The 135,032-nt window shown below is 52.9% G+C and overlaps 9 protein-coding genes and 1 long non-coding RNA gene across 18 annotated transcripts; 6 read left to right on the top strand and 4 right to left on the bottom strand.

Moving 5' to 3' along the window:
* The first annotated feature begins 33,277 nt into the window (after positions 1 to 33,277).
* Positions 33,278 to 40,403, top strand: LOC309448927 (uncharacterized protein C17orf113). Of its 2 annotated transcripts, XM_082070803.1 has the most exons (3): positions 33,278 to 33,454; positions 35,640 to 36,268; positions 38,051 to 40,403. In XM_082070803.1, exons 2-3 carry the CDS (start codon positions 35,750 to 35,752, stop codon positions 39,581 to 39,583), a joined length of 2,052 nt encoding a protein of 683 aa, XP_081926929.1. In that variant the 5' UTR covers positions 33,278 to 33,454; positions 35,640 to 35,749; the 3' UTR covers positions 39,584 to 40,403. The 2 variants fall into 2 exon arrangements, with proteins under 2 accessions (XP_081926929.1, XP_081926930.1); XM_082070804.1 differs by lacking the exon at positions 33,278 to 33,454 and having other exon boundaries at positions 34,074 to 36,268.
* Positions 40,404 to 47,230: 6,827 nt separating this feature from the next.
* On the top strand, positions 47,231 to 57,893 carry ZNF385C (zinc finger protein 385C). Its single transcript, XM_082070808.1, has 7 exons — positions 47,231 to 47,301; positions 49,144 to 49,254; positions 51,823 to 51,994; positions 52,606 to 52,917; positions 54,189 to 54,376; positions 54,560 to 54,673; positions 55,227 to 57,893. Exons 2-7 carry the CDS (start codon positions 49,144 to 49,146, stop codon positions 55,449 to 55,451), a joined length of 1,122 nt encoding a protein of 373 aa, XP_081926934.1. The 5' UTR covers positions 47,231 to 47,301; the 3' UTR covers positions 55,452 to 57,893.
* Positions 57,894 to 58,028: 135 nt separating this feature from the next.
* On the bottom strand, positions 58,029 to 60,432 carry NKIRAS2 (NFKB inhibitor interacting Ras like 2). Of its 2 annotated transcripts, XM_082070810.1 has the most exons (4): positions 59,973 to 60,432; positions 59,200 to 59,441; positions 58,649 to 58,808; positions 58,029 to 58,397 (listed from the first exon to the last, which is right to left on the bottom strand). In XM_082070810.1, the coding sequence occupies exons 1-4, from the start codon at positions 60,064 to 60,066 to the stop codon at positions 58,135 to 58,137; spliced, it is 759 nt and encodes a 252-aa protein (XP_081926936.1). In that variant the 5' UTR covers positions 60,067 to 60,432; the 3' UTR covers positions 58,029 to 58,134. The 2 variants fall into 2 exon arrangements, with proteins under 2 accessions (XP_081926936.1, XP_081926937.1); XM_082070811.1 differs by having other exon boundaries at positions 58,256 to 58,808; positions 59,973 to 60,427.
* Positions 60,433 to 60,488: 56 nt separating this feature from the next.
* DNAJC7 (DnaJ heat shock protein family (Hsp40) member C7) lies at positions 60,489 to 77,997 on the top strand. Its single transcript, XM_082070809.1, has 14 exons — positions 60,489 to 60,636; positions 70,427 to 70,515; positions 71,025 to 71,149; positions 71,244 to 71,357; positions 71,884 to 71,958; positions 73,394 to 73,512; positions 73,899 to 74,052; positions 74,642 to 74,806; positions 75,325 to 75,416; positions 76,160 to 76,233; positions 76,562 to 76,708; positions 76,952 to 77,104; positions 77,256 to 77,318; positions 77,701 to 77,997. Exons 1-14 carry the CDS (start codon positions 60,554 to 60,556, stop codon positions 77,736 to 77,738), a joined length of 1,491 nt encoding a protein of 496 aa, XP_081926935.1. The 5' UTR covers positions 60,489 to 60,553; the 3' UTR covers positions 77,739 to 77,997.
* Positions 77,998 to 82,076: 4,079 nt separating this feature from the next.
* CNP (2'',3''-cyclic nucleotide 3'' phosphodiesterase) lies at positions 82,077 to 87,757 on the bottom strand. Of its 2 annotated transcripts, none has more exons than XM_082070806.1 (4): positions 87,652 to 87,757; positions 85,256 to 85,925; positions 84,651 to 84,793; positions 82,077 to 84,066 (listed from the first exon to the last, which is right to left on the bottom strand). In XM_082070806.1, the coding sequence occupies exons 1-4, from the start codon at positions 87,652 to 87,654 to the stop codon at positions 83,614 to 83,616; spliced, it is 1,269 nt and encodes a 422-aa protein (XP_081926932.1). In that variant the 5' UTR covers positions 87,655 to 87,757; the 3' UTR covers positions 82,077 to 83,613. The 2 variants fall into 2 exon arrangements, with proteins under 2 accessions (XP_081926932.1, XP_081926933.1); XM_082070807.1 differs by having other exon boundaries at positions 85,256 to 85,920; positions 87,652 to 87,756.
* LOC309448933 lies at positions 85,965 to 92,425 on the top strand. 3 transcript variants are annotated; one of them, XR_014185878.1, is made up of 4 exons: positions 85,965 to 86,754; positions 86,846 to 87,044; positions 89,323 to 89,388; positions 92,291 to 92,425. It is a non-coding gene; the product is annotated as an uncharacterized lncRNA (long non-coding RNA). The 3 variants fall into 3 exon arrangements; XR_014185879.1 differs by having other exon boundaries at positions 85,968 to 87,044; XR_014185880.1 differs by lacking the exons at positions 85,965 to 86,754; positions 86,846 to 87,044 and adding an exon at positions 87,832 to 87,934.
* Positions 89,386 to 97,658, bottom strand: ODAD4 (outer dynein arm docking complex subunit 4). Its single transcript, XM_082070805.1, has 11 exons — positions 97,542 to 97,658; positions 96,954 to 97,085; positions 96,494 to 96,647; positions 94,309 to 94,370; positions 93,459 to 93,615; positions 92,304 to 92,528; positions 91,292 to 91,499; positions 90,354 to 90,440; positions 89,941 to 90,137; positions 89,588 to 89,753; positions 89,386 to 89,503 (listed from the first exon to the last, which is right to left on the bottom strand). Exons 1-11 carry the CDS (start codon positions 97,647 to 97,649, stop codon positions 89,488 to 89,490), a joined length of 1,512 nt encoding a protein of 503 aa, XP_081926931.1. The 5' UTR covers positions 97,650 to 97,658; the 3' UTR covers positions 89,386 to 89,487.
* An 82-nt stretch (positions 97,659 to 97,740) lies between these two features.
* ACLY (ATP citrate lyase) lies at positions 97,741 to 123,346 on the top strand. Of its 3 annotated transcripts, none has more exons than XM_082070801.1 (29): positions 97,741 to 98,041; positions 105,672 to 105,841; positions 106,626 to 106,748; positions 107,534 to 107,596; positions 107,720 to 107,910; positions 108,889 to 108,968; positions 109,486 to 109,616; positions 111,395 to 111,513; positions 112,008 to 112,144; positions 112,495 to 112,556; positions 112,732 to 112,849; positions 112,996 to 113,150; positions 113,235 to 113,325; positions 114,087 to 114,116; positions 115,560 to 115,701; positions 117,411 to 117,579; positions 117,826 to 117,930; positions 118,170 to 118,366; positions 118,530 to 118,611; positions 118,959 to 119,069; positions 119,603 to 119,730; positions 119,925 to 120,018; positions 120,141 to 120,295; positions 120,759 to 120,909; positions 121,436 to 121,579; positions 121,748 to 121,861; positions 121,992 to 122,074; positions 122,276 to 122,352; positions 122,519 to 123,346. In XM_082070801.1, the coding sequence occupies exons 2-29, from the start codon at positions 105,683 to 105,685 to the stop codon at positions 122,611 to 122,613; spliced, it is 3,306 nt and encodes a 1,101-aa protein (XP_081926927.1). In that variant the 5' UTR covers positions 97,741 to 98,041; positions 105,672 to 105,682; the 3' UTR covers positions 122,614 to 123,346. The 3 variants fall into 3 exon arrangements, with proteins under 3 accessions (XP_081926927.1, XP_081926926.1, XP_081926928.1); XM_082070800.1 differs by lacking the exon at positions 97,741 to 98,041 and adding an exon at positions 99,671 to 99,772; XM_082070802.1 differs by lacking the exons at positions 97,741 to 98,041; positions 114,087 to 114,116 and adding an exon at positions 99,671 to 99,772.
* Positions 123,347 to 124,232: 886 nt separating this feature from the next.
* Positions 124,233 to 130,565, top strand: KLHL11 (kelch like family member 11). Of its 2 annotated transcripts, XR_014185903.1 has the most exons (3): positions 124,233 to 124,708; positions 125,258 to 128,418; positions 130,446 to 130,565. XR_014185903.1 is itself a non-coding variant. In XM_082071032.1 (2 exons), the coding sequence occupies exons 1-2, from the start codon at positions 124,236 to 124,238 to the stop codon at positions 126,852 to 126,854; spliced, it is 2,070 nt and encodes a 689-aa protein (XP_081927158.1). In that variant the 5' UTR covers positions 124,233 to 124,235; the 3' UTR covers positions 126,855 to 128,534. The 2 variants fall into 2 exon arrangements, 1 of the variants encoding a protein (XP_081927158.1); XM_082071032.1 differs by lacking the exon at positions 130,446 to 130,565 and having other exon boundaries at positions 125,258 to 128,534.
* KLHL10 (kelch like family member 10) lies at positions 128,550 to 133,933 on the bottom strand. Its single transcript, XM_082071035.1, has 4 exons — positions 133,444 to 133,933; positions 132,333 to 132,950; positions 131,750 to 131,899; positions 128,550 to 131,233 (listed from the first exon to the last, which is right to left on the bottom strand). The coding sequence occupies exons 1-4, from the start codon at positions 133,861 to 133,863 to the stop codon at positions 130,862 to 130,864; spliced, it is 1,560 nt and encodes a 519-aa protein (XP_081927161.1). The 5' UTR covers positions 133,864 to 133,933; the 3' UTR covers positions 128,550 to 130,861.
* Positions 133,934 to 135,032: the final 1,099 nt, after the last annotated feature.

Genomic DNA, 135,032 nt, shown 5'->3' with positions numbered 1-135,032 from the left:
TCCACATTTTCAAGAAGTATTAGGAACTCTCTGGGCTTTTTTTTTTTGGTTTGTTTTGAGCGCTGTTACGAAAGGGCTTGAGAGGATTAAAGCGCACCCAGCTTAATCTGCGCTCCGGCAGCGCGGGGTGCGGGAAGGGCAGCTCTGACACCCCGCGATGGGGCGAGTGGGGTTCACCGGGGCTCCTGGACCCCATCGCACTGGGGCACAGGGTGGCAGCAGCTTTTGGGTGATGGGGATATGGCTGGAAGGGCAGGGAGGGAGCGATGCTACAGCAGCCACCACCCTTCGAGTCCCCCCATTGCCCTCCAGCCTCACTGGGCACCCCAGACCCGGCAAACATCTGCAGGGCTGCAGATTTTCACGGTTCAATGTCAAATTTCTGTCCTCTCTGGTTTCCAGAGGAGGTAATTAACCAACAGGCACAATAGCAATTGAATAAGTGTGTCAAATCAGTGAGCCAGTCACGGCGTAGGGCGCGTTGTGCCTTCGGAGGAGCCGTCCGTGGGGTTCGCTGGGACGGGGGGACGTGGCTGTGACGGTGGTCGCTGGTCCCTTTGTGGGACCCTGCACGGGCACGCGTGGCCGCAGCCTGGAGCCCTTTGCCCGTTATTGAGGCGGGTGCCAACATTTCTGCCCTTTTTTCACCTGCTGACAAGGCATTTGAAAAGGGAGGATTTCTTTTCAAACAGAAACCACCAAATAAAATTAGGTCTTCTGGTAAGGGATTAAATCGGTGCCCTCAGCTGTATTTATAGAAGGTTCAAAAGTAAATCTGTTCCCGGACCGAATAAGTATTTTGCTCAGGCAGGCGCGATCTTCAGTTCATCTGTCTGGGAAAGACTTGAGTGAGAGGGGAATCGATTTTCTTCAGCGTGAACAAGGCAAGCAGCTCTCAAACCCAGATAGATAGTGAGGTCCCATTATCAGCTCAAATGGGGAAGCAGCTGGGAAATCATTGAAGAGGGAGTGAGAACAAAGCCACTTTAGGGAGGCAGCGATTCCCCGTCTCCCCATGGCTGGGCTGCTTGGGGTCATGTTGGTCCAGCCCATGAGAGCGTTTGGCGATGCTGGGTGACCCTCGGCCATCCACACCAGCTGCTCCACCTTGTGCTGGTCACACTGGTGCAGGGACCACCTGCCAGTGTCCCTTTGTCAGGGAGGTGGCATTTGGGCTCTGGGGGTGGCTGAGGTGGGATGGAGGGGGATCGGTGCAGGTGCGGTGACAGCGCCAAGGACGTGGCCGTCACCCTTTGCCCTGGCACTGGTCACCCAGAGGTCTGGAAGCAGCGGGAGCCGGGTCAGCGCCGCCGGGCACAGAGCCACCGCGATGTGCCGTTGCTGATGTGCTGCAGCTGCCCTGTCTGTAAAGATGACAAGAAATTCATGACACGTCCCTGCCGCTGTCCCCAGCCTGCTGAGATGCTGCCGGTCCAGCCTGCGCAGGGGTGATACCCCCGGTGGCATGGGCAGAGGTTCTCCCCTCGCCCCAGTGTTGCCTTGTTCCACAGCAGAATCCCAGCTTGGAGAGCTGCCTAATTCATCGTGCACCTGGTGTTTTCAAACAGCAGCTACCGCTAAGACAAGAGCTCAGGGCTTTGCTCTCGACAAACCCGCTGCCGGGTCAGCTCCGGTGCGGCATGAACCGCCTGCGCCTCCCGCTGCCGGGGCTGTCGCGCTCCCCTTTCCTTTGCCCAGGTCTTAAAACAAAATATTGAAAGGCAACTTAAGAAAAAGCCAAAGCTCTTGTCAGCGGTGTCTGATTTCTTCTGGCGAAGCTTGTTTTCTGGAGGAGAACTGTGTCGAGCGGGTGCTTGTCTTCGAAAGCTCCGCAGCCCCGGGGGGGAGCACGGTGCTGGGGTGCCTGGGGAAGGGGGACCGAGCAGTGAGGGTGCCGGGTGAGGGTTTGTCGTGTGAGCTCTGTCCGCCCCGTGCTAAAAACAGCCATGAGATGAGCAAAATTACCCACTGAGTCACTAATCATTCAGCCGCTGCTTTAGTCACCAGCTTTCCCACGCTGGGGGGACTTTTTGCCGCTGAGGGGGCATCAGCTGAATTGTAATTGCGTTAAATAGATGTGGCTGAAGAGAAATAAAGTGGTGCTGGTGCACGCGCGGCTTCTGGCACCAGATGGATCATCGGGCTCTGCGGCCACGGGAGGTGCTCAATTAATGACGACTGTAACAAACTAATTGATTATTAGTGCTGGTGTGCTGCGGCGCTGAGGTGCGCTCCCTGCAGAGGTGGTGGCAGCTGCTGCACGTGTCCTGTGACACTGTGCCCTGCTCCCTGCCCCTCTCCTTGGGCATCGCAGCTCCTCCTTGGGGCCACGGGCTGATTTTCTATGGGGTGCTGGTGTGGCACCACGTACAAAGGCGTACGGCCATCAGCTCCCCCATCACCTCCCAGTCCCCTCTTTGTCCCCTTATGCTGGTGCCAGCAGCACTGTCTCCTGGGGGACCTCGGTGTGCTTTGCTTTGCCGTTTGTGCCAAAGCATCTCAGATGAGGAAAGAGAGATTGTTGCTCAGGTGTCAAGATGTTTGCAACTGCGAATGCAGAGGGAGGGATGCTGGTGGGGCTGCTGCCCTGCACCGCTGGGGACTGAGTGTCGTGTTGTTGGAGCCTCCAGACACAAATAGATCCCTGCACAGCCCCATTTCCGGGGAGCGCGCAGGGCGGTGATTGCTACATGGGAGAAAGGAGCTGGGAGCTGCAGGGTAGCCCTGAGATTGCAAATCATGTCTGTGTGTGCATGGAGCAGGGGGTTTGGTGCAAAACAGTATGGGACCGGGCTATGGATGGGCCCTTAATCCGCTTGTCCGGTGTCACCTGTGTTAGAGGGGACCAGCTGGCACAGGGGGTGTCCTGGATGCCCCAGGACAGGCACAGGATGCTCCTGGCCAGACACTGTGTGGCATCTCAGATGCCCAATCCAGCTCGCTCAGCCCTGGATCTGGCTGTCCCCATCGCTGCTGTCCTCTGCCCTACCCCGAACTGGCTTTTGTCCCATCCTGGGTGGGTACCAATGTGGTGGGGCTGTGCTGGGCTGTGCCTCAGTCTCCCCAGCCACCGGTGCCTCCCCTGTCCCTCCCCACGCCCAAAACCAAGAGCAATTTTAGCCAAGTAACCTCCCTGTGCAGGATCCAGGCGCATGTGAAAGGCCCCGTCTCAGAGCAGGAAAGAGCCACAAAGAGCCTATTTATGTAGCTGGCTCCTCGCAATGTTTTCAGACACAGCCCTCGCATGTTTTCCTAACAGCAACGCCTCCGCCTCTCGCCAGCTGCCAGCACCGAGGAGCCTTTTGCCGCCGTCCTCCGCTCGCGTCCCCACGCACCGGGGGTCCGGGTGGCCGCGGTGGGTGCCGGGGCGGTGCTGGGCTCGCGGGGATGGGCGCAGGATGCGTGCGCTGCGGCTGGCTGCCTGGCGCTGAGCTGGCACGCAGCACTGCTCCAGCTGCATCTTTGCAATGCACGGGGCTGCAGCCAGCGTGGGTGCACGTGCGCTGGGGACTAAAGGAGGAGCTCGCTCCCCGCTCCCTGTTTGGAGCACGTGCTGCCCCTCTTGGCTCCGGTCCCCCTGGGAGCCGCGCTGGCCCCGGTGAGCTCTGGCTGCCGCGGTTCCCGGTGGGATGCCGACCCCAGCGCACGTCCCTGAGGCAGCTGCAGGACGGTGCCTTGGCTGCCTCCCCCGGTCCCGGTTGCACGGATGGCACCGTGCCCATGCATGGACACGCTCGGAGCCTTGGCATGGATGGGCTGCGTTGTCTGGCGGTCGTGCATCCCCGGAGCTGGACTTGCCAGCACCTCTTGCCTGGGGCCACCTCGCCGCTGTGTTTCCCATCACCTGAATTCGCTGGCGGGCAGTGGCGAGCGCAGGGTTGTGTGTCCCCCCGGCTGGAGGAACCGCAGCTCCCGAGCTTCACCCTGGGGATGTCCGGCCTCCCATACAGCCACGGCTCCTGTGATGCTCTGCATGGTGGTCACGGAATTATGGGATGGTTGTGGTTAAAGGGACTCCTGTGGGTCACGCAGGGTCACAGAGCAGATCACACAGGATCCCAGGGGGTTTGAATGTCCCAGAGAAGGAGACTCCACACCCGCTCTGGGCAGCCTGGGCCAGGCTCTGGCACCGCAAAGGGAAGAAGTTTCTCCTCGTGTTCAGATGGAGCCTCCTGTGTTCCAGTCTGTGCCCGTTGCCCCTCACCCTGGCGCTGGGCACCACTGAGCAGAGTCTGGTCCATCCTCTGACACCCACCCTGAGATATTGATCCCATTGATCACATCCCTCTCAGCTTCTCCAGCTCAACAGCCCCAGCTCTCTCAGCCTTTCCCCATCACAAAGATGCTCCAGACCCCTCAGCATGTTTGTAGCTTTGGGTCGATGTGTGTTGTCCCCTCTGTGCCCAGGTGACAGTCGGGCAGCCCCTGCAGGGACAGGGCGGTGCGGGAGGCGGGTGAGCAGCAGAGGAGGGAGATCTCCCCGTTTGGCGCCGTGTTGCAGCGTGGGTGCGGAACTGCAGCGGGAAAGGGCACAGGCAAGATGTCACCAAGTCCCATCACCGGTCCTTCTTGCACCAGTTGAGCCTGAGGTGGAACCTGCATGTTCTGCTGACATAGAACCCGCCTGTTTTGCTGTTACAAACCTGCCCGGAGCCTCCTGCAGCACGTAGCGGCCATGGTTCTGCTCACAGCCCACGTCCACGTGTTTTCCATGGCAGGGGGACAAGTAACTTTTCATGAGTCCATTTACGAATTCCTTTCAAACAGGAAAGCTGACCCACTAGAGCTCATTCAATAACCTTAATGGCGCTGCCCAAATAAATATTAGAGCTGCCACCTGCGCTGCCGACCAACACTTGCTGCTTTCTGGCTTTCTCGGAGCAAAGGTTCCTCAGTTTAATGGGACACACGTGCTTGTCTCCTGACACCGGCGACCTCTGCTACAGCAAAGGATGCTCCGGCTGCAGCCACTGGGTTCCTGCAGCTCCGTCCTGGCGCTGCACAAGCAGGGGAGCGAGTCCTCGGCACGGGCTGCCGAGCTTGGAGAGAACCGAAGAAACCAAAGAGGTGACTAATTCAGGCCACGCTTATCAGTGAACTGATTAAAGCCCAGCTCTAAAACTCTTCTCCTTCTGTCCTGCAGCCAGTGAGTAATGTATAACTTCATTAGTCCATCTCCAGGAGACACTGAAAGACATGGACAATTAATTATCATCTGTCCTGTTTAATCTCCCTGCCTGTCAATGATGGCTTCCCACAGACAAGTCGGTGTTTTAAGGCTTAAGCTGAGGCTTAAGGTCAGCACTCCTGCAGTTTAGGTCCATGAAGGGATCCTGGAACCCACATCCCTCTTGGGGGACCCCTCAGCAGCATCTCCTGGTCCTTGCTGCCACCACCGTGCTGTGTCACCCCGGGATGTGGGACCACCCTGAGCAGGCTGGGGCTCGAGGGGCTGACAAGTGGCAGGATCCAGTGTGGGCTGGGAGGGGGTTTGGGAAGCGCCTCCAAAGTGTCTGTAAACAAATAGAATAGTGCAAGGACGACCTGCAGATGGAGGGATTGCTGTGGCTGGTCTGAAGCAGCAAGCGCTGGCTCTGCGGTCCCTGTCTAGCCCAGGCGGGAGACCAGGGGCGATGCAGAAGTGAGGGATGGGTTTGGACCCCAGTTTCTGGCTCCTCTCCTTCCTGTGGCTCCGATGCTGTTGTGCTTTGCCTTCCTTAGACCCAGCCTTAGGCTCAGACCCAGCCTTCCCGCTGGCGTTGCCAGCTCGGCCGTGTCCCCCAAGTGGGTCCCAAAGCCCCGCGCAGGGGCTGATGCTCCGCAGCCCCAAGGACGACGGCAGCAGCTCCCAGGGGTCCAGCCCATACGGCACCACCTCAGATCCCGCTCCCTAATTGCTCTGCAGAAAACATTCCTCACAAGTTTCTTTCAGACGAAATGGTAAGCACGGCCTTTGATTTATCTCTTCTTTTCCTTTCTTCCTTCTTTTTTCTTCTTCCCTTCCTACCTCAAATGAAGAAACCCTTTTGATCACGCTGGGTTCAGACTCCATAACAAGCATCCCTGTTTGTATTGTGGGGTTGTCAGCGTGATAACATGACAACGTGTCTCCTCATCGTCTCACACACAATGAATTATTTCTTCCACTCTTCCTTTGTACCGTCTCCAGGATAAATTACTGCTTCCAGTGGTAGCAGATGGGCTTGTCAACCAGCGGAGCATCCTTAAACTCTTAGATGATACGCTGCCCAGCACGGAGCGCCGGCCGCTGCGGCCAACCGAGGCTGCGGTGAAGTGCTTGTGTGGGGAATTGTCAGGCTGGCTTGAAAGCAAATTGCTTCGCCAATTTATTTTCTTTCCTGCGCGTGAACATATTTTTCTTAAAGGGATGCTGTCACATTAAATATGGAACTGCCAACTGCAGGCATTAAAAAATCATGGGTCGTCCCATTTTCCTTCCTCCCACTCTAAATTCTAAGAAAACAATAAATTTGGGGCTCTTTTGACTTGTCAGCTGCCTTTCAGCTCGAGATGCTTTTTAGAGCTCTTGCCGGCAGTCGGGAGGTTTGGGAACTTCAGAGCGGTAAATAAATGTACCCCAGATTTGTCATTGAACTCAGGCTCATCATTAAGCCCAGTCCTGCTGCCTGGACTATGTGTCACGTCTGCAGAAAATCCTCCTCCAGCCTTCACCTGTGTGGATTTCAATCCGGGGTGGGTGGTCGTGGAAGGTTCAGGAGGCAGAAGTGACGCAAACTCTCTTGCTAGCCTTAAGTTTTTAATAAAAATATCTATCAAAGCTGTGTTTTAATGGCGGACTAATGGGTCAGTAGGGCTCAGCTTATTCACTGCCCTCCGAACCGCTTGAGCTGCACTGCGTGGGCTCCGGAGCCTCCTCCAGGAGATCAGGTGCTTGAGAACTTTGATTTTAATAAAGCCCTGGGCTTGTTTTGCTGGACCGACGCAAAGCATTACATGGATTTAAACAGATCCTGTTGCAAATATCTTTATCTGATACCCCTGCAATGACTGCATTTCAAATGTCACTTGCTTAGCACCATGAAATATTTAATTTAGGTTGTAACAGAGTAGCTTGCAAGAGCTCTGACTTCAGTTGGAGATCTCCTGCGGTCGTCAGCAGCTACCCACAAACATGCTTAAAAGCCTGTTTCTGCCCCAAAAAGCTTCTGAACTAGATGTGGGAGTGGGGGGAGCCCCTGCCCACGTTTGCTGTGGGTCAGTGCTGGGTGCTCGTCTATTTGCTGTAAGTTGTGGTGGGTGGGTGTCCCCACGGGACACGTGTGGGTGGTGGGGACGTGACGGCCGCAGGCGCCGTCTCAACGCGCCGTGGGTTTGTAGTAGGTGGCTCTGCCCTCATCTCGGTGCTGCTCACAAGAAGCCCGAAGGATCTGGTGATCCTGCAGCGCCGTGCCGGGCGTTGCTGAGCCGGGAGGGGGAACAGCAGCCGGGCGGGATGATGAATCGCTGGCGCCTCAATCTTTCCTCTCCCGCTGCTCCCTTACGCTGTGCAAACATTTACAGCTGAACCCCTGGGGACAAAATATCAGCCTCCCCGCCTTGCTTTGCTTTCTCTTCCCTCCGCTGGGGCGGGAGCGGGGGGTCCCGCTGGGAGCCCACCCTGGGGTGCAATGGGGCCGGTTGGGTGCGTGCCCAGGACAGCGAGCTCCCTGCACCCGGAGCCATCTCATCTATCATTCTAAAAAGACGCAGCCCATGAGTCCCGCCTGCTCTGCATTTTCTCTCTTGCTTGGTCCCTGCTGAAGCTTATTAATCAACTTGTGAGAAACTGAGGGGTTGCGGAACCCTGGGCTGGGAACTGAGGCACTTCCCGGGGTTTGGTTCCTGGGGCGGACGGGCACGTTCTCTGCATCGTTGCAGGAAAGCAGCGTCGTTCCCTCCACAGCGTCTCCTTGGGTTCGGGTTTTAGCTGTCCTGGCTGTCCGGGAGCCGGGCTGAGATCTGCTGATTCAGGGGACACGCAGCCCTGCGGTGTCGATGATCTCTGGTGTGCAAACCAGAGGACACGCACAGCAGCATCGCTGTGCCCATGCAATGCCCTCTGCATGCCCGGGAGCTGCAGGATGGCCCACTGCCCTTCAGCAGGGATAAGAAGGACCCTGAGGGGACATCTGAGGGCAAAACCCAGCCTGCGTGTTTGGAGGGATCAATTCTGAGGTTTAAGGATGGTCTGAGCCCCCTGGTCCCTATGCCAGGAGCCACCACGCAGCCCTGAGCTCTTTGGGAGGGGCTGGCTCGCACTAATCCTTGCTCTGACAACGGGTGGTTTATGCACTGATCCTAAAAAGCTCCTTGCTCGGGCATTAGCAGAACATATGTCGGAGTTTGGGGGGGGGCAGAGAGGACTGGTTTGGCGTATTATGAAATGCTGAAAGCGATGCAGGCATGGCCAGGGCTCTTTGAAATCTGTGGTCTGTCTGCTCAGCTCCTCATCTGGCACAGCGGAGCATCTCCTGATGCTGTAGCAGGTCTCCCAGGCCACTTCCATTCCCGGGGGGCTGCACACCCGTCTGCTCCCCGCACCCGGGGCCGGTTGCCTTCACACCCCTCTCCCAGTGCCTCTTTATGAAGCTGCATGGGGAACTTTTTGGGTCCGCCCCCAGCGGGAGCTCCCCCGGCTCCCGCTCCCCAGCGGGGCGGGCGGCAGGTGCGTTCGCCCGCTTTTGGCTCCCGGCAGCTCGTCCTGCCAGCTGGCACCGGCTTCCCCGCATGACGCTGGGGCTCTTTGGGAGCTGTGCTGAGCCGCAGGCACCCGCTCGTCCTCGCCCCGGGCTCCCGGCTGCTGATGAGGGCTGATTTAGTGGCGACCCAACCGCATTTGAAGTGCTCCCTTGAAATATGAGACAAGTGTCGGAAACTCTCCGGGCGTAGGGGTGTCTGTGGTGCTCTGACGGCCACGGCACACGGGCAGGACCGGGCTTGGTGGCAGCAAAGGACAGGGCTCGGTGACCAGGTAAGAGCCTCCCCACGCTGAGCTGGGGCACCAGGTGCTGCCTCTTTGGTGTAATTTCATCCTGAACCCAAACGGGTGGGTGGGCTGGAAATCACAGTTGCCTCCCCCCAGCTGGGCTCCTCTGTGCCCCATAGGGGTTTGTGGGTCCCTAATGGGCCTGGGGGGTGACCACAGCTGCAGGTCCTTAGTGCAAATACCCACCCCCCCCCCGCCCTCTATGCATGGCAGCGATGGGATCACAGAGCTGCTCCGTGACTCAAACTCCCCCTCTGCTGAGACTGACACCTCCCAGCGTGGTATAACTATCTGCTAATTGGCACAATCAAGCCCATTTTAATGGGGTCGTGCTATCAGCTGTGATGGCAAATTTCAGTAGAAAAAGGCAAACTGAGCCAGCAGTGGGATGCAGTGATTTGAGTTGCACTCAAGTAAGAGTTTGTGGTATTTTCTGGCTTTCCTGTGGGTCCTTGCAAATGTAAACGGGGTCACTGCAAACAAGGTTGTTGCATGAGGGGTTTAAGTGAGTTTTGTGACAGCTGTTGGTGGAGACTTTCCTACTAATTCTTAGACTTCCATTGCTTTTATTTGCTATTACCTGCACTCAAGCAGAGGTACGGAGAGCCGGTTCGGTGATACAGAGTCATGGGAACTCAAATCAGATTCTTTTGTTTTTAGACTTCTTGCTCTTTTATCAAGTTCATCCAAACTTTAGGTTTGGGTGGTGTTTTCCTTGATTCCACATTGCTGAATGGGATGCATCTTCAGATTAGAAATTTTGGTGCCACTTCAGCTCTGTGGCAAAGGTGGTTTTATTATATTAATTATTATATGAATACTTGGGTGGATGTTCAGGCCCCATGTGTTTAGTCTGGTGTTCAGATCCAATAAAACCCCCATGGACACAAACTGGTGCTGGTTGTAGGAGGGAGCCTGAGCATTTTCTGGATGCAAACTTATTTTCCCTGCTAAAAAGCAGCTATTTGGAGATTTTGGGGGGCTGTAGCATGGAAGGCGAGTGGCTGCATGACCTCTGCCACGTGCCCTGAGCTCCAGCTCCTTCTTTGCAAGGCTGAGGGTGCGTAAATGTGTCAGCACGCTGCAGATGGCTGCTGGCATCGTCTCTGCTACCCCCCGCTCCTCCCTGCGGGTGCAGGGGCTGCTGTCGCCCACAAGCTCCTGGCTGCCCAGCAGAAGGTGGCCAAGTGTGGCACAGGGGACTGGCCACCAAGATGTGACCGTCCCCAGGTGATGGAGCATGTTGGCGCAGAGCCTGTGTAAGAATTTAAAGTTGCTGGAGAGTTTGGTTTGCGTTTAGGAGGTGAAATAAAGGTGCCAGTGTGGGGCTGTGTCGAAAACTCAGCTGGTGATCACACAGGGATGTCCCCTGGGTCCTGCAAAGGGAACCTGGGGGCACTGAGCTCTTGGGAAGTGGGGTTTGTCGCCTCACTACAAGTTTTGGGCTCCTCACTACAAGAAAGATGTTGAGGTGCTGGAGCGAGTTCAGAGAAGGGAACGGGGCCGGAGCACAGGCGTGATTGGGACCCCTGGGGTGGGACAGGGAGCCGGGGTGTGGTGACCCTGTGTTTCATGCTGGGTTTGGCTCAGAGCACCTGAGTCACCTTGGGGACGTGGGGGTGTCACTGAACCTTTATTGTGCCTCAGTTTCCCTCCTGTGAAAGGGGGTGACAGCTCCCAAAAGACCCTCAGTGCTTGGCTGAAAAGGTGAAACCCAGCCCAAAGCAGCTGTCAGTCCGGGAGATGTGGGTCCTCACATGTGCAGTGACCTGTCCCAGGCACAAATGGCCAAATTTATGGTCCTGACACCTGAGAAGCAGAACAGGCACAGTGGAAATTAAGTGAATGAAGTGTGTATGCAATTAGGAGAGACCTTTTAAACACTGTGACAAGGGACAGGGACCCTCAGTCTAATCAAAGCAACAGCAGTTCCTTTTTTAAGACGAGGGAGACTTTTGGGATACTTTGTCCACATAATGTTCCAATTTTAACTCTGCATCCCGGGATGTAATTGCTTTAAAAATACCCGGGGAGGGGGAGGATGCAAAGGGCACCCGGGGACCTGCCGCTGCTGGCGCGTCCCCGCCAGCGCTCTGGGTGTCCCGCTGCGTCCACATTCCTGATGCTGATCATCTCCCAGATCTGCTTTCTGGCTGCTCAGCTAATGGTTATTCTGGTAAAGGGCCTCTACCCGGGGTCCCGCAGGGCTCCCTGCTCGTCCGAGTGTGCTCAGGCATCGATTGCCGTGAGTTTTGGCGAGTGACCACGAATGGTGTGGTCGGGTTGGATGGCAGCTCTGCTGCTCTCGGTGCAGCGCAGCTCCGTGCGCCAAGTCCAGGCGATTTCATTTGAAAAACATCAGCTGGTTTTTTGTTTGTAAATAAAATTTAGGGCTTTTTAGCCTTTCAGGACTGGGCGATGGTTTTTGTTTTCATTTCAATGTTGGCGCATGTTGGGCAGGTTCTAGTCCCATCCCCATGTGCAAACTGAGCAACGATGATGTTAATTCAGGAGACGGTGACAAGTGCTGTGGTGGGATCCCTTGGGGTGACACTCTGCTTGTGAATTAAGGAAGATGGGGGTGCAGACAGGGCTGCCCCCCACCCCGACGTTCACCTTAGGCTCGATTAACAGCTCGTGGAAAAAACCTCCTGTTACTTTTTGCTAAATATAACTTTTCAGGGAGATGTTTGTTGTCACCTCCAAGGAAGCAAAGACGGCTCCGGCGCCTCGGAGGTGCCACGACCCGCTGAGATCGGGGCGTTCGCTGCACGTTACGGGGGGACAGACCCGGGGGGACTCTCTGGGGTCCCTCCTCGGAGCGGGACCCCCCGTTCCCATCCATGGTGGAGCGTCTGCGCCCCCGCGGGGCCGCGGCCGGGGCTGCAGCGCCCGGTGCCGCCCCCGCCGCGCTCCGGGCGCTTCAGTTCTTGCTGTTCTGCCATTCCCGTTGAATTTCTCACCTGTGGAGGTGGTTGCCATCCCGGCTCTGCCTTGGGCCAACCTACAGGGCTGTCCGGGAGAGGAAAAAAGGCGTTAAGTGACACGAGGAGTATCATCTGGTGCTAGAAACCTGGGAGAAGTGGGTTGTTCCCTGCTCCCGCGGAACCTCCTAGGAACTGCTGCTCATGCCGTCTTGCTTAATGCGACTCCTTGCAGAGATGCAAGTGCTGCCGCTTTTGCTCAGTCTCCCTCCATGCCCAGCAGCCATGGGACCTGTGCTGGGTTTTCCTGCCTCACCTGGTCCTTCTGTCCTCACGGCGGGTCTGTCCTTCCTCCCGCAGGCATGAAGCGACCCCTGAGCCCGTCTCACAGCCCTGAGAGCGGGGTGCGGCTGGTGGAGGCGGCCAGTTGCCCGCCAGGCCAGCCCGAGCAGCGCATGAAACGGGAGAAGAAGCACCAGTCGTTCACCCTCTGCGAGGTCTGCAACATCCAGCTCAACTCGGCCACGCAGGCGCAGATCCACTACAACGGCAAGTCCCACCAGAAGCGCCTCAAGCAGCTCAACAAGGGGAAGATGCCGGCAACCCAAGGTAGGAGCCCATCCGTCAGGTTGAGGTTGCCCAAAGGTTGCCCTTGCTCTGGGAATGGCTGCTTCGCTGGATTTGTGGGATGTTTGGGAATGATGTCTTGTGTTCTTGGTGTCTGAGCTCTGGGGGCTTCCCCACCCCACTGGTATTGCTGGTCCTCAAGTGGTTTTGGGGCCTGAGAGCCCACGGTGCTGCACTGGACAGACGGACACGTGTGGGTCTGTCCGTGTGCAAGTGCGTTTGATGGTGCTCTGTGTCTTCATGAGCATCTTTTTGGGTTTCTGGAGGTGACTTTCCATAGATGCAGATGGGATGAGCACATTCCAAGGATGAGGTGGCTGTTGGCTTCTGGCTTCCTGGCCACCTGCTTTCCAGGTGCCACCATGTCCCTGTCCCTCCTGTTGTGTGCGTCTCCTGTAACTGTGCTGAGTTTGGCTGTTGTTGACTCAAAATGCTGGTCAGATCTTAGTGCTGAGGGTTAGGGATGGACCACTACAAAGCTCTCAGATGACATTTTCAGATGTTGTTGGAGGTTTTGTTGGAAACTATGATTTTCTGGAACTTCACCTGCATTTTTCTGTTGGGGTGCTCTGTGCTGGCACCCCCTGATAACCTGCTGTGCCCTGTGCTCGGATACTCTGGCAGTGTGTGTGGCCTTGGATCCCACTGGCCCTTCGATGTGTAACATCCTTGGCAAATCGTCCTCTTGTTCTGGGGGATCTTGCTGCTTTCCTGCTGCCTGGGGAGGGCTCCTGTGGTGTGTTTGCATGGGGAGGTCACTGCCCCAAGCCCCTTGTGCAAGGGGAGCTCTTACCTGCTGTTAGCTCAATGGGGTCCCAGCGAGCACTGGGGACATTGCTGTGACACCGACACTTGATGGGCCCTATGACAAACCAGACAAGCTGAGGCTGATGCATTTAACAGGGTCAATCTGTTCCAGTGAGAAGGAAAGCACCAGCATTGCAACAAGGGCGGGTTTTGTTTTACATTTAGAACCCCATGTTTATCACAAAAGCCACTTAACAGAAGTGGCAGCCAAGCCAGCCTGGTGCTTGCCCTTGACAACAGGCGGCTCTGAGGTCCGTGGTTTTGTTCCACCGAGTGTTTAGGCGATGGGCTGAGTGCGTGGGACCTTGGGCATTGCAGCACGAGGATGCAAAGGTGCCTTTTGTGGGATGCCCCTGAGCGCTTGCGTCTGTATTCCTGGCGATGTGATGCTGGGAGCGCAGTGATCCGTGGCTGCTGTGCATGAGTTGGGGATGGTTTCCATGTTTGGACGGTGGAGGTCCTGTTCATCACCTAATTATTATAAACCATCTCCATCGTGTTACGGCTGGCAAGAGAGCAGCCCAACATCATCCCTGTGGCAGATTTGATGTCCACTTGGTGTTGTTATCACCTCTGGGAGGTGCAGAGCTGCATATTAACTAGTTGTTGGGCTGCAGCACAAGGAAGGAGCACATCCTCCCATGGCCGGGCAAAGCTTGGCTTAACCAAGTCTCTGGCTTCCTGCTTGTTTTTTTTCCCCAAATATCTCCTTTGTTCTCTGAGGACACTTTCTGAGGGTACACGAAGGGTTGGCACTTGTCGCCAGGGGCTGGGTGCTCCTGGCCCTTCATCCATCCGCCTGGCAGGGTGCTGGCACCCGCTTTGCTTTGCCCTCTGTGCCATCGGTTGGCATTTCCCTGGCTGGGAAATCTGCTGCAGATTTGCTTCTGCATCAAGGCAGGGAAACGTGCCCACAAATGTCACCCTGCGACGACCAGCAGACCTTCGTTTGCAAGGGTTTGCATGGTACTAACAGCAAAACGAGGGAGTTTGTGCTTCCCGGGGCTGGTGCAGATGTGTGTCCCCAACCTGGTGTCCAGGGTCATCACGTCCCCTGGGACCCCATTTCTTTTTGATGGGGCTGTGCACCCTGTGCCTGCTCCATGGGGAGGGGAATCCAGGGGTGACCCCCTTTGAGCTGCAGGGAGCAGCCGACTCGTTAACTGCCCTCCTTTCCTTACAGACTAATTACAAGGTGGATTAATGAGCTGAGGTCTCCAAAGCGCTTTGTAGCTAATTGATGCTTTTATGTGGTGTGAGGGTGATGAGAAGTTGAGGGGATGGGGAAAGGGCAGGAAAATGCTGGAATCCTGTAAAACAGCGTATTCGGTGCCAGCCCCTCGCTCCTGGCACCCCGAGCCCCCGCCGCCCCTCGCCGAGCTGTCCCCCAAGGGGCTGCTCCGGAGCCCAGTCCCAGTTTTGTCAGGAAATGTTTGTTTAATAACATCTGAAGGGTTGGCAGACAAACCCCCAATGCTTTTGCAAACAGCGAAGCAGCAGCGGGTCGCAGGGTGGTGAAACCTGTGTCCATCCCCCCCCAGCCCCCATTTGCGGGATGGGTGGTCATGGCAGCATCACACATACAATGTGTGATGCTCTCTGGGTACCGAGGTGGCCGTGCTCGGTGTCCCCAGTGCCCTCATTGCTGGGCTCACTGGTGGCTCCTGGTACATCTGCACTGGGGGGGTCCAGGGTGCAAATCTGGACCCGTCGCTCCCTTCCAGCACTTTCCATCCTGCTGAACACCCCATTTGCAGGGAAGTGCTGACGGGACGTGGCTCACAGCCGGGTCAGAGGGTGCTTGTCCCCTGAAACCAGGAGGGTGCTGTGCTCAGTGCCCTGGCAGACCCCAGGGATCAGTCTGTATAAATACCTGCTCTTGCTAGAGCCGGGCCAGGCTGGAGCCATAAATTCCTAGCATGGCAATGGTCACCCGTATGCCAAATCCTGCCCTCCCTGGTGGTGGTTTTATTTAAGCAAGGCCTGGGATATGCAAAGGAGCCGCTCTGTTTATCGTTTACTGACAGATGGAAATATTGCCTGCTATTTTAATGAGAACAGGGCCCATAAATTCCAGCCTGCAGCTTCCAGGTTCTCCCCCCGGACCCGGCTGTGGCTCGACGGGAGCCTGTCCAGGGATGCGTGTCCTACTGAGCCAAAGAATCTGGGAGCACGCGAGCGTGCTCTTGGTACATCTGCGCCGTCCCTGACCTCGCCAGCGGCCGTGGCCCCAGGGCTTTGCTGCACTCTCAGCCTCCTGCACGCTTTGCTCTGGTGTTCAAGGTGACGTTGGCTTCTGCTTGCGCAGGGCTGTGATTTGCTTATGTGGGGAAATTGCAGATGCATCTGCTCCCCTCCCCTCGCTGTCCCTCCCACCCCCCCCGCGGCCGTGGGGATGCGGTGCCGGTGCGGGACGCTGCTCCTGCCGCAGCCTCCGACCTTCTCCCCTGGTTGAAAATGTCATTTCCAGCTTTGTCACTGGCATCATTTCCTGAGGTGTGAGCCTGAGGCGGGGGCATGTGGCTGTGAATCACAAATTAGGGCCAAGAACCGGCTGATGTGACGAACATGTCCCCTCTGCACCGGTCTCTGAGTGTGATGCCAGCGCTGTGGCTGCTGTGTCACCTGTGCTGAGCCCCTCAAATCCAACCACCCCCTGCTGCTGAGAAGCGGGAGCAGCCCTTCGAGAGGAAACGGCCTCAAGTTGCCCAGGGGAGGTTGAGGTTGGATCTGGGGAACAATTTCTTCCCCAAAGGGCTGTGGGGCATTGGAACAGGCTGCCCAGGGCAGTGCTGGAGTCACCATCCCTGGAGGGTTGGACAGACGAACATGAGGTTCTCAGGACATGGGGTAGTGCCGGGGGTGGGGGAATGGTTGGACTCCATGATCTTGAGGGGCTTTTCCAACCAAAATCATTCTGTGATTCCTGGGCAGGTGCTGGCCAAGCTGGGGCGATGGGCTCAGCCCAGCACAACACACAGGGAGGGTGGGCAAATGTGGGTCTCAATGTGTCAGGGCTGGGGGAGCCTTTGGAGAAGAGGGGTTACTTTTTAAAGACTATAGGTTAAATCAAACAATTGAGTTAGACAAAGACGGGATATTCCTCTGAGCTGGAATCTCTGTCTCGCACTGACATCTAGAGCTACATCAAAGGCAGCTTTGCAGACGCTGCTCGATCTCCCCCGTTCCCCCTCTGGCTTCGCTGGGTTATTTCTGCAAAGGCTCTAATCGCTTGCATTTCGCAGAGCAAAGCTGCGGAGGAGCTTAGCTGGCAAGCAGATGTGATAATCAGTATCATTACAATTTATTAGCTCTGCGCCAGAAAGACCCCCCAACTTACAAACAAATTATTGTTCATTAGGCATTTTCTTGCGAGGGAAAATCGCAGATTTCTGTTGTCTCGTGTTGAATTGTGGTGCGGCAGCAATTAGATACGGGATGTCCGCAGATGAAAGATGTTTTCATATTGCAGATGCCACTTCAAATACAACTGGGTCAGGAGTGATTTAATTAGTGCCTGTGATTTTTGTTTCTCAAGGGTGCCCAAGTGAGCTCTGTTGGCTCTTGGTGTCCTCGTGTGCCCACAACCAGGAGCTGGACCCCCCATTCTGGTGCTGAATGAGCAGAAATTGCTGTGTCTCCCCCCAAATGCAGAGTGGTGGCTTTTGTGCTGGTGCAAAGTGCCGGGTGGGGACAGGGGACAAGGCTTTGCTGCCATCTGTTTTGTCCTGGGGCTGCCCATTGCAGGATGGGCTGAGCCGGAGCGTTTCAGGAATTCACTCCCTTGCTGTCTCCCAAAAAAAGGCCTTTCCACCAGCGTCCCAAAAAAGCCACGGATGTAAAGAGCAGCTCGTGCCGGCGTCCCCGGGCCCTGTCAGTTTGCATCTCGCTGAAGTGCAGCAGGGCGAGTTCTCTCCTTTGCAGCAGGATCGTCCTGGCTTCCCGAGATCTGAACTGACAGCAGCTCACACCCCCTTGGCCAGGGGTGGTGGGTGCTGGGGGTGGTGGGTGCTGGGGGTGGTGGGTGCTGGGGGCCGTGGGAAGGACACCCCGCCCAGGCATCCCTGGTGTAAGGAGGGTCTGTGCAAACCCTGAACCCACCTCAAACCAACTTCCCTGGCCTTGGAGTTTCTCTTTGTGTTCAGATGGAGCCTCCTGTGTTTCGTTGCCCCTCACCCTGGCGCTGGGCACCACTGAACAGAGTCTGGTCCATCCTCTGACACCCACCCTGAGATATTGATCCCATTGAGCAGATCCCTCTCAGCTTCTCCAGCTCCATAGCCCCAGCTCTCTCAGTCTTTTCTCATCAGATGCTCCAGACCCCTCAGCATCTTTGTGTCCCTCCCTGGACTCTCTCCAGTAATTCCCTTCTTAAACTGGGGGCCATGGTGGCATTATGCACCCAGACCCTCTCTGGGGCTGCCCAGTGCTGTCCCTACCCGCTCGGCAGCGCTGCACAGAAACAACAGCCCCTTGCAAAGGGGGAGATCCCAGTTTCCCCAATTAGCCGCTGAAATGTCTGTCTGTGCGTGTTTGCAGAGCAGAAAGCGTTGAGATGAGCAGAGAAATTGGTGTGACAGCTTCAGCATCGCTGGGTCTACAGCAGAGGGAGGGGATGGGGCCCCCCGGGAGGGGACATGGGGACCCCATGGGAGCCTGTGCTGCTGTGGAAGGCAGGCAGGGCTGGTCGTGCTCTGTTATATGAGAGTTTGTGTTTGAGGGACCTCCCCAGCTCCCCCATGCCCCCCCTGCCATGACAGGGACATCGTCACCAGCTCAGGGTGCTCAGAGCCCGTCCAGCCTGGCCTGGGATGTCTCCAGGGATGGTTCATCCACCACCTCTCTGGGAACCTGAGCCAGGCTCTCACCACCCTCAGGGCAACAATTCCTTCCTCATGTCTCGTATGAGCTGGGCAGACCAAGCGGTGCATGATCCTGCTCTGGGTGCTCTGGCATAGAATAGAATCGCAGAATTCTATTCTATTTGGAGGTCAGCTGCAGGGAGCGTTTCCTTCCTGCTGCTCTCTGCTGTCGGAGCCCTTCAGTTGTTAATTACCAAGGAAATGGGTGCCAATCTAGTTTTTTCTTCATTTCATGTTACGCATGGAATCCTTTAATTGTCTTTAATAAACAGGGCGATGCTCAGTGGTGCTTTGTCGGCCATCAGACCCGATGGATTGATTTAAATATGCAAACATGCAGCATTATAGTTTAACTGGGGTGCAGGAGCCACGTTGCTGGGTGGGCTGGGACATCCTGGAACCCAGGGCAGGCACGTAATCCCCGGGGATGCTGATGCACCAGGTTCTCCTGAAACTCCCCCCAGCAGATCTATGCCCCTGTGTGTTAAAGGGTCTTGAATATTCAGCCATGAGAGACGCTGCATCTCCCTATGTATTAATTGATAATCTTATGGCCAAAGGGTAGCAGGGTTCGTATCTTAAAGCTTCTGTAGGTTTAGCGAAGGACAAGCATGCGGAGCCCTCCTGCTCGGCTGGCCTCGGCTGCTCCCTTCAGCTGCGAGCAAAGATGATTAAAAATAGCTTTTCAGCTCAGATTTGAGTAACCTGGGATCTCGGTGGGGGGAAATGGAATGTTTTTTCATGTCTTCAAGATGTTTGCTGGGATCAGGTGTCATTCGGAGAAGCGTGGTTGTGTAATTGGACGTTTTGCCTTCTCTCTGTTTATTCCCAGGCTTCTCGTGTCCCCGTTTGGGGACAGGGATGTCCCTCGAGGCTCCTGCTGGGGTCGGGTGCTGTGCAGAGCTGGGGGTGGAATTTACCCCCATCACGGGAATTGGCAGAAAATCTCAGTTCTGTTAAATAAACCTCTTGCAAAAAGCCATTTTGCGTGGGGGGGAAAAGGCCCCGTGGGCTCCGTGCGAGCCCAAACCTTCCTCTTGGCACGTCAGGCTTGTGCCAGCCCATTAATCCAGAGAAAACTGCTCCCTTTGTAAATCCTCTGAAAATACCCCATTAACTTGCTCTCCCTCTGAAAAGCCCAGCTATTCAGCTTATCGCAGATTAATAACTGTATCATAATTAATCTCTGATTTTATTGAGTCGGTAACTTCCAATAAAAAGCAATGAATTGATTAGCTGTGATTAGCCCCCGGGTTTTGCTGGTGCAGGTTGTCCTGTGGTGCTGGGGGAGGCTGGGAGCCTGGGGGTCGGGGCTGATGCTCCGGCTGCAGCCGTGGGAGGGGGTTGCTTTAAAAACAAAGAGACCAAGCCAAAAGATGCCCCCGGATTGCCTCCTGAGTATTGAAATGGCTTTGACCTTCACCAGGTGCTTCTTGGGGGGGTGCAGGTTCACCCACCGAGGATGGGGCATCAAGCGGAGCTTTGATCCCACCTCCCCATCCTATGCTTGACCGTGCGGCTGATTCCTCCTCTGATAACGTGCCAGGCTAATTTTTAGTGCTGATTCTTCTTTTCCCCCCAATTTTCTCCCTCTTAAAACCACCCTCGGCAAAAAGCTGCAATCGCCCCTGGCAGTTGGGATAAAGGGGTTTAGTCCTTGGATTCCCAGGAGGATGCAGCAGCCGTTCCTCTGTGTCTGTCTCGCTGTTCTGCTGCTGCCCAGGCTGGGATTAGCTGCTTAGGATGAGCTTTGGGAAACCCATTGGTTTAAATCACAGCTTGGGGTGCTCAGGGGTCCTTGGTTGAGCCTTCTGGGGGGCTGTTTGTGCCGTGCGGGTGCTGGGCTGTGGATGTGGGGTCACAGTGTGGCAATGGGGGGGTAAGGGCTGCGTTTGGCACTGGGTGCTGCTGAGACGCTGCTGGCAGAGCCGGGGAGGCAGAGGCTGAGCTGTGCTGTGTATAGAAGTGGCGAGTTTTTTCCCCAAATCGTGAGGAAATTGCCTCATGTTATTTTTAAGCACCGTATTTGGCGAGCCAGTTATCCTTAATCTTGGATTCTGCTGTAATTTTCTTCTATTTGGTTTGCTATCAAGTTGCAACAATAGCGTTTTATGGCCACTTAGCTCAGGCATGCACCACACGTGATCTTAATTAGAAGCGGATTAAGAGCGATGGGGAACATGCCGTCATGGAGCATTTCACAGTTTCCCATGTAGCATCCGCTCGGCAGATTTGGAAGAGGAAAGCCTGGGATTTATTTTAAGTGTGTGTGCGTGGGGAAAATGGTAAAAGCAGCAGCAAACCATGAGTGTGTCTCAGTGGCCGCTGAGCCCCATCCCAGCCTGGGGGGGACTTTCCTGGGGGGGCTGAGGTATCATCCCAAAAAACACCAGGGCTGGATGGATGAGGGGGACCAGGGTGGGGTGACAGGGGTCTGGGAACTCAGCTCACCTCTCCCATCTCCAGCTCTGGGCTCTCTTGGTGTCCGATGCACATCGGTCACTTCTCTACATGCATGTGCACATATGTGTGTTGCTCTCCCAGGGAAGAGATGGGGGAACAAGCGTTTAAAAACCAGAAAATGAGGAGGTGAGGTAGGTAGGACTGAGCTGGATGAGCGCGAGCAGAGGTTTGTGGGTAGTGTAAAGCTGTCACTGTGATTTAGGGTCGGCTGGTTAAACTGTTTTATGTTGGCAGACAGTAAGTCGTAAGCAATATACGATTTTCTCTGAAGAGATGATCTTCCCTCGTCATGCTTTATGCCGTCCTTCCTGCACTGATCTCTCCTTTCCGTAACCCCGCGGTGTCACGGCGTGGCTGCGCGGAGGGAGCAAAACCGGGTTCTGGCAATTGGAGAGACGGCAACAGCCCCAGCCCTGGAGGTTGGGGATGAGCTGTGGTCACGGTGCTCAGCTCCATCGCACCGGTGCTTGAGCCACGTTTGGCTGTGCAAGCGCTGGGATGGCGGGTCTGTGATGCTCCATGGCCACGCAGGGAACCCATGGAGGGGTGTTATGCTCTATTAGAGCGGGACCGTGTTTAATGGCAGTCATGTAGCCATTTAAATTAGTTTTTATTCCTTTTTTTTTGCCTCCACGTTGTTGCTGCGTTTTGAAAACTCACGCACGCAATGCTGCCCTGGTTCACCTTTGATATTTGCTACGGCCGTAGGTTTGTGAGTAATAGTTCCATTTACTTTAGCGGCGCCGTGTCAGCGGGAGCATCTCGGGGCGCTCCGCACCGCGGCGCTGGAGCGCATTGCCCACCCTGGCAGTGCCATGTCCCCGAGAGCCCCCCGGGGACACGGAGCTGAGCAGGGACCTCACGGGTGAGACCCGAGCCAGTGGCACCCCCTGGGTAATTACACAGCAAGATTTTGGGTAGCTGGTTGCCATAGCAACCCCCAGAGGCGCTGATACGGGGGCTCAGGGTGCCCTGTGCCGGTCGGGTGGGCATCTCTGCTGGCCGAGCTCAGGACTTCACACAGAGCCCAGGGCATGGGACCCATGCAAAGCGTTTCTTTGGATGCTCAGGTGTGGTTGCAGGTGAAACCCTCGGCTCTGTTTTGTTTTTGCTAGGACAGGCCTCCTAAATGAGATGGAAAATATTACACCCTATCTTTCTCTCTCTGCAACTATCTACAGGTGTAATTTCCGTCCCTTTTCCCCGGTAATTGAATATTTTTTAGGTCAGGCAGTTTCTCCACCCCATTTGCGGGGCCTGTCCTGGATGCCTTTGTAATTAGACATCATCTCCCTGGGAAAGATGATTAACGCGGGAGGCGGCAGCCGGGAGCGCGGCCCCGGATCTTGCTCGTCCTTGAGGCTCCTTGTGGGCATCCAGCCTTGGGGACACTGAGTCCTGTCCCTTTGGGGGTGACAATAGATAGAGCAGCCCTTGTTTAGTGTCCCCAAACCTGTGGACACAGTGGCCATTCCCTGCAGTGACACCCAGGCAACACTTATTAGGATTTTGAGAATCCGCATCTAAGCGATTTTAAGCTGCTTTTTTGTTTTCAGGGGTATTCTTACTAAAACGAGGGGGAAATGATGTTTTAATGCCTTGCCCTGCAACAAAAAGGCCCTTAATGGAGGAGTTTCCATCCTGGTTTAAAGCTGAGACTTCACACAGGAGCTGGGATTAATGAAAGGGCAATATTGCTCTGAAACGGCGAAGATTAAAGTGGCCCAGGGAAGAAAAGCTGAGGTGTTTGGCTGCTCTCCTGGTTCTTAGCAACACAATGAGACCAGACCTTCCCTTCCTGGGGAAAATGGAGGTTAAACCCCAGCTTCTGCGACACCCAGCACCGAGGTCCCCAGCTTGACATGGGTAAATGCATCATTAGCTCCCTTGGTTTGCTCTTCTTTCTTATTTTAATGCATAAAAGCGGAAATCTGGAAGAATTAATTAAAACTCAGGACGCTCTGAGCGGATCGGGATGAGCATCTGCCCACGGACTTGATGGTTTGGACAGGGACTCTGTTTATCAAGGGGGGATCGTGGGGGGAACCTGAGCCACAAACCCCATCCTCTTTGTGCTGGAACCCCCCCAGGGGAGGATTCAGCCTTTAAAATGTGTTATCTTAATCCTGAGCAAACTCGGGAGCAGGAAAGGTCAGCGCCCGCCTTCCCGGCCTGGTGGGGATGAACCGCCGGCGGCTGCGCCTTCTGCTTCTGATGGGGCTCAGGTTACCGAGCAGAAGAAAACTGATACACGTCCTCCAGGTGTATCACTCTTGATCCTATCTGGCATCTTTCACCCCCAAATTATACCCTAAATCCTTAGTCAGCCAGAAAGGCTCTGGAAAGCTCGGCAGACTGGGAGGGTTGGGGAGGCTTGCTCATGTTTTCTTATTCCTCTGTCTCATTTATTGATGTGTGTGTGTTTGCCCAATTCTGGTTGCTATTTGCCAGGCTGCTTTTGGAGTCTAAGGCTGGGGGGAGCCTGTCCTGCTCACCTCCCAGCCAGCGAGGATTTTAACGGTGCCATCAGTAGGTTTCAGAGTAAACGCTCTGTCGCAGTTCCTGGAGTCTGTCCTCACAAAGGACCTAGTGAATCGGTGGCATTAGGGACAGGCAGCGCCCAAACCGGACCTGTTGGGTGACAGCTGGACCCGTTCTGCTTCCTGAGCTCCCCCCGCCTCCCTGCCCTCCCTTTCCCTTTGAGCCGCTGCTGCAGGCGCAGCTTGAGCAGACTTGCCTGAGCAAGCCCGGCTCTACGCGGGTGTAGGCGAACACTCCCCCTCCGACTGTGTGTTCAGGATTTGCCGGTTGATGAGTGCTGGGGGGTTGTGGCCGTGCCAGGGCAGGCAGACTCCAGCCTGTGCTAGACATGAGGAAGGAATTGTTGGCTCTAAGGGTGAGAGCCTGGCCCAGGTTGGCCAGAGAGGTGGTGGATGAACCATCCCTGAGACATCCCAGGCCAGGCTGGACGGGGCTCTGAGCACCCTGAGCTGGTGACGATGTCCCTGCTCATGGCAGGGGGACTGGGGGAGCTGGGAAGGCCTTTCAACCCAAACCATCCTGTGATTTGCAAAGAAATCTCTGGTGTCATCACCATTCTGTCATAAGATCCTGAGTTTTGTTAACAACCTGTGTCGAAAAGCCGCAATCACAGGGCAGTGCAGCATCTGATGCAATAACGCCCATTGGCTTGTAGTGCCTCCCACGGTGTTACGTGGGGATGGTAAAGCCGGTGGTCACGGGCGCCCCGGTGCCCTTTGCAGCTTCAGGTTCCGGTGACAGCGCTCGGCAGCGGCAGCTCCATCCCGCAGATGATGATGATGATGACGTGGGAAGAAGCAGCTGCGGGGTTTGCCCCCCTGGGCGTGGGGCGGCTGGTGATGCTCCTGGGAGGGCAATGGGCTTTTGTGCTGCTGCATGTGCCAGCGCTGGGGTCTGCGTACAAATATAGCAAATTGTGCACCGGTTGGACCCACGCGGCGTCGGTGGGAAATTCCAGCGACCCGCTGCGGGAGGGCAGGAGGCGTTAATGGCAGGGGGCTGTAATCAGCACCTGCAATTAGCCGCTGCTCCAGCTGGCCACAAAGGCTCGGCCATAAAACACCCCCTCCCACGCTGCCGGTCCTCACTCCCACCCCTCGACCCCTTTCGACCGCGGTGATGCCAGCGGGGACCTGCAGCCCCTGGGGATAAACTCAGCACCAGCTGGAGCAGGGAGATAATTTATTGATGAAATTGTTTTGCAGAACTGGTCAGGGTTGGGGTGAGGGTGGGTGGAGGATGGAGTTGGGGTTCGGGGCTGTACTTGGGTCCTTGCTCGTGGGGCTGGAGCTCTGGGGATGCCAAAACTCTCCTGGAGAAGGGAGAACAGCCCCCGGGTGGTTGTCAGCCCCCCGCTCCTCCTGGTCTTTACACCTCCGCGCTCCCCTCTGCTTGACGCTCGCTTGCAGTAACACCAAACTGCTGATGACATTAAACAAATTAATATCGGGTTTAAATAGCCTGCTGGGAGGCTGGTAACAGGCGGCGCAGGGCCCAGCTGTCAATCCCAGATTAGCGAGTGCCCGGGCTAAACTTACTGTTGCTGCTAACGACCCCAAAAGCAATAAATACCCTGCGCGGGGGGCCCGTGTCCCCACCGCGTTGGTCCTGCTTGGGGTTGTGCTGGTGATGCTCCGGTGCCAAACCCTGGGTGGGTTTTTGGAGAGGGACGTGCGGGAGGGCTGCCCTGGCCTGGCAGCAGGTGCGGGGGGACCCTGATGGCTTGGGGTGCTTTTTGGAGCACCAAAGTGTTGGAATTTACCCCAAAAGTGCCTGGTCTGGCTGCAGTGCCTGGGAAGGGAATTTGGCAGCTGATGGTTCACATCTTTGGTTTTGCTCTGCTAGGGGCTGGAGGGGTTCCTGCCCAACTCTTTGAATTGTTTGACTTGAGGGAAGTATTTAAATCCCTGTCCTCATCTCTTTCGAGGGGGAGATGATTGTTTCCTCTCGTCACAAGCAGGTTTTTCATCATATCCCTCTTTAAAAGACACCTTGCAATCAAGTGATGAAACTTCAGAGGCCAGAAATTCAGTGTGGGGAACGTGCCGTCCTGGGGGTGTCCAGCTGCCTCAGCCTTGGCTGATGAAAATGATGGGGAGGGCAGCAAAGCCTGGGTTTACACCAAACTCCAATCATGGGCTGAGAATGGGGTGAGAATGGGCTGTCCCCATTCACCCTTGTCACCCTGCGAGGTGACGCCGCAGCTGGATCAGACTGTGCATGTTCCAGGGTGGGGGTCGAGCCCCCTTCCCCATGGGGCCGCAGGTTGTCTGGTACCCCACGGATGCTCCAGGGCTGGCTGAGGGGTTTCTACCTCCCTCAAGATAATGGAAAAGGGGATGAGTTCACATGCTGCTCTTGGGCAAGCACCAGCGTCTCGGTTGTGAACCCCGAAAGCCGAGGGATGTGCCGGTGGCCAGAACACACACCAGTGTGTGCAGGATGCGCTCGGCTCCCCAGGAAACGGAGCTCATGCCGTTCAGAGGGATGTCGGTGCATCCAGCAGCGTGGGAGGATTTTGGGGAGCCGTTCCCAGAGGGGGTCCGTGTGGGTGGCTGTTGTGGCTATTCCCCCTCCATAAGCAAACCCCGTGGTGGAGACCCAGCGTGGGGACACCTCTGCAGGCACAGCCACCCCAAAACAGCCCTTTTAGAGAGGGGTCTGGGGCACTCGGGTTTTTGGGGTGCAGACGAAGCCAGTGTGGGCTCCCCGCTCCAACTTTCCTTTGGCAGCCCCGGCGTTCGCTCCGTGCCCCGCTCGGGAAGAAAAAGCCGTTTGTGCTGTGCCGGGGGGGGGGGACACAAGGAGGGCGGGGAGCCAGTCCCTGCGCTTCTCCCCCTCCTCCCCTTGCCATGTGAATCCCCGGCACCTCCGGCTGCTTTTTCCCCGGCGGGGCCGAGGCGGGGCCGGACGCGGGGGCTCGGGGTTCGGAGCTGCGGATTGGGGGGTGCGGGGGGAGCCCGCCCTGCCCTGCCCGCCCCTGCCCGCAGCCCAGCCGGCCGAGCGGGAGGCACCAGCAGCGCCGAGACGAGGCAGCCGGATCCAAAATGCTTCTAGGTGGGTGAAACGCAACTTTCCTCCTCACGCACCGCGGGAGCAGCCGCTCAGCCGCATCGCCCCCCATTGCTCCCCGTCATCCCCATCACCCCCATCGCTCCTGTTACTCCGCAGAAAAGCCGTTCGCGGCGGCCGCTGCTGCGTTGGGTGCAGCTCAGTGCATCGCGTAGAGCTCCGCGGTTTGGCCGTGGGAAGGGGGTCCAGTGGGGGGCAAGGTCCGGGGCGCTCGCCCCATTGCTGTCCCGGGGATGTCCCTGTCTGCACGGCCGCAATCGGAGCGTCCTGCGGGCAGCCGGCTCCTGCGGAGTTACATGAGCTTGGGAAAATGGAAACAAACCACCGAACGAGTTGTTCTTGAAAGCAAAGAAAGAGAAACGTATCTAATTGTTATTTTCTGTGTAGCTCTTCTAAGGTTATTGGGAGGGGGGGGTGTCTTTTCTCCCCTTTGCTATTTTGTCTACGGACTTAACTCTTCATAGTGAAAAACTGAGGTGGATTATTTACTGCAAGGAGGGAGCTCCAAAAATTATGTGGTGCTTAAGGAGTCCGGGCTCGGGAGCAGGGGGGTCGGTAACAGGCTCAGCATAGAACACAAATCCTGATTCACCTGTGGGGTCCCCATCCTGCCCCCCTCACGGTTTGGCCGCTAAATTGCCCTCATGAGATTTTCTTCTTCCTGAGCAAACCAGGTCGTTGCCATTCCCTATTGCCACCCTGCCCAAAAACCCATTTAAAGAGCCGTGCTTTTTATTGCCATCAACTAAACCGCGTACCGTACACCCACAAAATGGTCCCTCCCAGCCCAGGCACACATGCAGCCTGCTTCTCCAGCTCCCAGCCTGCTAATCCTAATTACTTACGGGATTCAAGCTGAGTTGGAATCACTGCATCTTATTGATTTTGCTCCCAGGGCTGCAAAAGGAGGAAGAAACAGGTTTTGCGCTGACATGGCTTTATTTTGCCCTTGCTCTTCGTTTGGGGGTCAGCCCCGGCTGGCGTTTCTGTGCACCCGCGATGCGAATGTTTGATGGTTTTTGTGTGAAGCGAGGCCGGGGGGGAGAGCGACGGGCAGCGTCGGTGCAGACCAGAGCTGCCGGCTGGGCGGCGGGGGCTTTGCCGCCGGCTTTGGCTGTTTTGGGCTCACGGAGCGGAGCTGCGGCAGCAACCAGAGCGTAACGCCGCTCTCACGGGAGCCTTTGGGGCTGGTGATTTCAGTGCTTTAGTTCTCATTGGCATTAACTTTCCGGCAGGATGCTGGGGATGGAGCGCTGATGCTCTGGGCAGCGCTGGGGGGTCTGGTGGGTGCTGGTTTTCTCCACGCGTGTACACACATGTGCGGTGTTCACATACGTGTGAGCGTGTGTGCGTCTACATGCTGACACACGCTCCCTTTGCTATGGTACCGTGTCGCCTGTGCGTGCTTGTTGGTGCAAAACTGGACGTGGGTGGCATTGAACCGATGGCTCCTCGGAGGTGCTTGTCAGCTGTCTCCTGTGGGTCACTTTAATTGTTCCAATAGTTTGAAACACAAGCTTTTCTCCATGAGCTGCCTTTCCTTGTGTCTCTAGAATGCGTAACAGGATATTTATCTGGAATACTCGTCGGGCAAAGCAGGTTTAAAAAGAAAATTGCCCCCCTAAGCTTGCTTGTAGCCTCGTGATCTCAAACATGTGGGAAATGCTGTAAAGCCACTAAAGCTGCAATTTTGAACCTGCTGGCGACCTTCATACCCGGGTTGTGGTGCTTTGGGTAGAGAAACGCAGGGGTCGGAGGGTGCTTGTGCCACGGCTGCTCCCCGCGAGTGTTAAACATCCTCTGCCCCCCATGTTTTAAACCTTAATAACTGGAGCTGGGGTGACCTGGTTCTGTCCCCAGTCACAGCGCAAACCCATGGTGGGCAGCACAGGGAGGGACCGCGCGTGGCTCCTGATGCTGCTGCGGGTTTGCTGCTGTTAATTGGCTGTTTAATGAAGCTTCCTGTCCTCTCCGTCGTTGGGGTTAATGGAGAGGGGAGCATGTCCCCTCTCAAACGCTTGGTTTGCTTTTGGGGCTCCTCCATCAGATATGGGGACTAAGCTTTCCCGAAGGTTGTTTTGGGTGAATTTCCCTGTAAATGCAGAAGCTGTTTTTATTGCCAGGGGCTTTCTGTGCGAAATGTCCTGGGGAAAACATCTGTCCCTTGGTTTCAACTGCGAGCGACACCCGGGGGGGGCACTGGGGGCTCTGAGCTCCTCCGGCAGCCTCAGCCTCCCCTTCGGAGTATTTTTAGACCAAGCTGTCATCTAATCTTGACCTCCAGTGTGATGTGGGCTAGAAAATATCACTGCCTCTCCAGCATCAAGCCACGGGTAAAACTCCCAATTTTAGGATCGGTTCTTTTTAAGCCACTCTCAGTTAGGCTTCACCTTGCTGTGCAATGGGTTGCCAGCAGGTATTTTGAGGAGAAGTGAACTTTTTGGAAGTTTCTGCAGGGCTGGTGCTCCCCGTTGGCTGCGCTACCGGCTCTGGTGCTTTGATGGTCCATTCCAGCACCCGCCTGATGTCCCTAAACTCATCATGACCGCAGGGGGTGGGCATTTAACAGGGCGCTTTTCTTGCCTTTTCTGAGCGGGATACTGGGACGTGTGGGCTGGCTGCTCCCACTCTTCTCCGAAGTGGTTATATTAGCGCGGCCCTGAGTAGGAGTGGCGGAAATTACAATGAAATGCTAGCGGTAGGAAATAAAAAGCTAATTAAAAAATAATGACAGATGTGTGTGTGCTTCCAAACCCCGGGTATGACCAGCCTGGCCCCGGGGCAGCCGTGATTCTGCAGCTGTCGGTGCGAACGCAACGGGCGCTGCGCTCGGGGCTCCTGAAAACAACGTTGGGAGCAGAAAGCAGGCGGGGGGTGCAAAGGGATTCGACCTTTATAAAGATTAGAGGGTGAGGAAAATGTAAATGCGGGGTTGAAAGTCCTCTCAGCCCCCTGGGACTTGTGTCCCCCCGCAAAGTGTGAGTTGGGGTCTCTGTAAGTGGGGTGATTCCCTTTCCACCCGTGGTTTCTGTGCTGGGGGGACATTGGGGACGTTGTCATGTTGCGGTGGTTTGGGTGTCACCGTGGTGGTCTGTGCACGTCCAGGATGGCAGTGCTGAGAGGGGACTGCCACCAGCCTCTGCCACTGACCTGCTGGTGGCCCTGGGCATGTCACCTATCCTCTCGGAGCCCGTCTGTCCCCTTGTGCCTGTGCTGGGCTCTCTGGGGACCCGGTGCCCGGGGAAGGGCCAGTGCAGCCCCCCTGTGCGAGGGAGGCACCTGCCTCCAGGTGCTTCAATAATAGAAATCATTAATTTTCGCTGCTAACGGGGGAAACGCTGCGCTGTGAAAAATGTGCGTTGGCTTCGAGGCAATTCAAAAGGCTGGTAGAGACGGGAGCCCCTTAATTTGTTCCAAATTGGTTATTTCACTGGAACAGTGAGAAAGCATCAATTTGAGTATCTTTTTTTTTTCCTTTTCATTTCTGTCAGTCGCTCCCTGGCTGTAATGAATTGGACTTGGCTATAATTTTTATGATTTAAACGATGCTCAGAATAAAGGCTGAACTAATCTGGGCTCCGGTCTCCCCTCCGAGCTCTCCGTGTTTCGGGAGGACCCTGATCTCCCTGTCCCTCACCCCGGGGGAGAAGGCGATGGTGGGGAGGGGGGCAGGCAGGGTTTTGGGGTGCAGAGCCCAGATCAGTGTTCAGCACTCGCTGCCTCCTTTCTGTCACCACCCGGGGTCAGGATCAGCCCAGGTCCTTTCCCAGCTCCTTGGGACCCATGGTGGAGATGAACGAGGTCCTGGCTGGGCTGTGTGAGCCCCCGCTGTGATGCGGGGTTGCCGAACTGGGCCGGGGCTCTGCAAGGTGTCTGCAGTGCTAAATACTGATTTTTCACATCATTAGTTGACAGATGGGGGAAGAGTTGGGAATTAAAACCCAAGGGGAGGTGGGCTCGATGCTTGTGGATGTGGGGAGGAAAAGAGGCTTGATGGAACAAGATCCACATCCAGTTTTGCTCCTGAGGAATCATTTATTCTATCAGTTGTGCAGAGTTCGGGCTCCCTGCAGCTCCCGGGTGCTGGATGCAGCCAAGCTGCCTTTGGAGGACCAGATGCATCAGCTGGGAGGGAGCCCAGGCTGGGATGTGACCTTGTCTCTGCTTCTGCTCTCGCTCCTCAATAGAAAGGCTTTACCCTTCCCAGCTGCTGCATCGCGGGAAGTAAACCGGCCCCATCTCTGATGGGAAGAGCGTTAGCCCGGGGCTGGGGTTGCTGGTGGGGGGGGGAATGAGCACTGTGCCCCCCTGCGCAGCCCAGACGAGCGATCCTGTCTGCAGCCGTGCCCTGCAGTTTGCAGGGATGTCAGCTGAGTTTATTTCAAGGCTTCTTCCCCGCCAGCTCCAGTCACGCAGCAAAAGGTTGCGCCGAGGCTGCGCAGGGCAAGGAGGCAGCATCCTGCAAGCTGGGGGGTGGGGGTCCCCATGTCAGCCCTTTGCGGGGGGGTCCTTCTCCAGCAGTGCCCCACGGTCCCCTCTCCACGGCCCTCAAGGACCTGAGCGGCCGCTGTGCCCACAGCGGTGCTGGCAGGGCCCCCCAGCAGACAAGGAACAACCCCCCGGGTGCATTGGAGACAGCAGGGAAATATCGGGGTCCTCCAGCCTGTGCCCCATCCCCTTCCTTGAGCTGGGGCCCCGTGACCCCCCGGTCTCTTTGCAGCGATGCTGTGAAGCAGCAGATCCAGCCCTGCCAGATCTGCCTGTCCAGGCGACAGCCCCGGGCGGGGGGTTGCGGAGGTATTTTTAATTCGTCTGAGCTGCCGTCTCCTTTGCAGAGGGCCGGCTCTCTCCTCGCAGCCTGCCTTCCTCTGCTGGGCACAGGGACATTAAATCGGGCTGTCACCACCTCCGGGCGCGAGGGATGCTGCTCCCCTGCATCCCCACCCCTGCATCCCCTCCTGAGCATCCCCCTGCTGCTCCTGGCCCCCAGTTCTTTTTGGGGCTCGTTACAGATGGGACTTTGGGCACAGAGGGGGAGCAGGGACCTGCAGGGCAGTGTGTGCCTTCCCGCCCCCCAAAATCCTCCCCATGAAGAGCTGACACCGCAGCTTTCCTGGGGCAGCGTGCCGGGGTTTGCCCACCCTGTCCCCATGTGGTAGATAATGGGGGGCTCTGTGGGGAGGGGGCTCCTCTCTGGGGTTTGCAGCTTCAGGAGCACCAGCAACTCCGCTTTCCTGCTGGAGAAGCGTGAGTCATTCCCCAGAGCCTGGCTTAAAGACCTTAACGCAGAGAACAAAAACCTCATCCATACATTCGGACTCGGAGATTTAATATTTTTTGGAATAATATGTCTGGGTTTTCAGTCTCTTCTGTTCAGCTTCATATAGATGCAATGAAAAACCCCGCGGGGAGGTGCAGCCCCTGGACGTGGGGCTGAAATGCTGGTGGGGGATGTGGGGACCTGGCCCCTCAGCGCCCCCGGTTTTGGGTTTGATTTGGCCGCTGGAGGCTCAGGGCTCAAGTGGAAACTGTGGCTCACGGGGCAGCGGCCGCACTCGTGCCACTGATGATAAATGTGCTGGTGCAGCCGGGGCACCTGCCCGCCGAGCTCTCTAGGCACGTCACGGGGAGAAAAATAGCAATGATTGAATCCAACCGAGGCGGCTACTGCTGCATAGGAGTAAACAGGAATTTTGCCTTTTTGGTTGCTTTAGGAAGGAGTTTGCATGCGGTTCCTTGGTGCTCCCTGTCCCTCTGCTCGGGGTTTGGGTGTCTCTGCTGTGGATGGGACTGCTCTGCTCCCTTTGGGAAGTGGGGAGGACGGAGACCCCGGGTCCTGCCGGTGGATCCCAGTGCGGGGGCTCAGTGGGCGCCAGGCGCTCCCGGAGCCGTAGGAAATGGGACCAGGAGCCGCTGCTGCTCCCCATCCCAGCACCGCTGACCTTTGCGATCCCGCTCCGGATGCTGTGAAGCAGGGGATGTGGCAGCATCCTGCCTGCAAACTGATTAAAAAGGCTAAGTCCTCTTTTCTTGCTTGCATTAGCACAAGAATAAATAGTGCATATTTTCACCCCTGGGAGCACATCTCTGGTTTCACCCAGCTCCTGTGAGCGTTAACCCTGGGCTGAGGTGGCCAGGCAGGAATGTCCCCACAGTGGGAAGAGCCTCTTGCCCCGGGACATGTGGAGGAGCCTAAAAAGAGGAATTTACTCCTGGGCAGCCAGTCCCCTCCCTGCGCCGAGCCAGGTACAATGCAGCCCCTAATCCCCGCACATACCGTGGGGCCGCAGCCCTTGTTTGGGGTCTGATTCTCCATCGTGAGCAGGTGGAGTCGGGGCCAAGAGCATCCCCAGTGCCGGGCACCGTGTCCGTGCTGGGGGCTGGGGAACAAATGGGCTGGTCCTATGGGGGGGCTCCTGCGGGACACCGGTGCTTTTTGGGATTTTAGTGTCATAGAATCATTTCAGTTGGGAGAGACCCTCAGGATCAAGTCCAACTATAAGTTAACCTCTTGAATCCTGTTTGGCGGGAGGCAAAGCTGGTGTAAAGTCCTATTTTTGGAAGAAGATGGATGGCTCTAAACTTCCCCTGCCTTTAATGCTAAAAGACACTTTGCATCTTGAAGGAAAGTGTCCTGTCGGGTGACCAGCGCGCACAGGGCGCAGCTCCACGTGCTCCTCACCCGCCGTGTCCCACGTCCCCACCATGTCCACCGTGGCCACCACCACGAGGCCTTTCCCATTCGTGGCCACCACTAGTGGCCACTGCCGCCGTGCTGCCGGAGCCCTGGCGCAGCCAGACAGTCCTCGCAGCAAGATGGCTGCTCCCACGCTGCCGTGAGCGGGGCGGCCGCAGGCTTTGTTCCTGCAGCCCCCGCAGGCTTTGTTCCTGCAGCCCCCGCGCTGGGGACGCGGCAGCACCGGGGGGCGGCAGCTCCGTGCGCCGAGCCGGGGGCGCCCCACTGCTCCCCGCTTCCCAACAAGGTTTTTTTTAATGTGCGTTTTTTATGGCTTTGCATTGTTTGGCTGGGTTTGTTAATTTTTTTTTTTATTATTATTATTAGATAATTTTTTTTTTCCTATTTAAAAAGCCCCAAATCTGGGAAGTTTGCGAGCTCCCCTCACTCCAAAGCTTATGGCAGCTTTGAAATGGTATGTATGTAGCGGGAGGGTGGACGTGTGGGTCGGGCACGCAGGGCTGGGTGCTGGGGTCGTGTGCTGCTCTGCTCGCCCCCCTGGGCACCTGATGATGCACCCAGGGCTGATGCACCCGAGCAGGAGCCTCAGAGCAGCGGCTCCTCCTTTGGCAACTCAATCCTGCTCAAACTTCCCCACAGCCAGCGCTCCTGCCCCGGCCGGGGGTGCAGCAGCCTGGTGGGGGTGCGGCGGTGTCACCCCCATCCCGAGCCGTGTCCCCCCAGCTGGGGAGCGACGTGCACAGTGCGGGGTGGCCGGGGCTGGCGTGGGAGGTGCAGGACGCTGCTCCGCTCCATCCTGAGCTCTCCCTGTTCCTGTGTGCCCCAACACTAATTACTGCTTTTTCTTTCTTCTTTTTAAGATAGCAGTTTTTGCTGGGGGCTCCGTGTAGGTGGGGGTGGGTTTGAGAGCAAAGGGGTTGGTGATGGGGAGGGAATGGAGGGAACACCCCCCTGGGGCTGTGCACTGTCCTGGTTGCACGCTGAGCTTGACAGCAGGGACTGGGGCAGCGGGTCTGGGCAGGTTGGGGATGTGAACCATGAGCGAGGCTGCAGGTGACAGCAGAACTGTCCCTTGTCCCACTTTGGGGACGAGCCCCAAGCCTTGCGGTGGCACCAGTGTGATCCCAGCCCTTGAAGAGCCCACGGCCCCGGGGAATGTCTGATGGATGCTGGCACCGCGGAGCAAGATGGGTCTGGGCTTTGGCTCTCGGGTGGCAAGTCCGTCGCAGTTTCCCAATGTGCTTCCGAGGAGATGCTGCTCTGGCCGGTGCTCAGCGGCTCCTGGGCAAACACCTGCAGCTTTGGCGAGACCCCCCGGCTGTGGGAGTTGTTCCCTGGGTGCTCTTGGCTGCTGTGGTGTGGGATGAGGGGCAGATCTGGCTCTGGGAAGCGAATTAAACCACGTTAAATGGACTAAGAGCAAGGCGCAGTGCGAATCTGTGCACTTGCTAGAAATCTTGAAAGCTTTGTGCTCCCTTTGGGCATGAAGGAAACTTCCAGCAGGGCTGTGTCTTGTGGTTTCTCTCCGCTTCCTTGGAAGCATTTGATGCTGACTGTGGTTAGGGCTGAGTTTTAGACTAACAAAGCCCTGCTCTGGTCCTTTCGTCCCTGTCCCCCTGCCTTCACAGAGCTGTGGTGTCGGTGGCTCCACTGCCACCCATCCAGCATCACCCAGGGCACCCCGAGGGAGCCCCGGCTCGTGGGAGTGGGTGTTTGCGGCTCTGGGAGTCGGAGTGTTGCTCTAACACCTAAATCGTGAGGTTTCCCACTTCTTCCTGCGGGCTGGGGTAACGACTGGTTCTCAGGGGCTTTGTTCTTTGGAAAAACCCCAAAGATGGATTTCTCAGCAAGTCACACTGACCGACACGATTCCCTTCCCACCCTGCGCTGGGTTCCTCCTCCTCCCACCGTCTCTATCGAAGCTCAATTTGTTTTTTCAATCCAGTTCATGGAAGAATGCAAGGATCAGACTGAGTGGGGCGTAAGTGTAGGGAGGGAGCTAAGTGGATGTTTAAATACTTTTGCTACCTGGTTTAAATATGTGCATAAGTGCTTTGCAGGCTGCAGTAGATGTTTGGAGCCCTGGCTGGAGCGGGTCCTGTGCCCTGGGAGGGATGCTGGGCTACGTGGAGCACGGAGCTGCTGCCACAGGGCACGGCTTGGGGAGTTTCCTGGGACGGAGACAAGCAAGGGAGGAATGAGAACACACACGTGTGCGTGCAAGTCCCTGGCACGCGTTCCGGAGTTGGCCTCCAAGTGGTCCTGGTTCAGCTCCAGGTCTCTGGCACTCGCGGGCAGCAGCGGGTGCTGCTCCTCGTGGCGCTGAGCGCTGGCTCAAGGCTGGTTGCGCACCTTTGCAGCACGGAGGGCTGGGCTGATGGGAAGCGTGTTTGGGTGGTTGTAACAAGGACCATATGTGTGTGTGTGTGTCAGTCCCATCGCTGACACCCAAAGCTGCCGGTGGCCTCGGTGAGGTGCTCGGTGGGGTCCCCCTGTGTGGTGCCGCGACTGTCACCCAGCCCTGTGTGCCCTGGGCGCTGCCACCGCAGCTCTTCGGTAGCAGGCGGCAATAAACGACGAGCCCACGCTGAGGTCTGCAGGGCCCTAATCCCTTTCCCTTGTGTCTCTTTCATCTCCAGTCGAACCCGGAGAGTTGTAATAGACCTTCTTACTAAATTAAATGTAGAGGCTGCTCCTCCGAGGCATGTTTCAGTTCAGCCGTAGTGTTTGATTTCCCAGCCACAGCAATATGGTGCCTCCAGGGAAAAAGCCAGCTGGGGAAACTTCCAATTCCAATAAAAAATGTAAGCGCTATTTCAATGAGCACTGGAAGGAAGAATTTACCTGGCTGGAGTTTGACTATGAGAGGAAACTCATGTTTTGCATAGAGTGTCGGCAGGCGCTGGTGAAGAACAAGCACGGTAAAGCGGAGAACGCCTTTACCGTGGGCACGGACAACTTCCAGCGCCATGCCCTGCTGCGGCACGTCACCTCGGGCGCGCACCGCCAGGCGCTGGCGGTCAACCGGGAGCAGTTGGCTTTCGAGACCCACGTCCACGGCCGCCCGGAGCTCCGCTCGGTCATCAAGGTGGAGGTGAACCCGGCGAAGGTGGCCGTCCTCGCCACCGTCTACTGGATGGCAAAGGAGGAGATCCCGGATGAGAAGTGCTCCTCTCTGCTCGACTTCCAGAAGTTCAACCTCTGCCAGGCGCTGCTGGCCCCCGAGCACAGCGAGTTTTACCACCCCAGCGGCATCAGGGAGATGCAGGTGTGTATGTGGGGCTGGGGGCTCTGCACCCACGTCTGACGGGCGTTTTGGGGCTGGATGGTGCTTGCTGGTGCTGCTGGCTGTGGTGGGGAGCTCGGTGCATCCCAGCGCCCTGTTGAGCGTCACCAGCGCTCTCTTGGCTTTTTTTTTGGGTGCTGCATGTGCAAGTAGGAGCCTGAAGCACAAGTTCCCATCCTGCAGGTCCTGGTGAAATGCAGGGGGACAAATTCAGAGAAGGGAACGGAGCTGGTGAGGGGCTGGAGCACAAGGGTGATGGAGCGGCTGAGGGACCTGGGGGGTTCAGCTGGAGAACAGGAGCTGAGGGGAGACCTTCTGATCTCTGAACTGCCTGAAAGGAGCTTGGAGCCAGGGGGGTCGGGCTCTGCTCCCCAGGAACAAGCGCCAGGAGCAGAGGAAACGGCCTCAAGTTGCGCCAGGGGAGGTTGAGGTTGGATGTGGGAACAATTTCTTCCCCAAAGGGCTGTGGGGCATTGGAACAGGCTGCCCAGGGCAGTGCTGGAGTCACCATCCCTGGAGGGCTGGACAGACGGACATGAGGTTCTCAGGACATGGGGTGGGGGAATGGTTGGACTCCATGATTCGGAGGGTGGTGCTTTCTTGGTGGTGTTCCCTGATTTGACAAGGCAGGAGAAGGTGATGGGCTCCATCGTGGCCACGCGTGTGATCCCAGGCACAGGGAGAGCAGGAGCATCTTCTCCCCGCTGAGCCTTCCAGGCTGCCGGAAGGATAAAAGCTCAGGAGTTCAATTAGCACATGAGAACTGTGGGTTTTTCCTCTTTTGCCCTAAACTGAGTGATCAGAAAGATCAAGTAGCCAGAGAGTTTAGAAGGGATTTTCTTAATTTTACAAATGCTTCATGCCTGTTAAGATCAAATTAAATTTTTAGTGAGTCTTGGCTGTTTGCCAGGCTTTGTAGATCTCCAAAGAACCTTATTTTGCTGCAGATAGACTGAATCCACTAATTAGATTTCTCAGCCTGAAGTGCTACTTGCAGTGTTTGCACACACCAAGGAATTTTCCCCTTCACATTGGGGAATTCTCCTGAAATGGGGAAAACCGAGTAAAGAAGATGCCACACAAAGTTTTGCTGCTGCCTGTTGGGCTGGTAAAGCACGAATATAATTGCTGAAGTTTGAACTAAGGTGGTGGGTTTTTGGTGTGCTGTCAGTCCTGCTGAAGCCATGGGGGGCTCAGGGTAGGGGACCCCCCAGCTCTCTGCAGCTTCGCTTGGTGCTTGGGCTGCAGGCCAGGAGCAGGAAGAGATGGGATGTGAGAGAAAAAATGGAGAGTGATTTCTAGCTTGTGTATGCACTTCATGTACAACTTACTCAAGGGTTTCTTAGGATGAGAGGAAACAGCCTCAAGTTGCGCCAGGGGAGGTTGAGGTTGGATCTGGGAACAATTTCTTCCCCAAAGGGCTGTGGGGCATTGGAACAGGCTGCCCAGGGCAGTGCTGGAGTCGCCATCCCTGGAGGGTTGGACAGACGGACATGAGGTTCTCAGGACATGGGGCAGGGACAGGAGTCAGGGAACGGTTGGACTCGATGAGCTTGAAGGTCTTCCAACCAAAATGATTTTATAATTCTATTCTATGATTCTCTTTGACTTGGGACTTTGCACCAATTTTGGGGCGACCGGCGGGCGGGAGCCTCGCAGCTCGCTTTGCGCCGGGTGCCGAGCATCTCCTGGGTGCTTTTGAAGTTCATTTGTGTTTCTCTTTCCCTCCCCGCCTGCCCCGTGCATCTCCCTTAACCGGCACAGGCAGCGATCGCCAAAGTCCTGCACAACGAGGACAGGCACAGGATCAAAGCTTCGCCGTTCGTTGGGCTGGTGGTGGACGAGACGGTGGACGTCCTGGAGCACCGCAGCCTGGCCATGTTCACCACCACCGTGTCCCCATGCAATGGGCAAACCTCCGCCACCTTCCTGGGGAGCTTTGAGCTGCCGGCTGGGGAGACCTCCACGGTGACGGGCAAGGTGGGCGAGGTGATGCGCTCCTTCGGCATCCCCACCATGAAGATCACCTGGCTCAGCGCCGACAGCACGTCACTGGTGGCCGAGCGGCTGAGCGGGGTGGGGACGGCGCTGACGTCCCTCTGCCCGCTCCTGACGGAAATGCACTGCCTGGCCCGCGGGAGCTCCTTGCTGCTGGCCGAGAGCATCGTCAGCATCGAGTACCTCCAGAAATATGAGACCACCGTGGACGCCGTGTACAGGCTCTACTCCAGCTTCAGGGGGGAAAGCAATGGCCTGCATGAGTTGCGGAGTGTCCTGGACCTCTGTGAGATAGACCTGGGGAGCTCCAAAGCCATCCACTGGACTTCTATTTTCCCAGCCGTGGAAGCCATCGATTCCTCGTGGCCCACGCTGGTGCTGCTGCTGGAGAGCGAGGCGCAGCGGTCGCCCGTGGCCCATGGCCTCTGCGAAGAGCTCAAGAAATTCCAGTTTGTGGCCTTCACCAAGATCCTCCTGGACGTCCTCCCCATCTTCCAGAAACTCAGCCGCTTCTTCCAGATCGAGGACTTTGACCTCTCCATCCTGAAGCCCATCGTCTCCGCCACGGCCAGCACTCTGCAGGCCCAGAAGAGCGCCAGCGGCCAGAACCTCCAGGAATTCCTCAATGAGATGAATGAGCACCCGCGGGATGACCGGGAGGGCGAGAGCCGCTTGTATTATAAGGGTGTTGAGTTGGCCAACTGCTCCAAGGTGCACCTGAAGCACTTTGAGCGCCTGAAGGAGAGCTACCTGGAGAGCGTGCGGGGCAACCTGCTGGACAGGTTCCCCAGCAGCGTCCTGGAGGCCATCAGCTCCTTCTCGGCCATCTTCAACCCCAAGTGCTACCCCCAGTCTTTGGAGGACATTGGCAGCTACGGGGTCAGCGAGCTGAATTTTCTCCTACAGGCTTATTCCCGGGTGGTGGTGAGCGAGAGGGCCCTGAGCGATTTCCCCCTCTTCAAGCGGATTGTCTTCAGCCTCAGCCAGCTCTCCTTCAAGGACCTCTGCGTCAAGCTGGTCTACAGCAACTCCGAGATGCACGAGCTCTTCCCGGACTTTGCTGTCCTCGCAGCCATCGCCTTGGCCTTGCCGTTGGGCTCGGTCCTCACTGAGAAGATCAGCCGGGGCCGGGAGCTGCTGAAGCGTGGCCGGTCACACCGTGCGAAGGACGAGGGGCTGTCTGACCTCATGAAGATCGCCATTGATGGGCCGGCCATCAATGAGTTTGACTTTGCGTTGGCCATCGAGTACTACGAGAGCATGAGAGAGTCCGGCTTCATCGTGGCGCAGGTGAAGTGAGCGGCGGCCGGTGAAGACAGAGCCCTGCGGGCAGGGAGCCGGGTCCTGCGGGCAGCCCCGAGCGTCACCTCAATGTCACCTTTCCCCATCCTTGGTCACCACCAGGGCCGGGCAGCTGCTGGTGACCTGCCCTGTGCTGGGGAGAAGAACCAGGATCCTTCACAAAGCTGTGCCGGTCCACGACCACCCTCCTTCATCCCCCAAACACCCATCGGAATTGGCTGGAATTTAAAACATTGGGGCCACCCGAAATCACAAATTGCAATCAGGTGTTGTTTTTTGGTTTTTTATTTCTTTTTTTTTCCCAAGGGTTTATTATTTGGTTTTAGGGAGACGAAGGCCAACCTCCCAAGCTCAAAAATTGCATCACCTCTGCACAACGATACCCAGCAGCTCTGACTTAATACTCTGCAAAACCAGCTGATTTTGGTTGTTTTGGAGCCTCGAGTGAATGCAGAAAAGGCAGCGCATCCTTCTAGGTCCGCGGCACAGCCCGAAATGCCTGGCGGTGTGGTGTTGGTGTTCCTTGCACACAGCACAAAACACTTTCAGCAGTGGCACCAAGTCACGATCGTTTCAAGAGCAAGAGATTTCGAGGATGGCATTGTAATCGCTGAGGAAATAGTAACTTTAAAATGCATCATTGTGTATATATGTGTATGTGTATATATATAAACATATATAAATATATATTTAAAATATCTATCTTAATTTTCCTAGTGTTTAAAGAACAAAGATATCTAAAAGGACTTTTTTTTTTTTTTTTTTTGCAATGAGAGAATAAATTATAAGCAAGGGTCCAAAAAGAATAAATAGCAAATTCCTGATCTTTTCCAAACGGCATCACCTCCCTGCGTTCGCTTTGCACTCTGAGCTCTTTGCAGCCTTGCAACTGAAGAAAGAGCCTTTTAACACCAGCTTTTGGGACAAACCTGGGTTGTTTAGGTTGTGTTTTTCCTTTGTAAGCATTTCTTTTACCCTGGAGCGTTGGGAGCGCATGGTGGCCGGGGACTCGGGCTCCAGTCCTGCTGGGCTTGGGGTGTGTGAGTGCGATGGCCGAGCTGGGGAGTGATGCTGTAGGGGGGGATTTGGGGCTTTTTGTGGTTGTAACTCAGAGGATCTTTTCTTCGGTTCTGTCGGGGTGGGCTGAGCAAACCCTCCTGACTGATTTGTAATCTGCGATAAAGCCAACGCAGCAGCCCGAAGCATCGCAGCGGTTTAATCCTGAGCGCTGGGTCCTCCCATGAGATTCGGCTCCGCTCCATCCCTGGGTAAGTTCACACTGTCCTGCAGACACAGGGGCTGTGTCTGGCAGGGTTTGACCCCGATGTCCGTAATGCTGTCTGTCCTCATTGGTCCCATGTGGTTGTCACTAGTGATATGGAGGGACTGGGGGGGCTTGGTCCTGCTGCTCCCCATCCTGCAGAGGTGGTGGCATGGAGGGTGTTGGTCTCTTCTCCCAAGCGCCAGGAGCAGAGGAAACGGCCTCAAGTTGCACCAGGGGAGGTTGAGGTTGGATCTGGGGAACAATTTCTTCCCCAAAGGGCTGTGGGGCATTGGAACAGGCTGCCCAGGGCAGTGCCGGAGTCACCATCTCTCTGTACCTGTGCCATGCGGGCGCTTTCTGTCCAAACCGCGCGTGTCAAGGAGGAGGCTGTGGCTGTCCAAAGCTGGAAATAGGAGGATTTAGCAGGCGGCGCTCACTTGGCCCTTCCTTTCATTTGGGATGGGGGAGCTGGTCGTGCTGCGCGGGGGCTGCTGGGGCCACAGAGCAAACCCACCATCCCTGGGCAGCTGCAGCATCGTTGCCTCCAGGGCCAGCAGATCTGCTGCTCTGTGCTCTACAGCAGGTTTGCTGCCTCTGGTTGCTCTGGGAGTCTGAGACAAGGCAATCTGCTAATTACTGGCGTTCCTAAAGCTGGAGCTGGAGGTGCTGAGGGTGGGTTGGACCCCGAGCAGTGCTGGAGATGCTCCAGAGCTGCGGTCTTGCTCCAGCGTCGTGGGTGGGTGTTGCTCTTCTCTTGCTGGCGGCCTTTGGCATCGAGGAGCGTGCACACGTGTTTCCCGCTGGAAATAACTGGAGTGAATTCAGCTGATGCTTGGCCAGAGACAAAAAGCTTTAGAGCCCCGAGTAAGGAATTTAAAACACCACCAAAATTTGCTGAGAACACCTACCAAATGGGAGGGAGCCAGACTGCTTCTGTGTGAATAAACAGCGCCCGTCTCCATCTGTCCTGTGCAGACTCTGCACCAGATGCTCTTGCGAGGCAGCCGGCGGCTGCCGAAATGGGTCCTTGGCAGGTTCTCATGTCGCTATGAAAACCCACAGTGTTGTCCCTGCCACTTTCAAAGGTGTTTTGGTTTGGTTTTTGGAGGTTCATACATACATAGCGTTAAGGCACAACAGTTGCTCTGATCTGCCTTGCAGGGGACTCAGGAGAAAACCCGCTCCAGACGTACGTGTGGTTGGTGTGCAGAGCAAAGCGATGGTGGGGACAGGCTGGGGACAGTGGCCAGGCACAGTCCTGGGTGGGATTGGTTAAATGAAGGGCTGAAACACGTATGTAAATTCCAAGGGAATCGTGTGAGAGTCGCGTGTGTGCCCACAGGACGGGAGCTGGGCTGAGCTGGTGGCTGCGGCCAGAGGATGTTGGCACCGCGGCGGTGATGCCATGGGGTTTGGTATCTTTTGGTTGGGATGCTCAGCTCAGAACAGCTGTTCACCCTCCCTGTGGAGCTGGTGGGGGCAAAGTGACCCCCCCCCCCCCAGGCTGCAGCAAGTGTTTGTGCTGGAACACGGGGCTCCTGCGCTCCCCTCCTTGCACCAGCCCTTCGAAATGCTCCGCAGAGCCCTGACCGCATCCTGTCCCAGCAGGACCCGCGGGGCTGTCACCGTGGGGTTGTCACCGTGGTGCTGGAGCAGTGTTTGCTGCATTGGTGGGGTTCCTCTGCCAAAATGGGGGCAGAGACCAAAGCCAGCGCTGCAGCGGGAGATGGTCCCGCTCTGGAGCTGCAGACCGAGCATCTGGGGATGCCATTCACCAGCAAAGCCCATCCTGCCGGTGGCCGTGCCCATCACCTCGGGTAAGGTCGTGTCATTCTATACAGTTCTGCGTGCCCTGTCACTCTCCCCAAACCAAATCCCCTTAATTGAGTGCCTAATTAATACCTAAAAATACAGCCCGCAGCTGCTGCCGGAATCTGCCCTGCAGCAAAGGTAAGGCAGGAGCCGCAGCGAGCGGCCCCGTAACCTTGGGAAGGTGCCCCAAGAGCATCGTGTGGGTGCCCAGTGCCCCAACGGGGGGATCGGGGTGTCACTCCTCACCGGGTAGATCTGCTGGCACCAAGGCTGCGGCTGCTCTGCCCGTCTGCCCCTCTCTCTGTACGTGATGCTTGTGCTTTCACGACGATCTGGGGTTCAGGCGAACTGAAGCTGATGGTGCCTTTGTCCTTCCTCCCTCCGTAGCTGGGGACAGTGAGCCTGGGGCTCATCCCCTGTGCAGCGGGCGCTGGGTTTTCTCCCTGTGCCAGCTGCAGACACGGGGCTGCCCCTCGCAGGGTGATGATGCTGTTGTCCTGCTCCCTGGGGTCTTGTCTCCTTCAGTGGCAAAACCAGGAGTGACATGTCCTGCCCCTGCGCAGGGTCCCAGCTCGGTCAGGATTTCTGGGCTCCTCTCTGCGCCTATTTTACCCCTGAACTGCAGACCCAGCCCAAAAATACGTTCAATCCACACATTTGGGCTCGAGGACGTGCCGAAGTGGCTTGGTGTAGCTCGTCCTTACCGTGGCCGTCCCCAGGAGCCCGTGTCCCCACCATGGTCCCCCGGAGCCACGTGCCCACCCAGCGCGGGAGCTGCTCCCCGGGGACCAAACCCCTCGGTCGCGGGGTTTCACCAGCACGGTGGCATTGCCTGAGCTGTAAATTCCCTTTATTTGGTTACTGTTGATGGGGGGAAAGTGTCCGCTTGGCCTCTTGTTCCTCCCAGTGGTAAATTATACATACATATATATATATATATATTTTAAGGCCAGTGCAGTCAGTGCAAACCGCACTGACAAAAGCAAGAGGAAACTCTTGCAATCCAGCCCCAAACGCCTTCACTGCATCTGCTGCTGTGGCGCAGGGTTGCAACCACGTGTGGGGGGCTGGAGGGTCCCCGGGGGCCGCGTCCCCCAGCGCCGGCCCTGCCGTCTCAGATGATTTGATGCAGAAATACCGTTTCACGCCTCAGAAGGTTAATGATGCACCGTTCACCCACTTCTGCTTGCTCCTGCTCCCTCCCTCGTCGCTGCTGCTGTAGTCGTCTTTATTTATTTTTAAACAGTTTCACAGATTTCCCTTCTGGGCGACTCTGGAATTAACTCGATCAATGCACGCCTGATGAAGCAAAATGTAATTTGTCCCCGGAGTCAGGCCCGGCTCGGGGACGGCTCCGGAGCCGCTGAAGAGCCGCCCGTGTCCACTCGCCCAGAAAGAGGTCGTTGGTGCCCGCAGGGCCAGCGCTGGCTGCTCAGATTCAGAGCAAAAATCTTCCGAAACTTTGAATTTCTGATTTATATCTCGGCTCCTGCACCAGTTTCTGCCGGTGGAGAGCAAAACGCAGCAAGAAAGCAGCACCAACCTGCTGCCGGGTCCTGCAGCAGGTCCCCTTGTCGGGGCGCGGGGAGGCTGGGGGGACAAGCATCTTGGTGCTGTCCCAACATGGCACTGATGGTGATGGTTCTTGGTCTGTGCGGACAGTTCCCGGTCTGTGGGAATGCACCCTGGGGCATTGGCTGCGTTTGTCCTCTCGTGAGGGTCTTTGCAACACTGGGGGTCAGTGGGTTGAGGGTGATGCTTCGCTATGACCACTTTGGGGTGAAAAAGAACTCAGAAATCAATAGAAAAAAATGTCTATATAGACAAATATAGAGAGATATAGACAGATATATTGGCCTTGTCCATGTTCCAGGTGAAGGAACAGGGCTGCCCAGGTGGGCTGGAGAAGGCGTGAAGCCGTGCAAGGCGCGAATGGGCTTTTCTGGCTCGCAGTCTTTTGAACCCTTTTCTTATTAATTGTGTTTTATTCACTCGTTTGTTGATTTTACGTGGGCCCCTCCCCGCGCTCAGGGCTGTGTGGGCTCGGCGCAGCCCCCCCGTGGGGCAGGGGGTGCGCTGGGATGGGGAGCGGGTGCAGAGCCCCCCTGCTTGTCCTTCCCTCCTTCCCAGCGCTGTTTGCTTTTGAAACCGAAAATTATTAATAACTGCGGACTATTTTTAAATCACACACTGGAGCTCGTGGTCGGTTTGTGGGTTTGGGGGGAGCCCATCCTTGAGGATTTCCATGGAAAATATGTGTGGAGGGGCAGAGCTGGGGCACCCACATCTCTGGGACGGTCCTTGGGGACCCAACGTTCACAACTTTTGCAAAGATGCTTGGGGCCAGGGTGCTCCTTTGGCTGCTGGTCCCAGGGCCACCCTGAGCTGCGACATTTTGCCAAGAAGATTGGGTGCCCACAGCGGATCATCCAATGTGCTGTGTCCCCATGTGCCGTGTCCCCACACCATGAGCTGCGGCCACCAGCGCTAACGCTGCTCTTTCCCCTCTGCCTGCCCAGGTCCCTCCGGACACAGCAGCCCCCTCTTAGCATCGCTGCCCATCCCCGGCCGTCCCCTTCATCCTCCCTTGGACATCAAGCACTTCTTGACCTTCAGGCTCAACGGGACGTCACCGCTCAACCTCTTCCCCAACTTCAACACGGTGAGTCCTGGGGAATGGGTGGGCACCGGCTGCTGGACCCCCACTGGTCCCTCTTCGACGTGGCACCACTTCTTCAACCCCATTAGATAATTTTTGGCTTAATTATCGGATGTTTGGCTGCTGGACACTAGTGCAATGCACCTGCCCGTAGCTCGAAGCGGTACCTGCCCAGCCAGCTCCCTTGTATACCAGAATTATAAAGATGGTTCGTGTTAACCAAGATCAATTGGATTTTGCTCCTGCAATCAATAGTAATAAAGTAGCTCTGGAGAGCAGTTCATTAGCTGAGAAATAAATAAAGGAAAGGAAAGAAAGAGAGAGGTGGCAGCTAAAGATACAAGGAACGTGGCTGGTGCTGTGGGTGAGCCCGGTTGCTCTGGGACTTTTCCCACCACCTGGTTGGGCTCCAGCCTTGAACCTGGACCAAGTGCTTGGGTGTCTCCTCCGCAGAGGCAAAGTGGACGTTTCTGGGTTGGGTAAAAGCCCTGTTTTGTTTCCCTCGTGAGCCTGGAAATGGGACTTTCCTGAGCTCCCTCACCCCTCGCTCGCTGGCCTTTTGTAAGCTGTTTGAGATTAAACATGCTCAGAAGGTGCAAATTATCCCTGAGATCTTCAAAGACAGCCGTAGAAATTAAGTGCAGGGTTCCTGTTGCTGTTGAATGGGATTCAGATGCCTAACTCCTTTAAGCTCCTTTGAAATCCCAGCTCTAGCCTGTCTCTCCCTGTGCTAACAAGCAGAAGCACAGGAGAGGAGGATGTTTTTGATGCCATTAGGGTTGCTGCTCTTTGTCTGGGCTCCTTTTTTTAGGCGCTGGAGTCAGTAGCTCACTTGAACCAGACCCTGTTGTTTGTTCTGTGTGGCTCCCGCCGGCCCTGCCTTGGCACGTGTTCTCCAGAGTTGCGTTGCTTTAAAAACAATACTAATAATAATGTGGAGAATGAATCTGGCCCTTGCTGGAGCCGCACGGCCCCGTCGCGCCGGTTCTGCGCTCGGAGGAGACTCCTCGGGTTCGGAGGATGAGTCGGACACAGGGATGGAGATGCTGGGGGTCTGTCCCGCCTGTATGGGCACTTTGAATTAATTACATTAATTGCTCTGAGCTCAGCCAGGTCTGATCAGCTGGGGTTGTGTTGTGTTGAGGGTGCGAGGGGCCGGTGTTGGGGACCCCGAGCGGAGTCCCCGTTGCGGGATGCAGGGCTTGAGCATCGCTGTGCCTGGAGCCGGGCTGGCAGCTCCTCGTTTCCCTGTCCAAGTGACCATTGATGCCAGGTCAGAGACTCCACGTGGCAGCTGAGCCGCAGGGGTGATTTGAGAGGGTGGGAGGGGGCGTCAATCAGGGCATTTTACTTTTTGGGAGAGCTATCGTGAGTCGCTATAAAAAGCAATCGGAGGGTTTGCCTTTGCTTACCCGGCGTTGCTGGGGATGCTGCGCAGCATTCGGCGTTGCCCTGCACAGCGGGAGCTGTTTGCATCTGCTGAGCAGAACACTTTGCACTTTGAGCAGGTCACAAGGCTCTCATGAACCCAGCAGATGTTTTACTCTGGAGCGAGCGAAACCTTTCCAAGCCGAGCTCTGCCACTTAAAGCAACAACAACGGGGAAAAAAATCTTAACACAACACAGAAGGTGTGTTTCATGCTTGAAAAGTCCTTTGCAGCTCTTGGGATGTTGCAAATCCCCAGGACCCCGCAGCGTCTTGCAAAACCGCAGCAGAAGATGCAATGTGAACTGATGCTGCGTCCCTGTGAATTCCCGATCCTGACCTCGCTGGCTGGCAGGGAGCTCAGCGCAGGGATCTCTATTTATATCGGTAGGAACATCCAGGGATAAATAAAGTAATGTGAGTCAATAAGAATTGACTAGAAAGCCGAGATCTTTATTCTGCGAGCGTGCGGTGCCCAAAGCCAACCTCTGCTCCCAGGTCAGTTCTGCTGGAAAGCGCCGGGAAGAGCCTCAGCCCCCCATCCTGGCTGCCGGTATGTACCGCTGCGGCACCGACCCCGGAGGAGAGCGGGGGGTCCTTTTCTATCCAAAATAGCGGGGCGTGTGCATACCTTAGGGAGGAGTTTGTATTTTCATTCGGAGAGAATGAAAGAGCCATGGGGCAGTGCCAGGGGTGAGGGACAGTTGGACTCGATGATCTCGAGGGTCTCCTCCAACCCAAATTATTCTATGATTCTCTGATTCTAACTCCTCACCGTGCGTGGGGCTGAGCAGGGGGGGATTGGCAAAACCACAAGGCGTGTGAAGACCTGGGTTCGTGCCATCGCCTTATGCCCCAGGAGGACAAGGGGACCCGTTGGTGGGGCAACCGGTGCCACTGCCATGGACTTGGTGCTGGACCGCGGCCCCAGTGCTGCCGGCATCGCTGCCAGGTTCAGGTTGATGCCAGGATGGTCCCTGCCCAGTTTTGCATCCTTGTGCAGCATCTCCCTGCCCTCCGCATCCCCCTCCACCCCCAGCCCTGCTCCTGCGGTGCTCGGGGGGCGGAGGAGCCGGTGCTGATGCTGCTGTGAAGGTTAGAGCTGTTTTTCTTTTCTTTGCACGAAAAAGGTGGGTGTTTCTCTTGAAAACAAGTGCCAGCCCCACGTCTGCCTGCAGACGGGCAGCGCAAGGATGCTGCCTGCGGCACGGCGCAATGTTTGTCATCAGGGTGGAGCAGCATCTTTGCCATCTGTAGCTTCCTCCGGGTCCCTGTCGAACCCCAAATGCCTCTTCGTTTATATGCCAGATAAGTGAGTAAAATTTCATAGCAAACAGGCACTTCATTAATCACCTGCTCTTACCATTCTGCTCACTCCTGGAAAGGAATTTGGGGTCTTGATAATGGCTCTGTTGTCCAGGCATGTGCCTCGAAGACTGATGCACCTGTCTCAGCAACGAAATAGCTTTGCAGAGAAATACGATCGCCTGCAAACCCAAGGCTCTGCTGACAGCAGGACTCAGATAAGATAATCTTCCTATGCCACAGGGTAGGGGAACAATACTTGCATTATAGATTATAGCCGCGCTCAAACAAAGAGCTTATTCTTATTTTCCCTCCCCTTAATAAATGCATTTTGTTTAAAACAATTATGGCTTTTCGAACAAGTTTGCTGCCTGGGCTGAGGAATGACTGGGCAGAGAGACAGAAGGGCCGGGGGCTGTCATCAGCCTGTGCCGCCTGCAGCCCCCGCGCTGCCCGACGCCGACGGGCCCGCGGAGACACGACCGACCCCGGGGATGTTGTGTCCCACGCGTGGCTCTGCTCGTGCCTTCGGCTTTGCACAGGGACGTTTCAGCTCCCTGATGGAGAACGGGAGGATTAATGGCTGGTTGCTCGTTTTAATCATCTCTGCTCCCCGGTTTTGGGGGTTTCTGCTCTTGTTAAGTGTCTCAGAAAGCTGCCCTGGCATTGGGAGGTGGAGGGAAGCAGCTGGGAGCTCAAATAGATACCAATAATTTGCCACCCAGGGCACCGGTGTCTGTGGTCAGGGGAGAAGGGACAGGGGGTGACACGGGGGCACAGTGACCTGGAGAGGACGGGGTCCACAGGCTGCGCCCCGCGGCAGCCTCATCCCCTCTGCCAGTGCACAGCAGGCGTTGGGCTCCTGCCCGTTTGTTTTGGATGGCTGGTTTGAAAAGGACAAGAAGGGGCATCCATGCAGCACACGCTCCCCGGTGCCCGGGGTCCCTCCGCGCCCCAACCGCCTGCTCAGTCCGGCCACCGGCCACGAGCTCCATGGTGTTTGCAGCAGCTCCTCGGCGAGCGTGGCGGGGACGGGGCCAGGTGGCTGTCCCGGTGTGTCACCCTCTGCCCCCCCTCCCTCCCGTTGCAGATGGACCCGGTGCAGAAGGCGGTGATCAGCCACACTTTCGGCGTGCCGGCCCCGCTCAAGAAGAAGCAGTTCATCTCCTGCAACATCTGCCACCTGCGCTTCAACTCTGCGGTAAGCCGGGCTGGGGGCGAGCGGGGCCGGTGACAGCGCCCATGGCCGGGCAGGAGCATCCCATAATGGGGACAATGCACAGACACCCGTGGCGCAGGCAGCAGCTCATAGAACCATAGAATCATTTTGGTTGGAGAAGTCCAACCGTTCCCCACCCCTGTCACTGCCCCATGTCCTGAGAACCTCATCTCAGTATCTGTCCAACCCTCCAGGGCTGGTGACTCCAGCACTGCCCTGGGCAGCCTGTTCCAATGCCCCACAGCCCTTTGGGGAAGAAATTGTTCCCAGTTTACAATCTAAACCTCCCTGGCGTTCCCTCCCCAGCTGCCATTCCCACCAACATCTCCCAGATGCTCCCCGGGGCTGCCGTGTCCTCTATTTGTCACCTTGGCTCTTTCTGCTCCCCATCATTTTGTTCCCAGCTGCCTTGGTCTTGCTGTTTGTGCTTAAGCTGCTTTATCAGCCTGAGCAATTCATATCTGGTCCTTGGGAGCTGAGAATAATCTTTCCTGCCTTGGCTTCCTGGAGCTCTGGTGCAGCAGGTGTTTGTTTTGTTGGGGTTTTGGTGGGTTATTTTCCTGCCTTTTATTATAAGCAAATCAACCACCTTGTAGAGGGGAGGAAGGGAACATTCATTGAACCCTGCGGTAACGAACTGCACGCGGCTGATCTTTTGAGGGGAAAACTGATTAAACGCTTTGAAAGGGAATTCTCCCACAAAGCCAGCGGGAGAGGGATGGGGATTTGCAAGCAATGGGGATGGAAGCGGAGCAGCAAGAGCCTCCTCCGCACAGGGAGCCACGCTGCTGGCGATGCAGCCCAGGAGACAACCGGCTTCCTGGGCTGCGAGCGCCCGTTGCTGCCTGCGCCCCGTGTCTGGCGGCGCTGCCTGCCCGGAGCTGCTCTCACATCCCCGGGGCCGCTCGGGCGCCGCGTCCCGGCCGGGCTGGCTCTGCCTCCCGCCCAGGCGCCGGCCCAGCCCGCCGAGCTGCCGCAGCAGCGCCCGGGGCCGCGTGTTGCTCTGCCAGCAAAAGTCAGCGTTTCTCGGCTTAATTATTCTGCTCTGCAACCAAGCGGCTCCGGGAAAAGCATCACTTTCCCGTTCCAAGCTACATCCCAGGCGAGAGGAGGTGGGCTCAAGTTGCGCCAGGGGAGGTTGAGGTTGGATGTGGGGAACAATTTGTTCCCCAAAGGGCTGTGGGGCATTGGAACAGGCTGCCCAGGGCAGTGCTGGAGTCACCATCCCTGGAGGGTTGGACAGACGGACATGAGGTTCTCAGGACATGGGGCAGTGCCCGGGGTGGGGGAACAGTTGGACTCAATGATCTTGAGGGGCTTTTCCAACCAAAATGATTCTATGATTTACCTTCCAAGGATGTAACTGGTGTCCCCCGAGGTCACGTCCGTGTGTCCTGGCGCAGACCCTTGCACACCACTGGTATTTCTGCGCGGAGCGGCGGCGGTGCCAGGTGACCTACTTAGGCTGCAGCCCGGCCCCGTTATCTGCTGGAAGTTTATTGTGTGTGCTAATGAGGCCCCGCGCTCGGATGGACCTTTCGCTTTCCCACGTACCCGTCCGGCACCGCGCAGCCCCAGACACCGTTCCCAGCCCTCGGAAAGCGCAGGGGGAGGGAAGGGGAGGGATGCTGCTTCTTCCCAAGCCCAGGAAGCCTCAGCTGGCCTCGGAAAGCGCCGTGCAAATTAACGCATGCTGCTCAGTGGTACAGTGTCTTAATTCATATTGTGTTTTCTTGCCATAAGTTGCTAAACCGCGGTTGTTTTGGGGGACAATGTGGCATTGTCCCTGGCGGCGGGGTACACAAATGTTTGGGTGGTTTTCTTTTGTGTGCGTTTTTATCAGTTTGGTGCAGGCACGAACCCATCAGTGTGCGCTTCATTATTCAGCGCTCGCTGGGAGAACGGAGCCCGTGAATGCGAATCGCATGGTGGACACCCGGGAGCTCACAATGGGAGACGTGTCCTCCCCACCGACGGAATTTTTTATTTTATTTTTACAGTTAACAATTACTCGTTCATTTCTGAAGTTGTAAATTTTGCCTGAAAGCTTCCTTTAAAAAAAGCGACTTGATGCGTTTAATCAGAGCAGGGTCCTTATCTCGGCTGTGCAATGCGGTGATGTCTTAGCAGAGCGATACATTGGCGCAAATACATCAGTGTGCAGAGGGATCTGGTGGGAGGAGGAAGGCAGCTTGTGCCACACCCAGCCAAAAATCATACAACCGTAGCATCGTTTTGGTTGGAAGAGACCCTCAAGATTGCGTCCAACCATTAACCCGACGCTGTCACTTACCCGTGTCCCTAAGAACCTCATCTCTGCATCTTTTAAACCCCTCCAGGGGTGGTGACTCAACCAGTTGATATTTATAGATATAAATGGCAGCTCTGAGGCAACCTCAGCCCCAGGGGTGAGTGTCACCAGGGGAGGTGGCTGCGCTGGGAACGTGTCCGAGCAGCCACAGCCCGGGGCAGACCCCACCATCCTCCCCACGCCCAACCGTCTGTCTGTCCGGCCGCAGCACCGACACAGCCCTGTCTGTCCCTCCCCAGAACCAGGCAGAAGCTCACTACAAGGGCCACAAGCACGCGCGGAGGCTGAAAGCCATCGAGGCCATGAAGAACAAGCAGAAGGTGACGGGGGCTGCGGCGGCGGCCACCAGCCAGGACGGGGCCGCTGACTTTGTCCCCAGCCCCGAGGGCAACGGGGAGCCCGGCAGCACAGGTACGTGGGCAGGGGGGTCTGTTCATCCTCAGCAGGAATCACAGAATCCCAGAGCGGTTGGGTTGCAGGGACCCCTGTAGATCCCCAGCCCCACCTGGGGTCACAGAGCAGATCACACAGGATCCCAGGGGGTTTGAATGTCCCAGAGAAGGAGACTCCACACCCGCTCTGGGCAGCCTGGGCCAGGCTCTGGCACCGCAAAGGGAAGAAGTTTCTCCTCGTGTTCAGATGGAGCCTCCTGTGTTTCAGTCTGTGCCCGTTGCCCCTCACCCTGGCGTTGGGCACCACTGAGCAGAGTCTGGTCCATCCTCTGACACCCACCCTGAGATATTGATCCCATTGATCAGATCCCTCTCAGCTTCTCCTCCCCAGCTCAACAGCCCCATCTCTCTCAGTGTCTCCTCATCACAAAGATGCTCCAGACCCCTCAGCATCTTTGTGTCCTTCCACTGGACTCTCTCCAGTAATATTTTGTCCATCTTAAAAGGGTGGATGTGAGCAGGTGGCGCCTGAGCCGGTCTCAGCGAGGACAGGGCTGCTCTCTGCAGAAAACCAAGCACAGGGAACTTTTCTCTTTCTGCCCATTTCTTTCTTTTCCCCCCTCCCGCCAGCTCAAGCCAACGGTCTGCAGGAGCCGGGGGGGGCGTGCAGCAGCCTGGCGCTGCCGCCCGGCGCTGAGGAGTCGCCCACGGAGCTGTCGGGCAGCGTCACCTCGCTGGGCTCCCCGCCGGCCTCGGAGCTCTCGGAGGGGACCTCGGATGTCACCAGCGTGGTGGCGGAGGCGCAGGCGGCCGAGTCGGGCAGCAGCGCCAGCTCGGGCCCCGAGGGTGACAAGGAGGGGAAGAAGAGCAAACAGCACCTGTACTGTCCCACCTGCAAAGTCACCGTCAACTCCCTGTCCCAGCTGGAGGCTCACAACACCGGTAAGGACGGGGACGTGGGACAAAGCCCTATCACCAAACAGCCTTGCAGGGAAACAGTGAGATTTAACGAGTGTTGCTTTAATTAAAAAAAGGTTAATTAAGGTGGCTTGCAAAAGTAAGTGGTGGTTTTTTACCTGTGCTGCAGCTTACAGAGTGAATTTTAGCAAGGTCAAATGCTCTCTTATTGTTCATGTCTTTTAATTAAAGACATTTTCAGGTACATTTAATCAAGTGATTAGAGGCTACTTTATATTCCGTGGCAGTTTGGCCTGAGGCTGATGGCACCATGAGCGCCAGGGCCCCTTTCAGCCCCAGGATAACGCTTCCAAAAGCACCTTGGTGGTCGTTTTGAGAAGCCCCTTGGGAAGGAGCTTCGGAGCCCAGCAGCAAGCGAAGGCTCATGGGCTGTGCCCAGCAACCCCCCCGGTTCAGCAAGAACGGGAAGCAGCTCCCCCAGCCCCGTTGGCCGCCGGGGCGGCAGCAGCGGCCGCGCTCAGGGGTCGGCTCAGGACACGGCTGCGGCTTAGCTGCAAACGTGCCCTTTTGCTTTTGTCAGCTCCGGTTACGAATTTAGGAGCTGATTTGGGAAAAACAAACAAGCAAACAAAATGTTTGCAGGCTTGCGTTCCTCCGTGGCTGTCACACGGATTCGGGCTCCTTGCTTAACGCCTTAAAAAATAGAATGAATTAGCCATGGTTTCAATTACTCGCCTCCCCCCGCCCCGCTGTCCCCGCGCCGGCAGGGGCAGGACGGAGCGCCCTGTCCCCAGGTGTGCGGGGATTTCGGGTTCCTCCTTCCCCTCCTCCTGTCACCCCGCTGGGCTATTCCTGGCTCCGTGGCCGGATCCTCTGTGACCTTGGGCACGGCACGGATGCTGCAGCACGGCCGGCGACACGTGCCCGGCTCTGCAGACTGTGCGAACGCCAGGGGACAGGCGACAGGCTCCAGCACACGCTGAAAATAGCAGTTTCTCCGAAGGCCTGGCACACAGAAAGAGATGGGGGGGTGTCTCTGGGAAGCTGAGCATTTCGGGTCTGCCTGCAAAGCGCAGCTGGCCATGGGACTTTGGCAGGGTTTGGGAACGGGCTGTAGCATCCGCAGCAAGGGGCTGGACACGCGGGCAGCTCCGTGTCCCCTCTGCCTGCAAGGCTGGTGCGGGGACCAGGGTCTCATGGGGTGGGGGGTGCTTGGAGAGCATCCTCGCTGCAGCACTCGGCACCGCGCTGGGATTTTGTCGCAAAGTCAAGCGTTTGTCCCCTCTGCCACCCAGGCGCCAAGCACAAGTCGATGCTGGAAGGTCACGGCACCCAGTTGCGGCGGGGCCGAGGCAAAATCCTCTCCCGGGCAGGGCACAAGTCCAAGCGGATCGGCAACAAGGGCAGCATCAACATCCAGAACAAGGCGTTCCACTGCCAAGTGTGCGAGATCTACGTGAATTCGGAGACCCAGCTGAAACAGGTGACGGTGCCAGGCCTGGCGTGTCCCTTTCCCCTGGGAGCGCAGGGACACCGGGGGCTCGGGGGTGGGTACCTGACGGTCCCCTGCGAGGTGACGGGTGTCCCTTGTGGACCTGAACCACGCGGTGCTGTGGGTCCGTCCTCGCTGTCCTGGCTCCTGTGACGGGGCTGTTTTCCTCTCCAGCACATGAGCAGCCGGCGGCACAAAGACAGGCTGGCGGGGAAGCCCCCCAAGCCCAAGTACAGCCCCTACAACAAGCTGCAGAAGAACGCTGCCCTCGCAGTGAGTATTCTCAAGGTATCTGTCTGCCCGCAAATTACCCGCTGGGTTTGCTCTCCGAAACGTCGTTTGCCGTGTTAGCCGGCTCTTGCAATCAGAGATACAGGGAGTGCTTTCTTAAGGCCTTGGTTCCTGTGATCAGGATTAACCAGCTCCCCTTGGGGAGGGCGGCTGGAGTGCTGAGAGTTTTGAGTCTTTATTTGTGGGAAAGCAAGCACAAGAATCATTGTGTGTCGTCTGGCAGCAGCGTTTGTGATTCTTCCACCTGTTTGGCCATTTCTGAGCGGGAGAGTTGTGACAGTTGGGTGCTTAGGGCTGGCATGGCTCAGTTAAACCAAGCCTAAGTGTTTGCTTGCAGAGATGTGCAGCTTAGCGGAGAGTTTGGCAGCAAAACTCACCCCATGGCACCAGAGGAAAGCACCGCGGTGGGGAATTGCAAACGGGGTTGGGGACCTCCCTCGGGAGGTTGTCACCACGGGGGGGTCCCGTGTGCTGGGAGCAGCCGAGCCGAGGGACCGGGGCTGTGGGATGGAGCGTGTGTCTCACGGTGTCTCCTCCTCCCTCCTCGCAGTCCAAACTGGCTTTGCAGAAGCATCTCACCAAAACCCTGGCCACGCGCTTCCTGCCGAGCCCGCTGACCGCGGCCGCCGTCTGCGCCATGCCCGGCCCCCTCGCCCTGCGACCAGCCGCCGCCACCACCCTCTTCCAAGCCCCCATCCTCGGACCAGCGCTTTTCCGAACGCCGCCGGCCCACGTCCGCACCACGCCGGGCCCCATCGTCTTCGCCCCCTACTAGAGGGGCCGTTTGCCGCGACCGGGCTGTGCCGCGGGGCGATGTGCCCAGGCGGGCTGCTCTTCTGGCTGGTGGGAAACCATAGTCGTAGACATCAACCCCGGCTTTTCCTCCACTTCAAGAGTGCTCCTGCTGGGGTGAGACAGCTCGGCAGAGCCCCGCCGTGCGGCCCCGCCGCTCCTGCAGCCGTGGCAGCCCCGCGCTCGGCGAGGAGCCCGTCACACGGCCGCGTGGTGCACGGGAAAGGGACGGTGCCCTTGCCACCAGGACCATCTCGTGGCCAGGGACTGCTTGTCCTTGGCCCGCTGGTTCCTTGTTCATCACCCTCCTGGTTGTCAGACTGGAAGAAGAGCCGCCAGCTGCTCCCTGGGGGAAGGAGCGTCCTGTGGCCGGTCCCTGCCAGCCCAGCGGGAAAGGAGCTGCCAGCTCCCAGCGCTAACTGGGAGAAACGACCCCAGCACAAGCAGAAACGTGGCAGCTCCCCTCTCACAACGAGCTGGCTGTGCCTGCGTCTGTGCTGGCCAGGGGTGTCTCTGCCCCTTGCACCCCACAACCCGCTACATCCCACCAGCCAAAGAGCCCCCGCGGCGGCGGGCGATGGGCACCCTGACCGTATCTTCACTCCGAGAGCAATAGCTGAAGCCCAGGGCCGGCGCCTCCTCCCTCCGAAAGCACACTGCCCCTGCCCTGGACCCCCAAAGCACACGCTAACAGAGACGGGCTCCCCAAGGTGGTGACGCTGTGCTCGGCGCCTCCGTCCCACAGCCCCACCCCTGCCCCCCGGGAGATGCTGTGAGGCTGAGCGAATGTCCCCAAAGCACTTTTGGTTCTCCGGTGAAAGGCAATGCCTGGCCGTCCAACCCCATCCCCGTCAGGAGCTTCCAGGGAGTTCATCATTCCCAAAAACAAAGTGTCCCCAGCAGCCTGGACAATCAGGTACAAAGGAGCAGGTGGCACCCGCAGCCCATGGCCCGTGCTCTCCCTGCCACGTTCCTGTTGTAGCCTGCGGAAAACCGGGCGCTGGAGGGGCCCCGACGCCGTAGCTCTGCTTCTCACTGTGCTCAGCAAGCCCAGCGGTGACCTGGTCTGAAAACTGTAACCACGGCGCTCCGGGTTCCCAGCGCGCTGCTGTAAATAGAAATATGCAGGAAAGCCGCAACCCAAATGGACCTTCCGCTGGAGTGACGGCCCCCCCCGATCTATGCAATCCAGGAGGAGCAGCTCGCCCGCCGCATTTGCCGTCTGCGTTTTATTTTGGTGCTCATGCAGGAGTGGTGGTCGGAGCAGAAGAACAAACCCAGCGCAACACCGAGCTCTGTGCAGACGATTCCCTTCCTGTCCCCCGGCCCAGGGTGCTGGCGCGGAGACCTCTGCTGTGACCCCCCTGCCCTCCCAGCCCCGGGGATGCCACACGCACACTCATCCGACGTCTTGGCCAGAAGCAACGCCTGGATTTCAGGACTTTTGCCCGGTGTGCTCCACCGCCGCTCAGGACAGGATCCTGGCGCTGGGAACCGGCCAGTGGGTAACTCACACGGCTGAAATGCTGCTGCTTCCCAGCGCTGGAGCCCCGGGCGAGGGCAGGAAACCTGCGCAGAGGGAGCGGGGCAGCGCGGGGCCGTACGCCGGCGGGCAGTGGTGACACCGCTGTGCTCCTGTCACCGAGGACAGGACTGCGAGGGAGCCACTGGGTGTGGATTCATCTCCTCTCCACGCCAAGTGCTGGGAAGAGAAGAGCGAGAGTTTGTGGAAGGCTGGAGGTAGAGACAAGCGAAAGGTCTTACGGTGGTGGAGATGTGGCTCAGAGTGGCCGAGGGAAGGCTGGCTCCCAGCAGCAATGGCTTTGGCAGGGACAGGGAGATGGTCCCAGGGGACATGTGCAGCCTGGACGTGTCCCACGGGAGGGACGCGGCCTCGCGGTGCCAGGCGGCCCAGCCCCAGCCCTCCCGCTGCTCAGCCCGCTCTGCTCCTCCCCAGGTCACCTCACCACCACCTCCCAGCCCTGTCACAGCAGCGATGGGCAGCGTGTCCCCTCCGGCAGCGCGTCCCCTCTGCAACGCGCTCAGGAGCGCAGGGAACAGCCGCGCTCCAGCCCTCGGCACTAGTGGGTCGTTCCCCCGCATTTTTGTTCTAAAATGCCTGTGCTGGAGCCAGCAGCAGCTGCTCCCGTTGCCCCCCCACCAGTGGGGTCCTGATACACTCCTACACTTGGCACTTTAACCCCTTGAAAGCCATTCCTTCGAATAACAATAATACTTGCGACAAGCTGCGTAGGAACACGCTCCCTCTACCGCAGCCCCCGCTCCTGTGCTCTCCAAAGCATTTACTGCCTTTGATTAGCAGATGCTGTACTAGGTAGTAGGGCGTAGTCTGTAGCGCTCAATAACGTGTGCCCCTCTGTAAATAACCTTGGAGTGATGTGAACAGTTTGATTCAGAAAAAAAAAAACAACAAAAAAACCCACAAAAATGGAATAAACAGACTCTAGGGACTTGGCCAGTACCCCTCCCGTAATGTTCATTGTATATTTTTTTGATGTACTATAACTGTTGGGGAAAAAAAAAAAAAAAAAGGAAAATATTTTGATAATCAAATCTCATTGCTTTATTGTGTTACTCAGTAAATAAAAGGAACAAATATAAACAAGCCAGAACTTTCTTGCCACTTTTCTTTTCCTAGATCCAGACTAGCTGAAGGCAACACGTTTCTCTGGGTAGAACTGGGCCACCTTCCCCTTTGTCTTGTGGTGGTTCTGAGTCAGCACAAAGAGAGAGGGCTTTGTTTCCTCCGGCCTGGCTGCGCTCAGCCCTGGAGCTGATCCCCACCTGCTGGCGAGCCCCGCGCCGCAGCGCAGGGGGACGGCTCCGTGCCCTGGGCGAGTGCCGCCGTTCCTGGAGCTCCTCCAACATCTGCAGGGGCTGGGCGGTGAGAAGAGCCGTCCCTGTGCCACTGCAGGGACACGGGTCACCTCTCTCACCCTCAAAAACCATCCCCAGGACACCCGTTCCTTGTGTCACCTTCCCGCCAGCTTGGTGACACCAAACAGGCTCAGCAGGAGGTATGTGCAAGGGAAGCAGGGAGGTGAGGGAGAGGAGGTGGCAACAGAAGGGAAAACAAGGTTCAGCCATCCATGGATCCGCTGCCCTTGTTCTTGCGACTCAAGGGAAAAGCAGACTTGCTTTGCGGCTGTGTCATCTTACTGGCCAGGTAGATGAAGGGCTCGATCAGCGTGCGCCGGTCGGCCACCGACACCTCCCACAGCTTCACCTTCTCGCCCTTGGCCCAGTGCTGGGCTGCGTCGTGGTCCACCCGGCGCTGCTCCTGCAGGTCACACTTGTTCCCCAAAACCACGATGGTGACCTGTTCAAAAAGAAAAGGTGGGAAGAATCCCTGAGGGGACCCAATGCAGAGCTGGCTCTGCCAGACCCTCCATGCCCAGCCCAGTCCTGCAGCTGATTCCCACTCAGCACTAAGACTTTTTAAAGCACAACATCTCCCAGTGCTCCCTTCTAGCAGCTTCTTCTCCTGTTTGTGTCAGTGTGTCTCAAACCAGCCCCAAAGTGGAGGAGTCTTTTGAACATTTGCACACGCAGAACATATCCCAGGACAGCAGCCGGTTACAATGGAGAGTCTTAGAAAACAGGGACCCCGTCCCCATCTCGTGACAAGCTACAGAAAAGACTCTCTAGGTGAGAAGCTGAACAAGGGAAGCAGGTCCCACTCTACAGCTGCTTTCCTCTGGGGTACGCACCTCTTTCTTGTCTTTGGACTTGTCAATCTCCTTCTTGAGGAGCTCCACGCGCTTGAAGGACTCCTTGCTGTCCGTGCTGTAGACCAGCACGTAGCCGTCCGTGCAGGAGAAGCAGTGCTTGGGGAGCTCCATGCCGTCCCGCAGGCCCCGCGTGTCGTAGAAGCGCACCTGCTCGCGCACCCCTCGGTCCGTCTCGATGGAGCCCACGTAAATGTCCTCCTGGGTCTCGATCATCTCGGAGCCTGCCAGAGACGCAGGGGACACATGGGGACCATGGCCAGGGAGCTGGCCCTGGCACAACACAAACTGGGGCAGCGCAGTCTTCAGGCTGTCACGTACTATACACAGAGAGAACCTTTCGCTTTAAAAATATAGGTTTGTCTATAACAGAAAGTGTAATGCAAATGATCCACTTCCACATTTCTGTACGCTTTTATTCTCAAAAATTAGGCGCAGCTTTGGGCAGGTTACAGGACGGGGTTTCGCCCAGAGAAAGGAAAGACTTTTGTCTTTCATGAATCACATTGTTAATAACCTAACAGGATAGAAGTTGAGCATTTTCACTGAAAGCTGTAGCTACGACACATTCAAAGAGTGGAAAACGGGCTCTTACTATAGAGGCCGCACTGTTGGAATGTACTGTAGTGAGACGCTGCTTTCATACAATCATCTTTGTTGAAAAGACTCTCAGGATCACCCAGTCTCTCCGCCCCAGCTGCATTTTTCGGGGCCTCCGGCTGCACCCTGAGCTCCCGCTCCCATCCCCAACTCACCAACCACATGGTTCCCGTAGAGCAGCTGCTCCAGGATGGACGTTTTCCCGACGGAGGCCTGGCCGCACACAACCACCTTGCAGCTCTTGCCCATGCTGCCTCAGCCGCGGCCGCTGCGGGCCCACACAGCCCGGGCGCGGCCAAAGGCCCGAGGGGACAGCGGCGGCCCAGCCCGCAGGCCCCGGCCCTGCGGAGCGATGCGGGGCCGAGGCGCCGGTGCGGCCTCAGCTGCGCGGCGGCGGCGGAACGGGCGGGGCGAGGCCCGGCAGCTCACAGCGCCCCCCTGCGGGCGGGCGGACCAGAGCCTGCCGGGAAACCCAGACTGCGGCCACAGCGAGTGAGAGGCGAGGAGAGGCGAGACCCCTCCCCGGTGCTCCTGCGCGGTGCCCGGTGCCCGGTGCCTCCAGCGGCTGCCCGGTGCCGTTCGCTGCCTCCCCATAGTGGGCGGTCCGCTCCGGTGCGGTTCGGTCCCGCCCCGAAGCCACTCCCGCCAGCCCCGCGCGCCGCCGCCGTTGTCAGCGGAAACTCCGCCCCTTCCGGCGCCGCGCCCGCCCCGCCCCTCAGCCCGGCCCGGCGGTAAGATGGCGGCGGCGCCCGAGTGCGATGTGATCATGGCGGCGCCCGAGGGACCCGGCGAGCCCGAGAGCGATGAGGAGGCGCGGAGGTAAAGCTGCTGCCGCCGGCCGGCAGCGCCCCGCCGGGCAGGGAGGGGGCGGCCGCTGTCCCGGCGGGCGGGCCGGGCTCTCTGCTTAGAGAAACCGGGAGCGGCCCTGGGCTGCGGGCAGCGGGGAGGCTGGGGCGGCGGGTCCGTGGCCCTTGCGGTGGGGGAGCCGCCGGTGCTTGGCCGCCCCTCGGCCCCTCCGGGCTCCTCCGCGGGGGCAGCGGCACCGGCTGCACCCACAGCCCCGGCGGGGCCCGGGGAGCCCCGGGAAAGGCCTTTTCCTTCGGGCAGGGCCCAGCCGGGGCTCCCGGGGGCGCCCCCAGCCCGGGGCAGCCGGTTGGTGCCGTTATTTTGGGCTGTGTCTCGGCTGCTTGTCCCGTGTGAAATCCCCCGGCGCCCCTGTGCAGCGGGAGCAGAACACGCGCCCTGTGGCGGAGTCTCCGGTCAGCTCGAGTTTGGGTGTCCTAGAAATAGAAATAACACCCTTTCTGCCTCGAGGCCTGTTCCTGAAGAGAATTTCTGCCATCGCTGAGGACGAGGAGGGAAGGACTGAGCTGTGGGGTTAAAGGGAAGCGTCAAACCCCAAGGTCTGGGTGCTCTTTGCTGCTTCATCATCCCCAGTTCCCTTCTCCCTGTTCCCATTTGAAATCTGTGCGCAGCAATTTTTACTTTTTGTCCTGCCTTGCTGTGGATAAGGGAGAAAAAACCAGTCGCCGGCATCGCTTTGGGCAGAGTCACGCTCTGAAAATGTTACTGTAGTTAAAGAGCTTCTTCACATTTCAGTAACTGGTTTGTTTCTGAGGTGGCCTGGTGCACCTTGCCCGGGGAGTAGTGTTGTCTGAGGCGGGGGGTGGTGGGAATCCCGACCTTTCTTGCAGATTTTCTTCTCAAGAGTGAGAGAGCAGGTTCCCGGCAGCAGCTGAGCAGTGGAGAGATGGGAAGGCCCAATTCTGGGAGACTCCGCTGGTTCTGCAGCATCTAATGCTGGCGGTTGGTTATTGCCTGGGGAGCTGGGGAGGAGAGAACTATTTCTGTAGAAGGTGAGGCAATTGCTCTAGAAATGGGATGGAATTAAAATGGATGGAATTAAAAGGAGGAAACAAAACTGAAAGTGGCCTCTGAGGAATGGTATTTTCAAAATAATATTGGTGGCCTGAGGTGTTTTGTGCTGCTCGTTTCCTGTCAGGAATTAAAGGCTCGAGGATCTGCCTTCCTGGTGATGTCATTCTAAGGAGTTAAATTAGTCGTTGCTGAAGAGGCGCCTGGTTGTTATGCGTAGAGTACCTGACAAATTACATGGCTTGTAAAGTTGGGAAAGCCCTGTTGATGGGTAAGTCATTCCTTCCCCTGGGCTAATTAAATCTGGCGTTTGAAACCTTAAAAGCATCCGGATGTAAAAACCGCGCTGAAGGCACCGTTGGCTTCTGGTGGTGACCTCTGGGGTGGCCCTTTCTTCCTCCTTCCCAAGTTCCACCGCAGGAGCGATGGGCGCAGGAAACCAGGCAGGAAAAGGATGATCTTGAGAGAGGCTGAGCAGGTGCAGAAGTAGAAGAACTCATGGGCAGCGCTCAGTGCTCGCCCTGCCCCGAGGGGAAGGCTCAGCTGGGAAGAACAGATGCGATCTGGGTTTTTATCGGTGTCATAAGGCCAGTGCCATCATTCATAGTTATTACCATGAAGTGCTTTTGTTAGATACTTTCACAATGGCTCCCTTTTTGGTGGTGTTGGGGATGTTACTCCTCTATCTTGCTAATAGAGAAATGTGTGGGTAGATGATTCTTCTGCTTCCAAAGTTCTTTTTGGTTGCTCAAAAGTGCTGGCCTGACAAACTCGTGCCTTTCTTCTCCCCCTTTCTTGGGGTCCTCTGCTCTCCTTTGGCCCTTCCTGGTTTACATAAATTGCTTAAGCTCTGTGGCTTGTTGATCTAAGGTAAATTAGGGTGGTAGTCACTGATTAGGGAGAGTAGTTGGAGGCTTAACTAGATGTTAATGATTGTAAAAGACCTTGAACCATGTAAGGGCTGTGCAGCCATTCTGCATGAAAGAGCACAGCCTTACACATGAATCTGCTTTAGTGCAGCCCTGTGGTGTGTCTGTGCTGGCTTCTGGTAGCAAAACCGGCAAAAAGAAGGGAAAATCTTTTCTGAATGGTTGCTCCAAGTCAGCATCAAGGGTTTCCATGTTCTTCTGTTTAGGAATTACAATGTGATGAGATACCGATGCTTTGCTTGCAGACTCACCTTTGTCTAAATGCATCATTCTGTTTGCTGTGGCTTAATAAAAACGAGGAAATTAGCAGAAGCGGAGATCTGAATTTCAGAACGATCGTAACTAATGCACGGAAACAGCTGAAAAGATGCCGAACGGCTCACTCACAGCTTGTTGGAGGGCCAGGAATAGCGTGCGGTCACAGGATAATTATCGTCTGCTGCTGCATAAATTGTGGGGGTCCTTATGGAAAAAGGTTGATGTAATTGCGTTAATTTTATCTGCTGGGCAGTGGTGCTGTTCCTGCCAGTTCTGCTGGGAAGCAGCTGATGAGCAGGGCCAGACCACCCCCAAAAAGTCACTTCATTTTATTGTATTGTATTTTTTTCTTAAATGAATGTGAAAGGTTTCTAAACCCCTTTGCCGGGCTGGTCTGTGAGTTTGGGGTCGCTGGAGTTTTGCCAGGGAGAATTTCCTTGTCATCCTCCCAGCAATTCCAGGTCCGGTCTGATGTGCCAGCGTAAGGCTGGATCTTTCTCCTCATTCTTCGGCACTGGAGGATGCGGAAGCCTCTTAAAAATAAATATCTCAACTCACCCGGAAAATAGCATTATAAAATGATCTGCCCAGACTGTTGTTTTTACAGTGTTTTTGCTGCAGACTTCAGATTGTTGATGCCTCAATAGGAATGATTGTTAACCTTAGTAATGTGCCACACAAAGGAAATTGTGCAGAAGTCAAGGAGGTTTCAGACCTTGCCTGACTTCGGGTCCCTCATTAGTTTGACAGATGTTGCCTGGAGGTTTTCAGGTGCTGGTGAGTAGCAAGAATCTTTCTGCTGCTGTTTTGCATGAAATTAGTTATATCTTGATCAGGCTCCTCCTGAATAAATGACATTTCTTGGCTTATTTCACGGGGAGTTCTGTGGGGAGGGGATTCGTCGGCTGTAGGGGCACATAAAGAATGTTCTACTATTCCTGTTCTGCTTGCAAATGGCCACTTGACTTTCCCAGGCTGTAAATTCAGCCTGGTTTACTAATACGTAATTACTTTATGATCTTGTGATAATACAAGGACCAGCAGAAGCTGTTTGCGTAGTTGTTTGCTTTCCCGTATATTTAGAGAGGGTTTGAATGCTCTGAATTAGGTTGTGACTTTATCCGGTATGATAAGATGGTCAGTACTTACAATTCCAACCTTTTTCTTTAATACAAAATGTGCATTTCTAGGGTGAACTATCTCGTAGGTGCAGTTTTACCATCTAATTCTTACAGCTGGCTTAATTTAGGCCTCTGTGGGGAAAAAAAGAGTCTTGGGCTGGTTCTAGAGCCTTCCATGGGTTCTCATGATGGTGATGATGTGACCCTGCCAGAAATGATCGCGCCATCATTACGAACCAGGTTAATACTGAGCTCTGCGCCCGACGTGTGTTACCCAGCTGCACAATTAAATGTCAGGGCTCGTTGGGCTGTTTGTTCTCAGAGCTGCAGGGAGGGATTGGGTTCATTTCTTTGATTTTTGTGGTGCGTTTTGGTTCTTGTGACTTTTGGTCTTTCCACGTTTGCGTTTGCCCTCAGGTACTGGGAATGTTGTGGGGCGTGTATGTAGGATAGCGTGGGGGTTTGTGTGCCTTCTGTATTAAATGTCGGTTATGTTGCTGTTGTCTGCTCTTGCAGCAGACTTTTGCTTTTGTATTTCGGTTGCGGAGTCTTTAGACTATCCGTGCAGATACTTGCACGTGCAGGCTCGCTGTTGCCCTGCTTTGGGCGTGCTGTGAGTAAATGTCCCGTCTGTTCCTCTCTTGCAGCTGGCGGTAACCCCGCTGGCTGTTCGGTGGGGGGTGCTGATGTGCAGGGAGCGGCTTTCTGTGCTGCTCTGTGTCCGTTTGGTCTCTTCTGCAGTAGAATCACCGAATCATTTTGGTTGGAAAAGCCCCTCAAGATTGAGTCCAACTGTTCCCCCACCCCTGGCACTGCCCCATGTCCTGAGAACCTCATCTCCGTCTGTCCAGCCCTCCAGGGATGGTGACTCCAGCACTGCCCTGGGCAGCCTGTTCAATGCCCCACAGCCCTTTGGGGAAGAAATTGTTCCCAGATCCAACCTCAACCTCCCCTGACGCAACTTGAAGCCGTTTCCTCGCTGAACCCCCCAGCTCCCTCAGCCGCTCCATCACCCTTGTGCTCCAGCCCCTCACCAGCTCCGTTCCCTTCTCTCCACTTGCTCCAGCACCTCAAGGTCTTTCTTTTCCTGAGGGGCCCAGAACTGCCCCCAGGATTTGAGGTTTGGCCTCCCCAGGTCCCAGCACAGGGACGGTCACTGCCCTGGGCCTGCTGGCCACACCAGTGCTGGTACCAGCCAGGATGCTGGTGGCCTTTTTGGCCAACAATAGGGTCAGGTGATGCTGCCTGGCTGCATAGGGTGATCTCAGTATGTGTTATATGTGATCTTATGTTCTTTTCCACTCCAGAGACAGAAAACACAAGCACTACTGTTGGGAGATTATACATATATAGAGATTTATTCCCTTGCAGAGTGTAAAACCCAACCTGGAGGCAGGGTTTCTAAAGCATGAGGGTAGTAACACCCTGTGTAGCTCTGTGGCCCGTGTAGTGTTTGACTTCTCTTCCAGTCCTGGAAGAAAGGAGGGGAGGGTACAGTATGTCCAGTGGCAAACACGACAGCTAATTTTAAGCTCTAGACATCTGCCTGCTGTAAACTGTATTGAGATCACCCAACTTATTTTACCCAAGCAGCTGAGTAACATCTGACAGCTGAGAATCTAGACTGGATTTCAACCAAAAAAAAATGCTGGATAAAGGCACCGTATCCTGTTAAAGAAAAAGCCTCTGCAAGACTTGCTTGGTAAAGGCAGGTATGTCCTTTTTTTCAGAGCATCCCAAAAAAAGATTGCTTGGCCAGGACTGGATTTTGGAGCCTTCTTTAAATCCTACATTTCTCTTTTCTTTTTTTTTGTCCCTGTTTCGTAATGGAGGCAGGAAATGAAGTAGGAGTGAGGGTCGAGAGAGCAAGTCCGCCACCTGCTTTAATGCTGGATTTCTGTCGCTGGGTAAGCTCAGGCGGTCTGGTCCCTAACAGCAGTATTGCTTTGAGCACCCGTCCCTGTGCGTGCAGCATCTGTGCCCCCACCCCTAGACCTCAGAGCTGCCATTTGGGCCATTCCCACAAGTTTTTTGATGATTTAGATAAGGAGGTGTGTATATCTGGTTAGGAGCTGGAGTAGGAGGGGTGGAAACCAGGATCGGCGCTGGAGCGGGGCAGCGTGTGGAAGCTCCGAGGAGGAGGAGGCAGAAGTTTTTAGGCAAACGTGGGATTGTGTCAGCGGTGCGCGGGATGGCAGCTCCTCACAGCACGGCTGTTCTGGGATGGAGCAGGGGCTGAGCGTTCTGTGGGGAGCAGAGGGATGGAGCAGGGGCTGAGCGTTCTGTGGGGAGCAGAGGGATGGAGCAGGGGCTGAGCGTTCCGTGGGGAGCAGAGGGATGGAGCAGGGGCTGAGCGTTCCACAGGGAGCAGAGGGATGGAGCAGGGGCTGAGCGTTCCACAGGGAGCAGAGGGATGGAGCAGGGGCTGAGCGTTCCACAGGGAGCAGAGGGATGGAGCAGGGGCTGAGCGTTCTGTGGGGAGCAGAGGGATGGAGCAGGGGCTGAGCGTTCCGTGGGGAGCAGAGGGATGGAGCAGGGGCTGAGCGTTCTGTGGGGAGCAGAGGGATGGAGCAGGGGCTGAGCGTTCCACAGGGAGCAGAGGGATGGAGCAGGGGCTGAGCGTTCCACTGGGAGCAGAGGGATGGAGCAGGGGCTGAGCGTTCCACGGGGAGCAGAGGGATGGAGCAGGGGCTGAGCGTTCCATGGGGAGCAGAGGGATGGAGCAGGGGCTGAGCGTTCCACGGGGAGCAGAGGGATGGAGCAGGGGCTGAGCGTTCCACAGGGAGCAGAGGGATGGAGCAGGGGCTGAGTGTTCCATGGGGAACAGATGGAGCTTTGTGATGGTTCCTGCTCCCACCATGCAGGCAGGGAGCTCCTTGTACCGCATCCCTGGGCCGCGAGGGGAGCAGCAGAACACCCGGCTGCTGCTTGTATTGGTGGCAGGTCCTCTCATGTGACAGAGCACAGAGCACTTGGAGCATTAGGGGTCCCACCAAATGTTATAAAAGAGCAAACCCAAAATGATTAGCTTGCAAGGAGAGAGTTCCTCCAAACAGTCCCTCCCCGTGAGCCTGGGCTGCACACGCAATGAAAGACAAGCCTCTTCCCGACATCCTTGGTGCAACTCTTCCCCATCTTCTGCATCCAGCGTGGAGAGGCCCTGAGAAGACCCCGAGCTCCCTCACAAAGGGATCCATTCAGCCCAGATCGTATTTTTAGCAAAGCACGATTCTTCTTCGGTTTCAAAAGTAGCAAGTGGGGAATGCAGCCTACATCAGTGCGAGATGCAGAATGAGCTCATTCAGGCTGCAGCATCTGTTTGGATTGAAACAATTACCAGTGATATCAGGAGATCTGCATTTTTTTTCTTGTTATAACCAGAGGCCATGGTAAACAAGAGCTGTTTTCTCTGTGTGCTTTCTGTGTCAGTGGAGCACGACCGCGGGGAGATGCTTCTGCTCTGTGTCTAGGATCTCAGACCACAAGTCTCGCATTTCCAGCAACCGTCTTTGCCTTCGTGCTTTGGAGGCAATTTGCTTTTTCTTTTACAATCTTTAAAGCCATGTGAGCGATAGAAACACCTGCGCGCTTCCTTTCTTGTAGCGTTTTCCGAGGCGCTGGGACTTGTTGATACATCAATCTGTGTTAAAGTAAACGCTTAAAAGGAAAATGGACCAATAAAAAAGAGAGTAGAAAACAGTCATTTTTGTGTTTGCCTGTTTTCTCAGGGTCCCGGTGCTTCAGGGAAGTTGGGTTTGCCATGTGTCTGTTTTCTTTCTCTCTTTTCCCAGCAGTTTGTTGGCAGTCGGGGTGTCCAACAGGCATATAATAATTTTGGGGTCTTTTGGCCCTCGAGAAGAAGGAATGCGGAGTGATGCTGTGCTGATGCTCAACATCCTGGTGGGAAGGAGATACGGAGGTATCGGCACTTTCCCATCTTAACCAGCCACATTCATAACTCTCTGGCAGTGCAGCAGGGATGAGCTGAGCCTGGGAGCTGCGATGGATCCTCCAAGGCAGTGGGGTGCGTGTGCTGACCCTTTTCTTTGCCACCCCTTTACTTATTCATCCTATTTCAAATAAACACGCCAATGTGCTGGTGTGTTCTTCCCATTTTTTGACTCCAGCGGAGTTACAGCATCTTGTCCATTGCCGACAGCAAAGGTTCAAAATGAAAGTGAGGAGCCCATGGCAGCTCCCTGTGTCTATTGTTTTGCCAGCTGGCAAAACTGGGCTGGTTCAGTGCAAACAACCCTTTGCATGAGGCGGTTGTGTGGGAATGGCCAATGGAAGCCCGAACAAGGCTCAAAACATGTGAACTTGTTTCAACACAATTCCCTTTGTTCTTTTCTAGTAGGCTTGCGGAACATCGCTCTCGTTCACGAGGGTCCTTCCAAAACAAACATACAAAGTCATGGTCAACTTGTACCAGATCAGATCTTGGATTCGGCACCTTGCTGGAACTCAGGGCTTGTCAGCAGTCTTCCCTTTGGTTTTATTTTATTTACTTATCACTCTGCAACTGCCTGAAAGGAGCTTGGAGCCAGGGGGGTCGGGCTCTGCTCCCCAGGAACAAGCGCCAGGAGCAGAGGAAACGGCCTCAAATTGCGCCAGGGGAGGTTGAGGTTGGATGTGGGAACAATTTCTTCCCCAAAGGGCTGTGGGGCATTGGAACAGGCTGCCCAGGGCAGTGCTGGAGTCACCATCCCTGGAGGGCTGGACAGACGGACATGAGGTTCTCAGGACATGGGGCAGCACCAGGGGTGGGGGAACGGTTGGACTCCATGATCTTGAGGCGCTTTTCCAACCGAAAAGATTCTATGAAAGCAGCTTCTCACTACGGTACATTCTAACAGTATGTTCTCTATAGTAAGAGCCCATTTTCCACTCTTTGAATGTGTCGTAGCTACAGCTTTCAGTGGAGACGCACAACTTCTATCCCGTTAGGTTATTAACAATGTGATTCATGAAAGTCCTGTGACTCTTCACTCTCTAGCCCTGTGTTCTCTTATTTGGTTTGCTTCATTTTTACCGCGACTTACCATGTAAATAGTTTCTCTGCAGCAAGTGGCGCAAAGAGACACCTTCACTTCTAGATCCTTCTCTCCAGAAAATGCTGAAGCCCAATGTTTCAGCGCAGCCTGGAACTGACCCACGTTTGCATCCACGAGTGCCGCTCTGCTCTGGCAGGCTGGGGTGTCACGAGCTACTTTAGCTTCCTTGGCTTCTGCTTCGGCAAAGGCTCCGTTGGGAGCGGTTGGCCATCACCCAAGAGGAGCACCGTGACCCATCATAACCAATTTCAACCGTAGCGCCTGTGATATGGTCAGATCCCGCGGCCGGGCTGCTCCAGCAGAAAATTGCGAGTTGTTGAAGGAAAGAGTAGCCGGGGCTCGTAGATGTCGCTGGTGGGACGTGGAGGATGGAGCCTGAGCTGGTCTTTGTTCGGCTGCTTAGAATTTGTCTTTGTGTGGAGTTGTGGTTGTGCGAGTGCTCTGGAGAGTGGACAGACGGCGTCTGTTGCTCCGGCTGCAGCAGCGAGGTCCCGAAAGCACAATGCAGGTCTTGAGTGCTGTATCTTGGAGTGGGATGATGCTGGTTTTGAGTTGGCCTCATCGCTTTTACATGTTAAACAGTCTAGGAGGTGAGGCAAGTGGATTAAATCACTCAATTGAATTAAGTGAAGCTGAATTAAACTTCATCACTATGGTACAAGTTGCTTCTCAGACTGCATATCTAAAATGGTGAAGGTAGATGGGAGAGGAGAGAAGTGTTTCATTTTCTTCAGGGGAAACGTTGCTTTCAAGAGTTTAAGGGATGCTGCTTTAAACCATATGTTGTATCTTTTTAAATGTCCTAAAGTGTCTCTGCAAATGCCTGCTCCTGGGTGTGAGGACTATTTCTAGACCTGTTGCCAAGGCAGTGCCAAGCTTCTCCTTGCACCCGTAGTTCTCCTTGATTTAGCTCTCTTTTGAATGTAGAAATTGTTCCTGGCTCTGTTTCTCGAGTATGTGGGGCTGCTTTGGAAAGAGACAGCGCTCTGTTCGTGCCTCCGACTGCTGAGCTGCTGCGGCGCTCGCCAACAGCCTGCTTTGCTTAACCATAGTGAATTTTGCTGAACTAAGCAGCAAATGCATCTGAGACTGAAGAGAAGGTGCTCAGAGGTGGCTTTGGTGTGAGTTCCTGCACTGTTTGGGTAGGTGATATCTCAGAGTACCCCTGTCCATGGCCCTGGTGAAGTGATGAAGGATCTGAGATCCAGGAGATGCGGTGCGATGTTTTCCCATGGTCAGCGTACACGCCACCAGCTACAAGCATTTTGGAGCACTGAAGAGTTATACTGTGATTGCTGCGGGACCTGGTCACGGTCAGAGTATTTTCCGATGCTCAGTTCCTCTTAAAATGTGGTGTTTTCCTTCCTTTCAGGGAAGCAGAATCATTCAAGGAGCAAGGAAACGCATACTATGCCAAGAAAGATTACAACGAAGCGTACAACTATTACACAAAAGCCATAGGTGAGAAGAGGGGGTGACAATATTTGCCGAATACAGTATTTAAAAATCAAAGCTGGTTACTGATTTAAAATACACCAGCAGGGTTTCTAACAGCACACGCTGGATAAAAACTTCGATTACCTTGCAGAATTGCAGCAGATTGATAACACGAGGCAGTGCCAGCGTGGGGGATTGCAGCAGTTCTTTGTTTCTCCTCCAGCCAAGATATTCTGCACATGAAACCAATCCAGCCTCCCCTCTAATGCACGCTCAGCAGCAGCCTGGACACCCCGCATTTTTGTTCTCTATGAGTTTATTCCTGTGTATAGTGCAGGGAGCAATAGCTTTACGACTTGTGGCTCAAAACACCCGTTTGACCAGCATGCGTCATCTTAAGCCCCTCTGGTGACACATTTTAAATTGAGAGGGAATGGGATTTTTTGAATCCAACTGTGGCTTTTTAATATGTTGTACAAGTTGTATAGTTGCTTGCGTGACACTAACAGCGAGTGCTCTTCCATCTTCTCCAGATACCTGTCCTAATAATGCCAGTTATTACGGTAACAGAGCTGCCACCCTCATGATGTTGGGGAGGTTCCGAGAAGCCCTGGGTGACGCTCAGCAGTCCGTCAGGTTGGATGACAGATTTGTCAGGGTATGTGGAAAACATTATCATTCTTCTTTGTGTCTAAATACCCTCGGCTCCGCCTGTTGCAGCTCTTGCAGCTCCCTTTTACCTGTCTTCTCAGGGCCATTTACGGGAAGGGAAGTGCCACCTTTCCCTAGGGAATGCCATGGCTGCCAGCCGCTGCTTCCAACGAGTTCTAGAACTGGATCATAAGAATACCCAGGCGCAGCAGGAGGTAAGAGCTGCTTCAAATGTAAATATTCCCAGTAGGTGAGGCTGTCAAAAGGAACTCGCTTTGAATTTGCCAGCTGGAATCACAGCCGTTGTTAGTAATACCTGTTTGTGTGTGAGATAACGGGGAAAAATGAGGCGCGCTCAAAGAGTCTATGTCTGTTTTTCAGTAGACTGCCAGGTTTCTGAGCAGAAAAGCCTGAGACTAAGCTCATTTTTCACCCAGCGCTCCAGAGGAGAAATGGTGAATGGTAGTAAGGGAGCTCAGAAATGAGGGATGCAACACGTAGACGGCTGCTTCCACTTTTATATCTTGTTCACAGGGGGACATTTTCCTGGGATACCAGTTAGGTCACGCGATTTCAAACTGATTTTAATGCTGGCAAAAGTATTGATGGCATCTGCATCACTGTTTCACGGTCTGCCGTAGCTTTTGCTCCGACACTTTAGGGGTTGGCTGCTTAAATGCTGCTTGATGGTGTTTGAGAGCAGCGACTGTCCCTCAACGCTCGCTGTGTTCTGTCTTCCAGCTGAAGAACGCCAGTACTGTGCTTGAATATGAAAAAATAGCTGAAGTGGATTTTGAGAAGCGGGATTTCAGGAAGGTGAGATTAACTTAGTTGTTTCCTGTAGCGTTGTGAACGGACGTACTTCACCCGGCCGTTTCAACCAGATGTGTGTCTAATTCCCCACCTAACATGAGCTGGGCTGTAATGGGAGGTGCTGCACAACATGCTGTGGGAGCAGAGCAGTAATTGTGAAAATGGCAGAGCTCCTGCTCTCTTAGCACTGAACGAATGGAAAATTCAGAGGGTATATTCAGAGGCTGAATATCCTCTGTCGTTCTTTGCTGTGCAGGGTGAGTGGAACCATGAATGAGCTGTTTGATACGGATTTGTCAGCAGCATTCGATCACACTTTGCTCCTAAAATGCATATCCAGGATTCTTCTTCCTCAAGTATTTAGTTAAAAAAGGCACTTTGTGTCTCAGTATTATTCGAGCGAGGGTCGTTCTCCGTTTGCTGTTTCCAAATCTTTCTTCCCAAGGCTGTTGGGGGTGCAGCTGGTGCTGACCTGATAGAACGAGAAATGGCAGCATGAGATGTGGAAGCACCAAACGCTTCTCATGCAACTGTCTCTGTTCAGTGGGTGCATGTAAGGCCCAAGTTTGGCCCAGAAAGGAGATTGTCCACACTCGTAGGCTAAACTCAAGATTTTTGGAAGGGTAAATGCCAGCTTTGTACCCCCTGGTTATGAAGAGCAGATGGGATGGGTGGTCAGTCAGGAATTACCCTGCCTGGGTTGCATGTTCTGGGCTTTTTGCATCTGTCCCTCCCCTCCTCCCGTCTCAGTTCAGCGGGGAGGCCTGAATGAGATGTCAGCTTTGTTTCTGGAGAGCTGCTCCGGCTCCTTCTCACCCCAGAGCCCTCGGCTTCTCGGTCTGGAGCCCAGCGCTTCCCCCAGCGGGCGATGGTGACGGCACGGGCCGGGGAAGCAGATGAACCTGGGGAACAATGACCCTGTTCTCCTGCAGATGTCCCTGCCAGCGGGGCAGAGATGGACAGGACCATGAGCTCATGGCAGGCAGAGCAGTGGCAGATCAGGCCCTGCACTGTGCTTTTTTGTGTCCAAACTGTCTCACTCTGTTGAATTTCTGTCCTTCCCACATGGCTTCACAATGCAGAAAACAGGGGCGGAATTGTCTTCCTTGGCTTTGTCTTTAGGGCCTACAATTTCAGAAGAGTTAAAGGTTGGACCTTCTACAAGTGTCCCTGGAATCTTGTGTAGTGCTGTATCATGGTAACATAGATGCCACAGACCTTGGTACACAAAGCCCTTTAAAAACCAAAACAAGAAACCTGTACACAAGGGAAATGTTCTAAAGAAATACGTCTGCAGCAGCAGGAGAAGCAGGCGCCGGCGCATTTATGCTCCTCTTTGAAGGCAAATTTGAAATCTCAAACGTGGCAGTGGTGCGGCCTTTCAAATGAGGCCTTTGGCTGTTTGCTTTGCTCACGGTTGTGTTTTCTCCCACGCCAGGTTGTATTTTGCATGGACCGCGCTTTGGAGTTTGCTCCTGCCTGTCACCGATTCAAAATCCTCAAGGCTGAATGTTTAGCGCTATTGGGTCGCTACCCAGAAGCACAGTCTGTAGCAAGGTGAGCGTCTGGTGGGCTAGAGCTTGAATAACAGCTGCTTGTTTCCACAACCCAAAGTGAATAAGGGAATATAAAAGAAGAAAGAGTCCTTAATGCAGCTGGTGATGAGGAAGAGTGCATGAATCTGACTGGGAAACTGGAGTTAGACTTGGTTTATAACCAGCAGTCTCGCTTGAGCAAGTTCTCGTAGAATCTTACTGGGAAACTGGAGTTAGACTTGGTTTATAACCAGCAGTCTTGCTTGAGCAAGTTCTCATACTTTTTGCACATCTGGACCATGGGCTTGCTAAAATAACTAAATATCTCAGTGGAGGAGCAGTGCTTCTGCAGACCAGAAGGACATTGGAATAGGGAAACATTTCACTTTTTAAATATATCTGTTACAGTGACATCTTACGGATGGACTCGACAAACGCAGACGCTCTGTACGTGCGTGGTCTCTGCCTTTATTACGAGGACTGCATTGAGAAGGCCGTGCAGTTCTTCGTGCAGGCGCTCAGGATGGCTCCGGACCACGAGAAGGCCTGTCTCGCCTGCCGGGTGAGCCGGGGCGCTGGGAACGGGCTGAGAATTACCTTGAGCGCTGCCTCCCTTTGCTCTTCATTGTTCCTTGGTTAGACATAGGAGCAATAAAACTGGGTCTGTCCGTTCTAAAAGAACTTCAGACCTTCAGATTCAGTATTAGCGCCTCCGGGTTGACTTGCATTTTAAACACCGTTCCTCTCATGTTGTTTCTTCCCTCGTTTCTACTCTGTTGTAGTTCTTTGACTTTTTGAATCTCTTTACTCGTATAAGCTCTCAAGAAGCGCAGGCTCATTCATTTATTTTGTTTTAAATCTCTAAGTTTACTTCACTGTCACGTTCTCACCTCAAACATCAGGCAGCCCTTGTTCATGTGGGTGATGCATGGAACTGGCACTGGCTGTTCCCTGGCGCTTTTCTTGGTGAAAAGCAAGATGCTCACAGCTCCTTTCAGCTGCTGTAGCAAGGCTGGGACTTTTCTATCCTGTGATGGTGTCCAAAGCTAAATTATATCAGTTTTTTGAGGATCCTCACCCCGCAAAATAAGGTGCTTGGTACCCCTGAACCACTTACCTAATGTCCTTACCCAGCGTATGTTTCCTTTCAGAATGCCAAAGCACTTAAAGCGAAGAAAGAAGATGGGAATAAAGCATTCAAAGAAGGAAACTACAAATTAGCACATGAACTATACACAGAGGCACTAGGAATAGATCCAAATAACATAAAAACAAACGCCAAACTCTACTGCAACCGGGGGACGGTTAATTCAAAGGTAAGACGTGGTCACCAGGCAGCCGATCTTTTATCTTCTTCGCTATATAGTTTATAAAAGGCAGATGGCTCTGGAAGGCACAGGGCGATGTGGCCGCTGGGCAGCTGGCTCTCTGCAGTGCTGCAGGTTTCTGTGCTTGCACAATGTTTGGATCAGATCCAAACAGCCAACAAAGTCGACTCCTGAAGAAACAAAACCCAGATACTCGGGCTGCGCAGTGTGGGAGGGAGAGGAGGAATGCAGCTTGGCCTTATCCGAATCAGCAGAAAGGCATCTTTATTTGTTTCCTTCCCGGTAATGAGGACATATCGTTTCTTATCTCATTCTTCTTGTAGATGATCTGCCTTGGGGTTTTGATCTAAAAAAACATGACCTAATTTAAAACCCCTGGACGCTCTTTCCAAGTTTGCTGTTGTGAGACTTTTCCAAGATTCTTTACACCTTTCAGTTGCTGAAATGATAACGCTGCTTAGCGGAATTCCTTCTCTGACTGGGATTCATGGAACTTGTCTTTGTAGCTTAGGAAACTTGAAGAAGCAATAGACGACTGCACGAACGCGGTGAAACTGGATGACACGTATATCAAAGCGTACTTGAGGAGGGCACAATGGTAAGTGCACCTTGTGGACACTTTGTGGGTAGGAACCTCCCCCCTACAGCACTGGGTGATGGGGATAACGGATCTGAAGCTTACCTGGATAAAAGGTTCTGGCTTAAGGCGTCCTGACTTTATTCCTCTTCACAGAATCTTAGGATAGTTTGGGTTGGACCTTCAGCGGTCATCTAGTCCAGCCCCAGCTTATAGATGAACCAAATTATTGCAGCCTCTGGCGCATTCATTTTAATTTACAATCCTCTGTGATATTCTCAAGCTGTGTCTGAGTAATTGCTTAATTACAGTAAGTAGTTAACACACGAGTAAGGCTGGAACGCCAGTGGTGGGCTCACGTCCCTCTGAGGTGCCAGGATTGTCACTTGTAAGCCCCGTTGCTGCTGTGTGACTCTGCAGCAGCTTCCTTGGAATCCTGCTGCCTGGGATCAGTTCCTGCGGCTGGATAAAGTCGTTATCAGATCGTTAAAGCAGAACTGGTGCTGCCAAATGAGATTGTGGCCTCTGCTTGGAGCCCCAGGGGCAGGATCCCGTGCCAGGATTTCGCACAAACAGCAGGTGTCTGAGCTCCCAGTGACCCTGGGTTAAAGTTCCAAATGCCCCCTCTGGGGGTTCTTCTCGTGGCTGCTCTTTCTGCGCCCTCTGTGCATCTTAATTCATATCCCCCCAGAGATCTTGTGCCTGAACCCGCTTTTGACATTTCCCGTGAATGACACCTTGGCCACCGCTGTTTCTTTCCACAGTTACATGGACACAGAACAATACGAAGATGCTGTAAGAGACTACGAAAAGGTTTATCAGACAGAAAAAACGAAAGGTGAGCGTATCGGCACTCTTGTTGTGTGCAAGAGTTAACTGCAGATTTTCTTCATAGTTGCTTTTGTTTGCCTTTTATCTTTCCCCACAATATGCTCTGACTTGCAACCTTTAACCCCAGCAAGACAACGCTGACAAAGGAGCGCTTGGAAATGTCCTGTCTCAATCCCAGCACCACATGCTGAGGAGATAATTCAGCTTGTAGCCGAAGCGACGCACCAGATTCAGAATATCTGGCCGTGTTTCTCGTTGTTAACTGTCCTCTTGCTTTTTTTAGTAGCCTGCGATGAAATGGAGAGAGTAACCTCACTCCTTGTGCTTCTTTCTAGAACACAAGCAGCTTCTAAAGAACGCCCAGGTGGAGCTGAAAAAGAGCAAACGGAAAGACTACTATAAAATCCTGGGGGTTGACAAAAACGCCTCTGAAGACGAGATCAAGAAGGCTTACAGGAAAAGAGCACTAATGCATCATCCAGGTACCCACAGACAGTTTTTGGACCCCATATCGTTGTTTGGACCCCATATCGTTGTTTGGACCCCCTGCTCTGTGAACGTGCCCTGCGCAGCCGTCACTCACAGCGGAAACACAAACAAGCGAGGGAATTTCTGGGCAAATAGTTTCTAACCCCACAAGTTTAATCTGTGACGGTAGCTGGGAACGTGGAGCATTTTCCATTGACAGCACAAACTAAAAGCTCTTCCTGCATTTGTACTCCTAGACCGACACAGCGGGGCGAGCGCAGAAGTACAGAAGGAGGAGGAGAAGAAGTTTAAGGAGGTTGGTGAAGCCTTCACCATCCTGTCGGATCCCAAGAAGAAGGCCCGGTACGACAGCGGCCAGGATCTGGAGGAGGATGGGCTGAACATGGGAGGTACGTTGTCATTTTACCCTTGACTGTTTGCAGCTTTTCCTCGGCTTGTAAAATGCTTTCTGGGCCCTGAATTAAATGCAAAGTTCGAAGTTGTGGAAACTATAACTGGCTGTTTCACTTCAACTCACAACTTCCTTTTCTTCCCCTCTAGAATTCGATGCAAATAATATCTTCAAGGCCTTCTTCGGCGGGCCGGGTGGCTTCAGTTTTGAAGGTAGGTGGGAGCGTTGACCGCTCGGCTTTAGAACCGTAAGTACGCAAATCACAGCCGAGTTGCCCAAAGCGTTGAGGCGAGCGTTCGACTTTCCCAAAGCGCTTTGCTGGGCGCTGAGCTGCCGCGGCGACTCCTCGGGGGAGCCCGTGTTCCTGAAGGCCTTTAATTAAGTGAATTTTGAGAGGTCGTGCGTGTTTTCGGGCTCTTTACCTCCCTCCTCGTGAATCTGCCTCTGCTATTATCAGCACAGATCCACAGTGAAGATCTCGCCTCGTCTCCCTGTGTGCTCAAGTGCTTTTGTTCGACTCAAGCACCAGCCTGGCGTCCAGCCCCGTTGTCTCTGCGTTTTGAAAGCGCTAACACCTTTCCTTTTCTTTTGCAGCTTCTGGGCCTGGAAATTTCTTTTTCCAGTTTGGCTAAAAACAACCAACCAACCCCAACCCAACAAATACCTGATGTGCTTGTTTTAACCTCGAATACGGACACACTTAGACTCCCTCCTTCATCATGTCTCGTTGTACTTAGAGCAGTTTCGATCCTCTCGGTTGGAGACCTCTGCTTTGTGTGCTGTTGTGTGTGAAGAGGAAACCAGCTCGGGGAGGGGAAGGCTCGGGACTTTTTTGTTTTATTGTTAAATTTATTAAAGAAAAGAAAAAGGAAATAAAGCTTTGAATCTGTTGGTCCTCTCTGCCGGCCCGTGCTTTGCAGGCTGCTGCTGCTCCGGAGCGGCGGGGACTTGCCCATGTCCTCCTGGAACGTGGACTCTTAAGAGGGTGAAATCCTCTCCCGTTTGGTTTGGTTGGCTCCGAAGTGCAGCATGTTTAGGGTTTTAGTAACTCGGAGTTTATCTTAATCTTCTGAAGATGTTGCCAAGATTCAATCAAGTTTCAAACAATCACATTTTACCTGCCAGTTGTGTTTCTTTCTTCTGTTTTTTTACCAGAACGGTACCCGTGGGCATTAACTTCAATGGTAACGTGTGAGCTTTGAACGATTTTGTATTGGAGAAATGCTTGTTTGGTTTTACAAGAGCAGCTTATGTGAGAATTACCTGTGATACAACTAGAATCAAGGGCTCTGTGTTTCCACCCCGTGAACTGTCCTGTTAAGGGAATATTGAACCTGCTCTGTGCTGAACTGCTTCACCATTGTTTGTTTGGTTTTTTTAATTAATCCACTTGAACATTTGTGCTAAAACTTGATTTTGTTGAGCTTGATGTTTGATTTCATGTTACTGCTCCGTGACGTGGACGAGCTCTGAAGAAACGCAGAGTCATATTCAGGTTGATAACTGGAAGCGGTTGCGCCGTTTGCTCTCCTCGTGTTTACAGGAACCGTACAGATAAACCAGTGAAGTAGTTTTCAACCAGTAGGAAGCAAGAGAATGCAAACTCCCGGCTGTCGCTTCTCTCGCATGATGTCGGGACAGACGGAGCTGGAAGCGGCTGCGGCGCGGTGGGTTCTGCCCCATAACGCGAGCGCTGCTTCGCTTCGCACCGCGAGGACTCCGCTGCCAAATCCTGCCCCTTGTTAACGTTGGGAAGCAGCTTTTTGAGCAGGCGCGTTGTTGGCGACGCTTGTTTGGAGCAGCGCGCGGGGTTGGAGAGGAACAACGCGCTGGCACCGGGTGGAACAGTCTCGTAGCGCAAAACCCCAACCCGCGCAACACCCGGCGCTCGCTTGTACGTAACACCCGATTTAACCTCTTACCGCAGGAACTGAGATCTCAGTGAGTTCATTGCACCAAACGTATTTCAAACACCGATGTCCTCGTCTTCCTTCCTGTGTGCGCAGCGCCCCCGGAGCCCGGCGTGCGCCGAATCCGTGTCCAACGTTGGCAACAGTGTCGCGGTGCTGCCGCCGTCCCCGGCTGCGTTCTTGTCAGGAGCTTTGACAACCTGCTTTGGTAGAGGGAAGATTTAAGGGCTTCAATTCTAGTACTGCAGAATAAAGGAAGCATTTTATAACTCGCTCAAAAGTCGGCTTGGCAAACGAGTGGTATTTCCAAACTATAGACTCTACAACGTTTATTCTTCGTGCCAGTGTAATGTGGTGGACTCATTCAGATTGCACTGAGAGCAAAATAAGGTCCTGACGTCTTTCAGGCTTTGAGACGGTAACTACCTGGGCAATGGAAATACTGGTCTATGCATATTGATACTTCTCCAGTTCTCACAGGACTTGTAAATCAGAGTTTACAGGACTTGTTCTGGTGTGGCGTTCGGGTTCATAACGTCTTGTGTGTCTGTTGATATTCTGTACAGTTTGGACCTTCCTCGGTCTTCAGCCCCGTGCAGCGGCATGTCCTGCGTTTGGCAGTGGCTTTTAGTATTGTTCCTATTATTATTCCCCCTCCATTAAGTACAACAGGCTTCCTTCTCTCCAAGCTTGCAATGAGACCGTTCCTTGGAGGACAGAGACAATACATACCGCAGGTATTTATAAAGCTGTACATGAATGCATGTCTTAACGTAGTTCAATATTCATACGGTGAGTGCCAAGACTTCTACGGGGCGCTCTCCGCGGCTCGGAGGAGAACACGCGTTCCCTCCTGGGTTCGAGCGCGTCCGGTCCCCCAGGACGGCGGCGCCGGGGTGAAGCTGCAGTGGCTTCGTCTCCTCCTTTAGGGACATGGGACTCTTGTTTCTTCCCGACAAATCCGCTCGGGTGTGCGGTGCTGGGACGGGAGCGTTGCCGCTCACGCTCCTGAACGCTCTTTGTGGGTTGTGTTTCATACGGAACCTTCGCGCTGTTTTTCTAGCGGAGAGACGTGGCTTCGTTCAGCCGTTTGTTGGTGTCTGGAAGGAAGCGATGGCAAAGCCCTTTGGACAAGCGGAGTTTCTGGGAGTCGGTGTTTGTGATTGTGAAAGGTTTATGTCTCGGTGTAAGAGCCTTTGGAAGGGGAGCGGTGGGCGCTCCGGCCGACGGGCCGTACGGAGGCAGCAGAGCCCCGGGCTGGGATCACGCAGGGGGTTGTGCGGGGGTCTGTCAGCAGATGGGATGGACTCAACTGCTGTTGGGCAGCTCGGTAGCTGCTCAACAGTTGTTGGTTTCATCTGCGAAATCTGTGAAATCCAGGGAGAATGTGGAGCGGGTGACGTGGGGCTCTGGTGTCGTGAGAGATGAGGAACCATTGGACCGCATGCTGTCCCTCCAATGGTGGGTTTTTCACCTAACGGTGACACCGGTGGTGCCGTAGGGATAGTTTGAGTGAAATGCGGCTGTATTCAAATGGAAATGGACGCAGTTTCACACATTAAAAACAGAAAGGCCCCATAGGGTGGGTGCGTGGGGGGTGACTGCACGTGTGGTGGGGTGACCGCTGGACCACAGCGCCTGCGGTGGTTTTGTCCTTGTGTAGATTCACTTCACCAATCGGATGCCGTGTCAGCTCCACCGGTTGTGCGGGAGCAGCGAGAGGGTCCTTTCCAGAAACACCGAACCCGAAATCAGCCGTGAGGCCCATGAAGGTGCTTCTGGCCGCTCACTTTGACGGGCTCCTCGTTGTTTGGGCTCCTCGTGCTGCCCAGGAGATGACATGAGTTGGTTTGTGCACTTGGGAATGTTGCTGCAGAGCTGGATCCTGAGCGCTAAAGGCTCCTGGCTGTTGCGTAAATACATTAATGCGAATTGGGGGAGGAGAAAGGAGAATGTCTCGGGACAGCGGTATTATTATCCGTGGAATATTGCACGTGTCTCAGCTTTCTGTGTCTGGGGGATCCGGAGGGAAAGCTGCTGGGCTGGTGTGTTGTTTCCATAGGGAAACTGGGCTCCGTGTCCCTCGTCAGCCCATCGAATGACCAAAGTGTTTGGAGCACGCGGTGGTTTGCTCTTGTTTTTTCTTTCAAAACGGCTTCCTCGGTGTCAGAAAGAACTAAAGACGCTCCCTCACCTTCAAGTGGCTGCTTTTCATCCCGTCGCAATCCGTGCCTTGTACCCTCCCCCCTCCTCGAGCGCAAGGGCGCTCGCGTGTCCCCAGGGTCGGTGTGGGGTGGCGGGGGCTCCGTCACCCCCCGTTCTGGGTGTTCTGGAGACGTCCCCGTTGTCCCCTCGTACCAGGGCAGCAGGACCCGCGCGTGGCTTTGGAAGCCGTGGGTAACGCTTCGCTCTCCCAGCGCCGTGTGGGATCGTCTGCGTGGGGTTGGGCGGCTTTGCGCTCCAGCACAGACCCCGCAGGGTTCTGCGGTGAAACGCGAGCGGGTGCTGAGCCGCAGCACCATCTGCACCGCGGTGTGAGCAAAGCGGAGCTTTGGGGAGACGGAGTTTGGTGGGAGAGCTGCCCCTGGTCCCCGGGCTCCCTCCCAGCAGCTCCGGCTTTAAAGACATAAGTTGCACGAAGCAAGGCTGGAGGGGCTGAGCGCGAAGCGGCGACCCCAGCGCCTTCCCCGCATGCTCGGCCGCTTTGCTCTAACGCCGCGGCAAAACCGGGCGCCGACGTGAAGCCGACTTGGAGAGGATGTAGAGCCCGCGCTGCAGCGTTGAGCTGAGCGGAGTTTGGAACGGTTACCTCAGTGTAAATATCTTCGCCCTTTCCGCGGGAGGAAAGGGCTTTTGCATGGAGCAAGCGCTGTCCCCATCGCTTTGCCACCCGTCACCCTCTCCAGACGGGCGTCGCGTCGCTGCGAGCGCCGTCCCCCTGCACCCTGACCTCTCTAGGATGTGAATGGTAAAACAAATGTGAATACCCGTTGTTTACTTCATTAGGCATAATTCATAATGATGTGTTTCTATGAAGAATATCACAGACCGAAGCAGAACCATATGCAATTGGTTTACTTTATTATAAACTGTATATGATGTACAAACTAATAAAAACGTAAAACGACGACAGTCTCCCTGTTGTTCTTGAACAGGCAAATAAACAGGATACTCCAGCGGTGCATGTCAGTGCTGGATGTGACCCGAGGGCGAGGGGCGGCCTGGGCAGCCGAGTTCTGATGGAACAAACCCGCGTGAGCTTTAGCAAAGGCCCCAGCTGAACATGGGGAGCTCCCAAGGCTTTGTCTGTTGAACGATTACAAGTGTGGGGGCGTATATATGATTTTTTGGTTATAATTTGTCATTATAACAGCAGGAACTATTCTGTTCGTCACCTTGCAGAGCGTTTGCCCCATCGGCCCCGGTTCCGCTGCCCAGGCGCCGGCTCCGGTGCAGACACGAGCCCAGCGCACGCTTGGCAAACACAGTGAGTATTTACAGACGTTAATAGGGGGTTAATTCACTATCCAGTTCAAACACTGAGCCGCAGCGTGAGTTCTGTCCTGACCGGGATGCGTTAGCTTTGTGTTACGGTAAATAGTGACCACACACGCACGGAGCAACGGGAAACGGTCTGGCTAAGAGAAAGAACATAAGTTTCGATAAAACAGATTTAATAACAGAAGTGCTTGATCATTAACTGCTGTCCAGCCACCGGTTTAGGTTTGAGTTATGCGGTTATACCTCCACTTCCTACATTACAAGGTTACAGCCGTCCTACCTTAACATTCAAGTGCATTAGAGAAAAGTAGTAAAATCTTGCATGAAGTACGGCTCTATACTCCAGACATGATTTTAGTTCCTAGAGAATCAGATGGAAAAGACGTTAGTCCGTCTCTTCCACCCCTGCCAAGGCAGGTTGTTCCCTACGGGCCGGGGGCGCCGCGGCGCAGCCCCCCGGTGTGGTGGCTGCGGGAACCCAATGTCCCCCCCGTGTGTCACTGCTTCCCCTTTTCTGGGTTGTTTTGGTGGTTTTGCTTTGCTTCTGGCCGCTGTGCAGCGTGTACATGCAACACGAACCAGCTGCAGAACCGACCTCTGCGGGTGCTGAACCGCTGGACAGGAACGATGCCCAGTTGAGGTCTCGCTCATCTTTAAGCCGGTGACTCAGCCACGGTGGCCGACGTTGGGGAGAAGGGGAGAGACGGTCGCGCTTCCCTCGGCTTCCGAGCAGTTCTGCACGGGCTCTGGTCTGCGGCTGCTCGTGGTACCGACAGGTAAAGACCTAACGATTGTGGTTCAGAGGGAGGTTATAAAAGACCTGGGAGATCTTCCTCCAAGGAAGAAAACAAGCAGAAGACCGTGGTCAGTTCTTGCCAAAACTCTTCCATTAGAATACGCTCAGCAGCGCTTCGGTGACCTGCGTTTGCTTGTTTTCTTCCTCGTCCTGAGGCCGATAAACTCCCTCCCCAGAGGCTTCGCGCTGGGGTTGGCAAAGGGTTTACTTTAGTACAGGTAGAATTATTTCTCTTTACACTTTAACAGGTTACGGGAGTTACTCGCCTTTTAAAACCCAACCAACCAGGCAGCTGCTGCTCTAGATGATGGTGCAGGAGCTAAAAGCAGAGCCCCGTTTGTTGGTGCTCTGCGTTGGCACGAGTTTCCCCTTCCCGTAGTAACCTGAGAATATCGCCTTCACATCGATCTTTTTCGACAGGACGAGCATCCACATACCGTTATTGAAATACAGCAGTTTCCCCCCTCCGATCTCCCCCACTTCATCCCCTTTGTTCCCGGCCTTTTCCAGCTTCACGAACTCCAGCAGGTCCAGCCCGGTCTGCACGGCCTCGACGCCGCCGGCGCAGCCCAGGGTGACGTGGGCCCGGCTGCCCCGCGGGAGGTTGTCGGCGGGCGCGGTTTTGTCGGCGTCCGCGGGCCAGAGCGGCAGCTGCTGGTCGCTCAGCTCCACGCGGGCGCCCACAGTCTTTGTGGTGACGAACAGGGCGGAGATGGAGAGCGTGAAGCCTTTGCCGTAAGCAGCTTTCACAGCCTGGGGGGAGAGGGAAACAAAGCCAGAGCTCAGCTCTAAGTGCACACAGGTGGGGTTTGCTGTGCGTGGCTTTACCGTCCCTAAGCTCGGGGTCTTGGCTGATCACGGTACCTCTGGCTTGGACATATCTGAGATAACTGTGCTCAATCATGGCATGAAGTTCCCGCTCTGTGAATTCAGAGCTGGTTACACCTTTGCCCTTCACCAGTTCCAATATTGAACTTGGGCTCATCCCTTTCGAAATAATTTAGCTGAAGCGCAAATACCTTATTGGAGAATGACAGAATAGTTTGGGTTGCAAGGGACCTTTAAAGGTCATCTAGTCCAAGCCCTGCAGGGACATCATCAACAAGATCTTAATTAATCATTCAGATCAAGCTACTGGAGCTGATGCTGGAAGTCGGAGGGACGGGAAAGGAGCAGGAAAGATTCACCATCTCTCCCACAGTTCTGACTCTGTCCCTGTAGTCGCCCTCTTGGCTCAAAGCAAAACCACACCCCAACCCGCCAAGGGGCCTGTGTGTCCCCTGTTGGGACAGGGCTTAGAACCGGTTTTACGGGGAGCAGCGGAGCCGCGCACCCACCTCCTGCTGCGCGTATTCCTCGGCTCCCGCCGCCTTCCCGAAGTCGGTGTATTTTGCGGTGCAGTGCAGGACCCCGGGCGGCCTCTTCACAAAGTAGCTGGTGAGATCGATCTTTATTTTGGGATCTTCGATAGCAGAAGCAACTGCAAACACAGGTAAAGAATGTTAACGATCCCCCCGGTGTCACCCCGTGAGCCTAAAGTCCCATCTCAGCTTCCTGCACCAACCTGTCCGTGTGCTTTATCTTACTGCTGATGGGTAAATCAAACTGCCCGGGGTAACAGAGGATGGAACCAGAAAGCAGAAGCTTCTGTACATTGTTGTACCAACCCCCAAAGGGACAGGGGGGTTCGGTCCTTCCCTTTTCTGTCCGACCCGAATGCCCCGGCCCCAGCTCCCCCACTACATAAACCTCTCAGGGAAAACTTCATTTTACAACAGCAACTTTATCGCTATGGGAAACGCATTTGGAGCTTTAAACAGTTTTTCTCGTTGCGAACTTTAACTAGAAATTCGCTTTAGAAGCCAACCAAGCTTGCTCAGTTTGCTGAGTGTTAACATTTCATCACCCCAGTAAGAACTTGGCAAGATACTTCTATACATACAGTATTTACTCTCCTTTTTGAAGGCTTTGAGACTCCCGAGCTCATCCAGAAAGGCCTGGCCAGCCTTCCTCAGGATCTCGGAGCTTCTTTTGCTCAAAAACCACCCGAAATACATGGGCAGGAATTCCTTCTCCAAGCTGGGCTTCATCTTCTTCAGCTCTTCCACCGACAGTTTCCATTGATTCTTGTCCTTCAGCTGCAAACAATCCATTCGCCACTGGGTTTTGGGCTCGGCGAAGATGACTTTGTAGCGGTATTTGTCAGCGATATCGAAGAGCTGGTCCAGCCGTTCCCTCTCGTGGTGAGTGTCGTCCAAAACGATAACGCTGATATCTCGTTTGCAATAGTCAACTAGATCCTCATCCACCTTGGAATATTCTTCAGGAATGGTGCTTCTTATTGAAGGTGTGATTTTGTAGTTATCGACCGAGATGACCTTGCAGGCATCTTTATACCGATCCTGGATGGCCTGGGCCAGGGTGGACTTGCCGCTGCCGGGCAGCCCTCGTAAAATGAAGAAGGTTCTAGATTCTTTGACCGTGGAGACGGTGTCTTCATCGTCCAGGAACGGGAAGTGCAAGCTCTCGGGTCTTTCTTTGGCTGATTGAGTAGACATTTTCCTAAATATCTTAGGCAGGAACGTGTGACTCTTCTTTGAGAAGCCTCTGTTCTGAAACGCAACAAGAAAGTGTTTTGCGGGCTGGTGACCCGGCAGGGGACACCTCGACCCCCCCAGCGCCACGTCCTGTGCGTCCCCGTCCCACCGGGAGCTCAACACGCGGCTCCAGCCCGACCGGGAAGGGGAAGTTTTACCCATCACGTGGCAGCTGCTGCGGTTCCGCAGGCACCACGAGCTGCTGGTGCAAGCGTCCGATTTATCTCTGCGCTATTCAAATGACCACGGGTGGGTGGGGGGTAACGAGGGCGCAGCGCGGGGAGCTCCGCCTGAAAACAGGACGGCGCCAGGAGGCCGCGCGGGGGCTGCGACCCAACCCAAGGGGCTGCGACCCAACCCAAGGGGCTGCGACCCAACCCAAGGGGCTGCGAAGGGGTTTCGGGCTGTTCGGGACCCCCCGTCCCCACGGAAAGGCTGTTTCTGGGGGAGCGCTGCGAGCAGAATCCCCTGTGTTACCAATTGTCCTGAACACCAGCGCCCCGGGCGCCTCGCAGGGGAATTCGGGCTCCTCGAGTGATTAAGAGCAACTGAAATCGCTTCCGGTAAAGGCAAAACCTGCCAGCAGCTGCTGAGCTGAACATGAAAGTGAAAGCAGCGTTCCCGGCAGCACAGAATCGGGTTTGGCAGCGGGAAAGAAACCAACTGTGCGAGTTTCTAATAGAACCAACTGGTTTTTGGGTCGATATGTGAACCCTCCGCCCCCCCTCGCCCTCAACCTGCACCTGCTCGCGTCGGCAGCGCGGGGCGATGCTCAAGGAGCAGGTTTTGCCTTGGATGCAAAAAATCAAGGGGTTTTACGTATTACATACACGCTCTGCCCGCGGTAGAAAAATACGGCTTTGCTGTTTATGGGGTGAAAACATAATTTCCAAAACAGACGTTCAGTTGGTTAACTCTTCTATCCCTTATTCCAGAACGTGGAGGTGGCGTTTGGTTCCAAAGCCTCATTGTTTTCGGTGGTTGTGTTGGGCTGCCCGGGGTCAGCTATGGCGCAGCGGGACGGTCGCGCCCGCTCCCAAAACCGCGTTGGAAGAGCCAAGACCACACGGCTCCCCTGGGACCCCCACATCGTTTTCCCCATGAATTCGAGGCGCCCAAGTCACCGTACAAGAGGTGGGTGATGGCGTGAGGCACCTGCGAGAGCTGCAAGTGTCCCCTTTGCCAAGGGGGACAAGCGGGACAGGCCCCGGGTGCGAGCGAAGGTTGGGGCTGGGGTTGGTCTTTGGCTGAAGGCAGCTGCTGGCGATCGCAATAACTGAGGGCGCTTTTCAACCGCGCAAACAAAAGAACAATAATAGAAAACACCCTTCAGCCCCATTGTTTAGCGGCCAGCTTGGAGGATAATAGTCGCCTTCACGGGTTGGGGACACGGACAATGGTCCCACACAGCCCCGCCGCGGGGGCTCCCGGGCGGACAATCCCCCATTCAGCCCGCGCCCCGGCCCTCCCCGCTGGCCCCACAAAGCTCCCGCTTGTCCCCACGGGCTCTCCTGGAGGGAGCGACGCTCCGGGATGGCTCCGGGCAGCCCGGGATGGAGCCGCTGCACCCCCGGCTTTACCGCTGGGACCCCCAAACGCTGTTCCCGGGGTCCGGCTGTATCCCGCACCCCCCTCCCCGGACCCAGCACCCACGTGTGGGCGATGCCGCCGGGCGCTTCTTCCCGTCCGGGACACGAACCCCGCGGCCGGGGGGGAAGCGGCTGCCCCGGCCCCCACTTACCATGGTGAGGGCAGCGGCTCCGGGGCGGCCGCCGGTGCGGAGCGGGGAAGCGGCTCTGGAGCGGGCGCTGCCGCGGTCCCTTTCATAGCACCGGATCCCCCCCCGAACCCCCGGCCCGGCCCCGCCCGCGGCCGCGCAGGCGCTGGAAGAGCGGGGGGACGGACCCGGGAACGGGGGGCAGGACCGGGACCTCCCCCGGGGGCGGCGGAGCTGGGATCCCGTTGCGGGACAGCGCGGGGAGCGGCGGTGCCGGGGGCGCGGCGGAGGAAGCGGCGGGTACCGGGTTCGCAGATACGAGGGAGTCGGGGTTACCGGGAGAGCTCGTGTTTTCAAGGCGGGGGGTACAGCACAACGCGCCCCCGCAGCGCCGCAGGACGGGCGGCGCTACCCCGGAGCCGGGTCCGGCTGGTTCCCGTCACCTCCCGGTTCTTCCTGACTCTCCTTTTCCCCTTCGCTTTCCTCCTTTTCCCCTTCGCTTTTCTCCTTTTCCCCTTCGTTCTCCTCCTTTTCCCCTTCGCTCTCCTTCTCCTCCCCTTCGCTCTCCTTCGTCTCCTCTTTGCTCCCCATCTCCTCCTCTTTAATTTCTGGTTCGTTTCCTCCTTCTTGGTTGTCTCCGGGTTCTCTATAATTCCCGGCTGCTTCTTCTTGCTTTTTATCACCTTCGCTCTTTATGCTTAGTTCACTTTCCCGTCTGTATTTCTCGAGGCTCGTTTTTGAGGTTTCAGGGCTGAAATCGCTCTCTGGGAAGGAAAAAAGGCAATTTTAAAGCAAGTTCCAGCACCGAGCCAGCGGTAGGGGACGAGAAAGGCCGACTCCCGCCCTCCATCACCACCATTAGAAAGCTCCCTTCTATTTTCTGTCTCCCAGGACGCAGTTTGTGGGGATTTAAGGGGCTGAGCTGCACGGTCGGAGGTGCCGGACACCCGGGTGGTGGCCACGGGGACACCGGGGGACACCGGGGAGGTGCCGCCACCTCCTGCCCGGGCCGGGAATAGCCCCGGGGTGGCCGCGAATTCGATGCTTTCGCCGAGATTTTAATTCAATACTTGTAAGGAAATCAGTATTTCTATACAATGTGGATTCTAAAGCGCAGCGGATGTTTTTGAAGATCTCAACGCTGCGGGTCTCGTTTATTCACAGGCACGTTTTGAAACGATTTTGCTTCTGACGGCACCCACAGTTCTGTGCTCTGGGCGCTGGAGCTGCTTTCAGTGTAATTAAAAGCAGTTTTCTAAATGGATGGCACTGAAGGGTGAAACCAGGCTCCTTCACTTACCAAGGCTGCGTTGATATTATTGACTTTGGTTTATACCAGCACAAGGTTATCGTTCCAGAAAAGGCAGGTGGGGAGTTGTTATATTTATGGGGTGCTGAGATCTAAGTGACAACTACCTGTAGCAGAGTCAGCTTCCTTTGCTTTCCTTTTTCCTCTCAGCTCTTTGATGAAGCTTTGGCTCACATCGTCTAAGGCCTGCAAGTGATACGGGTTATTAATAAAAGCTCTAGAAACGCAGTTACATACCTAAGCTTTTCCTGTTTTCTTTTGATCTCTGCTATCACTACCATGAGCTTCGTTTTTCCCAGCAGTGGTTACTACCCATTAATATCCCTTATCAAATATCTCCTGCCTTGAAGATTCCATTTCTCACTCTATAATTCTTCTTCTGGCAGGAGAACAGGCTCTGCTGGAGCTCTGGAGCCCCAGGAGGGGTCACCAAAAGGTGCCAGTTGAGCCAGGTGAGCTCACCCTGGTGAGCCAGGTGTGGTCCCGTCACCCCCAACCCGCTGTCCGGTCGGTGAACACAGGTTCACAGAACACACAGACTGTTTGTCAGCTCACGGAACACACAGACTGTTTGTCAGCTCACGGAACACACAGACTGTTTGTCAGCTCACAGGACACACAGACTGTTTGTCAGCTCACAGGACACTGGACGATAGTTCCATCCGACTTCCTGATGCTGCCCCGAGCTTCTCTCCTCTTTGCAACAACCCACTTACAATAACGATGGCGTCATAAGCAGCTTCGTTGCGAATAACTGTCGCCTTCTCAAGTGCTTTTTCAAAGCTGATGATCGCAGACCAGTAATTCTTCAAGTTTACTGTCACAGGCAAATGAAAACATCTATTTTAACCCAAGATCAAGAGAACAACAACAGTTAAGCAACTGTCCAATAGGTCTTGATCTGAGTGGTTACTTTAGCTGTTAAATCAGAGATGTTTTCACTCAGATGCTCACCAGACAGGCTGTCTCCATCCCTAGAACAAAATTGGCACTGACGCCTTTACCTTGTGCTTGTGCTATTAGCACGTAAGCGTGGAGCTGCCACTCGACGTTCCCCTCCTCATCTGCCGACTCCAGGGACCTCTGTCCGTATGTCTGGGCTGTTTCAGCTTTATTCAGCTCCAGGTAACAGCGGCCAATTTCATGGAACAGCCAGCTCTTCTCCAGACTGGATTTTGCCAGCGGAATCTTCTCCTCCCAGCTTCACGCAGAGAGCAAGAAAGGCAGATACTTAACGACTCAGTATGTGCAGTTATCATCGCAACTACTGATTCTAGAAACAAAGCGTTGCAGGTACGGTGGGTGTGAACAATGTCACAGCCCCCCTTGCTTTGCTAGCGGTGTGAATAAACGGAGAAAGCAGCATCTGTTAAATTCAAAATACAACCTTACGCCTCTTTTGTTTTAGTGTTCATACCTTTCAATAGCTTGCTCGAATTTGCCGATTCTGGCGTAAACTCTGCCAACGTTATCAAGGGCTCTGGACAAGGCATCCGGCAGTTTGCTGTGTGGAAAGGAAGGAGAAATCATAGTAGCTGGAGTCTTGTTCCTGATCCAGTCTGCGCTTTCTTCAGCCTGATATGTTTCCTTTGGTGCTCAACGGGCTAAGTGCTGAGAGTTAAAGGCCTGATGGCAGCCTGGAAGTCTTGAAATCAAGATAGAGTTTTGGTTTTATCTGCAGCTGTTGCAACTGACTCCCCGTAAGACACAGGGGAAATGGTTTAGCAGGAGAGAGGCAGAAATTTCTTAAACCAATATTAAGAAATGAATTAATGAACTGAATTAATGAAAATGATAAGCAATAGATCAGTTACACTTTAAAAGCCCTATGGCAAAAAGTAAAACTAAAATAACTTCAATTCAAGCAGCTATTCAGTGTGTTCTCCTGTGCTTTGCAAAACCTTTATTAAATCTTAAGGCTAGATTTAGTTTCATTCTGTTTTAGCTGAAAGAGCTGCAGAATGTGTTCTGTATGGGCAGGTAACTGTACCTCTTTGGCAAATATTTAACGCCTGCTATCGTGGTTTGAGGGCGAATTATTTGAAAGGAAAATGTAACAGAAAACTTGTGTATTTGGGAGCCTTCCTGAGAGGGAAGCGCATCCTAGAGGCCAAAGTGCCGAGACTGCGACTTGCGTTCTTTGCTTTGCTTCAGCAGAGATGGAGCTGTGCCACGTGCTCCAGGGCCTTTAAAGATAAGAAGTCACTAGAGACCACAACACTTGGGCAGAGTCTGAATGTGTTGCCCCATTAAATCTCCAGGGGATAATCACAACATTACCTGATGCTAAAACACCTTAACAGGGGGGTTTTCCTTCTCTTTCCTCCTCATCCATCTGAACCCCTCAGCACTTACTTCTGCCTGGCCAGTGCCAGATCCGCTTTGTGGCTCCGCAGAGCCGCCTTCATCTGGCCCATCTCGAACCGCGCGTTCCCCATGCAGCTGTGGAGGTTTCCAATGATCTCGTTCTTGTTGGGAACTTCATCGTCCGACCACCCCTGGATTGTTTTGAGCACACGCTCGGCTTTCCTGCAGCTTTCTTCAGGGCAATCGCCGCTCAGCACTGGAGACAAAGAGGAAAGTTTAATGCTAATGTGTGGACACGGTGATATTGGGAAGTGAGACTAAGCGCAGTTCTATAAGCCTCAGACTAAGCTTGGGGAAGGTTAGAACTCCAAACTCTTCATGCATCTCCTCCTCGATCTCCAAGAAACCTGTCCCTGGGAGATGGTGCTTCTGATGAAGTTCTAGCTCTAGCACTTGGGGTTTTGTCTCCTAAATTAGCCCCTTGCGCTTTGCTGGTGAGCTCTGTTCATTTTAACCAGGAATTGGACTGCAGGGTGTTTCTGACACAACCCTCACCAAGCTGGTGTAGTTTAAAAGAACTGAATTGCAGTAACAACTAAATTATTTTCCCTGAGTTGTAAATATGTAGCACGGGAGAGAAAAAGAGACAAAAGTGGCTGAATTACTCCTCCCAGACCACTGGTTTTCAGCTTCTTCATCTCTCTACAATGGTATTTTTGAACTATAGAAATTATTAACTTAAGCGGCCGGCATTGTCTCAATAAAACAACTTCTGCTTACCAGAGCAGAGGCATTTGCTGGCTTCGTATCTAAGTGATGTCCTGAAAACCAATCAGCAAGACCTCAAGGACAGAAAAAGCTGAGAAAAAAATGTGTTGGATTCTGTATCTAAGAAAGTGTCGGGAAGGGTGAAGAATACAAAAGCAAATATTCCCCAAAACTACCTACTAGTGTTTGTTAGTACTCACGCCGCTTCTGTTGTTCGGAACTGTAACTACTACAGCAAATAATTACATGTGCCAATCATTATTTTCTTACTGCTTCCAGCCAGGACACCTACACATGTCGATGTCCTCCATGTTCTTCACGATGTATCTGCTGATTTCAGCCGGTGTTTGTTTCTTGTCCCGGACCCACATTTGCTGCCTGAGCTTGCGCTCCCTCACACGGGCATAAATCGGCTTCTGCTGCTGCCAGAATTTGCTGCACGTGTCCAGGTAGGAAATACCGTCCGAAACCAGGTCCGCGACTCTGATCCCCTGCCTTGTGCTGCTCTCCATCAAATCTGAACAGAAGAAGGTAAACCCAGGGGAGTGTTAATGCATCTGTGAAGCTGCAGTTCGGTGGGGACTGTGTGTGGTTTTCTGCTCTGATAGACAGTGCACCTGAGAACTGATGTGATTAGGAGGGAAGTTATGGAAAACTCATGGCTGTGGCATATTCTGTGTGTTTTAGTGAGCGGGAGAGGCTGTTCCCAGCCCCTGTAGTTGCTGATAAGAGCCAAGAAGGGGCCCAATTAACGGGAGGCAGCAGTGATGGGCGATGATGAGCTGGACAGAACGGTCGTATGGGGCGTTTGTACTGAAATGGCACTTTGGAAAGGGTTGTGGATTAGAGCACAAGATGGAAATGGAGGCTTTTACATGCCTGGAAAGCAGGGAGCCCACATGTATTATTAATGTTAGTAACAGCATAAAACCTGCGAGAAGACTATCTCTGTAATTACTTCTCCATCACTGGGTAAAGAGTTCCCCAGAAACACGACTGAAGGGGAATCATCTCTCTGCCTCGTTCTAAAATAAGATACTTCTCGAAACCCCACATCTGGACCTGAACAGCATTTATAACGAAACCACAAGTGAGTTACAGTTTACAAGCAGCGCTTTGCACTTAATGCAAGTGTCAGTGGAATTCATCGTCGTGACAGAAGTTAATTTGTGACGATGCTGTTTCTGCTTTTTTTCATCAGTATAGATTGCTTGGAGTTTATTTATTGATACAAAAACCTGACAGTTAACAGGGAAGGAAATGTGCGCAAACGTAGTTATGAGTATTGCATCTGGCTCCAAAATACCCGTGCTCTCCAGACACCTGCCTCTCCCATGACCACTGCAAGTGCTATGTGCTATGTGAACGCTGATACAAATAAGAGTGGTCGTGGAGGTATAAATTCCTTTTTAGAAGGAATATTTAGTTAAAAACAATGGAAAAATACCTTTATCCTTGAGCAACTTTTCCAGGTAGGCCTTGTCAGCATAGAGCTCTCCGAGAAGCTGTCGCTCCACTTTTTGATTCCTCACTGGCTCCTTTTTCTTTGTCTGTTTTTGATCCGGAGTCAGTTTGACTTGGAGCTTCTGATTTGCTTGTCTGCTCTACAGCAAGAGAAAATAAGGACAGTTGGGGGAGATGAGTGGGGAACGTTAGAATTAGCAGAATTCTGTTCACACTCCATATAAGCAAAAGGTCTCATCAATTGCTTTGGTCCTGAGCAACTGAAATTTTGAACCTAATAGTGCTCCCTCGCTTCTAGGAACAGAAGAGGGGATTATAGTAAGAGCAAGCATTGATTCTGCCCCAGTATCTTGTGTTGTTCTGGAGGGTTTCCTTCAGGGGACCACCCCAACATTAAGCAATCGAAAAAGCGCCCATTAGCAAAAGTGGGAAGCTTAAACATCAGGTGAAAGCAAAGTAAATATTGTAGATAAATGGACCGTGGCTCTGACCTCAGTGCTGTTACTTATTAACCTGTGACAGGTGATCAGCAACACCCCACAGGAACAGGCTGGTACAGAAACGTCAAGCTGGGCTTTGTTTCCCTGTGGTTCCTCTTCCCCGTCTCTTTAACTTTTGTGTAGCTGGAGCCAGAACTGCATTAAAAGCAGATGCATAAATGCTCTTGTAAGGCATCGGTGTGGTTCCTGCACTTGGAAGACACTTCACTAGACCAGCTGTGTCTGCATCCACGTTGCTGCAGCAAATATTAATCCTCTAATGCCTATTTCAGAAAGTATTAGCATTATAATAAATCAAGTTAGTTGATAAAGCAAGAGCGCTTCAGCCTGTACCTCTGCCTGCTTGCTTATAAAGCACAAATCCGCTTTATTCTCCAGCTTAACTGAGGATGGACCTGCAAATAAAGAGAAAACGCTCGTTAGCATTCAAGAACAGAAATTAAAATGACCATAAATGCGCCGAGTCTATAATGTCCCGTTTGAAATGAAGCTTTCTACAAATTATTTCAAATGGAATAGGTGGATGTTGGTGCGTTCTGCAAGCAGGGAATGCAGCGCATAGATGCAGCTCCTCTGGGGATTTTAATGGCTGGTTTCACGTGGCACCAGGGGGCTCCCGTCACACGGAATTTTCCTACAGACACAACCTGTGTGGGAAGCGGGGAAGGAAAAGGATGGCAGGTTCTCCTGAGGGATCACGGCTGAAAACAGAAAGATCAGAAGCACAGGGATCTCCAGCAATGAGGAGAGTTATTTTAAAGTGCGCTGGCATTAGGGCAAACCTCCCATTTCATTTGCGCTCTGCCATCCAGCTCTGCTATCCAGATTGCACGCTGAAGTGGAATAGAAGTGACAAACTGCTCTTTTTGGCCTGGTCAGAAGGGAGGAAGGAGCTTCGCGTGCTGTTGTAGCAGATTTCCTTCAGCAAGGCAATGAGGCCACGGCCGTGATGCGAGTACATGTGGTATCACGGAAGGCAGGTGCTTCTGAATCTGCCAAGCAAAGCGCATTCAGTAACACAGTTTGGGGGATGTGTGTGTGTTTCTCAACTATTTAAACATCTAGATCAACCGCTGATGTGTTGTCTTGCTGCTTTTCCCCTGCATCTAGGAACTATAGGTTGATTTAAAATACATCTTGGTTTTAAATCTGTTCATTTGCCTACAGCCCCGATGCTTGAAGGCATTTCAAGCCCTTATATCAAGCATTGGAACCATTCTCAGCTGAGAGCTGCAGAGATATCTGGGCATTGCTATTAGGCTAAGGAAGTAGCAGAGATGGAGGAAAGCAAGATCTGGACATTTTCCCTGTTTTATTTATAAAAATATATCATGTATGGAAGAGTTTTGCATTTTCCTGGAGAACCAGATGCATGTTTTGGTAAACGTAGCAATGGAATGCAAGGTTATTGATAACCATGGATGTACCTCTTGCGAGAGGGGCAACAAGAAACGGGTGGCCAAGGAACTGACCATATAAAAGTGGGAGATCATGAGGATCTCGCCCTTTTCCTTCTTTCCCTTTTCCTTATGGCCGACATTAGGAGAGGACCTTGTGAGTCATCCCTGCGAGCCGAGGCCTAGTGGGAGACTGAATCCAGCTCCGGTTGGCTGCAGAGTCCAGTCCAGGACTTCGGGTGCCAGTTCTGCAGTTGCTGGGACTTTCAAGATTGGTTTTGTGTATTTTGTATTGTTTCCTCTATTCTTATTAGTAGCATCAGTAAAACACTTTTAATTTTTCCAACTCTCTTCTCTCTGTCCTCCTTTCCCTCCCGATCGTCTGTCCTTAGCGGGAAGGGGGAGAGAGAGGGGAAGAAGGGGGATAGGGGGTTAACAATGCATCTGCCACAGTTTTATTGTTACCCTGCAATCAAAACCCTCGACAACGTCCCGTCCTGGCTTGTCTGCGTATAAGGACATTGCTAAGAGAAAAACTAAGGGGAAAGGGACAAGTTTTGCGTTTGAACATCACTGGGTCCTTGGCCTTTCCTGTCTCCCCCAGGACTCCGTTCTGTGATTTAAGCCAGAAATGTTGAAAGCTCCATTGCAAAAGTCAGCGGTTTCACTGGGCTTGTGCAACGTAAGCTGGAGGAAAGTCAGGATCCCGGGAAGGCCAGGCTTGGGCAGCAAGGCAAATTCCACAATAGACCTTGAATATTAGGATAACGAACCCAGAATGGGTTCTGTAATCAGCAGGGCTGTAAGTAGATGAGCTGCTCTGTTCTGTATTACCTACATCATCTCATGGTGACTTTGGAAATTTAAGTTAGTGTTAATTTACTTACATAACCAAAGTTATTAGATACTGTATACAAACAGGCATTCAGCATAGAAAAAAAGAACAGGGCTGTGTTCTTTTTGGTGATTCCTGGTTTCACCTGAGAGTGACCACTGAGCACATGAATCCAGAAGCAGAGAGATCGTTGTTGCAGGGGCCTTTGTGTGGCAATTTCACCATCAGCTGCGCACCAAACAGCTTCTGGCTGTGCTTGCAGGGGCCATAAAATAAACCATCTTACTTCCGACGCAGTTGACAATTGCCTCCTCGGATTTCTCGATACCCAGCCGGAACTTCTGCAGATCGGGACGTAGTCTGTAGCCTCGATGATAGAACACTAACGCAAACTCAAAATCGCCCATGGTGTATAATGTCTCGGCTTTTTGGTAAAGACCCTGAAATGACATTTGGGAAAAAAAGAAAAAGCATGTAAAAGAGAAAAACAAACTTCAGCTATCTCAGTTAACTCCCTGCTAGGAAGGAGTGAGATCCCTGTGCTATTGCAATCTGCATACAAGAAATCAGATCCTAAAACTCTTTCTCAGTTGTTGTCCAAGCACCTCCAGTTCTCTGAAAGCAAGAAAAACCTCAAGGGTGTGTTTAGAGTTGGCTGTTTCTACACAAAACTGCCTCTCAGACCCTCCAGAGTTTCACAGACCGGTCCTTGGCTACCCCAGACATTGTCACTTTCCGCTGTTTACCTTGGAGAACGTTTTGTCATTTTGGAGAGAAGCTTCAGCATCTTTCAGGGAGTTTTGTGCGTCCCCAAGCCTCAGGTAACACTCTGAGCGGGCAACGAGAGCGTATTTGTCTCCTGGTCGCAGCTTCAGCGCCTGGAACGCAGCAGATGTGGATACGTGGTCAGCGCTGGCTCAGCAGCACAAATACACACAAGCACATTTATTTGATGCAACGTGCTGTGTTCCTACGTTCCTACGAGGATGGAGCCAGGCTCTTTGTGGTGACAGCTAATGATAAGACGAGGCAATGGGAGGTTCCATTTAAATTTGAGAAGAAACTTCTTCTCAGTGAGGGTGGCAGAGCCTGGCCCAGGCTGCCCAGGGGGGTTGTGGAGTCTCCTTCTGTGCAGACATTCCAACCCACCTGGACACCTTCCTGTGTAACCTCATCTGGGTGTTCCTGCTCCATGGGGGATTGCACTGGATGAGCTTTCCAGGTCCCTTCAACCCCTGACACTCTGGGATTCTGTGAATTCCAGAACTCCTGCACCCCCGGTGGCCCTGGGTGCCCTCCCGCCGTCCTCACCCCCCCGCTCCGCCACGCCTCACGTTGTTGAAGTAGATCAGGGCCTTCTGGTACTCGCCGCGCTGGTACAGCAGCGTCCCCTCGGCCATGAAGCTCAGGAAGGTGCCGCCCTGCACCGCCTGCGCCTCCATCGCCGCTCTGACGCCGTCGCTTGGCAACCGCTGCCTGGCAACAGCCGGCTTCCGGCGCGGCCCGAGGCCCCGCCCAGGATGTGACGTCACGGTAGCGCGCCCGGATAGGTTTCCCGCGCCCCGGTAAGGAGTTCCCGCGCTCCCGCGGTGCCTCCGAGCGCGGCCCCGGGAGCGGCTTCCCGGGCTGTGTCCCCCGGCGAGGCGGCGCGGCAGGACACGGCAGCTCGCTGCTTCGGAGCGGGCGCGTTGCTCCGGCCGCGGGGCCTCCGCCAGCCGCGGGTCTCCGGTAACCGCAGCCGAGCGTTGGGGCGGCCCGGCTATGCCGTTAACGGCGAGTCCGCGCAAGCACGGCGGCGCGGGGGCGCGCCGCGCGGGCCGGTCAGGGGTGCGGTGTAAGTAGGACACGCGTGGGTGGTGACAGGAGCGTGGAGAGGGGTTGCGCTGCTTGGAAGGGACGGAAATACAAAATGCACGTTTTCCACCCAAATGTGTGCAGGCTCTGAAGCACCAGGCGCTCGCGGGGTCTCACACGTCTCTGCCGACCCAACCTGCCCAACCGCCAGAGGATCTGGCGCCCGTTGGGGTTTTGTCCTTACACCCACGTTTCCAAATCCCTGCGCTGGAAGCACAGCCAGAAAAAGGGGTGTGGGAGCGCCCACGCTTGGTAAAGCTGCTCTGCAGAACGATTGTGCGAGTCCCTCTGCTGAACAGGTTCCTCTCCCCCACCAGGTCACAAGCCGGTGCCTGCTGCGGGGGTTTTGCCAGGGCAGCCCACCGCCTCTCTCTGGAATAGGCATATCTGGTAATTTTTGATGTTTGCTGGTAGCCTGTGGTACCGGTTTCATCACTGCAGTGTCCAATCTTGGACAAACAAATGATGAATGGGAGATGCTGCTGTTTTTCTCCTCCTATCAGCGACTGTAGTCTTGACTTCATTTTGGCCTTGGGTGAGACCCTGCCAAGATGAATGTCTGAAGCAATTTGTTCTTGCCAAATGACTCAGAGTGGGTGCGGTGTGTCTGTCCTGGTCGGAGCCTGTGAGATTTCACTTCGCCATGGGGAATTTCAGCGCTGGCGCTGGATTCTGGATGCGGCTCAGGAACGACGGGGCCTGTCCTCGCTCCGCGGCTGCTGGGACGGGGCTGGGTGGCCGCAGTGGGGGGGCGGCTGCGTGTCACACTCGGGTGGGGAGATAAATGCCACTTGAGCGCTGGAGTGGGAGGCCAGTGTGACACACCCCTGTCCCAGGGGTCACGTTGCTGATGCGTGCTTCAGTCACAGGAGGTATGAGGGGAAAATATCAACATGCGATGGATATTTCTGGCAAGCAGATGAGACGAGATGTCTGCCGGTAGAGGCTTCTTACAAAACACGCGGGGCAGTCAGGAGCGGGAAGGTGGGATGGCCGCGTCCTGCCTCGGAAGTGTCTTCTTCCCGTTTCGTGTCTCTGGTCTGTCCACCTGCTGTCCTGCGTGGGTGAGAGGCGCCTGCTGTGTCCCTGAGGATCGCGCTCCGGGTGCCGGTGATGCACGCAGGTGACGCTCCGTTCCAAGCAGGGCCGCTCTGCCGCTCCCCACCGCGGGCACCACCGGCCGCCTGCTGCCCCCGCAGTTACGCCACCCCCGTGGGAGGTTTCACAGCTGCCCCAGTGGGGAGGGAGGAGCGCCCGGCTCTGCCCGCTGCCAGGACCGCAGCCCGTCGGTGCAGGTGTGGGCACGCAGGGAGGCCGTGCTGCCCGGGGGGGGGCGCTGGGAGCCCCAGCGGGGCCCGGAGCCAGGCGGGCGGCGCGGAGCGTGACGGCGGCGTGGCCGCGGCCCTTTGCTCCGGCCCGACGTCAGCGCCGCTTGGCCCGCGGCCCCGGCCCGGGGGTTCACGGCCGGGGGGCGGGAGCGGGAATGGGCGGAACTACGACTCCCACAAGGCCGCGCGGCCGCACCCCACTATGGACAACCAATGAGAGCGCGGCCTCCGCTCAGGCAAGGCACACGTGACGGCGACCGCAGCCAATGGGAGGCGGCGGCGCCCGTAGGCCGATGGGCTGGGGGGGCCGGGCCGCGCCGCAGCGAACAAAAGGCGGCGGCGCCGGGCAGGGTGCGGGGCAGCGCGGTGGAGCGGGCGGCCAGGTGAGTGTGGCGGGTGGCTGGGCCGCGGCGGGACCCGTTAGCTCGCTCCGGAGGGCGGCTGCGGGGCCTCGCGGGGCGCTGCTCCTGCCGGGGGTCCCGCGGGCCGGGGGGAGCGGAGCGGGGACGCGCTTTCGGCGGGCAGCGCCTCTCCCGCGCCCTCGCTGGAGCCCGCGGGAAGGCTCGGTGGGCCCAGCCGGTCTGCGGGAAGCGCTGGGGTTTTGCTCCAGCAGCAGCAGGGAGCGGAGAACGGAGCGTCCCGGGGCGGGACGGAACCGGAGCCCCGAGCTCCCCCCGAGCTCCGGCGGCCCTGGCCTTGCGGCCCCCCCGTGAAAACACTCGTGTTCGGGGCGGTCCGGCTGGACGGGACGTTCCTGAGGGCTGGTCTGTTTGCGATGGGCACAGCGCAAATATTGAAGGACGGGCTGGGAGAAAGGGCGCTTGTCTGTGCCACAGCGGACCCGGTGTTGGCGTTGTCCTTCCCTTCATCCCTCATCCAGGATCCTTGGCCAGGACGAACGTCTCTCTGTGGAGGCAGCAGCCCCTGTTCGGGGATCTCTTTCTGTGTATCAGCAGGAGGCTCAATAATCGCCTGTGTCCCTTTCTGTGAAGGGATGTGACAGTTCCAGGAGCTGTGAAATGGCTGTTTTCCAGCTCTTTTATAAGCTACCTGCAAACACCTGCTGTTTATCTTGCTCCTTCTGTCCACCCTGCTCTTTTCTCTCTGCGTTTGTTGCCTGCAATAGTGTCTAAAGGCTGAAAACTCAAGTGCATCCTGAATATATTGTTTTGTAGATACCTGTATTTGCTTTGTTTCCTTGATTGGGTTTGGAGTGTGGAGTATCAGCTCTGCTTTCTAACGCTGTTATTTAAGCCCTGTAGAGTTTTCCACATGTGAGATTCTGTACGAACACTCAGGGCTCACCTACCGTTAGCAGCTCCGCTCAAAGTTGGACCCAACACAAAGCACAGCCAGAGCTGGGAGTCCTGCGGACCGGAGTACACGCTGCTGCTCTTTGCTTTGCACATGATGTAGAGAAGGATTTTAGGAATAAACTTGTTAAAGACCTTCCCCAAAGCTGCAGAATAAGACGGTGTTTAAAGACAGGGTTCTAAATACCCCACTTCTGGCACTAGGTGCTCACCAGGGGGTTCAGAGCCAGCCGGCTGCTCTTGGTTTGTCATCCATTCCCTGTCCCGGTTGCTGTTTTGTTCTCAAAGGTTCCACATCTGCAGGGAACCTTCTCCAGAGCTGAGCGCTCAACGTGCTCACCGTCTCGGTGATTGCACCTGCTTGCATCGTACCGGAACGGTGCCAGGGGTTTCCTAACACGCAACATTGAGGTACGTGGACCTGTTGAGCTGGCTGACTCCACAGGGCGTCTTCTCCAGCCCTCTCTGCGCTGAGAAACACATGCCCGTTTGCCAGCTGGATGCTGATGTGACTTTTCACGCTGCTGGGGGCTGAAAATACTGGCTGGTCTTGAACCGTGTTAATAAATGACCTGGGATGGAGGGGGAGGTGGCTTTACAGTGTGGTTTTGTTGACATAACTCTTGAGAGAGAGGGCATGAAGCATTCACTGGAGAGGGAGCCTTTCTCCCAGCAAAAGCATCACTCTGGTCCGACCGGATTGGAGAATGGTCCTGATCTGAATGGAGGAAAACTCCGTGTGTGAGCGCTGTGTCCCGTACGAACACAAACTGGTGACGATCGTAGTTATACGCTGATTTTCTGTATTGCATATTCCCCTCAGCTAGTTGCCAGTGTATTGGGGCAGATGGATAAGCTGTGGCACAGCAAACACGATGTTTAGCTCTTCAATTCTTGTCTTTTTTTTAAATTTATTTTATTTTTTAGATTTGGCGTGTGAAGTTTTGAGGGAATCGGTGCTTCCGAGCCCTTGAAAATGTCACCTAATCCATTTCTCTTACTTGCTCTGGACTTGCTAGTGGAGGCTGAAAACCTGCACTTCTTAAATCACTGGCTATGGACGATGATACAAAGGTCTCTGTGTTGTAGGAAAGCTTTTTTAATCATTCATGGAAATCAGTCATAAGTCCAGAAATAACTTATTTTTACACCGGTAACCCACTTGTCAAACCAGGGCTGGGTGTGTGGCATCTGTTCCACAGAGCTCTTTGCTCCAGCACACTTCAGAACACAAGAATGGGCCTTGTAACTCAGGCTGAATCCAGAACTGACCCGGCTTTGAGCTTGAGTCTGGGGTAGTTGACCTCCTGAGGCCCCTTCTAACCTGAATTGCTTTGTGATTGTGTGATCTGTTGCATTTTAACCGAAAAGTTCGTGGCATGCGCTGTAGAAAATGCTTTAAAGTGGCAGGAGATCGTCCTTCGCTCGGCAGGTTTGGCCAGAACCAGCTGTGTGTCCATCGTGCATCCTTCAAAAGAGAAGGCAAAGCAGCTTAGAATAACCAGATCTGCAGGGTTGTGATAGCACAGGTACAGTACAGAACGACCAGCAAAACGTCCCAGGCAGCCAGAGAGGCATTATAGGTTTAAAAACTATTAATTCTATCTGCCCCTCTCCTAAATCTTGTGCAGCAGAGGATGCATGCTGAGAGCAGGCTGGAAAAGGCGTTTTGTGCTGCTGACAGGACTCTGTGTGTGTGGTGGTTGCAAGATCTGGGGCCTAAAGTCATAAGAAAATAGTATTATTTCAGTTTTACCTAATGAATCATGAACAGAGCAGCGTCTGGGAGGGACTCAGTACGGAAGAATGTTATCCTATAGCTTGTATTTGGTACAGAGAAAGCCATTATTTTATCTTTTTCCCTGCACCCCCCGTTTTTCGTCAGAGATGCATCCATTACTCACATCAGCGTTGGCTGGAACTGCAGGTGCTAAGAATGACTGAAAATCTGATTATCCGTGACAGATGAGAGTCCAAAACTGCAAAGATCCTGCTCCTCGAGCTCTGTGCTGACCTGCAGTCCGTGCTGCTGCTCGGTGTGTGCAGAACAGATGGAAATGGTTAATGGAGCTGCTCTGATTATGTCTCCCTGGTTGATAAGGGACCTGCACGAGCACGTACAGTGAAGAATTGCTGATGCCTTATGGATTTTTTTTCCCCTGCTGATCTTCTAGCTTAACAATTCAGCAGACTGAAGCAATTGTGTTGTGCTGTCCATCCCGTGAGAAAGGCAGGGCTGGAGCTGCGGAACAACTAAGCGAGGGGCATGATTAAAGACTTGCTAATGATTAGGAAACGTCTGGATGAACTATGGGCAGAGGAGGGTAACGCCGCCTCACGCCTGCTGGGCTGTTGCCATGGCACAAGGATTTTGTCATTTTTTAATCTACTGCTACTGTAATAATCCTCTAAGTTTTTGTCTCCTTACCCCAGTAGTGTTATTGCAAAAATGAGGTGATGAAATCGGGAGAGAAACGAGGGGAGCAGCAGAATGTAGTGGCGTAAAGACGGCCCGTAAAGTTTGAGATGAGCAGCTTCCCAGTGCTGTGACCTGTGGGGACGTCCCTCAGGTTTAAGCAATTCCAACCATGTCACTGTTGCTCCCGCTGACTTTTTGTTTTAGACTCTTTTTAATACGACCTGAGCGATGTCCTGGGTCCAGTTTCTTGCAATTGCAGATGATTGCATCTTGGTCATGGGCTTAAGTAGCATCAGCTTGATTGTTTTAATTTGTAAATGCAGACCGAAGGTCTGCAATGTTGTTCAGGGGCTGTGTCACCCTGGAGAAATGGAAAATACTCAGGGTTTTTTTTAAGATTAAGAAATATTTGCTGTTTTCTTTTATCCATCTGCTTCTACTGCACTGAAATGTGATGCTTTTTCTCTGGGACTGGCCCTGAGCATATTGTAGAGGAGGCAGATGATGGATTTCTAAGGGTTTGGAAAGCAAGGGTATTCCAGCCTCCTCCCAGGCAAAATAAACAGCTGCAGGTAACTGGGGAGCAGGATGTGCTCTCAGAAATAGCACCGCTTTAAAGCAACAGTCGTAATGGAAAGTTTTCAACGCTACAACACGGGTGAGTTACTGTACGTAGCGTGTGTGTGCGGCTGTGAGGACGAGGCAGCGGCGCGGTGTTTGCGGGTGCTCAGTGTGGCTGTGCGTGCTTGCAGAATAACGTGTGGTGGGGCTTTTTTCCTGATATTCTTTCCTCTTACAGCTCTGCCAGCTACTAGCCCAGCGTACAGCCTTCGTAGCTACCCTGTGGCTGACTGATGATATGATAAAGCTCTAAGCTTTTGGTCAGAGAAGCTGGCGGATTCTTTTTGACGATGCTTTTATCTGATGCACAGACAATGCGTCACAATTGAGAAGAAAGCTGTCTCGGAGTGATAGCGTGAAGCTGCTCCACAAGTAGCAGGGGACAGATGCAAACCACTTCTGCAAACCGGTTCTGCAAACCCACTTGAGATTCTTAGTCTGATGCAGCAAACTCTGGTTTCTAGTGGTTAAACTTTTCTGTCTCTTGCAGCTTCTTTGCTAATAAAGATTAAGCAGTCAAAGCAACTCTGTTAATCTTTGAGTTTTTAACGCAGATTACAACACAGCTTACGCTCCTGCCGTTTTGTGGCAGACTAAATTGGAAGCTGCACTGAAATCACATTGGAGTTTTAAATAACAATTCTCTAAGAGCAGGAACGCTGGGTTTTAACATCTCCTGCCCTTTCTGTAGCTTCTCCTGTTCTGTTAACACTTGAATTGCGTTTGAAAAGCTGTTGCTAGCAAATTTGACTGTCAGCTCTTAAGCCTCGTTACCAGCTTTCAATAACATGGTCCAAGCTGTCTCATTCTAGCGGCTACAGAGAATGCACCCTGCCTCATACTACTTTTTTTCTGCAGAAAAAGTATTTAATATGTTTAGGAGGGAGGGACAGAGGATGATACCAAACCTCCTCCTTCCTGCTCTAGGGAAAAAGGTCTTTATTTCTAATGATGACTAATTATTCCCTGGAATATTCTGTGCTTGCTTAGAGGATGAACAACCCAGTTGATTACTAATGGTTATTACCCAGAAGGCAACAAGAGAAGTAACTGGAATTTAAAACTGTTTCCCTCCGTGGGTCTTAAGTGGGGCATCTATTTTGTGTCGGCATGTGCAGTTAGTCTTACTGAGCCATTCAAATACTTCACTGTCCAGATACTTGGATGGAATCTGAGCTCTTTTCTGCGTTGATGCCTTTCTGCTCTGCGTTTCTCCCAGAAACCATCCTAAGCGAGATTTTGTGTTTCCTGCCACACTGGCTGTGCCTGGGGAGCAGGGATGTGACCTCCAGGCACTGGGGATGTGGCACCAGCTCCTGCTCGAGCTTCCCTGTCAGCGCTCTGACCCCTTGGAGACATCGAAACCACTTGGTGACTTTTGGCTGGTCACAGGACTGGGTTCTGATGTCTGACACGTGCAGACAGGTTCACTGGGATGAAGTATTTTAAATAAATGTTTACTGCAGCTACGTCATTTCTTACCTTAATTTCTTTGTTTCTGTAGGATGTGAACCTGCTTCCAAGACATATAGATTCTGAAACAAACAAACAAAATTATGTAAATGCGTTCTGGTCTTGATAACACTGGCAATGCTAGTTTTCTTTTAGCAAAAGGTACAGGGGGTTGCTCATTTGCCTGCAGCCAAGCTCACGCTGGAGGTGTGGGAAGCCATCCGAAAACAGGTGGGAGGAAGGGAGGGTTTCTCCTGTTGCTTTGCCACTCCCTGCTGCTGACCTAGAAGAACTTGGTAGATTCTATGTTACGTAGATCCCACAACAAACCTGTGAGTTTTATAACCGTGTTTATAGTGTGGAGATGCAGCCCCAGCTCTGTGTTTGCTTTGGCTTTGCACTGAGTTAAGTGTTTGGGAGTTTTCTGGGGGAACTGGGCTCTGTTTCTGATCACCTTCTTTTCGTGTTCCTATTCAGACTAGGCAGCCATGTCAGCCAAAGCCATCTCCGAGCAGACGGGGAAGGAGTTCTTGTACAAATACATCTGCACGTCCTCTGCCATCCAGAACCGCTTCAAGTATGCGCGAGTCACCCCGGACACTGACTGGGCACGGCTCACCCAGGACCACCCTTGGCTGCTGAGCGAGGTAAGGAGAGCGCTTTGCCTTCTTCTCAAAGCTCTTCTCGCCGTGCTGCTCCTGCCGTGCTGCAGAACTGCGCTCCGGCTCGCTCCCGAAGGCCTGGTCGGTGCTGCTGCTGCTCTGCAACAAGAAACCTCTAATAACGCCAAAGTAAACGAGGCTAATTCAGCAAGAGTCTCTTGAAATGTCAGTCCCTGTTCTCAAACCCTTCCTTTCTGAAGTCATGGAGCGCTTTCTCCACAGCTGCCTTTAACCTTCTGTTAAACCTCCTGTTCAGGTTTCCTCCACCCAAGCAAAATGTCAGGGAATGCTTCAAGATCTTTTATATCACACTGTGTTTCATAGCCACGCGCTTTCTGTAGAGCACACATACCCAGAGCTCTTTTCATTAGTTGTCCAACCTGGCCCCTTTCCAGTGGTTAATTACATTAAGTCATTGGTTGGTAGAACATGAATGTTCATGGTCATTTATGGACTTGACTGATAGCCCTGCAGTAAGTAATTAAATGTTCCGTACTCGAGTGCGTGAGTGAATTGCTGGAAGATAGCGGCAGTGCTTCTAAAAAGCCTTGCGGAGAGGCAGAAGGGAGCGAGGGTGCTGTCTGTCCCTAAGGCAGAGCTCTGCAGCGCTAGAAGGGGCTGCAGGGTCCAAGAGACTGAAGAAATCCTGCGAGGACACGTGCTGGCCAGAATGTCCTTAAGTTTTTGTTTTGCCATGTATGGAGAATCACTTGATCCAAATCACTTTCTAATGCTTCTTTCTTTTAATCCCCCTCATACGATGTTGTAGCGTTTAGTGGTGAAGCCAGATCAGCTAATCAAGCGCCGTGGGAAGCTTGGGCTGGTTGGAATTAACCTCACTCTGGACCAGGTGAAGGTTTGGCTCAAACAGCGTCTGGGCCGAGAAACCACGGTGAGTGCCACCCTAGCAACAAGTAAATGACATTTTTGTTGTCTTTTCTCTCTGCTTACCTGACAGGAGCTGGTGCAGAGGTATTTCTCTTGCTTACGGTGGTTTAAAATGCATGTTACGCTGATGCCAAAGCAAGTGAGAAGCTGTCCCACGTGTGAACTTCCTGCTGGTCCATGAGCACTGATCAATGGCACAGCCCGGTGCTCCCTGTTACCGTCGCTGGGTCGGGTCCGGGTGGTGGGAGCTCGGCAGGAACTGGTACCATATTGAAAATCCCTTCCACAGTTGATAGCTCAGACGCTGTGTCTTGCTGGCACAGCTGCTTCACTCTAAAACCCCAGGCAGATTTAACAAGACAAGTATAAAAGCTGTCATAAAATTGTCCTCTTATTGTAGCCAGCCAGTGTGTTTTGGCTGATGACTGAGTGTTACTTCAAGTCCTTATTTTAATTCGGTACTGGCTTGTAATATTTCTTCTCCTGGGGAATGATGCTGCAATGCTAATGATAACGAAACGCCTGCCATCCCAGCTGCTGTGTTTCGGGAGCTGATGAAGTTCTGCTGCCTTGGTCCTGTTGAGATCCATTTGCTGCTGGCTCCAGCACCACGTTGGGCCAGGGAGGAGCAGCAGGGACCTGCCTGTCAAAGCCAGGGATGCTGAAATCGCTTCTCTAGCACAATACAAAGGCAGGACTGTGCCAAGGACTTGGGACCAATGATGGCTGCTCATAAATGTGGATATTGGACAATCATTTATTGGTGTTTGCCTTGTTTTCTGCCTGCAGATCGCTAATGCTAAGGGCATCCTAAAGAATTTTCTGATTGAACCCTTTGTCCCTCACAAACAGGTTAGTAGAACAAATAAAGCATTAAAAAGTGCTTTTAAATCTCTGGCATGTGGCTTGGATGGATTGATATAGCGGAGAAAGCAGAAGTGTGAACTGCTGGTGTTTGTGCCTGGGTCTCTGCAGGAGGAAGAATTCTATGTGTGCATATATGCTGCTCGGGAGGGAGATTACCTGCTGTTCCACCACGAGGGGGGTGTGGATGTGGGAGACGTTGATGCCAAAGCTCAGAAGCTGCTTGTGGCGGTGGATGAGAAGCTCAGTGAATCGGATGTAAAGAAACATCTCCTGCAGCATGCACCAGCAAACAAAAAGGAGTAAGTAGAGATGCCCAGTTCTGGGTACAGCCGGACAGACAGAAGCTGTTCTCCTTTATTTCAGTGCAGCATCCCTTCGCTCCGTTCCACCCCAAAGCTTGCTCTCCTGCCCTTCTTGCTGCTCTCAAGAATATGCTATGCATCCTAAATCCAAGTCCTTTGACCTTATCCAAACCTCTTGTAAAACTCAAAATAAGTGTTCATAGTGTTTTGAGCCTTCACTTGACAGGAGCACTGACTCAGTCTGCTGACGTCTCGACCTCTGAGATGCTGGAGACGTACTGAATTTTGATCCTTTGTGCCAGCATAGAAGAGTTTTGGTTGTTTTTATTTAGTAGAGACAGTGATAAGATGTGACTCTGATTGCTAATTCAGAGAAGTGTTGTGCTTCACTCCGGCCTAGTCTCAGAAGGAATTCTCTTGCTATTCCTACGCTTGCTGCCAGCTTGTCTCCAGATCTCCAAGCTGCTCTAGATCTCAAAGCTGCTCCTGCATCTCCTTTAATTAGATGCTTGTAGCTAGTTATCTTAATATGAGTCATGATCTCTCCAAACATAACGTAATCACTGCTGGCATTGTTTGGCACCGAGGGGCTGAAGGCGCCTGTCACTAATATAATTGACTGTAGTCTCTTTCCCCATCCTAGCTAACGAACCTTAGCTCTCACAAAGATGTGTATCTGACGGAGCCGAGGCTGCGTTTCTGTCTCTCAGTGAGACTGAACAGCCCAAGTGTCTATATGACAGTTGTGAGCAACTGTGCTCTCGGCAGAGTTTGGTGGGGTGTCATTAAGATGAGTCATCAAGGTCTCCTTTCCTTGAGTCATCAGCTTAAGCTTCTTCCAGAGAAGATGAATGAGAAGGAAAGAAATTGATACCAAGTAGATTTGCAGATCGCTGCTAATATAAATGAGGCAGAGCAGGCTGTGCTTTATATTTGGCTGCTCTAACGAACTTGTGTTGATTTTTTTTTTTCCAGCGTCTTGGCGAGCTTCATCTGTGGCCTGTTCAACCTTTATGAAGATCTATATTTCACATACCTTGAGATCAATCCATTAGGTAACAGATATTTTTGGGAGCAGGACTTTCTGTTCTAGAATACTGGAACATGTACTTTATCCTTCTCTGATTTATGCAATTCACAACAATATTAAGTGGCATATGCAAAAAAAAGGTCCAAAAGTGGGTATGATGTGTCCTGGAGCCATTAGTTGAATGAATCCAAAGTGAAGGCTGCTGGCAGCTGTTCTGTTATCGAATTTCTTGGTGGAAATGAAAAAATCTCATTGAATGGGATGTTAAGTAAGGACTGAAGAACATAAAATTGCTCTGTTGGACCAGAACAAAACAAGGACCTGAGCCAGGGCCTTGGGCCATGGTCACTACTTAGTTCTTAAGAGAACTCGCTGGGTTTGGTACATACAATTAAATGACTGATGTGGAAGAACGGGGACAAAGGTGACCTCGCTTTTGTAATGAGCTCTGCACGGAATCAAATTTGGAGTGATTCTGTAATGCACGTCTCTGTGTACAACCAAGATAATTCTGATACGTTTTCTTTTTTTCCCAAACGCAGTAGTGACTGATGACGGCGTCTACATCCTCGATTTGGCCGCGAAGATTGATGCCACTGCTGACTACATCTGCAAAGTGAAGTGGGGGGATGTGGAGTTCCCCCCTCCCTTTGGCAGGGAAGCTTATCCCGAGGCGAGTACCAACCCACCCTGGCCCCAGTCCCTCCCTTGTGGGCTACAACATTAATTCCTCGTTGCTTGGACGTCCATGGCATTGAGGTTTTCCTCTTGTGGGTGGTGTTGCTGTGTTTCAAGTACTCTGGCACTGAGCTGTGCAAACCTGTGTACAGTTTGTGTAGCGCTAGTACTTCAAACAGCCTCTGAACTGCAATTGCTTTTAGCATCCCTGCTTAAATGTTGTTCGGTTCTTTAATTCAGAATTGACTTTTTAAATGGAGGCTTATATTTAATTTCATGCAGCGATGTGCCAGAGCTCTGTACTCACGGTGTCTTCCTGACGGGTTTGTCAGCACCATTTCTTGTTGGAGCGCTGGTTTCTGACAGCGTCGCGACAGCCAATGCTCCCGCCGTGTTTCGGTCGCGGTGTCTGAGAGCAGAGCGGCAGTTTTGTGCAAAATCTGCACGCGAGGATGAATCCAGAGCACATTAACATCCCTCAAACTTCAAAGTAAAAAGTTAAGGTGTTAACATACCTGTTTTCCTGAAAAGAGGCCCACAGGCAAACTTCTTGTTTTTACGTTAGAAATGTCCATTCCTTCTCAAAATTCCCTGCTGGTTGCACAAATGCTGCTTCATCCCAAGCCCCCCAGCAGCTTCAAAAACTGTTGGAAGAAGAGCTCTCCTTAATTGTTCTGTGACTTATTTCAGTTGACCGTCCTGCTGTCTCCAAAGGGATTTCTGCCCTCACTTTTTCATTTTAATAATTAGAATTACGCTTTTGTCGTGGCCGGTTTTTGTAACACAGCCAGGAAATCCATTTAGCCGTTTCTCTCCATGTCGCTTGCTGGATGCCAACACTTAACACAATTTGCTTTTAAAACGATTAGTTCAGTTTTTGTCCCTCTGAATCATCCCCCTGCAATCACCATGAAGGTTATTATGGTGGTGTCTTTGAGAATCTTAATGAACTGCCAGTGAAGTGCTTCACAACAGGCGAGCACGACTGCGGTGCAGGACCAGCACGCTGAGCCCAGTTCCAGCGCTCTCAGTGATGATGTTCTTGGCGGCAGCACAGCCGGAGTGCGCAGCGATGGGTGTGGGGGGTTTAAATTCCCTCTGGTCTCAGTCTGCAGACAAGGTCAGAAGGGAGATATTTCTTAGTTCAGATTCTGTGACTGTCGTATGCGGAACCTGGGAGCTTCCTGGGCTGGGCGGTGGAGCAGAACAGGGCTGTTCATGGAGAGGCCGGTGTAGTTCAGCTGAGTGAGAAATAACCAACAGTTGGCTGTGTTTCCACAGGGTTTCATGTGCAAACAGGAAAAATCTGCTTTTGAATCTGTGCTCTACACATTAAGCAATATCAAATTTAATTATAGGGATCACTTGTGGCTTCACCTGGGACAAGCAAGAGACAAGCCAGCAGGCCTTAAAAAAGACAAAACATTCTTTGGAGGATATAATGTGGTTCTTTTCCAATAAAGAATCAAAATTTGAGCATATGCTCAGGTTGATCCCCTTTGAATTTGTTACAGGAAGAGTGTCGCAAGCTGTCTCTATCCAATTTCAGTGTTCTGTCTTGGAGAACACCTTACACCAATCAGTCCTGAGCCTGAGAGATGAAGCAGCGTCTCTGTCCCTTACGAAACTGGTGTTTGTAGTTGTGCTTTCCCCTCAGCTGGAGTTGAGATTTGGGGGCTCTGAGTGTTCAAACAGGCCCAGTGCTATGAACGCTCTGCTTTGGGAAAGGAGGATGCGGAAGGAAGCTGAATCTGTGTGCTGCTCTGTGTGCAGGAAGCCTACATCGCTGACCTGGATGCCAAGAGCGGAGCCAGCTTGAAGCTCACGATTCTCAACCCCAAAGGCAGGATCTGGACCATGGTGGCCGGCGGTGGTGCCTCTGTGGTTTACAGGTAACGGGAATGAGCTTTCCAGAAACGGGGGTGGATTTACAGAGCTGGAGGAAGATAATCGATGCAGCCTCTGGAAAGGAGACTCTCCTAAAGTGATCTTTCCCACACCGGGACTGCTTGGGACCTCTTTGGAATGACGATGCTGTGCAGAGTTGTTACCAATTTGTGGAACATAGTGTCCCTTAGGGATGATAACGTAATTCTGGGAGGTTGAGATGTGGCTTCCTTTTGACTTGGAAAGAAACAAGCGGGCTGAAAGCTGTTTGTGGTAATACTGTTGCTGTGGTAGCCACAGAGTTCCCATCATATCTCAGAAGCAGAACAAGATTAATCATGACTGGCACCAAGAGGGGAACAGCTTTGTTTTCAGCAGACAGCACCATTTTTGTTGCAAGTTCCACTTTCCCAGGAATTCGGAATGCTTTATTAAGATCTTTACAGTGACTCAAATTATAACTGCTCTCTTAAATAAGTTATTTTTTTTTTCTTTACAGTGACACCATTTGTGACCTGGGGGGTGTGAATGAACTGGCGAACTATGGGGAATACTCAGGAGCCCCAAGTGAGCAGCAGACCTATGACTACGCCAAGACTATTCTCTCCCTCATGACACGAGAGAAGCACCCTGAAGGTAAGAGTTGCTGCAGTTTCAAAGCTGTGGGCTGCATGTGGGGAAAAAAACGGAATAAATCCAGCTATTGCTATGCTGAGACCTCCCCAGCAGAGCTGTTATTGTACCGCTGCCTCGCAAGTGAAATAGGGATGGATTTCTGTCAGCTCCTGCTTCAGAGAGCGGAGCAAGTGTGGCTCGAGATATTATTCTCAGATAAATTCTTGCTTGATACTGTGGTCTTATCTTCCAGGCTTTGCTAAACACAACTTACTGCCAACTGCTGGCTGGTCTGAACGGCAGCGTTGTTTCACTTTGTCCTAAACTGTTTCATGATCTTACATGTTCTTCTTACACGTTTCTTCTCCCAGGTAAAATCCTGATCATCGGAGGCAGCATCGCTAACTTCACCAATGTAGCTGCCACTTTTAAAGTAAGTGACAATTCAGAATTATCGGCAAATGCCCACAGTCATCACAACCCCCGAGCATTCTCCCCAGTTCGGTGTTGTGCTGGAGCTCACAGTTCATCTCTGCCAGGAGTTCTGGAGATGATGGGACGGGGTAAAAATATCAGGCAGCCCAGCTCACCCATCCTGTTTGTTTTAGGGCATTGTGAGAGCAATTAAGGATTACCAAAGCCCTCTGAAGGAGCACGAGGTGAGGATCTTTGTGCGAAGAGGAGGCCCGAACTACCAGGAAGGTTTACGTGTCATGGGAGAAGTTGGTAAGGACCTTCCATAAGTTTTGGGTTTGCATCTTGTTTTTTCCACCTTCTCTCTCCTGAGCCTTCTCAAGCTGAAGCGCTTCATTTTGGCGCAAAGCTCCTCTTTTTCTCCCCAAAAGGCTGAATGTTCTTGTATGCACACGCAGGGAAGACCACCGGGATCCCCATCCACGTCTTTGGCACGGAGACGCACATGACGGCCATCGTGGGCATGGCGCTCGGCCACCGGCCCATCCCCAACCAGCCGCCGGCCGCGGCTCACACCGCCAACTTCCTCCTCAACGCCAGCGGCAGCCCCTCGGTGGGTCCCTGCCCTTCTCTCCTCCTGGCTCCCGCCCTCACCTGCCACGCTGGCCCGTTCTGACTTCGCCTCTGACTCTTTCAGACTCCAGCGCCGAGCAGAACAGCCTCCTTCTCCGAGTCCAAGTCGGATGATATTGCTCCAGCCAAGAAGGCAAAACCGACAGCACCTCTTGGTAAGTCCAGCGTTGGAAATTACTGGTGGCGCTTCCGCTTTAAAAGACAGAATGCGGACTAGACCAGTGCTTTTTCTGGATATCAAGGGAAGCAATTTTGTGGTACCCATCCATCTTTTTGAATTGCATACAAGCCAATAGCACAAAAAGTGACAAAATTCTCTGACTCACCTTGAGTACTTTTAGTTGCCTTGATCTGGGTTGTTCCTTTGAAGGCAACAGCTCGAAGCTTTGAAGGCAGCTCTTTGGTTGTATTTATTGGAAGCTTCACTGGGTAAGAGCTGTGTGGGGATGAAACAACAGCAGAATTGGGCAGGTACAGAATGTGATAACGTCCTGGTCCTTCTCCCTTGGATGTGAGGAGATAGTGGCCTCGTTTACAACAGTATGACATGATGACAGCAAAATTCAGATCAGCGAAACGCACCCCAAAACCCACTACTGCTCTCTTAATCATTGCGTGCAGAATTCTGCATGAGAAACGCTTCAAAAGTACATTGCAAATCCGAGCTGTGCAACGAACTGTCAGCTGAGCCCGAAATGTGTTTGTGCTGGGATAAGCAAAAAGATTTTAGACGGCAAAATGCCAAAGGTTATTTCCAGCTATTTGGAGAGGAAGAACAGTGGAGGGTGTCCCTGTCCCCTTGGTGTTTAACAAAAGCAAACCCAAAAGGCCTGAGCGCCGGGGAGGAGGGGAGCGGCCGTACCCACCGCAGGCGCCGGCCTTCAGCTTGTCGCATGAGTGATTCTCTCTCCAACAGATTCAGGCCCGGCTCCCAGCCCTGGCTCAGGTAGGCCCCGTGTGACCAGCGAGTGTTTGCTCTTACTGGCAGCCGACGTTTTTAGCTCTTGGTTTGGTTGCTGGTTTTTCTCTCCAAAGGTTTGCAGTGTTGTTTGGTCCTTCCTTCCTGCCCAGCATATTTAGCTATCACCATATGAACTTTACCTGGTGTTTTTCAGATCACATATTCCTTTGCACAAAAAAAATGATTCTTTCTGGGGGAAAGAGGGACAGGTCTCAAACTTTTTCTTTCCTTCTCCCCACAGTCATTAGGGAGAAAACCCGATCCAGGCTCTGTTCTCTTTGCTTTCAGAAGAAGGGATCGCTAACCATGCCTGATAACTGGCGTTTTGTTTCGGAGGGAAACGCAATAGTGCAGGTGCCGTGCTCAGGAGCCCTGAAGGGCACAGAAAAGTCACTGCAGGAACTAAATGTTCTTCTTGCATTGTCAGTTCAGCAAACCATTAGAGCTTGTGCTCAGCGGAGTTACAGGGACTTTAAGCACTCTCTTGAGCTCAGTGCTGGATGAGAATAAACTGCAGAATTAGGGTCAGAGTAGAGATTTCCGAAGGCCAGAAGAACAGTGCCCTGGTTAATCCCCAGTGCTGTTTACCTTTTGATTCAAAGCCCAAAAGAAATGAGCTGTAGACTGAGTTGAGATCAGCAGCTGGATCAGCTCTGAGTTCTTAAGAGTTTTTAAATGAACTGTGCCTGGAGTCACAGGGAGGAGCTCAGCGTTTTGCTGTGACAAGTGGTGCGAATATACTTTAAGCAAACAGCCCATCCTGAGTAGCTGAACTGTTGCCTTTTCTTTGACTCTGTCCCCCAAAGCCAGGTTTTGGGTCATGTATAAACTCTTGGAGCCATCAGGGTTGTGTTAGATTCTGATCATTAAAAACAAAACTGAAAATGAAAGCTGAGCATGTAGAGCTCCTTTGCTTCCTCCATCCCCCCCCATTTCCTGCTTTTATTTCCTATCATCATACTGTGATGTTCTGACAAGCGTAAGAGGCAAACTTGTGGTTGTTGCAGACTGCAGGCCATGTGCAAAGAAATAAACAGAGTTCAAAGTTCCCTTCCTCTTCAGCTTTGCAGAATAAAACTACCTGTGAGGAACATGAATGGCCCATGTGAGAAGAGGCAGTTTGCACTTCTGAGCTCTCCACTGCCCCTGTGCAATGGAGCACGTGCCCGTTGTGTGAAACCCCAAACCTGGCTCTTGTGTTCCGAACCTGGGGATGCTGCTTCACCTGCAGCTTCTTCCTGAGTTTGGACAGCGTGGCCACTACATCCTGCAGCTCACCGGTTGGGTTCTGTTTGGAGGGAGGGGAATATGCTTGTCTGGGAGATTTTCGGCAGACGTTTGGCAAAGTTGTAGCTTCCATCTCGCACAGACGTACACTTTAAATGTGTTTTGGTGTGGTTTTTTCCCCCCCCACCTCTCTCTGAGCAGGTAAAGCTACAACCCTGTTCAGCCGTCACACCAAAGCTATCATCTGGGGGATGCAGACGCGGGCCGTGCAAGGAATGCTGGATTTTGATTACGTTTGCTCGCGGGATGAACCTTCAGTAGCTGCCATGGTTTATCCGTTCACGTAAGTAGCCTGTGCTGACTGCGTTATTTTTGTTTCCCTCGAAGCCTTCTGTGAGCTTCCTCCTCGTCCAGTCTCCGCTGTTCTCTAGCGTAGCTCTGCCCTGGTCTACATCTCTGCTTTAACACCTCCTCCTGTGCTCCCTTCCACCATCAGGTTGGCTCTGTAGGCTGCTTCTTGTTGCCCCTAACCACTGATTTTTGGGCTGCTCTGTTGAAACAGCTTAACGTTAGCCACAGAATTTAAGTCTTGCTTAATGATCTTTCTAAGGGTGTCCAGATTCTGTTCCTTCACTCAGCAAGCGAGGAGGTTGGGCTTTCCTTAACAGGCCACTGGCTTAGCAGAGGCAGCAAGGCTAGGTCAGGTTTCTTCCCCTCCAAACATTAGCCAGATTGGAGCAGCTCTGAGAACAGACTAAAGCAGTCTGTCACGTAGCCAAACAGCATTTAAAAATAATAAAATCCTCTTTGTGTTGTTCATACTCTTTCCTATAGTGGCAGTTTCGTAGCAGACAGGCGTTGTGCATATCCTTCAGTGGGATCCTTCAGGGTTCTCAATGTGGTATTTGCCCTCTTTTCCCTTATCCCACAGCTCATGGGGATGAGAGTGGCTGTTGGGTATTTCAAATTGCCCTCAGGAGAAACCTCCAGAGCACAGAAGCTGTTTAATTAACTTACCTAATGAGTGTGGGGGGCTCTCCCTGTGGAACAAGGAGGAAAGGAGAGGCTGGCTGGCCTGCTGCTGAGACTGCGAGAGGGGAGCCCATAAAGGCAGGATGTTAATTTGATTTCTGTGGTATTTACAGACACCCAGGATAGCTGATGTGTAATCAGCCTCTGTCCCGCAGAGGCTCTTGGCGATTAAGTACCTTGTGCTGTTAGTCTGCGGCTCTGATGATAATTGCAGCTCTGTAATACCCTTCTCAGCATGTGCAAACCTCAGGGGACTAAAACAGAGTGCAGGCGTAGGTGAGTGGCAGCCCCTTGCAGTGTCGCAGTTGTTTAATGAAGAAAAAGCAACGGGGATTAAAAGTTTCAGGCTACCTGTAATTATCTGATTCTGCTTGAGCTTTTAGAGCAAGCCAAGCTGGCAAAACCTGGAATGTTCTGTTAAATATATGGGAACGCAGCAAATATCGCTACACCTCTAATATCTGAGCAATACAGACTTGGATGAAGTTCCAGTCAAAGCGTCTACTGTGTAAAAAAGCCAACAGCTGGAGTGGAAGTCTCCTTTGTGCAGGGCAGGGTGGGCAGGGGCTCGCTGTAGCAGAGCTGGAAAGCCCTCCCGTTGCTATCCTGGCTGTTCACTGCAGATCCTGGTTTCCTCTTCCCCCAGACTTGTTCCAGTCCAGTAATGCCGCTTCGCATGCACCTCATTCATGACTCTTTCTGTGCCTCATTCTGTCTTCCAGCTTGGAGTAGAATTGAGGCTCTGGTAACTTCACTGTGGGAGAGCTAATTCATCTTGCTGGATGCCTCTGTCCCCATTAGCCCGTCTCCTTCCATATGCTGCTCTGTTCTATACTCTGAAGAACCTTCTGCTGTTAGTATGGTCCCTCCCCATGTACGCTCACTCGCTAGTGAGTGTCTCCCAGTCAGTTTTGATGTCTGAGATGTGGGGTGTGTAACCCCCTCTGTCTGCATGCACTGTAGCCCTTTGTCTTGCCAGTAGCCCGAAGGGTCAGGGCTTTTTCACCTTCTCCTCCATAGTGGTGACCACAGGCAGAAGTTCTACTGGGGCCACAAAGAAATCCTGATCCCGGTCTACAAGAACATGGCAGACGCCATGAGGAAGCACCCGGAGGTGGATGTGCTCATCAACTTCGCGTCTCTGCGCTCTGCTTACGACAGCACGGTTGAAACCATGAATTACCCACAGGTGAGCGAGGGAGCTGGAAGACGCCCAGGAAATAAAGACCTTGTCAGCAGGGCACCAGCGATGCTTAAACTGCGATGGCATTGAGTCTTCAGCTTGGTAGATAAATACCTCAATTCTAACTCTAAGGAGGATACCGGAGTTGCGTAGCAAATTCTAATGACAGACTAAAAATTCATGCAAGAGGAAGCTGGCGTTTTTTTGTAGTAGTAGCGTGGGGTATTAACGGTTTGATTTATCTCGCTGCAGATCCGCACCATTGCCATTATTGCCGAGGGCATTCCAGAGGCCTTGACACGCAAACTGATCAAGACAGCTGATAAAAAAGGAGTCACTATCATCGGGCCTGCAACTGTAAGAACTGGGGGTCTTTTTCTCCTCTTGTCCATCTTAATCTTTAGATCGGCCTTCTCTGAAGGATAAAGTATATCCCACAATCCATTTTGTCTTTAGTCACACCAAATGCACGTTAGTTCCTCATTTTAAAGTCATGTTACTGTCTTTTTTTGTTTGCATGAAGGCTGTCTAACAGAAACCTTCCTAAGTTTCATGTATATTTTAAAGGGCTTTATCTCTTTCTCATTTTCTTGTAGGTTGGTGGGATCAAACCAGGTTGCTTTAAAATAGGCAACACAGGAGGCATGCTGGATAACATTTTAGCATCCAAACTGTACCGTCCTGGCAGCGTGGCTTATGTTTCGAGGTCCGGAGGAATGTCCAACGAGCTCAACAACATCATTTCCCGAACCACCGATGGGGTCTATGAAGGGGTGGCCATTGGAGGAGACAGGTAAGGGCCTCCATCTTCAAAAGACACATTTTTTAAGTCAGTCAACAAAAGAATCATTGGTAATTTGGAGGAAGAAGGGCAGGTTGGCTGTTCATTTTTTTCTTCTTTCAGAAAAGTTTGAAATAGATTCAATTTCTACCATTTTCCCCTGTATTCCACCCAGATATCCTGGTTCGACTTTTATGGATCACGTCTTGCGTTATCAGGATACTCCGGGAGTGAAAATGATTGTAGTGCTTGGAGAGGTGAGACCAGTTCACTCCTATGTGAGCAATACCCAAGTGTTTTGTTTTGGGAGCATCTGACCTGTCTGCAAGGATGTTAAATAGCAGCTACTCATGCTGTTCTTGAATGCCTGAATTCCTATTTCATGCTTCTTTAATGAAAAGAAATAGAGTGTATTCCACAGACAAGCATAGTCCCTCCTACTTAAATAAAAAATATCAAATAAGGAGGATTTGTTCTGAGAATTCAGCTGTCACTCAATGGAAAAGGAGAAAAACAAATCCAAGTCGTGCTTCCACGTGCATCTCAGAGCTGGTTTCTGCAAAAGTGCGACGTTTTGAATCAGCTCAGCTCTTTCTTTCTGCAGATTGGAGGCACAGAGGAGTACAAGATCTGCAGGGGCGTTAAGGAAGGTCGTATCACCAAGCCAGTGGTGTGCTGGTGTATTGGTACTTGTGCCACTATGTTCACTTCAGAGGTATGTGCAAAAATGGGGGCAAACGCATAAAATAAGTATATATCCATGGCAAGGAGAAAACAGCCAACTTCTTTTGCTGTGCCTAAACCTTCTGGAATTGCCAGTAGCAACTTAACATGGACAAGTCAATAAATATAAATGATAAAAGGGTTTTGTGCTTCTATGGCCTGGCAGTGGAGATTTCCCAGGGATTCTGTGTGCTTGGAAAGGGAGCCCAAATATCCCAGGGAACACCACAGGATCTAAAAGCCACCTGGAGTGGGAATGGGAAGGATCCATGTGAAGAGGGGGCGAATTTAGGGAGGCAGAAAATGGATGGAAAAGCCTGGAGTGATTCCAGATCAGAAAATGCCCCGTGTATTGCAGTACTGACCACAGTTGGAACCGAGAGTTCTGTTAGCCCACAATGGAGGCAGACGTGCAGTCACTGGTATTCCTCTGTCACCAGTTTCCTAGTCAGGTCTTCGTTCTGTTTTACTCTCTGCAGGCGAACAACTCATATTCCTCACTGCTGCCTCTTCTCTTGTTTGTAGGTGCAGTTTGGCCACGCAGGAGCTTGTGCCAACCAGGCTTCTGAAACTGCTGTTGCAAAGAATCAAGCCTTGAAAGAAGCTGGTGTGTTTGTTCCACGGAGCTTTGATGAGCTGGGAGAGGTCATTCAGTGAGTCACCCTAACAGGGCACCTTCAGCAGGGGCAAAAACTGCTCGGGGCACTGATTCTAGCCTGATAAAGGAATATATTCCTGCTTCAGGAAAGCAACTCCTAATCATTCTGGTGTTTTAAGGTCTAGATTAAGACCACCTCACTTGTAGCTCTTAAAAGGGCTTAAATGATTAAATGGATTCTCTCCCTAGGTCTGTCTACCAGGATCTTGTGGCCAAAAGAGTGATTGAACCAGCTGAGGAAGTGCCTCCTCCAACTGTGCCAATGGATTACTCCTGGGCAAGGGTGAGCCGTGCTGCTTTACCTGCTTTCTGATTCCTTACAAACCAGACGGGATGTTTGCTGTGATTCTGGATGCTTATGGCAATAAGTGTGTTTAAAATAGCATCTTGATGCTGCAATTTCAGGAGCTGGGTCTGATCCGCAAACCGGCTTCCTTTATGACGAGCATCTGTGATGAGAGGGGTCAGGAGCTGATTTACGCTGGGATGCCCATCACCGAGGTCTTCAAAGAAGAGATGGGAATTGGAGGGGTTCTGGGCCTGCTCTGGTTTCAAAGGAGGTGAGGCAGCTTTTGTGAAAGCTCCCAAATTCTTCAGTTGGAAGTTTTGCTTATTAATAGACTTTAAAGTGGCAAAGTAACTCCACGATTCCCTTGTGAGTGTGGATTCATTGGAAATGCCATCACTAAATCCCCTTCTCTGAGAACACAACAGCATTTCTAGCTTTCAATGATGTGTTTTAGTCTTGGGATGAAGTTTTCCACACATTTTGTAGTGCATTGAGGAAATTTCTCTCTTCTAGGCCTGTTACAATTGTCACCTCAACCCTGGAGAGATTGGGGAGTTCAGAAATATTTGCTAAGCAGCCCACAGGGAACCTTCTGAATGGCAGAAGTTTGCTGCCTTCATCTGATGGTGCTTTCACACATACACCCAAAACTAACGTCACTGTCTGGTATAACACCAAGTGCCTTTTATTCTGTTTTCTTTACAATAAATGACTTTGATCTCTTTGTTGCTCAGGTTACCAAAGTATGCCTGCCAGTTCATCGAGATGTGTTTGATGGTAACAGCAGATCATGGGCCTGCTGTATCTGGAGCCCACAACACCATTGTCTGTGCAAGAGCTGGGAAGGATCTTGTCTCGAGTCTCACTTCAGGCCTCCTTACTATCGTAAGTACTTAATATCCAGAAGATTTAGCTTTGCAACTCATTACTCTGTCCAGGTTTTATTACTATAAAGACTTAGAATGGCTGCAGAGCCATGGACAGGTTGTGCCTGTTCACTCACACTTGAATTCCTGTTGAATTCAATTCTAATAGATTGATGTTCTAGGTTTGAAACCTAGTCCACTGGAAAGTAAGACTATTTTGTCTCATTTGCATCTAGAAATATTTTTACAGATGTCAGCATCATCCCTATGTGGTTGCCTAGTCTCTTCCAACACTGACAAGGAAAAATGTGAATAAAACAGACTTTAGATTGCATTTCCCCCCCCAGTGTCTCTAGCAGAGGTGTGTTTGCTACACATTGACACTTGTGTTGAGTTAGGAACAGATGCTTTATCCCAGGAGCCTGCCTGACTTTAATTTCATGAATGCCACATGGATACGCCAGGCAGACAGTGAAGATAATAATGTGCTTGTTTTGTACCTTAACTGGAGTCCTTTGCTGTAATTCCCTTTGTTTTGCACCCAGGGAGACCGGTTTGGTGGAGCACTGGATGCTGCGGCTAAAATGTTCAGCAAAGCCTTCGACAGTGGGATTATCCCCATGGAGTTTGTGAATAAGATGAAGAAAGAAGGAAAACTGATCATGGGCATTGGACACAGAGTCAAATCGGTAAGAAAACTGCATTAGTACAAAGGGAAGAAAATGAGCAACTTTCAGAGGCAGTTATTGACCAAATACTGATGTTTTATGAATCTTAAACCTACAAATAGTAAAGCTTGTGCTAAGTACCTGCAAAAGAGGCAAGAGCAGTGACTGTAGTGTGTTCTTAACTTGCAGATAAACAACCCCGACATGAGAGTTCAGATTCTCAAGGACTACGTGAAGCAGCATTTCCCTGCCACCCCACTGCTGGACTATGCGCTCGAAGTAGAAAAAATTACAACTTCCAAGGTGAAATGTGCCAGTATTTATCTCCTCTTGAGCACTTCTTACTGGGGGACAAGTGACTGGGGTTAATGGTGTGAACATCATTTGCCACTGTTAACATCTTTATTTTGGGGTGTGTCTTCATTTCCTGCAGAAACCAAATCTTATCCTGAATGTAGACGGCTTTATTGGAGTTGCCTTTGTTGACGTACTCAGGAATTGTGGCTCTTTCACACGGTAAGTATGCAGTGGGCTCCTATAGAATGGATGGGATCCATACTGCCAGCTCTTGTGGGGCCAGGATTTCGAAAGGACACAGGGAAGGAAATGTAGCCTGGACTTGGGGGGGAAAGAAGCTTCCACATGAATTCAGTGTTGCTACTGGTATTAGAGATGATTCTTAGCCTAAGATTGATTCTATTGCTGTTTCTTTTGCAGGGAAGAAGCAGATGAATATATTGATATAGGAGCTCTTAATGGCATCTTTGTCCTAGGCAGGAGTATGGGATTCATTGGTAAGTGACCCGTGTTTCTGTCCCTGCCACCCTGAATATGGGACAAACGTGAACTTCTGGGCCTCAGTCTAAAATGATAGTTTTAAGAGTCCAAAAATCAAAGTTGATTCAAGGCAAAGTAAGATTGGGAACACAAATTTTGTAACATGACTGCTTTTTGGTTTAGGACACTACCTGGATCAGAAGAGACTGAAGCAAGGTCTGTACCGTCACCCGTGGGACGACATCTCCTACGTGTTACCAGAGCACATGACCATGTGAGAACCAATATTGCCTCCGAATGCCACTTCACGAGGAGAGAGAAGCCTTCAGAGGACAGCCATGAATGGGACTTTGATGTATAAAGGCCATTAGTACAGAGACAGGGAGCTGCCTGGTCAAGCTGTGCAAAGCAACGGTTTTATAAGACTAGAAACTTACTCTTAATAAAAACCAAAACTTGTGATATTCCATATGTTACCTCCTCTATTTAATACTGTCATCATTTTACTTTTTTTCTACTCATTTCATTTTTTCCAGTAAAGATTTTAAGGATTTGAGTGTGGAGTTTTGCTCACAGGTGTGTGCAGTCTTACTGAACTTATGGAACAACCCATTAATCTGTTAACAAGCTCTAACTTTTCCTGAGGAAGGGGAAAGTTGCCATCATTCCCATTTCTGGTTTTGGTTGTTTTTCAGTTTGTTTTCTGTGTTCTCATCTTCAGTCCGATTGTATCCTGAATAGTGGGACCACTGCTGATGTATAACCAATGTTACTCAAACTCTGGTGTAGTAATTTAAAGTGTAAAGTTGTAACATACTGCTGTTAAAACTGTGAAACTACATGTATTCTGGTGTCTGTATTTATGCAAACAACTTCTCATTTACTAGTAGATTGCTGATATATGGAATGTCACTCTCAAGTTATCTGCAGATGCAAAAATAATCTTAGTTGTAACTTGTGTCCTACTTGTCTGTGTATTGTAACCTAACTCAAATAAATACTACACTACTACTTTATTTTTCCACTTCTGGCTTCTAAAAGTTGGTCCTCAACAGTGTCTAATGAGTTGTTTAGCAAAATACCAAACTGTTCCTCTCATGGTGTGTGTTTTAGTTGGTTTAAAGGAAGTGGAGGGGGGAAAATCAAACCAATGTACAGATTTACCATACCATGTCTCAGTGCAGGTCAAAAAGATGAAGTTTAGCGAAGTAGACAAGAAGCAGGAGGGAAAAAACGAAATATTTTATATAGCATTACACAAAAGTTAGGGAACTGTAGTATGTTGTTCAGTAAACATGAAATAATCAACTACAGCTCATTCTAATTAACAAAAAAGAGTGTACCTTAGTTGGGAGTGAGTGAATTCCTCATGCAAAGTCCCTTCCCTGCAGGCTTCCCTGAGAGCAATGTTGAGGAAAAAAAAGATCAAGAGGATAGCTCAAGGCTCTGAAAAGAACTATACATGTATTTCTGGTCTACGGTATCTATGCAGTTTGGCAAAGATAACAAATTCCCTTGCAACTTGAATAGTTTTAGCTACTTTTGTGCTTAATCTCATGGAAACCAGTGTCCTCACCAACCAGCTCCCCTGTCACCCACAGCCCCAGGGGGTCTCGTCAGGGACAGAGACATTCGTGAGGGGTTTTTCGCACTTGGGGGCAGCAGCACCCCGGGGGCTGAGGGGAGGACGAACCCCCTGAGGCGGGCGGGCCGGTCCCTGCGGCGGTACTGGCTTCAACACCCCCTCTGCTCACCCCCCTGCTCCCCTCAGGGCACCCGGCGCTGAGGGGACGGGACGCCCCGCTCCCAGCTGCCCCGTCCGCCATTTTACCTGCGGCGGCGGCGCCGCTTGGCCGCCAGGGGGCAGCGCCGCGCAGGCGCTGTTGCGCCGCAACCCGCCATGTCGGACAAGATGGCGGCGGCCGCGGCCTCCCCTCAGCAGCAAGCGGGGCCCGGCCCGCCGGCGGCGGACGCGGAGGGAGGAGGTTCCCGCGGCGGTGGGGTGGATGGGGAGGCCGAAGCGGAGGAGTTCGGGTGCCCCGCTCATTGCTCCGACTTGGCGTGGCGGCAGAACGAGCAGCGCCGCCACGGCCTGTACTGCGACATCACGCTGGCGTTCGGCGGCGGGCGGCCCGGGCCGGCCCGCGAGTACCGGGCGCACCGCTCCGTCCTGGCCGCCGCCACCGAGTACTTCACGCCGCTGCTCTCGGGGGGGTTCGCGGAGTCGCGCTCGGGCCGTGTGGAGCTGCAGAAGTGGAGCTCGGAGGGCGGCCCCGACCCCGACACGGTGGAGGCCGTTATCGGCTTCATGTACACGGGCACCATCCGCGTCAGCCCCGGGAACGTCCATGAGGTGCTGGAGATGGCGGACAGGTGAGGGGCCCGCGGGGTGAGGGACGTTCAACGAAGGAATGTGGTTTTTACAACTGATCTGGCACCTGACCCCAGCAGGGGGGAGGGCCTGACAGACATCAGGCTGTGGATCCTTAATGTAAAACAACGTCTCTTCGAACTCATCCCAGCATGCAAAATGATGACTGTATTTAAGAAGTTAAGCTAGGGGGATGGGTAGCCTAAGAGCCAGGAATCTGTATTTTAAGTAAATCAATAAGGAGAGAGGGTTGTTAGAATTAAATGAATGAGACAGGTGAACTGAGGCACCTGGTGTCTCTGAGCCCTGCGGCACCAACCGCTGGGGAACAGGGGAGGGAATTTGCGGCCGGGATTTGGGGGGATTATAAGCAGGGGCTTTTTGCCCTATTCTGTGTGCCAACCTTTCGGTAGAACACCCTGTCTTGCAAAATTGTTAATAAAATATGCCTGGGCCTATTGGCAACACAGTTGTTTCCCATGGGGGGGCTGCCCGCGCTGGGACCCGCGGTGCCCGGCACGCAGCGTCACCCCTGTTCGTTTGTTCCGCAGGTTTCTGCTGACCCGGTTGAAAGAGTTCTGTGGGGAGTTTCTGAAGAAGAAGCTCAACCTCTCCAACTGTGTCGCGGTTCACAGCTTAGCCCACATGTATTCCTTGAATCAGCTGGCGCTCAAAGCTCAGGACATGATCAGGAGGAACTTCCACAAAGTTATCCAAGATGAGGAGTTCTACACTTTACCTTTTCACCTCATCAGGGACTGGCTCTCAGACTCGGAGATCACAGTGGACTCTGAAGAAATCCTCTTTGAGACCGTTTTGAAGTGGGTTCAGAAAAACCCTGAGGAAAGAGAGAGGTACTTTGAAGATCTCTTTAAATTGCTTAGATTGTCTCAAATGAAACCAACTTACCTTACTCGCCACGTCAAATCTGAGAGGCTGGTGTCGAGCAATGAAGCCTGTGTTAAATTAGTGTCTGAAGCCGTGGAGAGTCACGCCTTGCGGTCTGAGAACTTGCAGTCTGGTAATCTACAACATTCCGCTTGTCCTGTAGCGTTGCTGCCGCGTTTCGGACAAAACATGGATGTCATTATGGTGATTGGTGGCGTGTCGGAGGGAGGAGATTACTTGAGTGAGTGCGTAGGGTATTTCATCGATGAGGATAGGTGGGTAAACTTGCCGCACATACACAATCACCTTGACGGGCATGCTGTTGCTGTGACGGAATCTTATGTTTATGTGGCTGGCTCCATGGAACCAGGATTTGCCAAGACTGTAGAAAGGTACAATCCAAACAGAAACATTTGGGAGCAAGTCTCAAATCTAATAACTAGAAAACATTCTTTTGGCCTTACTGAAGTGAAAGGAAACTTGTACAGTATTGGCGGACATGGCAATTTCAGTCCTGGCTTTAAAGATGTGGCCATTTATAATCCCGAACAAGACAAATGGCTGAACCTGGAGTCAGCACCAAAGATCCTTCGTGATGTCAAAGCTGTTTCTGTAGAAGACCGGTTCGTTTACGTCGCTGCTCGTACCCCAGTTGACAGTGATAGTGAAGACGGATTGAGGGCGGTTATTATCAGATACGATGCTGAAACAAGGCAGTGGCAGGATGTGGAGTCTCTGCCGCTCATTGATAATTATTGCTCTTTTCAGATGTCGGTTGCTAACACAAATTTTTACCATACGGCATCGTGCTGCCCCAAGAGTTACCCTATAGATAACGAGGAAGCCAAGATAAAGATCTCTGGCAGGGCCTCAGACGAAATCCTGGAGAGCTTACCCCCAGAGGTTCTTAGCATTGAAGGAGCAGCTATTTGCTATTATAAAGATGATGTTTTCATCATTGGGGGGTGGAAAAACAGCGACGATATTGACAAACAGTACAGGAAGGAGGCTTATCGTTACTGTGCCGAGAGAAAGCGCTGGATGCTTTTGCCTCCTATGCCTCAGCCTCGCTGTAGAGCAACAGCCTGCCACGTGAGAATCCCATTCAGGTGCTTGCAGGGGACACAGAGATACCCTATGCCACAAAATCTAATGTGGCAAAAAGACAGAATAAGGCAAATGCAGGAAAGGCAGATGCAGGAAATACACCGACACTCCCTGAGCTTACGGCGACTGCCGCGCTCGCAGATTGAGTGCTAGTTTCTGGAATATCACTCCTCCTGATGAGGCTAGGAAATACTGTGCTAAACCATTTTGTTAGGCTTCATATGTCTTTATAAGATGCATAAAACCAGCATCTTCTGTGTATTGAAAACTAAGAAGCTCAGAAATTGAGGGTGGATGGGAATTGAGAAGCTAATGTGAATCCAACGATGTTACTAAATGGTGCCCAGGGTAAAAGTGTAGCCTGTAGTGGGCTGTGAAATATCTCCAGGAACATAAAGTCTGTTATTTATCTCTTCAGATCTTTGTTTTCAAGGATTTCTGTAGAGTCAGTCTCCAACAGTTCTATTTTGAAAATCAAAGATCTCTATCTTAATCATTTAGCGGTTACATTTGTGTGTGCTTGAAAGCACAGTTTTTATTTGCACTTATATATTGACATTCCTTTGATTCTCTCCTCAGTGACTAAACTTAACATAGATTTGGTGTTAGCGTACTCAGCTTTCCCGAGCTGGAGGCAAGTTCAATAGTTACAGCTGTGTATGAAAACAAAAGCACAATCTTTCTTTATAAAATTACTTCAGGCTGTTTCTGTGTTTACTACATGTTTTGTACCTGGATGTTCTAGAAAGGTTGCAGAGTTTGTTTATAAGCGGATGGCTGGTAGAACATCACACTTGCTAAAACAGAGAACTCGAGGGCAGTGGATTTTTTTCGTGCATATCTGCAGATGCTTTGGGTTGGTTTGACAGCTTCACCAGAAACCTGGGTGAACAATCAGTTCGCTAAAAGGACTGAAAACCAACGAAGTAGCCACCTGCCGACATTGACAATTCATTTCGGTCGGTGTGGGTTAGTACGAATGAGATTATTTCACAGTAAGGGATTGAAACCTGAGCTACTTGTAGATCCTTTCTCAAACATTGTGTGCATTTTAATTCTAGTGAAAAAGCGATGAGAAGACCCGCCGCCTGTCTTTGACAATCATTACCCTTTGCCTTTGGTGTTCTTTCCCCAGAGACTCACAGTAGCTGTGCCACAGCGCTCCTTAACAAATAGGCACTTGGTGTTCCTCTCGAAGCCAGATAGTTGAGCTCTCATAGTCTCTAAATATTTTACTTCCCCGCTTGCTGTGGCGGTGAGATTTAAGCTGACTTCGATATCTCCTCCCGCGGAACAGAATGTGGAATATTTCCTTTAGAGTCTCAGCGCCTCGCAGTTCACTGTCCCACTGAACACTCCTCCCTGGCCTGAAGAGCTCCAGGACAGTTTAGGTTACTAGCGGATCCTTCCTACCTCCTTTTCTTCCCCATCCTTCCCTTCATTTGGATGTTCCAGGTTTTCACATGCAGCCTAACTCAGGATCATAGGGGAGTAACCAGGGTGTTCCTAAAATCGTGTAGACAAACAGTGGAGAATCTGTTTACTGTCTCGGGCTCGTATGATGATTTGCTGATGGTTTTGATATGGACAACTTCCTTGCAAAAGAACTTCTAAACAGTTTGGTGTTTTGTTTTGTTTTTTAATTGTTTAGCTTTCTGAGCTGATACTTCTCATTTTCCAATTCCCCAGGCACCCTAGATCATATCTGAAACACTGGGTAAGTCTTTCAACCACGTGGCGTGTAAAGGTTTCTCTTACGTGTACGTCCCTTAATGCTCCACTTTGCAGTTCACTTGCCACTTTTGATATCAATAACTTGTCTTTTTGTAATAGAATAATCCTTGTTTAAAAAAAATATGGTAACAGTTTAGTCCCAGTTTACTCATCTGTGGTAACTGTGTTGTATTTCATTTGCCTGTTGAATGGGCAGATTAACCTGTACGATACAAGCGAGGAAGTAGGTTAAGCTCGTTCAGGTTTAAGGCTGATGTTCAGAAGTGACTGTTACAAATGAGCTCACGCAGGCCTGTAAGCGAGGGGTTAATCAGCGGAGCTCGGCCGTGAACTCTCACAGTTTTGGCCGGAGTAGTTTAAGAATCACTGCCCCTGCAGCGGAGTTTGTCAATACGAGTGCTGAAAATGTCTCCCAGCTTTTGTACTAAACCCATGGATTTAACTTACATTTCTGGGAGCTGATTTTAAGGTATTTTACCAGACTTTGCACTGAAGCAACTGAGAAGGGTGTACGTACCCCATCCCGCTGACAGGCAGCTGAAGGATGGTGTGTGACACCACGACTCTGCCAAAGCCCTTTTGTCTGCCAACAAATACGGACAATTCGTAGGGAGAAATACAAGATTTATTATTTCAGCTGGAATATGAACTCAACAGTTTAATGTGTGGCAGCATGCAACAAAGTTAGATGCAAGAACAAGCTTCTCGCAGGCTTTCTAAGCAAAGTCAATATTGCACAGAGTTTACTGAAAACATTCCACTCGAAGACAATGTCAGAACAGCTGAGTGTCTGGCCAGCTTGTCTCGTGAATGCCAGCGCTGACTATATGTGATGCACTCTATCTCCATACGTTCTGTTTGCATGGTGAGTGATGGGCACTGTGAACTTGCTCTAACCTTTGCTATGCCGATTCTGTGGAATTTTTAAGTAGCTGGGGTTTGTTTTTTTAGCCTTGACTTCAAGTGGACCAACTGCATTGCACATGGTTTTTAACTGACAGGTCTTAACTATCCGTTGTACCACATGTAGGTGTTTGGAACAATTGCGTTATTGACTCTGGCTGTAAGTTTAGCCCACTAACCTGTGAATCGCATCACAAATTCCTCGTGGCCCTTGACTGCCGTGGCTTGCTGGGTGTTCATAAATGGCCCTATAGAGGAAAGACTGGGAATTCTTTCCGTGGGGTTAGAGTGGCGAGTGAAACGTCAGTAAATCCTGGTGTGTATTCAGTATTAGGAGGCTGACTTCTGGCCTTCCTAATGTAAAAGAACATCGGGTGGAGTTTTTCCTCCTCCTTATGACAATCATACCTCTCTACCTGTGCTGAATACGTGCCACAAAATGCATGTTCCATGTCCTGTCTCTCTGCTCAAAATATTAGTGGGGTAGGACACATCCTCCCAAGCACTCAGCAGTCATCGTAGTAATTTCTAGGTGCCATATGTGTACATAATATTTTATAACTACGTGAATACTCTGTTAGTATGCTGGGTTTGTATGTATTTTTAATAACTCTCTTGCACATAGTAGGATACCACTCCAGAAATGAAGAAAACATGCCAGCTTTTTAGCACGCGTTGGGAATAACTATGCCAAGCGTTCCGCTGTTCTATTTCAGTATCATTTTTCTCCATTACAGTAAATGTTAAAATCGGAGCTATTGGCTCAACTTGTTTGTCACCGAATAGTCTTATTGCTACTGACAAACTTAAGTCACAGAGAGTTGCAACTCTTTAGGTTATTTTTAACACAGCCTTGTAATAGTATGTTGTAACATTCAATGGGCTTTCAAAAAAGCAAGCTTAAAATAAGTGGTTTATGGCTTAGATTTACTTTCAGCTCTGTCCACATTCCATGAGGGTATAAATCATATCTCTAATTTGACAGTCCTGGGGGGAAGGCTGATAAAACAAGTGCTCCTCAGGATCTAATCCTGTTACTAATATGAATGTAAAGTGTGGAACTAAGGAGATGTTTGAAGACCATTAATAGGCAGATGCTCCCCGTAGGTGCGAGTCGCTGTGGATCACGGCAGCTCTGGTCTCCTGGCGCTATTAATGTCACTTCAGCAGCTTGCTTGGGGAAGCAGCATCCTGTACTTACTTCCAGTAAGGTAAAGTAGTATGTGTGTATAGGCTGTTTGGAACAAATCCTCCTGTAATGTTCTTTATCTTAAATACACTGTACTAAAGTTTATTGTAAGAAGTGAATTAAATAAAATAAACCTTTTATTTCTCTAGCATTCTGTTGTACCTTTTCTTTTTGAAGTCGCTCTGGAGGCTGTGGCCAAGTCATTCTGTGGCACCACAAAATGTAAGCTTTAAATACTCATTATTCTTTTGGCCCATATAAGTTGTTTTTATTTTAGAATAAGTGAATACATATACTTGCTGCTTGGAAGACTTTATTAGCTAAGCGGAGCTGCTTATGCGGGCAGGCTACTTGTTGAAGAAGTGACCCTCAATTCCTTTGGAGCTTCATCCACGCAAGTGTCTCGTCTGGCAACATAATCCCCAACGTTCGACAGACCCGGCACGACGCAGCAGCTCAGGGCGCTGCGGTAAATGCCCATGTCGTGAACGTCGTACCACTCGTTACTGTTTTCATCGTAACACTCCACATTGAAAGTAGTGGTAAAACCGTTAAAGCCGCCAACCACAAACAGGAGATCGTCCACCACCTCGATGCCAAAGTTGCTGCGGGGATTGAACATGTTGGGGACCACACGCCACGTGTTGGCCACGGGGTTGTAAGCTTCCACGCTCCTGAGCCGGTTGACTCCATCAAATCCTCCCACCTGCGAATGCCAGAGGTGCAGAGTTGAGATCAGCCTTTCCTCACCCGCTAATTTGGTTGAATTATTTTATGCACAAGTGAGATGGTGCCTCGCTGACTTCAGTTTGAGCATTGCTGAGGGCACGTGAGCTCAAAACATGATGCTGGCTGATTGTGGACTGCTCCCGTGTTCTTTCTGGAGCTTCCAGAAGTTTTGTGCAACTGCCAGATCTTACACTTCTACGGAGTTTAAATGCAGTGCATGGATAAGATCAACAGGACCAAGCAAATGTTGTGTGCTGCTCACGCTCTTAGCAGCAGCAGCAGGAAACACTTTCTTTGCAGCAGCTGCTTAAAACAGCCCGTACATTTTTCATTACAAAAAGTGTGCAGGTGCTAATGTTCTCAACCATCCTGGCTCCAACTTTTCCTCCCTGAATCTCACGTAACAAGCAAATAACCAGCCTGAAGATGTGGGAAATGCAGGTTAGGTACTCGAGTGCTGGGTGCTGAGGCAGAGGTGCCGCCTCTCCCTTACCGCATACACTTCGTTCCCGTACGCGATCACACCTACTCCGCTTCTTCTGCTTCGCATGGGCGCTATGAAGGTCCATTGATTTTTCATGGCATCGTACACCTCAGCCGTGATCAGGCATTCGTTGCCGTTGAACCCACCGCATATATACACCTGATTACAGGAGAGAAAACAAAGTGTGAGCAGAGCAGTTATTTTTTTGGTGGGAGAACACACTGAAGAGAAAATGAGCCGTGTGGCTGGACTGTTCAGGTTCTATTGTTTTTAATGGGAATGGTTCTGTCATCCTGGGTTTGAAGCGGTAAAAGCGCAGCGAGTTATCCAGGCTGCAGGATTTAGACTGTTTATGTCCTGAGCTGCGTGGGTATTCCACTTGTGGCCAGGAAAAGTCCCCCCGGCACCAAGTGGGAAGCAGCTCTGGAAGAGTTTTGGCCCTCTCATCATATCTCTGCCACACTACTCAGTTGCTGCCTCTTCGAGAGCTTTTTATCTGTAGCTCTAGGATTTAATACACAAGGTTTACATGAGCTTTCTCCCTCTTTATTTTAAATGATTCATACTTTAAATAACCTCACGGTCCGTTTACCTTCTCGTGCAGCGTGGTCGCGCTGGCGTCGCTTCTCTGCTCGTGCATGGGGGCGATGAGCGTCCACTGGTTCGTCTCTGGCTCGTACCGTTCTGCCGTGTTGAGGCGCATGTACCCGTCAAACCCTCCCATGGCGTAGATGTGTTCGTTGAGGACGGTGACGCTGACGTAGCAGCGCCGCGAGTGCATGGGCGCGACCTGCTGCCACGTTTTCTGCAGCGGGTCAAACCGCTTGACGCTGTTGAAATAATCCACGCTGTCGAACCCGCCGATAACGTAGACAAAGCCTTTCAGGTAAGCCGCGCCGTGGTAGGCGAGGGGGCTTTCTTCCTCGCACGTGACGTTCACCCACTTGTCCGCGCGGCTGTCGTACGTCTCGATGGCGTTGGTTGGGCTCCCCCCGCTCCAGCCTCCGATGGCGAACAAGACGGCGTAAGGCAGGCGGGGCCGGGTGAGCGGGTTGCTGAAGTTGGTGGAAGATGGGCCGTGCATGTTGAGGTTGTACATTTCCGTCAGCGCGTTGATGATGAGAAACTTGCACTCCTCGTTGTCCTTCACGTAATCGTGTCCTTTGACGTTGTTCATGAAGTATTCTGCTTGCATCAGTGCCAGGCGAACCTGGAAAATGCAAAAAGGAGGTTAGAACATTAACACAGATGGTTTACGCCTTGGTGTCCTTTGTGGGCTGCTGCAATGCTAGATGGCTTTGCTTTCAGGTTAGTGTTGTCTAATGCTTATTAGAGGACCAGGGAATGAAATGTGTAGTTTTAACTGGTCCAGAAGGGTGTAAATCATTTGATTTTGCAGCAGGGAGTCTGCCAGTGCCCCGGCACAGTGCTTTTATTTGCATAGTATAGCTTGTCTAGGCAAATGCTCGTAAACTTTGTGTATATAGAGATAACATCGTCCCACGTGAACTTGGGCCCTTCCTGGATGTGAGGGACAGGTAAGCTCTAAACATAAGGAAACCTACGCTTAACAGCTCTGCCCCAACCCCAGCGCGGGACCTTTGCAATAACCTAACGCTCTGAAAACTCGTTTATTTGCGCGCAGCGTTAGGAGGCTGCGCTGTGCGCTCCTCCACCCGCGCCCCGGGGGTGCCGGCGCTGACCCTGCTCAGCAGGTCTGCAATGTGCTTCCTCCTCTTCTCCGGCTCGTGACCGATCCATTTCAGAATGGCCTCGAACACGGCGTCTTCTTGTTTCACGTTGAGCTCGTCCTTCTCGATGATGTGCTTCAGTTCGTCGACGGAGAGGTCTAGGAACTCGGTGGACACCTTGTAGATGTCCTCGAAGTGGTGGAGGATGAATACATAGGCTGCTTCTCGCAGGTCGGGACAGTGGTAATAATCTGTGAGTCTACAGATGCCGATGCAGTTTTCCAAGCATAGCTGGGATTTTAAGAACTCGCAGCACAGTCTGATGATGCCCATGATGTTGAACTGGTCTGCTGCAGTTAACAAACTCTCCACGTTGTCGACCGTGATCGGTACGATCCTGGTGTAGGCGTACTCGATAATGAGCCTCATCATTTCAGGTGTAGTTCCAGGGATTTTATATAGTACTTTATCTGCATTGTTCCAGCTGCTGGTGAACAAAGCCCTGAAAAAAACAACACAGCGCTGGGAGAAAAAAAACACCTTTACTGTGTCAAACCCATTATTCCCTTCTTGCCTGGGCGCCAATTTGGGCGGTAGCCAGGCGGGGAGGCCATGTAGTTTATTAATTAATGTTTTACTAGCTGGTTGTTTCAAAAAGGAGCCACAACCTGTGGCTGCGGGCAGAGAGCAACAGGGTGAGCGGTCACCTTGCTTTGAGATTACCAGAGAATAACGGTGTGTGGGGAAGGAAAACCTCCCGCCCGATGCAGGTAAGCCGGGCTGGCCATGCTCCCCGTCCTGACCGCACCGCGGGCTCGTCAGACACGCTGAGATGTTGGGTACTGGGCTGTGGATTAATTCTGGTGTCCAGCCAGATACCAGGACTATGGGAAGCTGCTGGATGAGAGTTTTAGAGCTGATGCAAGCACTGGAGATGCGCTAAGGTGTGTCCTGTTTGTCCCCGTCCCCTCTTGTTTGGAGCACTGACCTGAAATAGTGACTGCAGCTACAGAGGATGTTCTTGTGAGCGTTGAATTCGGTGCCACCCACGCTGATGATCACATCGCAGAGCTTCCCTTCCAGGCGAAGCTCGTTGAAGATGCTGCAAGCCATGGCACTCATCTTCCGCTCCATGTAGGAGGATGAATAGCCGGTGGCACCCAAGTGATCGCCCATGTTGAAGCATGAGACAGTGGAAGGTGCTTCTCCCTGAGGTGCTACGGGCCTTTGGCTTTGCCCTCCTCTGAAAACCCAGTGTGTCTGGTGGTTCTGGAATATGCCCCATAATGAGATCACAGACGTCGGGGGACGCCGGTGGGCTGCACGCCCCTCTGCATGGAACGGGGTGCTGGTCCCCGGCTCCCTCGCTCCTCAGCCTTCGCTTAACCACAGCACACATCTAACTGCGCCGTCTGGCCGCCCTGAGCAAAACCAGCCCTGTGATTCCCCTGCAACTTCTAAATGTTATTAAGCCTGGGTATCAAGCTCCTCAGGTGTCGGCGCCGACCGCTTCTGCAGTGCCCTTGTATTATAGCAGCTCGCACAGGAGGAAGCTGAGACACGGGCTGGCTAAAATCAGTGATGCAGCTGCAAACACTGGC

The sequence above is a fragment of the Streptopelia decaocto genome, assembly GCF_964273445.1.
Source record: "Streptopelia decaocto genome assembly, chromosome: 22".
Classification (NCBI taxonomy): Eukaryota; Metazoa; Chordata; class Aves; order Columbiformes; family Columbidae; genus Streptopelia; species Streptopelia decaocto.
Note: the sequence above shows the minus strand (reverse complement) of the source record. Positions and strands in the feature narration are given on the sequence as shown.

Excerpts from the sequence above, each read along its gene's own strand:
- LOC309448927 (XM_082070803.1), top strand. The coding sequence starts at position 35,750 with ATGGTGCCTCCAGGGAAAAAGCCAGCTGGGGAAACTTCCAATTCCAAT. Across the intron at positions 36,269-38,050 it reads GCGGCATCAGGGAGATGCAG|GCAGCGATCGCCAAAGTCCT; the intron begins GTGTGTATGTGG and ends TAACCGGCACAG.
- ZNF385C (XM_082070808.1), top strand. The coding sequence starts at position 49,144 with ATGGACCCGGTGCAGAAGGCGGTGATCAGCCACACTTTCGGCGTGCCG. Across the intron at positions 52,918-54,188 it reads GCTGGAGGCTCACAACACCG|GCGCCAAGCACAAGTCGATG; the intron begins GTAAGGACGGGG and ends TCTGCCACCCAG. Across the intron at positions 54,377-54,559 it reads CGGAGACCCAGCTGAAACAG|CACATGAGCAGCCGGCGGCA; the intron begins GTGACGGTGCCA and ends TTTCCTCTCCAG.
- NKIRAS2 (XM_082070810.1), bottom strand. The coding sequence starts at position 60,066 with ATGGGCAAGAGCTGCAAGGTGGTTGTGTGCGGCCAGGCCTCCGTCGGG. Across the intron at positions 59,442-59,972 it reads CTACGGGAACCATGTGGTTG|GCTCCGAGATGATCGAGACC; the intron begins GTGAGTTGGGGA and ends CGTCTCTGGCAG. Across the intron at positions 58,809-59,199 it reads AGTCCAAAGACAAGAAAGAG|GTCACCATCGTGGTTTTGGG; the intron begins GTGCGTACCCCA and ends CTTTTTGAACAG.
- DNAJC7 (XM_082070809.1), top strand. The coding sequence starts at position 60,554 with ATGGCGGCGGCGCCCGAGTGCGATGTGATCATGGCGGCGCCCGAGGGA. Across the intron at positions 73,513-73,898 it reads GAAGCACAGTCTGTAGCAAG|TGACATCTTACGGATGGACT; the intron begins GTGAGCGTCTGG and ends TATCTGTTACAG. Across the intron at positions 75,417-76,159 it reads TACTTGAGGAGGGCACAATG|TTACATGGACACAGAACAAT; the intron begins GTAAGTGCACCT and ends TTCTTTCCACAG.
- CNP (XM_082070806.1), bottom strand. Across the intron at positions 84,794-85,255 it reads CAAAAAGGAGAGTAAATACT|TTGCTTCTGCTATCGAAGAT; the intron begins GTATGTATAGAA and ends CTGTGTTTGCAG. Across the intron at positions 84,067-84,650 it reads AGGAATACGCGCAGCAGGAG|GCTGTGAAAGCTGCTTACGG; the intron begins GTGGGTGCGCGG and ends CTCTCCCCCCAG.
- ODAD4 (XM_082070805.1), bottom strand. The coding sequence starts at position 97,649 with ATGGAGGCGCAGGCGGTGCAGGGCGGCACCTTCCTGAGCTTCATGGCC. Across the intron at positions 96,648-96,953 it reads ATGACAAAACGTTCTCCAAG|GGTCTTTACCAAAAAGCCGA; the intron begins GTAAACAGCGGA and ends ATGTCATTTCAG. Across the intron at positions 90,138-90,353 it reads TTCGAGCAAGCTATTGAAAG|CTGGGAGGAGAAGATTCCGC; the intron begins GTATGAACACTA and ends CTCTGCGTGAAG.
- ACLY (XM_082070801.1), top strand. The coding sequence starts at position 105,683 with ATGTCAGCCAAAGCCATCTCCGAGCAGACGGGGAAGGAGTTCTTGTAC. Across the intron at positions 113,326-114,086 it reads AAAACCGACAGCACCTCTTG|ATTCAGGCCCGGCTCCCAGC; the intron begins GTAAGTCCAGCG and ends TCTCTCCAACAG. Across the intron at positions 117,580-117,825 it reads AAACCATGAATTACCCACAG|ATCCGCACCATTGCCATTAT; the intron begins GTGAGCGAGGGA and ends ATCTCGCTGCAG.
- KLHL11 (XM_082071032.1), top strand. The coding sequence starts at position 124,236 with ATGTCGGACAAGATGGCGGCGGCCGCGGCCTCCCCTCAGCAGCAAGCG. Across the intron at positions 124,709-125,257 it reads GTGCTGGAGATGGCGGACAG|GTTTCTGCTGACCCGGTTGA; the intron begins GTGAGGGGCCCG and ends TTTGTTCCGCAG.
- KLHL10 (XM_082071035.1), bottom strand. The coding sequence starts at position 133,863 with ATGATGAGGCTCATTATCGAGTACGCCTACACCAGGATCGTACCGATC. Across the intron at positions 132,951-133,443 it reads TTGCAGACCTGCTGAGCAGG|GTTCGCCTGGCACTGATGCA; the intron begins GTCAGCGCCGGC and ends TGCATTTTCCAG. Across the intron at positions 131,234-131,749 it reads ACGGGAACGAAGTGTATGCG|GTGGGAGGATTTGATGGAGT; the intron begins GTAAGGGAGAGG and ends TGGCATTCGCAG.